General features: G+C 58.1%; 4 protein-coding genes and 1 long non-coding RNA gene across 6 annotated transcripts in view; 3 read left to right on the top strand and 2 right to left on the bottom strand.

Moving 5' to 3' along the window:
• TMC3 (transmembrane channel like 3) overlaps positions 1–13072 on the top strand; it is a 21883-nt gene extending 8811 nt beyond the window's left edge. The window contains exons 11-23 of the mRNA XM_090263769.1: positions 47–156; positions 1461–1539; positions 2574–2813; positions 3466–3594; positions 3790–3857; positions 4486–4614; positions 6105–6215; positions 6739–6861; positions 7461–7539; positions 8649–8691; positions 9676–9931; positions 10667–11507; positions 12022–13072. Coding sequence (XP_090119895.1) covers positions 47–156; positions 1461–1539; positions 2574–2813; positions 3466–3594; positions 3790–3857; positions 4486–4614; positions 6105–6215; positions 6739–6861; positions 7461–7539; positions 8649–8691; positions 9676–9931; positions 10667–11504 — 2205 coding nt within the window. The 3' untranslated portion in view covers positions 11505–11507; positions 12022–13072. The remainder of the gene's footprint in view (positions 1–46; positions 157–1460; positions 1540–2573; positions 2814–3465; positions 3595–3789; positions 3858–4485; positions 4615–6104; positions 6216–6738; positions 6862–7460; positions 7540–8648; positions 8692–9675; positions 9932–10666; positions 11508–12021) is intronic.
• A 2909-nt stretch (positions 13073–15981) lies between these two features.
• Positions 15982–24358, top strand: STARD5 (StAR related lipid transfer domain containing 5). Its single transcript, XM_090263734.1, is given in 8 exon segments — positions 15982–16478; positions 17028–17077; positions 17389–17521; positions 19971–19997; positions 19999–20089; positions 20733–20826; positions 23739–23870; positions 24042–24358. Coding segments are annotated over 8 exon segments (678 nt in total). The 5' UTR covers positions 15982–16379; the 3' UTR covers positions 24094–24358.
• IL16 (interleukin 16) lies at positions 24328–86429 on the bottom strand. The gene is made up of 19 exons (XM_090263735.1): positions 86319–86429; positions 62939–63345; positions 57313–57421; positions 55155–55297; positions 53888–53998; positions 52817–52931; positions 49541–49614; positions 48547–48763; positions 47590–47707; positions 45735–45867; positions 43427–43514; positions 42553–42965; positions 31005–31146; positions 29233–30298; positions 28066–28225; positions 26306–26407; positions 25204–25462; positions 24860–24982; positions 24328–24750 (listed from the first exon to the last, which is right to left on the bottom strand). Exons 1-19 carry the CDS (start codon positions 86386–86388, stop codon positions 24557–24559), a joined length of 4044 nt encoding a protein of 1347 aa, XP_090119861.1. The 5' UTR covers positions 86389–86429; the 3' UTR covers positions 24328–24556.
• LOC149992161 (uncharacterized) lies at positions 25015–43235 on the top strand. Of its 2 annotated transcripts, none has more exons than XR_016508480.1 (3): positions 25015–31599; positions 40200–40278; positions 42790–43235. It is a non-coding gene; the product is annotated as an uncharacterized LOC149992161 (long non-coding RNA). The 2 variants fall into 2 exon arrangements; XR_016508479.1 differs by having other exon boundaries at positions 42816–43235.
• A 6521-nt stretch (positions 86430–92950) lies between the features above and the next one.
• CFAP161 (cilia and flagella associated protein 161) lies at positions 92951–100574 on the bottom strand. The gene is made up of 7 exons (XM_090263758.1): positions 100276–100574; positions 99415–99504; positions 98662–98894; positions 97191–97275; positions 95133–95291; positions 93502–93575; positions 92951–93146 (listed from the first exon to the last, which is right to left on the bottom strand). Exons 1-7 carry the CDS (start codon positions 100342–100344, stop codon positions 92951–92953), a joined length of 906 nt encoding a protein of 301 aa, XP_090119884.1. The 5' UTR covers positions 100345–100574.
• Positions 100575–126538: the final 25964 nt, after the last annotated feature.

Consider the following 126538-nt stretch of genomic DNA (forward strand, 5'->3'; position numbering starts at 1 on the left):
GGGAGCCAAACTGGCACCAGGGCCTCACGTGCGACTCTCTCGGCAGGTGAGCGTGGTGGTCTCGCTGGTGACCATGCTCGCACCGTCCGCCTTTGACCTCATTGCGGCCTTGGAGATGTACCACCCACGGACCACACTGCGCTTCCAGCTGGCGAGGTACCGTGCACAGCCCTTGGGGAAATGCCTCGGCGTGGGCCGCCCCTGCTCTCCCACGGTGGGAGCCCCGGTTCCTTCAGAGGCAGGGTTTGCGTCGTTGCCCCCCAAACCTAGCAGACTTCCCTCTGGGCACACCTCTAGGTGAGAATCAGGGAGGAGGAGGCAGAGAGGCGCAGGCGGCAAGGTGGGGACGGGGCGGACAGGCCCGCAGGCGCAGGGAAGGACCGCAGGGACGTGCCGGGCCCCTCCCTACTGAGTCCTTTGGGGACTGACTGGGGGAGGTGAACGAGACCCACGTGCTTTTCCAGACGGGAGACAAACACAGAGCTTTGCCTCTAGTTTCCAAAGAGGCTCTTGGGGATAAGCCAGGGGGTCAGTGGGGGTCCGCACAGGCCTGAGCCGCAGCGGTCCTGGGGCTCCCCCCGTGAGGTCAGAGCAGTGACCGCATTCCGGTTCTGGTGCTGGCTTCATTCCTATCTCCCTGAAAAATCCCTTTCCTCCAGGGTGGTCTTTTCATCTCCATGTTAAGCCAGGAGGTTTTGGGGAGGATGGGTGGACCGGACGTGGATGGAGTGCCTGCTGCCAGGCCCTGCTTAGTGGCTCCAGGCCTCCGGGTCTGCGTGTGTCCCCTCCCATTGCCTCTGTAACACGGCACACCCCGCAGGACGGCCCTTCCCCTTCACCCTGGCAGAGGCTTTGTGGGGAGGAACTGTGTTAGGGTTTGTGGGGGATGTGGCCTCCGTCACAGCTGCCGGCTCTGAAGCTGGAGCAGTGAAGTGGCCGCCCATCCACAGCGTGTGACCAAAGGGCCTGGCCGCGTCCCTCCCCACTTTCTCACAAAGTAGGTGGGGCTGGGGTCTGGTCTGGAGCCCATCACTTGCCACCCTCTGAAACCTCCTGTCGGCTGGAGGTAGAGCGGGAGTAGAAGAGCCAGGGCCGCCCCGGGGTGATGCACAGCCCTGTCTGGGCACAGCGCCTCCTTGGCCTGGGAGCACGGGCTTCTTCGGCTCCTTCCTCAGTGGCAGGCGGTGGCCGGGTCCGTTCTGCTACTGCGTCTGGTCCAAGAGCAGCCCCGTCACACGGACTGGCCTCGCGACTCATGCTCTAAACTAGAGGAACAGGCCTTGGGAGACGTGCCTCAGTCGTCTAATTCTGGCGACAAGGGCAAGACATGCTTTGTTTTCTTTAATCCTCACCTGAGGACGTTTATTTGCGTTTGTTGGTGCCCCGGTGCAGCGCCAGGACAGTTGCTCCCCGCTTGCGGCAGGTCTGGAACCAGGGGCTTCTGTGGTCTTGTCTCCCAGGGTCCTTGTGCTGTATCTGGGGAACCTCTACAGCCTGATCATCGCGCTGCTGGACAAGGTTAACAGCATGAGCGCCGAGGTGAGGGCCCGGCCAGCCCCTGCCACCCACACAGATGCACGCACAGACGCAGGCATGTGCATGCACACAGACATGCAGACACACGTGCACAGACATATACATAGAGACTGACATACACACATCCATGTGCACAGAGGTATACACACACACAGCCATACAGACATACACATGCATAGACAGACAGACATGTCACAGACAACATACACAGACATGCACCAGGGCCACCATCACATCCCATTCAGCGCGGCTCCCTGGCCGTCTTCCCCAGGTCGGGAGGGGGGCGTGAGCCCCGCTCGCGAGAGTGTAGAAGCGGAGGCCAGGCGTGTGGCTGGGAGGTGCCAGTGCTGGCTGAGACTCGTCTAGGTCTTGTGACCCTAAGTCTCTTTACGTCTGCGGCCCCAGTTCCTTGAATTCCCCGGGGAGGGCTGTCATAGGCAGTGGCCAGCAAGCCCAGGAGGACCGGCAGGCTGTGAGGCTCTGAGGGCCGGGGCAGGAGAGGAACACTCAGTGGGAACAGTTCGGAGTGGGCGTCGGAGGTAACCGGCTGCCTCGGCAGCCTGGGAGCTCTTTCTAAACCTGTCCCCTCTGGGGGGTGTCCCAGGTGTGGGGGAGGGGCTGGGAGGAGGTGGAGGTTCCGTAGGGCGGTTTGTCCGGCCGAGCCGCACTAGCATTGAATTCCGTGGTGTGTGACGCTGTGCAGGCTGGGTACTGACCTGCCACTCACCAGCCAGGGGCCTCGGCTGTGTGGCCTAGGCTGGCCGAGCTTCGTCCCAATCAGTCTTCCCTGACACTCCCGTGAGGAGGAGGAGGAGACATGACACGTGTTAGCCAGGACAGTCAGGCAGCTGCTCAGAACCCCTCAGCGCTGTGCATCCCAGCTCCAGGTTCCGTTACGGGCCAAGTCTAGTCAGGAGGGAGGGGGAGGCAGAGGAACAGAGGTCTCCAGAGATGGTCCCTGCACAGTGCCCACAGCAAGCGCGAGCATGTGGACCAACCACCGTCTCCTACCCGCCCGCCCGCCCTCCTCTCCACAGGAAACTGCCACCAAAAATAGCACCAGTCACTGGCTGGATTCTACTGCCTTCCTTGCCACCAGAACAGCCCCCGACAGGGAGAGGTGGCCCACCCCTAGGCCCGGGCCCGAGAGAAACGGCACGTGGGCCCTGGCACCAGCCAGCGTCCCCGCGTACACGTGGGCGCCCTCCACAGCCAACCAGACCACCGTGTACACCCAGGGTCTGCAAGGCCAGTGCTGGGAGACCTACGTCGGGCAGGTGCGCCCTTTCCCCCCGGCCCCGGGCGCGGGACCTGCCACCCCCGCGCCACTGCCCCTCCCCTGTAGCTCTCAGGTGTCTCCCTACTTCATAGAAGAGAAAACTACAGTCGATTGGCAGTTTAGGGGTTTCAGGGTTTCAAATTTCATCACAGTAGCCAGGGGTTCCTGTGGTATTGCCTGTGCGCTAGGCCTGTTCTGAGTGCTTAGGCCTCACGAGAACCCCTGTCGTTCATGCTCATAGGCCCAGAGGAGGAAACTGAGGTACAAGAGGTTAAATGACTTGTCCAAGGACCCAGACAGGACAGGCCCAACCCAGGCCCCGGCTCCAAGCTCTGCTCTGACCCGCTCTGCCACGCACAGTTTCACACAGAGTCTCAGCCCTGAGCTGTCAGCCCCCGAAACCGAATCGCGGGCCTGGGGGAGCGTTCTGCAGCTGATACCCGTACACCCTAGACTTCCTCCTGCTTCCGTGTCACGCTGACTGTGGGCGTCAGGCTTCCAGGGAACCATGCTCACTGAGCCCCGTTATGTGCCCGGGGTGAAGGAGAGGGGCCGGGGCCTCCTGCCCATGGGAGTGAGCCGCTGGGGCCTGGGGGCAGAGGCGGGCCGGGCCGGGCTGGGCATGGTGGCACCCAGGGCCTGCGTTCCAGGAGCTGCTGAAGCTGTCCCTCATCGACATGCTCTTCACTGTGGCGGGCGTCCTGCTCATGGACTTCCTCCGGGGTCTCTTCGTTCGGTACCTGAGCGACTACTGGTGCTGGGACCTGGAGCGCAAGTTTGTAAGTGGCGCTGCATCCGTCGGGGAAGCTTGTGTGGCTAGGCCCATCCTGTCCTGGCATCTGGGCTGGGGCGAGGGGAGGGTGGACAGGGCTGAGTCTCTATCTCGCCCCCTCCTGACTGCGCTGCGGTGGCCCTGGGAGCAGAGAGCCCTCTGCGTGGGACAGCAGTGAGCGGGCCGTGTGTTTCTCTTGCAGCCTGAATATGGGGAATTCAAAATCGCAGAGAACGTGCTGCACCTGGTCTACAACCAGGGAATGATCTGGTAGGTGTCACGGCCACCTCCTGCCATCTGTCACATCTCATCTGGGCGGAGATTGTCCCTTACTCAGTCTGGGTGGGGCGTGGCCGTGAGCAGCGCAGTTCCCTGGGGTAGCCCAGTTCTCACGTCGGACAGGGCCGGTCACTCCCAGAGTACCTCACTCTGGACGACCCAGAGGTCATCCACCTGCTAGGAGCAGCGTGTGTTTGGATAAATCCTGTTATCTTTGGGCAGTTGCCACTTCTTTCATGATAGCCGAATATTAAATGAGCTAAAATGCCTGAGGTCCAGCCAGAGTGGCTGCTCCTCATGTGATTAAACCTGAAAGTCGGAAATCGATTAATCAGCCCACAGCACATCCAGGGCTTGCCCCAAACTGCAGTTGTCTGCTACCTCGGCACCAGGGGAGGGCCTTGCTGAGTGGGAAGAGAAAGACGAAGGTGGTGTTTTAAACCAGGGTCACTACTCACCCGCAGAAGGACGTGCTTTATCTGCGGAAGGTGGGAGGTTGGGGATCTCAGACCCTCAGGGGGCCTCCCCGGTTCTTGAAGCCCAGGGTGTAAAGCCCAGGGTCTCAGAACCACGACAGACTGAAGAGACACGTGCTCACCAGCTTCCCTCTCGGTTCCAGGATGGGATCCTTCTTCTCCCCGTGTCTCCCCGCCTTCAATGTCCTCAAACTGATTGGGCTCATGTACCTGCGGAGCTGGGCTGTGCTCACCTGCAACGTGCCCCACCAGCAGGTGTTCCGGGCGTCCAAGTGAGCAGGACACCCCCGTGTCACACAGCTTGCGGCTCCAGGGCATTCCCTGCCGGGGGCTCCCCACTCCCTGCCCGGCCCCCCGTTCACTTCCTCCAGGAAGTGTCTCCTGGGCCCCACCCTTGGAAGTCATCACTCCTCACACACTGATGACACATTTTTAAAAAGTTTTACTAAAGTTTAGTAATCCAGTCAAAAGTGCGCTTTCATAAACATCCACTTTGACGAATATTCACAAGCTGGACACAAGAATATAACTAGTGCCCAGATCAAGGAACAGAACAGGGACATCCCCAGGAAGCCCGTGTGCCGGATCCAGTCCCTGCCAACTCCGGCCGTATCCTCTGTCCAGCCTGGGTTTCACTTCACGTGGGTGGAGCTGCACATGCAAGGCGCTCCTCTGCTGCTGGCTTCTCCCCTCATCTCACTGTGCCAAGGACTGGCTGTGTGACGAATGCTCCCTGACCTTCTCCTGGGTGCCTTGTGATGGGAGACAGCCAGGCCTGCGACGGCTGGGCCGGGGGCCCACATGTGCTCACACTGAGCTGCTGGTGCGGAGGTTTCCCACACGGCCACGCACTTGGCACTCACGCGGTTTCATGGGAGGGGCCCGGGTGTCCCAAAGACCCAGCAACACTTGTTTCTTTCTCTTTTTTTTTTTTTTTTTGAGGAATTGAGAATACATCTTAAACATGTTACTTTAAGCTCACTTATTTTAATTTGGCATAATAGTTATTATGTGTATCTCGATCACTGACTTTCAGGCTTTTTGACCATGACCTAGTTAGACGTGGGTAGTATGCGTAGTATCTACCGTAGGTAGGCAGATACAGCATGTGTGTGTGTGTATCTATATATATGCATAGTAGGTCTAGGTGTACATAGTAGAAAGAGAAGGGGTTTCACACATGAGCAGTCACCTCCCAGCTACGCTCTGTGCGCTCGGATACTTTTGCCCTTCTGGTGCAGACGGTTAGATACAGGACGGAGCGCGCCGGGGGCGAGTCCCTGCACTGGCAGAACCTCACGCTCTGCAGACTCACGCACCCGCTCAGAGCCCAGGGCTTTTCAGGCAGAATACTTACCCTGAGCAGCTGGGAGCAGGCGGGGTGAGAGGTGAGCATCCAGAACCCTAACAGAGGAGCCCCGCTGTCCTCGGTCAGGAGAGAGGGGTTCAGGAAGGGCCCAGGAGAGGGCGTCGCGAGGTGAGGGCCCAGACAGGGGGCCGTGCCCTGAGGGCTGTCCCTGGATGCAGCTCACTAGGTGGTGGCCATGGGCTTGCCCCTCCCTTGGTTTGTGGTGGGCAGATGAGCAGGAGACGGGCCACTTGGGTTGGATGACCTGTGACTCTCCGATGGACCCCCATCCGAGACAGTGGGTGGGTGCCTTTCCCGCGGGCAGAGTCAGGGCTGGTGTCCACGTCTGCCCTCTGGCCCACCGCTGGCACCTGGCCACGTGGGAGCTCAGCGCGGCCTGGCGTTGTCCTGCAGGTCCAACAACTTCTACCTGGGGGTGCTCCTGTTCATGCTCTTCCTCTGCATGCTGCCCACCGTCTTCGCTGTCCTCCGCTACCGGCCCTCCCTGCACTGCGGGCCCTTCAGGCAAGTGCCGCTGTGCGTCCTCCCGCTCACCTCAGAGCAGGTCAGCAGCGGGGAACGCATGGCGAGGGCCCCCCAGCGCAGCCATCTCTGTGCACCCTTTAGAGAGGTGAGGCCCGTTTAGGATCAGGGCAAGCAGCATTGCCCCCGTGCTAGAAGGAGACTCTTCCTGCTCGGTCCGCCCCGCCAGAACTCAGAAGGCTTTGACTGAAAGGTCGTCCGCACCACCCCCAACTCCCCGTGCTCTAGCGTCGAGGCAGCAACCCCTAGAGTTGCCGCCACTGAGCATGTAATCCGATCGACACACTTAGGGAGCCTTCAGAGTCTGTGTGTGTGCGCACTGGCAAACACATGTACCTGGGGTGGGGGGGCGGCAGAAACCTGTGACTCACGGCCCTCCTTCCAAGCTGCAGTTAGCTGGGTGACTCCGTGGGCCACCCTGGAGCGACGCTGCCTGTCGTCCCGTTTCGTGGCTGCCTGGGAGGAGAGCCCTCTAGCCAGCCGGGGTCGGGTCCCTCTCTCACAGGGGGCAGGAGAAGATGTACGACATCATGCTGGAGACGGTGGAGGACCTGCCCGCGTGGTGCGGCTCCGTGGTCAGCTACGTCAGCAGCCCCGTGGTGATCCTGCCGGCCGTGCTGCTGCTCTTGTGAGTGCCCCGCGCCTCCCGCATGCTCCGGGGCATCTGCGTGTTTGGCCCACTGGTGGCCCCGCTTTCCATTAATTACACAAAGTCAGTGAGTGTGTGCAAGCCACCGATGGGCCTGGGGACCTGCGCAGGGACTCTGAACAGGCGGAAGGGGCAGCGTGTTTGACGCACCCACAGCCTGGGGCGCTCACCGCGCCCGCTGTGCCGGGGTTGAACGGCACTCCCAGCACCCTGTCCCCCAGAAGCCTAGCAGTCTCAGAAGGGCGTCCCCCAGTGCTGCTGCCGCCTCCGCTTGCCGTGGGTTCAAGGCCGTGGCTCCCATAGCCTGGGAGACCGGGAGCGCCTCTCGCACCTCTGCTCCTTACCGCTGCAGTCCGTGCAGAGTCCCGGTCCGGGGGGTAGCCACGAAAAGCAAGACGAGGAAGGGGAAGCAGCCCTTCCCAGTGCTCGTGGGTTGGGAGCTGCTGAGCCCTCGGGTCCTCAGGGGAGGGGCAGCAGTGGCCCCATCTGGCCTGGGAACCTCTGTTTCCTGCCAGCAGCCAAGCAGGGAGCATCATGAGGTCGAGGCGTGCTGAGCGCCCTGTGCCGTTCTGCCCTAGCATGCTCATCTACTACCTGCAGAGCATCGCGCGGTCCCTGCGGCTCAGCAACCACCAGCTCAAAATGCAGATCCAGAAAGCAAGTATCGCCTCCTCTCTGCTGTTGTGCGTGTGTGTGTCAGCCACATGACAGGTCTCCCATCTTCAGGTCACAGGACCTTGGCCATCTGGTCGGGTGCAGGCCTGCTGCTCCCTCCCAGGACCCCCGGAGTCATTGCTAAGGACCCCAGGGACAGGGAGGCCCCAGCTCCCAGGAGCACCCTGCCGTGCTTTCTGATGCCCCAGGCACTTCCGCACCATCTCGTGGCCATGCCAACCCTCCCAGTGTGGGCTCTTCCATGGGCCGCGCCGGACAGGAGCAGAATAGAAAGGGCCCCTGGGATCCATGTCAGCTTGGGCATCTGAGCCCAAGGGCACTACTTGGAACCAAAGGCTGCTTGTTCCACATCTTAACATCCTGGTGGCCTTACCCTCTCTCCCATCGGGGCCTCGGGACCTTCGCTGTCAGAACAGCCAGAGGGAGCCCAGCCCCCTCCTGGTCCTTCCACAATTCCGCCCCCCCCCCCCCCCCACACACACAGCCCTGCTGCTTCCCCAGGGCCAGCACTAGGGCTAGGAAGTGAGGCACTAGCTCTCGAGGTCATACTGTCCCCGTCCTCTCACGTCCCCGACAGTGCACGGCGCTGTAAGTGCGGCCCCTGGATGCCTCACTGGGTTCCACCCGTCGCAGAACCCCTTGCCAGGGACTTCCACCACTTTCAGTTATTTTAAGAAACACCTCCCACGAATATCAGTTTGTGTAAAGAAGTCCTAGCTTACCTCATAAATACTGAAAAAGAAAGGCACTTGGGGTGGCCGAGGGCATTTTGTGGGAGGGCCGTCCCCATGTTGCCATGCCTGCATCTCAGGCAGGTCACTGGTGGCAGACGCTAGGTGGTCTAGCCAGTGACTGAAAATAAAACTTGCCGGGAATAAGGCTCCAGCTCTCAGGTGTCAGCCTGTATTCGCTTAAGTCACAGGTCTGAGTCAATGCGCGCTGTCCCCGGGGGGCAAGGCTAGCTCAGTTCTGGCCAGAGGTCTGAGCAATGTGGCATACGTCACCCCCCCCCTCAGCCCCCCCTCCCAGTAGCGTCTGTTAGTGCTTCCCGCTAAAGACGAGCAAACATGTGATTGTTGTTTGTGTTTTAGGCAAGATCTGAAGATAAGAGGAAGGTGGCCCAAACGGTAGAGGGTGAGTACAAAGAAAAACTTGGAACGATGTCTCAGTTGTTAGATGTTTAAAAATAGAGCCCATTAAGGCACCATCAAAAATTCCCGATAACTGATTTCACTGGTACCTGGGCACAATAAAGTAAGATCTAGGAATATAAATGTTGATTTAAATCTGTGACACTTACATTGTACCCAGGCCTGTAACTAACCCCCAAACGTGTCTGAAATCAGAAGGATATGTTGAAGTAGAGAGAAAAAGAAGCAAAAAATCTGGAGAAAACCCATAAGGACGTCTTTTCCTTGCTCCCTTTTGTGCACTTCTGTCCTTGTCCCGTTCACCTGGAGCTCACAGCGGAAGGAGCCACACACACACACACACACACACCCCGCCCCCCAGAAACAGAGAATGAGGAGCCAGGTCTGGTGGCCTGCGGGTCTGCAGGCCCCCTGTCTCTCCTGCTTTGCTTCTGAGCCATTGGAAGGGACAATCCCCTGCGGGAGGAGGCCTGAGAGTCCCGGGCCTCGGTCTGTGTGGGAGCATCGCTGTGGGCAGAGCCTGCAGCTCACGCTGTGAGGCCCCGCTCTGCTCTGATTGTCGGTCTGATTTCTCAGGCAGTGTCATGGATTCCTGGAGTAGCAGCAGAATTGTCCAGTGTTCACTTTCCAGCCCAAGGCCACATTTTTTTTGAGAATGCTCTGTGACCTGTTTCCAAAACTCATAACTGCCCCTCATATAGAGGAAGAACCAGAGCCCCAGCGCTGGGGAATCACCCCATGGTGTGCTGGGGCCCTGATGGCGGCCTGCAGAGGCTGGGAGCTGGTCTGGTTCCTCCTGCACTACCTCCCAGCTGTGAGTTGTGAGGCGCTTGCTGTCCGCGGGTTCGGTGCACCAGCAGGTGCCCGCACTCGGCCCACCGGCTGTGGGCAGTCACCTAGCCTTGCAGCCCAAACACCCTGTGTGCTGCCCAAGCCCACCTTCTCATGGCCCGGCCTGTTTCTGCAGCCCGAGTCCAAACCCAGGAGGAGAGCACCAGGAGGCTCGCGGGGGACAGTGACCTCGGCAGCCAGCCGTCCCTGACCCGCTCTGTGATGCCCCAGAACAGTGGCTGTACAGTCAGTTTTGACTCATCAAGCACCAGGAGCAGCAGGGTAGAGATGGTGACCCAGCCCACGCCCCAGAATCCCTGGTCAGGGCCCCGCAGCCCCAGCTCCACTCTTCCTGGCACGTCCAGATCCAGGCCAGAGCGCGGCGCCAACAGGTGAGCTGGCCGCGGAACTGCGGGACGCCTGCCTCTTGGAAAGGGCCATACGATCTGCCTGGGGGTCTGTAGCGTCGTTCCGGGCTGGCCGAGTTGTGCGTGGGGGCTGCTGTTCGTCTCACTCATGCACGAGAGCCCGTGGGGTCCCGTGGGGGATGATGGTCGGTCTCCGTGTAACACAGGGACAGCAGCGTAGATGAAACGGGGGGGGGGGGGGTTGTTTAAAGACAATGACCTGACGTTCACAAAGAACCTGAGACCTTGCTGTAGGCAGCGTTGTCCTCCCGCCCCGGGGGGCCCTGACAAGGGGGCGGGTTCCACTAGTCCCAGCAGGCTCTGGGGACGAGTTGTCTGCAAAGCTGGGTGCTGTGTGGCGGGGGAGTGAGGAGCATGCTCCTGCCGTGTGCTGTGCCAGTCCCACTGTGGGCTCCTGCCGTGTGCTCCACCAATGCCAGTCCCACTGTGTTAGCCAGGAGGTGTTAGCAAAGCCCTCAGTGCTCTCCCTGGAATTGCACGGGGCCCCCATCATGTTCAGGGCTCTGAGAGTTGCAGCAGAGCAGAGGCCTGTTCAGGCCGGGACCCCGTGCTCTGAATGTGCAGTGCACGGACACCCTGTACCGCTGCGGGGCTGGCTCCGTGGAAACGCCGAGAGGGCGCTGTTCTCACCCTCGGCGCTCGGAAGGCGTGGGCTGTGAGGGTGCTGAATCCACACGCTTGACTGCCTTTGTCCTGCAGGTGCCCTCGTGGGCCGTGGGCCGGTGTAGGTGGCCGTCACAGGAGCAGATCCCGCACACATGTGACATTTACAAAGCACATCGAAGATGTTCACGCAGAACCTCTTCTCCGAAAAGACTTTGAGCACATCAGCCCTCATCCCCATGGACCAGGGGTCTCGGCCTTGGTGCCACGTGCTCCTAGGCTCCACACCCCCAGGTTCTACCTCGTTAACGAGCGTGACTCCCATGAAGCCCATCCAGCAGTCTGGCCCGAAGAACGCTTCAAGATAGATGTCTTAGGGGACGGTGTGGAGATGCGCCCCAGGAACGTGCGACACTATGTGTCCTGGACCCCCCAGTGGGCTCGCTCCGCACAGCTGAGCGAAGATGAGGAGACACCGAGGGGAGAGCTGGGCCACTGGCCTCTGCACCCACACTCTTTGGCAGACCTGCACGAGGCTCCTCACTTTTATGTCAGCGACGGGTCAGGGAGCCAGACCCTGGCCCCTGAGCACCATGGATGGGGGCGCCCCAAGTCTTGGAAGGACGGTTTTGACGGTCACCTTGATAGGCCGATGTATGTGCAGAAGAAACCCCGCTCCCGGAATTCCCACCACCCACAGCACCCTGGGAGGCCCAGAGTCAGGCCCAAGTTCCAGCCGCCCCGCCCAGAGTCCGACTCCCTGTCGGCAGCATCCAGCAGTGACCAGCAGAGCAGCAGCACTGACCAGTACCTCCAGGTCACCCACAGGCACGGCAGGTCCCTGAGGGGCGTGGGCCACATCGGCAGGCTGAAGGTGGTGTCGAGGCCGGAGCTGACAGTGAATGGGGACGACCTCGTCTGTTCACACGTCTAGCAGGTGCTTCTGGTGTGGGGGCCATAGAGGGCAGGCCTCCTGCGGGCTGATGTGGCCCCCCTTCTGCACAGAGAGACAGGTGTGGGCGGGCGTTGGAGACTGTGGGTCCCACCCAGGAGCCGGCCGTCTCACGGCAGGTCCTCAGCCCTGGGAGCACGCCCTCGGTGGGGCCATCTCCAGCACGTGGGACTGGTCCTCTGACAGGCACCGGGGAGGGAGCCAGGCCGCTGCCCTTACAGATTTCACAGCGCCCAGTCGGTTCGCGTGAGCAGTCAGTTCAGTCACGGCCAGAGTAGTGACTCTCCTGTTGACTGGGTCCTGTATCTGTGCTAATTAGTCAGGACCCCTGGACTCGGGTAACAGAAGCCACGAGGTTTCTGGTTCCTCTAACCGCGAAGAATGGGAGTCACAGGGCTTCGGGCTCCATTGGACCCAGGATGTCCAGCATCTTCAGGATTCTGTCTCTCCCTCCCAGCTCTTCTTCTGTTTGGGACTTGTTTTCTCCTTCTGCCAACAGGCCTCCTCCAGGCAGTAGGTGGAGCAGGAATTCCTGGCCCAGGAAGTGCCAAGAGAACAGCACCCAGCGAGGGAGCCCTGGAAGGACAGAGGGGCCCCTCCAACGCCAGGTCATCTTCCCTTGTAGGGCTTAAGGCCCTGTCCATGGCATTATGGGGGCTTGGGCTGCAGGGTGTGTTCCATCGGCACAGGCAGCCAGACATGGCCCCCCCTCCTGTTTCCATGACAGCCCGTCACTCTAAGTTGTGTCTTTGAAGTTTCTGTCTCCTCCTCCTGGCTGTGAGGGCCTTGGGACAGGAATGGTGTTCATGCCTTTGTAACTGACACATGAAAGGTGGCTGTCCTCAAGGTGCCCCCGGGAGTTCCACGATGAGGGTCCCCTCTCCCACACACTTGGCCAGTGGCTGGGGCATAGGGCTCTTCAGGGACACTGAAACACGCTTGGAAGTCTGGCCCCGCCCCCAGGTGTCGGCAGGGGTGCTGTGTGAGGTGGGAGGTGCTCCGTCGAGACGCAGGCCCCATGCACCCTGCGAGGTTCCTGAGGGCGTGAGGGTTGCCCTGCACACCCAGCGCGGCGAGTGTGCGGCGCCGTCCAGGCTGCAGCCGCGTCACGGGCACTGCGGCCCCAGGAGCCGTGCAGAGGCCTGTGGACAGGACCTGTTCCGTTCGTAGCAGGAGCAGTAATAGTGATAAAGGTGGTCCCACAGGTGGAACTGAAGTCCCCTCCAGTCCCCACGCACACTTCCACCCCCTCACACCACCACGCTCGCCGTGTGTCCGTTCAGCCTGTGGTTCACGTGGTTACGTACGTTGTGTGTGTGTAAATGTGTTCTATATGTATAGGCATCTGGGAACAGTATCGGCGTCACCTACGTAAATGCTGTCTTACTGCATGGACTGGGCACACTTCATTTCTGGGGTCTGTTGAAACACGTAGATCCAGCTCACTCACTGTAACTGCTGCATAGCATTTCACGTATGAATAAAGTCCACAATACTTATCCTCTTGTTGATGGATGTTGAAATCACTTCCGCTGCTTTGCAGCTCACAATGATGGGCTTCCGCACCTGTGCCGGCGGCTGGGGCAGGGGTGCTGGTCTCCTGGCTGCCAGGAAACGAGCATGTTTGGGTCCACCACCAGCTCCTCCGTTCACCTCCAGGTGTCCAGACCCCAGCACGGGCTCCCTGTGCAGGTGACGGAGGGCCTTTCTCTCCCAGCCTCACTCCTTGATATTACCACACAGTGGTGTTTTGTCGCCCAGTGGGGAAATGCACTCCAAGTTCTTTACATGGACTTGCATTTCCGGAGCCGCGCCCGGGCTCGGTGTTCCTCCTGTGCACAGCGCCGCCAGCCCTGCCCTTGTCTACGCCGCCGCAGGGAAAGGCAGGCGTTGAGGCTTTCACGGCGCCTCTGCGTAACTGTGGTTTCACAGCGCCTCTCTGGCTTTTCGTCCGTGGCAGGAGGACGGGGTGACGGTGATTCAAGGTACCACTGAGCATGTGAGCCACACTATTATAAATCCTCCTAAAAATACCTGTAGAACAGACTCCTCCCAGTCTCAGAGATAGATCATCCCAAATGTATCCACCATTAGCTGTGGAGAGTGAATTCCTCTTGATAAGAATAGTCTGGTGAGCATCCTGGTGACCTGAGGACGCCTCCTGTGGCACTCCTGTGTTCCCAAGCTTGTGAACGGCAGCGAGGTCAGCAAGGATCCTCCTTTGCATCTCAGAGACCAATGCCCCCGGTCTGGGGTGGGGGTCCTTTTTCCCAGCTGCTGCATGTGTGTGTGTGTGTGTCCTTGTCCTTGTGGTGGTGTGCTTTTCCTTTTTCATTTTTTTCACTCTGCACCTGTTTCGTGGTCAGCACTGCATCTGCTTAGAGGAAGCAGGAGGCGATAAAGGGTGTGCGCAAACATGTGCAATAGAAGCTGGGTGTGCGCCCAGCTCTGCCGCTCACTGGCTGTGTGGTCTTGGGTGCCTTATGTGAGCCTCGGTTTCCTGGCCTGTAAAGTGGGGGTTGTAGTCTCTGTCTATGAGGGGCAGGTGGCATCGTGTGGGTCAGGTGCTGAGAGAGCAGCTGGCAAGTGACATGTCTTGACTTGAGTCACAGTTAGCTGCCACCGAGTGAGGAGTAAATGAGCACACACAGGCGCGGAGGGGAAGCCTCAGCGGCACCTGCCAGGACTGAGCCGGTGTGCAGAGCTCCTCCTCAGTGACCAGGCAGGTCACAGATACTCCATGCAGGGCGTTCTCAATTAGAGCACTTGGGCCCATCCCCTAGTGGCCTGGGCTCCCTGCCCCCCCCCACACACACCTACTTCAGATTCCCTCTGTGGCTTGAGCAAGGTCTGCTGCAGGCCTCACGGGAGGGGCCTTGGTCAGTGGGGGCCATGAGCCCCGGCGTTCCTCTTTCCCTCCCTCTGGACCACAGCCCCAAGCAGATTGCAAGGCAGAGCTGTGCAGGCCTTTGGGCCACTCCACCCAGCCCACGCTCCAGCCTGCCTCTCTCCCTGCCCCCGCCCGGCCTGCAGAGGCAGAGCGGACCAGAGGCCAGAGGCTGCCCCAGCGCCGGTGTGTGCTGGCCTCCGCAGGGACACTTCCCAGGCCCAGGCCTCCCTCTTCCAGCAAAGGCTCTTAGAGTGCTAAAAAGGTTTAAACCCGCACTCCCTTCTGATAAGCATGAAAATGTCTTACGTGTTTGCTGTCTTAACAGAAGTCACCTTCTAGAACAGGACTGACTTTCCCTCACTTGGTTGTCATGGTGTTTTATCCCCAAACACAATTCTAATGGGCCCCAGTCTGGCAGGGTCTTGAGCTGCAGCTTTATAGAAATTTTCCACATTGATTTTTTTTTTTTACAAAGGGTTTCTTTAACATAAAAACTCCTATATGTTAGCAGTCAAAATAATTAAATGGCATGCGATGATATAAAAGGACAGGCCAATGTCCTGTGCATACTCCCCAGTGTTAGCAGTTCATTCTGTTCCTTTCTGGAAGCGAGTATTTAAATCTATATAAACATGAGCCCATTTCTGTACATAACACGACAGACATGTGCTATTGCATGGGTTTACTGTGCACCAGCACTGTTCTCATTGCTGCCCTGTGTGCCGACTGGATACGAGTGAGCACTAGGAGTTCCCTCGTTTTCCATGTGAGGATGCAAAGGTCCGGAGTGGCCAGTGACTCGCCAGGGTGGTCGCGGGGACATTGAGATTGGAGCGCGGGCAGCCCGGCTGTCTTCTCTGCAGCGCGGTTTACCTTCCACTCATGTTTCTGGCTCAGGTGGGTGTTGTGGATATCCATCCTGGTCAGCAAACATGTAAAACGTGATTTCTCCAGGAGAATTTAGAAAGCATTAAGTTGTTTCTGAAGTTAAGTACTGAGTACCGTTTATTGCATTTGTAGAGAGGAAGTTGCTGTTGGTTAGAAGAGTGCTCCTCGCGGCCCCTGGGTCGCGGGCCGTGTTCCGACGGCTCCCGCCGGGGCCCCAGCCTCGCCTGGCTTCCTGTGCCGGCGGTGCTCCCCTGAGTGGACCCCCTGTGACTGTGATCCTTTGACAAATGGGTGTTTCCAGTTGCAAGATCAGTCTTATGTGTCTTTGTGCTGGACTTGCTGGGTGAGGCAACAAGGGATAACTTTAACGTACATCGTTGTGCCCTGCCCTCAGCGCGTTACACAGATGCACACGCTCGCCCGCAGAGCGCAAAAGCGGCCGTTTGCTCCGCACGCTGGCCGGGCAGTCCCTGCTCGCTCATCAGACAGGCGGACAGGGTCCCCTTTCATCAGTAACAGCCGTCCCCGCCCGAGGACCAAGGTGCGTTCCTTTGGGCCTTCGGGTGGGTGGAGATGTCTCCTGCTTTTTAAGAGCATTTTGTCCGCTAAGGAAAGGTGCCTCTAGTGAAAGCGTGCTCCGAGTTCTCTCTCCGGTCGTCGTCCGGCCTCACGGGGTCTTGGTGTGCTTGCTCTTGAGAACGTGGCTCACTTAGGGGTCCCTTCTCTCGTGGCTCCTGAGGACACTGGGCTCTCCGCCGGCCTCTCCGGGGTCTCCTTCCGCCGGGACCTTCTCCCCCGCCCCCCACGCCCATCTTTGCTTTTCCCTGTCGGGCCCCAGGGCCCCGCCCAGAGCCTTGTGGGCGGAGCCGGGCTTCGCTGGCCCCGCCCTGGCGTGATGTGTGCTGCGGAACCTGTCCCATCTCCGGCCCTGCCAATCTCAGTGCAGGGCGGGGTCCGCCTGAGCGCCTGGACCAATCCGGGGCTGGGGGCGTGGCTCCGCGCTCCGCCCAGGTCTAGGCTTCAGGCCACAGCGCGCATTGGCCCCCGCGACCCCGCGGCCTCCCGCAGCTCTGGGTGCCATGGACCCCGCGCAGGCAGCGCAGGAGGGCGAGGCGGTGGCCCAGAAGGTGCTCCAGTACCGGCGAGACGAGTCGGGCTGGAAGATCTGTCGCGAAGGCGTGAGTGAGGAGCTGGCGGGAAGGGGCGGGGGCCGTTAAAGCTCGAGCCCCCAGGCCCCTCTTCTCCCCGCTGCTTCGCGCACGTCAGCCCCGGGCGCGGGACTGGGGCCGGCAGGGCCGGGAGGGGGTTCCCTTAGAAAACAGCACCGGGTCACTGTGCTTGCACCTGGAGGTAGGCGTCTGCCCCTTTTCGTGATTGACTTGTCCCAGATCACCTGACGGGAACCTTCCACCTAGCGGGAGGCCCTCCCTTCGCGGGGGGGCGGGGGGGTGCGGCACGGGGACAGTTGTCTCACGTGACACTTTGATTTTTAACAAATGGACCTCAACTGCGCACGGAAATAAAACGGTGCCTTTGGAGGTGGTTTGAAAACCACCCAGAGCTCCTGGGGGCAGCCCATTAAGACCCCTTACCTGCCCCGTCCCACTCCGCCCTGGCTTAGTGGGGTCTCCTTGGAGAATTGTGTCTCTGGCAGCTCTGCGTTGGGGCCAGGTCATGTCCCAGAGCGCTGCTTGCTCTAAAAGTCTGCGATTCTCTACCTTTGACAGAACGGAGTCACAGTTTCCTGGAGGCCATCTGTGGAGTTCTCAGGGAACCTGTAAGTGCTCGCCCAGTCCCCAGCCTGCCCTCCCGACAGCTCCGGGGGGCTTTCGGAGAGGCTCCAGTCACCGCGGCACCCACAGTCAACTCTCCGGTTCTTTTCCAGGAAAGCTTCTGTTTTTACCTAAGTCGTTCCCAGCTAACTGTTCTTGCCGCCGGCTTCTGCAGGCCGGGGCAGCTCAGTGCCCCTGCAAGGCTGCCCTGTGGAGCGGCGACTGGCATGCGGCTTGTCTAGTTGTTAACGGCAGTCCCGGGGTAAACGGGTTTGACGGAGGGCATCCTGGGGTCAGATTCCTTGTTGTGCTGCAGGTACCGAGGAGAAGGCATTGTGAATGGGACACCAAACGCCGTGTGGGACTTTGTGAAGCCACTTGCTGGGAGCCTTCGAGAGAAGTGGGATGACAACGTGACCAGTTTCGAAATTATCCAGAACATCACCAGCGTAAGTCTTTCCAAACCCTGTCAAGTCACTTCAACCCATCCCCTCTGGAGGGCAGTTGTGACACCTTTTGGCAAGGGGAGCACCTGGCCGATCCGTGGTGCCTGCAGCCCTGATGCCCTGCCTCAGCCCAGGTGCAGGTGGGCAACGGTGTGACTCAGAGCTGTGGCTGGCGGAAGCGCGCAGGGGGACAGCAGACTCTGAGGGCCCCCAGGGGAGCAGGGCCTGGTTTCCACCCGTCGGCTCCAGTTTGAATTATTCCCCCTTGATGGGGCATAATGAAAGCTGAGAGTCTGGGCTGAAGGGACAGGAGTGTCTGCCAGCTGCGGGCTCTGCCAGGCGCCAGCTCCCAGATGACAGTTTCTCCGCTGGCAAAATGTGTGTCGGATACTAGCACCGCTGGTTAGAACTTTCCGGATATGCTTTATATTGCCGTTCAGTAGTAGTTGCTAGTGCCATGTGGCCAGAGAGCATTCGCAGGGTGCCTCCTTTGAGGACACGAATTGTTTTTCATTTCTGTCAGTGTAAGTTGAATTAGCCACATGGAACCAGTGGGTACGGCGTTAGAGCAGATCTAGATGGTCCCGTCCTGGGATCCTCTGTAGTGTTTGGAACTCACCTCATTTTGTTTATAGAGGTTGAGAAGGGAAAAATGTCGTAGCCGAAACTAGTAAGAAAGTTGCCTTGGAGAAGTAGTTGCCAACCTGTCCAATTTGAATGGCGTCTTCATTTTGGCATCTGTAGACCTGGTACCCTCTTGGGTATTCACACGGATGGTGTTGTGAAACCCCAAGCAATGGTTCTGTGTTGGCCAGTGAGACCCAAGTGTTCTTCATGTTAACCAGCATCTCACATGTCCTCCGTGTGCATTGTCACAGGGTGTCCTGATGGGGTACAGCAGTCCAGGCTGAGACGGAACCCCACAGGGAGGCCACCCATTCAGTCTTTATAAGCTCTGATGACTTGAAGGGGGGGGTGTCTCTGTGTCTGAGACGTGCTGACCTCCATCACCCCAAAACAGCCAGCTGCCCTCAGAGCCAGAACTGGAATCAGAATCTAACAGTTTCTTGTCTATGTGTTTTGCAATTGCTTTTAATTTATGCCAAGTGATACTTTTTTCCCATTTCCAACAGTTAAATAGCTTCTTTTTCAGATAAATTTATCTAATTTTCAAAAAGCGAATGCATTTGGGTAAAACATAGGTGAGTTAATGGAATTGAAATAACAAAAAATTGTAAAGACACTTTACAGGAAATTATATTCAGATGCTCGAAGTCAAAATGTGGGTTGATGCCCTTTAAACGCAATATAAACATAGTAACAAAACGACCATGTGTAGAATGTTCTTGCAGGTAAAAGTGACTGCATGTTTTTAGTGTGTTTAGACTGGTGGGACCTGAGCAAGAGGGCCTGAGGAACTGGAATGAGGATGCCCAAGCTGCCAGTCATGGTTACAGTAGTACACACAGTCCCTCACTGAGCCCTTTACCCTGGGCTGCTGCTCACCGCGGTTCAGCTGAAGCTCCGGGATGGGACATGGCTTTAGGGTGGTGAGGAGACGTGCCCATGGTCACAGAGACTGTAAGTGCAGCACAGGGGCTGAGAGCCATCTGCTCCCTAGCTGTCAAGTCACCCCCAGCTTCCCCCTGGCTCCCTTCTGGGTCCCAACCTGCTCCTGGAGGCCCCACAGGTTCCCTCGTTGCTCCTGGGAGGCCACGCGTGTCCCTAAGCCTGCCACCTGCAGACAGCTCACCTTTGCGCAGCTCCACTTCGGTGCTCATTGTCCTCACCGCCTTGGCCCACTTGCCAGTGGGTCTGGTGGGCGAGCTCTCTCCTGCTGTGTGTGGGATCCCTGAACCAGGCTGCCCCGGGCCCTTGTCCCCGGGGGCCACAGCCCATCCCTGCCTGGCCCTGTCGGTCCCCGAGGGCACCAGGATTCACACTTGTTGCTTGCGTAGCTCCAGCAGGTCTCTGAGAACTTACACACGACCCCCACACTTCTGCTGGACTGCTAGCATTGAGCTGGCGTAGAAGTTTTCACCATAAATTCCCAAGCATGTCATTTTCAACATGTGGCATGTCCAGCAATTTGGAACAAATCAGGACATCATTTTTTTAGATGCATCTAAAGTAACATGGAATTTAGCACCAGCATTCATTTCAATAATGCAGGAACACTCCTTACTCAGAAATGTATCATTTTTCTGCCTGGAACTCAAATTTTTATTCCATGTAACCTAACAAATTTTATCCTGATATATTTATTTTTAAAAACCATCATCCCACATCATAAATATGTATGTAAGTTAAAACTAAAATTTTTAAGTTCATGTATTTCCTGTAATCATGAAACCCTTTTAAGTGCTGAAAAATCTAGCTTGAGATATGATTATAATTCATTAAAATAACATCACCAGTGTTGACACAGCAGGACCTCCCTTGGCTTTGACAGACATTGTGTGTGACCAGAACCGCCACCCCCCTCGGCCGCCATGAAGCTCATTTCTCCCCGAGACTTTGTGGACTTGGTGCTGGTCAGGACGTACGAGGATGGGACCATCAGCTCTAATGGTGAGTGACGGCCGGCGTGCTGCAGGGCATTCAGGGGGCGCTGGGCTCTTCCTGCTCCACACCCGCACGCTCCCGCAAGGAAGCCGACCGCCCAGGCCCCTGTCTCTGTGTGACCCGCCTTGTCTGGGGAGGGGGATTCTGTGCTGTGGGGACAGTCCACAGGCTCGTCATTTTACTCTGAGTCACAGGGGCGGTCAGTGCCCTTTTTGTTCCTTCCAAGGCTCGCAGTTGTGCCCACACTTGCGGGTTACAGTTTGGCTTCACAGAACCTTGGGTGCGACAATTCCCTGAGCCCCTGGCGGCAGCTGCCTGAGAGGGGTGGGCCAGAGTTTGGTCGCCTCCTGAAAGCCACCAGCCCCGCGCTGCCTGCCCGTCTGCCCATGGGGCAGGTGGTGGCACGGTGGCACCTCCCGTCTCTGCTGACCTGAGAGTGTACCTTTTTCTCCCCCCAGCCATCACAACGCTGAGATGTTCTTTTCTCTGCTGTTCTTGCTGTGTCTGTGTGTGTGTGAGTGTGAGTGTGTGAGAAGGGACACTGGGTGGGGGCAGAGGGGGCTTGGGACCAAGTGGTAGGGTCCCCTTGCTGGCTCCACGGGCTCCAGGTGGTGGGTGCAGCTTTCTGACCGTTTGCTCTGCCTTCCAGCTGCTAACCTGGAGCACCCGCTGTGCCCCCCGAAGCCAGGCTACGTGAGGGGGCGGAACCATCCCTGTGGCTGCTTCTGCGAGCCTGTGCCAGGGTAAGGACAGTCCGCTGGGCCGCGGAGCAGGCCAGGAGCAGACAGTGGCTCAAGGGTGGGATTCTGTCGGGCGGGCACAGGGGTGGCCTTGCCTCACGGAGCTGTAGGCCCCGGCACCGCAGGGCTCTGCCACACCCTCCTCCGTGCGCAACGGGAATGGTGCGGGAGGCGCTGCTCTCCTTGCTGCAATGGGGAGTCCTTCCTCCAGCCCCAGGCAAGCTGGGCGCAACCCGTGGTCCCACTTAGCAGAGGAGGAAGCCGGGGCTCGGGGAGCGGGCCGAGGGGTCTGTGCAGGGTTCTGTCCCCAGGAGGTTTTTGTATGATAACCTGAAGGCCACTCATTCACCCGAGGTACCACCCACGCTGAGGTTGAAAACTTGTACCTGTTCCTGGCAGAGGGTGGGGCAGGTCTGAAGTCCCTAAGGTGGGACAAGTGTGGGGCGCTCAGGGGACAGCACTGAGGCTGTTGGATCAGCACAGGCTGTAGGTGAGGTCGGTGATCTGGTCAACAAGGCAACAGACACCTCCCTCGGGAGGGCCTGTGGGCTCTGGTAGGACTTGGGCACAGTAAAGGGAAGGCCACTGCGGAGTCCTGAGCAGATGTGCGTGGAGTTCGGGCTCAGTGCTGTGATGGGCGTGGGCAGGAGCGGTCAGAGAGCGGGGCCTGCATGGAGGGGAGCGCGGGACCCAGGCTCTTCCCGCCCCAGAGGTGGCAGCGTCGTGCCCTTGCTTGGCGCCCGGCACGGGGGGGTCCGGCGCTCCGCATGTGCAGCCTCACTGATCCTTAGAGCGGACGGCAGTGAGCCCTGGGACCCCGGCCGGCCTTCTCTGCGTGGAGGCCGGGCCGCTCCCGCCGCTCCCCGAGCCCCGCCGTGCCCCCTTCTGTGAACGATGCACGAGCAGCACCCCAGCCCAACCCATGTGCACCGCCCACTGAGGCCATTGCCCACGCGGGGACAGCACCGCCATTGAGTAGCACTGCTGCAGGCCCTAGAGGACGCTGCTGGGAGAGGCAAGGGTTGGGGAGCCTGGGGTGGGGGAGCAGCTGAGGGAAGCCCCCAGCACCGGTGCGGTGGGGCGCGGTCCGCACGGGGCTGCGCTGTGCAGCATGGGAAGCCTCTGCCCCCGTGGTCACGCTCTGTGCTGAGCTGACAGGAGCAGCACGAGGCCCCTGCTGGTGCACCTGCTGAGCCCCGGGCCTCGGGGGACAGGGTCTGACGGGCCTCCCCCCAGGCCGCTGAGCTGCACGACAGCAGGAAACATCAGGTGCGCAGGTGCCGCACTAGCTGGGGTTCCTGGTGGTGCCCTGATGCTGGTGACGTCTTCCAGTAAAGTGCCAGGTGGGCTCCACAAAGCCTGTCCCTTCATTGTTCTGGCCATCAGGGAGGTTGTGACAGGAAGGACCGCTTGTCCCGACCGAGCTGTGTCCTGTCTGCTCCCAGCTGTGCCCCTCGCTAAGTGTAAGTCCCCGCCCTCGTGCCCTGAGCAGAGGCTGTCACGTGTGCGGCCCAGGGCTCCTCTGTGTGCCGCGCTCCTGCCCGCCCTGGCTTCCTGGCCCTCACCGCGTCCCCTCAGATGAGCCCTCGGCATCTGTCTGTCATTCCTCTAAGCCGTTCTCACATCTTGTTGAAGAGGCCGTCTTTACCGCATTGTGTGTTCTTGCCTTTCTTTGTCAAATATTAATTGAGCATAAAGGTAAGGGCTTATTTCGGGGCTCTCTGCTCTGTTCCGTTGATCTGTGTGTCTGTGTTTATGCCAGTGCCAGGCTGCCCTCATCACTGCAGCTTTGCAGCACAGCTTGACATCAGCTGGTGAGAGACGTCCAGTTTTGTTCTTTTCTTCTCAAGGTTGCTGTGGCTCCTCGGGGTCTTTCCTGGTCCTGTATAACTTTTTGGACTCTTTTGTTCTAGTTCTGTGAAGTACACCAATTGCTAATTTGATAGGAATGGTGTTGACATTGCTTTAGATAGTATAGACATTAATGATTTTCATTCTTCTACCCAGGAGCACTGTATATGGGTCCATTTATATGTATCTTCTTCCGTTTCTTTCTTTAGTGTCTTTCTTGTTTGCAATTTTCCAAGTACAGGTCTTTTACCTTCTTGGTTAACTTTATTTTGAGACATTTTATTCTTTTTGATGCAGCTGTAAAGGGGATTGTTTTCCTAATTTCTCTTTCTGACAGTTTGTTATAAGTGTGTAAAAAATACACTCTTAAATATTTTTCAGGACTTTGAAGGGTTTTTACTATGTGGATTATATCCATCAGTATTTGCTATATTTGAAATTAAAGATGGGATTTAAGATTTTCTTAAATAACATTTATTACATATTAACAAATATTTTTATGAAAAATAACTTTTTCCAAACAGAAATAATGAAAAGAGTGCCATTGTTCTGCATGTTGCCAGCCTCTGTGAGGCCAGGCGTAAGGAGAGCCCGCTGTGTGTCTAGCTCAGCGTGCTGCGGTGCCACCCGTCATGGGGCCCCTGGAAAGCACCCCATCCCCGCGGGAGAGGATGAGAGCAAAGCAGGCAGACGGCCTCTCGGCGCCGCTTTGAAAGTTCTCTGACCTCACAGGCCCCCTTGGAAGGGTGTTTGGAACCCCGAGGACTCCCCAGACCTCGCAGACCCGTGTCCTTGCTGCTCCCAGGCCCCCACAGACAGACGGCGTTCTCTGAATCCAGGACAGGGGATTCACGGTCCCCCTGGGCGGGAGGTGGCAGCTGCTCCTGCGTGCTGGCCTGGCATGACCGTGGACGTCTCCACCCTGCGCACACAGGTTCAGAGGAGACTCCAGACAGTGACATCCCTGCGTCCCTGCCGCTCCTGGCTGGCCGCCCCTGGCCTGCCCTGTGCCCGGCCCCGGCTCCTCTGCAGACACATGACCCAGCTCTGCTCTTCCTACACAGGGAACCCCACAAGACCAGGTTGGTGACCTTCTTCCAGACGGACCTGAGTGGTTTCCTCCCACGGAGCGTGGTGGACGCCTTCTTCCCGCGCAGCATGGCCGGGTTCTACGCCAACCTTCAGCGAGCGGTGAGGTCAGTGCCGCTCCCCACTGGCTATCGCCTGACCTGGCTGCGTGCTCCTGCGGGTGCCAGCTGGCCTAGGTGTGCTCCTGCAGCCACGGCAGCTCTGTACATGTTTTGTGTGATAGACAGTATTTTCCAAATCAGCCCCAGTAACCCTTCCCCTCCCCTCCCCTGGGACAGGCTTGTGCCAGCTCCGACTGAGGGCACAGGGGACATGGTGCTGTTCCAGTGACGAGGGATGCAGGCCACCCGGCTCGGGCACTCGCTGGGACCCTCGTGTGGTGAGAAAGGCCAGGCCACAGCTGTGTGAGTGAGCGGCTGCCCACGGCTCCGCCCTGGGCCTTTGAGTGGCTTCCGCGGACGCTGACCCCCAAGCCCTACCGGCCGCACTGCAGAGCCCTGACAGGACCCACGTGGTCTCTTGGGTGGGTCCCGGTTGTAATACTCAGAAGGTCTGCACGTCAGGTTGTAATACATGCCCTTTATTTACAGCCCCACAGTGTAGCGCTGAGTTCTGTCTGTACACAGTCTGTGGTTTGTATCAGCCACCCCCCCGTGACGCTCCCTCACCTCTGGGACAACCATCTGGCTGGGTGCTGACCCAGAAGGCCCAGCCCTGCGCAGCAGCCCTGGGTGGGGGTTAGCAGTGACCCTGAGAATCCACGTGCCGTCGGCTCTGATGTCCGCGTCCCCACCTAAGGGTTTCCAGCAGCTGGGGTCCCCTTGGACTGCAGGCTCTTCCTCCTGATGAGAACCGTGACCGGTCCATCAGGTAGTGCCTTGATGATGTTCCAGGCTTCGAACCGTGTGAGGCCCTGCACATCCATGCCAGCCAAGTGTAAGATCTCATCTCCTGGCTGGACTGTCTCAGTCTGTCCCGAGGCTGTCCCTGGGGTGAGGGAGAAGGAGACAGTGTATGCAGGTGACAGGGGAACAAGGAAAGGTGCCTCCTGCTGGCCACCAGGGAGGGGAGGGAAAGAGCCAGATGCACGGCGCACCTGTGAAAATCCGGTTGATGGTGAGTGGCTTGTCCCCATGCAGGGAGCCCTTCCCTCCTTCCAAACTGAAGCCCAGCCCTGCCGAGGTCTTCTCCAGCGTCACCGTGTACACAGCGGCCTCTGCTGTGGAGGGAGAGACGGGATCTGTTAGGGGGGCTGCTCCCCCTCAGGCCATGCGCCCTTGGCTCAGAGAACTGGGCCAATGATGCTGCTGAACTTGGTGTGTGTCCTAGCACAGAACTGCCCGTTGGGCAGCAGGCAAGGCCGGCCGCCCATGGCTGAGCAGCCCCACGGTGACAAGGGCAATGTGGCCCCGGGACTTCCGCCACGCTGGAAAAACTTACTGGATTCTACGGCAGTGACACTGGCCACAGAGGCTGAAGCCACAGCGCCTGTGCAAGAGTTCAGGTTGGGCGTGGCCTCCAGTGTCGGCTTTCTGGTGACGACCACAGCTTGTCGAGGGTCTCGAGCTTGGCGGAGGATGGCCAGTGCGTCACTGTGGGTGGCCCCTTTGAGGGATTTGCCGTTGATGGAAAGAACCTCGTTGCCCTTCTGAATAGTCCCTTCCTGAGAGGCCAGCCCGTTGGGGAACACTCTGTGAACCTGCAAAACCAAAGAGGGTCGGGGCTCAGAACTCACCCGCGTCGGATTGAGATCCTTGCTGGAGGGTCTGAACTAGTGAGTCCAACATGCAGGGTGCTTAGGCCAGAGAAAACGGGACTGTGTCCTGAGCACGGGGCCAGCACTCCCTCCACCTCCACTCGGTACACAGACAGCGACAATAAAGGACAGAGTGGCCCCCAAAGACTTCCCAACCCCACGCCTTAGATTCTGTGACTACAACCCTTGGTAGCACTGTTAAAATCTGTATTGTACCTGTTCTACGTGAGCAGTTCCCAGACAGCGTCCCCGCCAGCAGGACCCTCAAGCAACCACCAGCAGAGCTTCACGCCTGCCCAGGCTCACGCCCCCACCCTCCCCGTGGGTAAAACCGGGACAGTAGCCTCCTTTCCAGGACCCGCCTTCCCAAGGCCCTTCTGTCCACAGGTGCTGTGGTGTGTCCCCGTGCCAGGCCTGCGTCCTGGCTACACAGCCTTCCCTGAGGCCCTGTGCGTCGCCCGTCTGTGTGGTCAGTGCTCACAGGTGATGAGAAGTTTTGAGTCAGCAGCTCTAGCGTGAGGCCAAGAGCCCTGTGACTTCTCTTTTAGTTCCACACGGACTCACGTCTCCTTGGGTCTGTCAGCATCGCTCACAGTGCACAGCGCACAGAGACCTTTTTTGTTGACGAAGGACCGTGACGTAAGATCTCGTCTCCTGGGGTCACAGAAGCGATGGCTCCTGTGCTTTTGATGAGGACGGGATCTGCCAGCTCTCATTTGAGATCCAGCCCCAAGCGCCTGCCTGGCAGCCTTTGTAACGCATTCCTTTCGTCCCAGGGCCACTCACCATGATCACCTTGTTCTCTAGATCGGACCCCCCTGCCAAGCTGAAGCCAAGGCCAGTGCCCTCCTCCTTATGCAAAACGGTGACATGGATACTGTCCAGTTGCTGCAGAAGGAAATAAGTGGTGGAAAGTGTTCTCGTGCAACGACACAAACAGTTTAACAAGCGTTAACGTCAGCCTGATTCTGTCTCCCACACAGCTTATCTGTGCCCTCGTTCACGTCACCTCCTCGGGCCTGTGTGACCGGCCGTGAAGGAAGGACGTTTTCTGGATTCATGGGAAGCTCAGGAGAAACAACAGTGCGTGTGAAGCCATGTGTATCGGTCATTTCCTCTGCGCCCCCACCCACACGTGTTCAGACAGGAGTGGGTGTCACTGAGTGGGACCCTGCCGCTCTGCCGTTTCAGTCTGGGACTTGGGGTCAGCAAACCCGGGGGGCAGAGCTGTGCTGTGGAAGCTGCCATCCCTCCATTCCCCTGCTCCACCGGGGGACAGTGGCGGCCTCAGGAGCCCAGCTGCGTTCCCGCCACAGCACGCACGTGCGTAGGCGTGCCTGCTCACAGTCCCGCCTGCCGCCATGTGCCACAGAGCCCAGACAGCCCCTCCGCGGCACATCAGAGGTCCCTTCCGTTCCCAGTCTCGGGTCACACGTGCATGCTGGGCCGGCCGGCCACTGACGCGCAGTAAGAGCAGAGGGGAGAAGAGCGGCAGGAACTGTGGAGATGCAGAGAGCACACGGCCTGAAAGGACTAGCCGCCGCACAGAAGGCAGATCCAGTGTCGCCAGACTGTTTCCACTCAAAACAGAAGCCAAGGATCCGTAACGTTCACAGTACAACACTGTCCTTAAAGTTCGGCACGTAACCCAAGTGAAGCGCACTGGCAGGTCCAGCCGGCTCGCAGGCCGGCGGCGTGCACCTGGGTGCTGGGAGATGGCCTCACCCACAGGCCCATGGCTCTCTGACCCTCTGACGGACAGTCCCCAGGTCCCAGACGGACGAGGGATGAGTGGACTTGGCCGCCTGCCCCACCTCCACCCAGCTCTGCCCCGAGGAGCAGCTCCTGTGAGAGGCCCGGCAGCTCCCCGGCAGGAGCACTCTGCCTCTGCTACCTCAGTGGAGGGTGCCCCAGGGACAGCAGAGGGTTCACCCCCGGGCGTCCTGTGCTCCGGGCTCGCTCAGGCTCTTGTCCTGGGAGTCCAGCTCCCGTCGCAGCCCGGGTGGTTTCTGTGCAGAGGGCAGACCCAGGCGACCAGAGGCGCGAGGCCCACCCACAGCCTGCGCTCATCGGAGCCCGCGGCCTAGCGCAGCACGGCCCCTTCATCTCCCACACCTCAGCCGTGTTCAGACAGGATGGGAAGTGGGGCTTTCAGAATGACTGGGCCCTGGGGCCCGTCACCTCTCAGAGGCAGGGGAAGTCCCAGGTGAGAGCTCACACTGGCTAGAGATGCACAGGCGGGTGGTCTGCGCGACAGGTAATGGCACCGCCTGGAACAAGCCTCTAGGCTCCGTGGCCGCAGCCTCACCTTTTCTCATTGACAAACCCAACAGGCTGTGACGAGCCAGTGATGGGAGCTTTTCCTAACCCACGGAACTGCCTCCCCATGGCAGGTCTCCCCGTGGCCCTTGACAAGGTCCCCTCCACCGCAGGCAGCACCCCCTCCAGCCTCCAGGAGCCTGGGTGGCTCGAGCAGCTTCCCCTGTGGCGCAGTGAGGGGACCACACTGCTGTTGCCCCGGGTGAACGTTTGCGGAAGAAACCCACCTTCAACGTCGCTTCATCCAGAACCTTCACTTCCTCAATGAGCTGCTTTAACTCCTCCGAGCTCAGCAGGGAGATGACCGACTGGCCGGGCGTGGGGGAACAGTCATCGGGGTCCGTGGGCTCGCTGAGACCCTCCGTGTATTCTCTCAGCTCCGAAAGGCTGTCACGGGAGAAGCAGCACAGGTACGGGTCACAGCGTTATTCCGCGCCGTGTCCGCGTGGTCACTGTACTGACTCCGGTCCCCACCGGCGCTGAGCACAACCCTGCCTCTTGGCACAGGAAACTGGGGCTCAGGGACCGCAGGGGGCTTGCCTGTGGGCCTGTGGCGGTGCAGGGCGAGGTCTGCCTGCCCTCCCAGGTGTTGTCAGCTCCTGCTAGCTACAGGGACACCCACTTAACCAGCCACTGTCCCTCCTTGTCCTGTTGAATTCATTTTGGTACATGGCTGTTCTTTGTAGGTTCACTTCATGTTTTGCACGAAACCGTGGTTTTAGTAAAGGGATCACTCCCTTTGGTTGACAGCACTGTGCTGGGAAGGGGGCCCCATAGCCCTTCCTGCAGGGGAGCAGCTCTGGGCCAGAAAGCTGCGCACTGTTTGCTGAGTGTGCCGATCAGGCCTCGGCTGCCTGGGAGTCCCTCCCAGGACCTGCCCCGTCCCTCTCTGCTGTCTGCGGGGACTGGAACCCTACAAGACGCGGCGGGTGGAGGGGGCTCAGGCGTTTCCCAGCAGAACAGCCGTGAGCCTGAGGAGCTGCGGAGTGCAGAGCAGCCCCAGTGACGGGAATGAGCAGCTGGGGCTGCTGGTTCTGGGGCAGGTCACCACCTCCCCGTCTGAACAGGAGGGGAAACCGGGGCAAGTCCAGAAGGAACCTGCTCGTGGTCAGTGAGGCAGTGCTGGGGCCAGGACGCCCCTTTCTGTAGGGGGGGCGGGGCAGCAAGAGCCCCACAGGGTCCTCTGCGCAGTGTGGGCTTCCTGAGCCACAGGGGTGCGTGACGGGTGCGCAGCAGGCATGCACACGGGAGTGGCCGTCCCAGGCCCCACCCCACCCCCGATCAGGTACTGGGAAGGGGTCCCCTCAGCAGGAGTGCTGAGCTGCCTCTCGCCACACACACAGGGACAAGAGGCAGACTCCTGTCCTGAGGGAAACGTGGACACAGACCCTTACTTTAGTGAGAACCCTGTGTCAGGGCTGTTGGCAGCCAGGTCTTGGCCAGGTGGGGACACTGTGGACGCCCCCTCCTCGGAGCTGCAGGTCGTCTGGCTGCAGGAGACTGAGGCAGGCAGGCACAGCAGGGACTTCATGACGGCCGAGGACACCTGGCTGCTGATGGCGTAGAGCCTGCAGGTCCTGTCATCCAATGGCTGCACCTCGCAAGACTGCGTCCTGGTCAGCGGGAAGCTGTGTGCCCGCTGGCCCGGCATCTTGGCCACGGTGCCCTGGGACTGTGCAGTCTGCGTGGGGAGCAGACTCGGGAGGGGGTCGGAGCTGAGAGCTTGCTCAGGGGGCAGCTGCCCCAGGGGTGGGGTCCCTGACACACCCAGGCCACTGACCTCTGACGTCTCAAGGGATCCAGGGGACGGTGGCTCTGGCTGTGGCTGCAGCTGCTCAGCAGAGAGGGGAGCCCCTTGCCCCAGGAGGCCAGGCATCCAGCCTCTTCCCTGCTTCCCTGGAGGCTTTGCTCCCTCTGCAGAGGAGCTGGGGGGCTGGAGACTCAGTCTCGGGGCTCCTTTGTCGGGCAGCTGAGAGGCACTGAAGGTCTCAAAGGAGCTGATTCTCTGCCTGATGGAGCTGGAGGCCCGAGCGTGTGGCCCCAGGCGTTCCCTGGGGGCCGGCGTGGGCTTCGTGCAGGTGGCTGCCGGCAGTTGCCTGGGGTCTCGACCAAGGTGCCTTAACTCTCTTAAGCTTTGGCGAAACCAGGCGGGCTTGGGGGCCACGGGAGGTCCCTTCTTCACGATGCTGCCGTCTGCTGACTTGTACGCTCTGGGAGCACCATTGCTGGCGTCCAGCTTTGGGAAGGTCCCATCCGGGTGGCGCTGCTCCCTGTCTTCCACACGGCTGGGGGTGGGCTGGAGTGGTGTGTGGCCATGGCTCTCACTCATGATGGGGCTGAACAGGCTCTTGATGCAGTCGGAGATCCTGACCCAGGGGTCCTCGGCCACGCCGGCAGCGCTGCAGTCCACCCGTGCCTGCCTCCTCAGCACTGGGTACTTCACTGGAGACGTCTCTGTCACTAGGGAGCAGAAACAAGGCCTCAGGTCTGCGTTACATGTGATGGTGAATTTTCTTCCTGGGTTCTAGAGGGGGAGGATGGCAGGACCAGAGTGGAAGCTACTGTCACTGCGTCCCCGTGTCTTAGAGCTGAGAGCGAATGGTCTGCGGTGCCACATGTTAGAATTGAGGGCCCAACACTCGTAAGGGTTAGGGGCCATCTTTACGCCTTCACACATGCGGGGCGAGACGCCCTGTAGGGTCAGAGTCATGTTCATTCTCTCCCCCGCCCTCTCCCTCCCCATCCCCAAGACCAAAGCTTTGCCCAGCCCCTCTCTGGCTGGTTCCAAAGCACCAGGTCTTCAGCTGTGTCAGCAGGACCAGGTGCCCCTTCCTCAGGCCACACTTCTGCTCCGCCATCTCAAGACGCGGAAACCCTGACCATCCCCCTCAACGCCACTGCCCACAGCGGCAAGGGGCGTGTGTCTGTGCTCCTGAGGGCTCTGTGCTTCTGTGAACTGTATGTCGGGCTTGCCTTCCTCTCCTCAGCACCCTCGCGTCACCCATGCAGACAGGAGGCGCCCACGGTCCTGCCGCCTCCATTCGACGGGGTGCCTGACTTCGCCAGCCCGAGCTCCGCCATCGTGGGGTGCAGAGCCCTGGCCCTCGGCCAGCCTCGCTGCTTACCTGCTCGCTGGCCTCTGTGTGGAAGAGCTACACGGCCCTACCTGGGCTGCCGCCTCTCCTCCCCGGCTCGGCCTCTGCGGGGGACGCTGTGTGCAGGCTGACTGTGGGTCCTGGGCCACGGGCAGTGGCATGGGGGACTCCCGCTGCTGTGACTTCCTGCGGTGGCAGCAGGTCTCTGGCTTCCTGTGGTGTAAACAGGAAGTGAGACTGTGTCAAAACGGTGGCCTCCAGCTCTGAGAAGAGAAGGCAAGTACTTCGCTTGGGGCTAGAGGGCACCGTGGGGGCTTCCGAGAGCAGCTCCCCGGCCGCCCTGCACAGAGGGTCCTTGGGGCTGCCCGCGGCACTCGCTTATGTAGTCATCATAAATAAGGTCTCTGGTTGCATTAGGGTGTTTTTTACAGAAAAGAAAGTTTTTTTTTTCTAAATTAAAAAATAATGTCTTATTTTAATACAGGAGCGCCATACATACATGGTGCATACCAAACTGGTCCTAAAAACAAACGTCACAGCGGCAGAAAGGACAGCTGATGGATTACACTCCTGAGGAGCCTGCAGCCAGGCTAACTGGAAATAAACACACAGCGCCTACACACAGACACATACAGGCTGCAGAAGCAAAGGAATAGAGGGCACATTGTAAGAGGAGGGTGAATATATCCATATGTGTACCTGTGATAGTTAAAAACAGATTTGTGACCGTGACTGGTGTGACTCGGTTGGGCATTGTCCCGCAAAGTGAAAGGCTGCAGGTTCAATTCCTGGTCAGGGTACATGCCTGGGTTGCCCCTTTGGTCCCTGGTTGGGGTGCGTGCCATAGGCAGACAATTGATGTTTATCACATGGATGTTTCTCTCCCCCTCTCTCCCCCTTTCCCTCTCTCTCAAATCAATGGGTGTGTTGTCAGGTGAAAATAAGTAAAATACAAAACATAGACTTTTGGTATCTGAGGAGGGTGACGGGCAGTGTGTGAGATCCACGGCCTGATTCAGTTAAGCTCTGTATTCTTTACTGCTAAGTCCTCCTCTTGTTTCTGGTTTCACAAAAACTTTTGTGTAAGAAATAAGGTTCTTGAAATCCAAATGTAGCTCACCCTATAACCTACACCTTGACCTGATCTTTTTATGCTTAATATTTGTTTCCTATGGTGTTTGGAGTTCACGGATTGTAGGAGAGGCTCTTGTAGAATGATATGAAGCACCACCGAGTCTTTTGCTCTCGTACTCAGAATAATTTTATTATAGTCAGTCATTGTCTGGGTTTAGGGCTGAGCATAGTGGAGCATCTAGTCCTAGTTTGGGTCTTAGCTATCTAAAGTTATTTTCATGGTTTATTTTTTGTTTTAGAGAAAGCTTTTAAATTTATTACTGAAAATCCTTTAACACATTTGATGCTAGATTCTGCTAATCTGGTTCATCGTTATGGCGGTGATTCCTGGCATGAAGTTCTGTACAGGCAAGTAGGGAGTCTCGTTGGGCTTCCATGAGAGTCGCAGAGGCTGTGAGGGCGGTAGGGGCAAGGGGAGCACCTGGTAGGGCTCAGGGGCCAGCGCATGGCGTTTTGTGGTTTTGATCATTACATGATCGAAGTCAGTGACCGGAGTAGAGTCCTGTGAGAAGCGGCATGTGGTCAGTGCTGGGCTGCCCATGACATGTGTAGTATGGTCAAGCGTCATGCTCAGAAGAGGCCCCTGTCTTCTGGGCGTCTTGTTCAGTGGCTGGGCCGTGGACAGCAGAGCCACAGCAGAGCAACGTGGCTTTCAGAAATGCATGTGGCCAGATGTGGAGGAAGGCCCCTTAGGGCTGGTTAATGCCAAGGCTTACTGTTGTTAATTGGCTTGAGGTCGAAAAGGGTAACAATTTTTTTTAAGGATATTTTATTGATTATATTGTTATGATAGTCCAATTTTTTCCCTTTGCTCCTCTCTGACCCGTACCCCCTTCCCTCCAGCAATCCCACCCCCCTTAGTTATGTCCATGGGTCATGCATATAGGTTCTTTGGCTTCATCCTTTCCTATTTTATTCTTAACGTCCCCCTGTCTATTTTGTACCTAACAATTATGTTTCTTAATCCCTGCACCATCTCCCCATTTCTCCCCCTCCCCTCTCCCAGCTGATAACCCTCCAAATGAGCCCCATACCTATGATTCTGTTCCTGTTCTGGTTTGCTTAGTTGGATTTTGTTTTTATTTTTTAGATTCGGTTACTGACAGTTGTGAGTTTGCTGTCATTATAGTGTTCATAGTTTTGATCTTCTTTTTCTTAAGTCACTTTGAGATTTCATATAATAAGGGCTTGGTGATGATGAACTCTTTAGCTTCACCTTGTCTGGGAAGCACTCCATTCTAAATGATAGCTTTGTTGGATAGAGTAATCTTGGTTTTAGGTCCTTGCTTTTCATCACCTTGAATACTTCTTGCCAGACCTTCTTGCCTGCAAAGTTTCTTTGGAGAAATCAGCTAATAGTCTTACAGGCACCCCTTTGTAGGTAACTCTGTTGTTCTCTTGCTGTTTTTAAGATTCTCTCTTTATCTTGAACCTTTGGCATTTTAATTATGATGCGTCTTGGTGTGGTCCTCCCTGGCTCTAGCTTGTTTGGGACTCTGTGCTTCCTGGACTTTATGTCTGTTTCCTTTGACAAACTTGGGAGTTTTCCTTCATTATTTTCTCATATAAGCTTTCAATTGCTTGCTCTTCCTCTTTTCCTTCTGGCACCCCTGTGGTTCAGATGTTGGCATGTTTAGAGTTGTCCCAGAAGTTCCTAAGCCTCTCCTTGTTTTTTTTCAATTCTTGTTTCCTCATTCTGTACTGTTTGACTTTTTTTCTTCCTTATGTTCCAAATCATTGGTTTGAACCCCCATTTCCTTCCCTTCACCATTAGTTTTGTGTGGATTTTCCTTTGTTTCGTTTAGCATAGCCTTCACCTCTTCCCTTATGCGTTTGCTGTACTTAACCATCTTTATCACCAGTGTTTTGAACTCTGCATCTATTAGGTTGGTTATCTCCTTGTTAGGTTGGCATCGCTCAGTTCTCCCACTGGAACCTTGATCCGTTCCCCATTTTGGGCCATACTTCTGTGTCTCCTCATTCTGACAGGCTCCTGGGTTTGTTTGCCTCTGCGTCCCAGGTAGAGCTGTCGCACCTGTTACCTTGTAAGGGGCGGAGCCTTAGGGATTCGTCAGTACAAGGCGACCCGCTTCACCACATTGTGGCGCTGTGTGTGGGGGAGGGATCTGAGAGAGGAACAATACAGTCTGCTCAGCACTTGCCCCTTTTCCAGGCACTTCTCCCTCTTCCAGGCACTTCTCCCTCTTCCATATGGGACTGGTGCCTCTCTAGCTGTTGCCCTGGCTGTCGTTCCCAGAGTGGGTGGGTCTGTGGACGTTTCAGGACTGTGGGGTCCCTTTAAATCAGCAGACTCTGCTGAGAGAGCAGCAGTTTCTTACTCCACCCGAACCCCCACTGGTTTTCACAGTCAGAAGCGATGAGGTTTGATTTTTGTGGCGCTGGGACCGTGAGCTGTGCAGTCTGGTCTGGTGCTGGGAGCGCTCCCCAGATGTCCCTTTCTAGCTTTTAAAATGTGTGACTGCACTTTCCGCCAGCCTGACGCTGCCGCCACCACCCGTGTCCTCTCTGTCCCTCTTACCTGTCTAGATGAGTATTTCTTCTTTATGTCTTTGTTTGTTGGAATTCCATGCAGCTTGATTTTCTGGAACTTCTGGTTGTTTCTAGTTTTGAGGTAGTTGTCTTCCTTCTTAGCTGTGGAGGGAGGTGCAGCGTGTCTGTCTAGGCCTCCATCTTGGCCAGAAGTCTCAGGATCATCAAAACGGTAACAATTTTTGTAGTGTTGTTTTGGGTAAGAACACAGGCTGCTGCGATAGCGCGTTGATGGCTGCTCGCTGTGGTAGTGCTGTCTGGATAAGCTTACTTTGTGTAAATGGCTAAAATCTGACCAGTCTATTGTGCTCGAGTGGGGCCTTCTCCAGATAAAGGGCTGTCACAGGTGGGCGAAGTCCTGGGCAGATTTTCCAGTTGTAGCTGGAAGGAATCTGGCCCTTGGAAGATGGGTATTGTCGAGGTTGAGAAAAAGGATCTGTTGAAGATCTTCCCCAGGACCTCAGATGCAATTATTCCAGATCTCTTCCAGAGCTGCAGTGTTTGTGTCTGACCATGTCATGATTCAATTAGTGGGAATGATATCATTCCCTCTCCCCTTCACCCAGTGAATAATTGAAAAAGAATGTTAGGGTGACAGAGATGATTACTAGAATGAGAAATGTAAGGAGGTACGTAAAAATTGGTTAATATTAGGATCTGAGTGCATATATCATGTTGAGAATTCTGTGATTGATCACTGTTTAATACTGAGAAGTAATTAGCTAGAACAGTGATTTTCAACCTTTTTCATCTCATGGCACATGAACTAATTAGTTAAAATCTGCGGCACACCAATAGATACATATTTTTCTCATCTGAAAAAAAATAGGTATAACTTTGATTCACTGACACCAGACAGCTGTTGTCATTTTCTAATGACAATCTGAGGGAAAAGAGGTGAGGGCCACTGACTAAACTGTCAGATGTTGCATGTTGTAAACATTCTTGTGGCCTAGCAGGTGAAAGTCACTGGGCTAGAATCCTAATGTTATTTTTAGAGTTTGAATACAGTGATCCCTCACTTTTTGCAGGTATTACGTTCTAGATGCCCCTGCGATAGGTGAAAATCCATGAAGTAGGAACCTTAACATTTATTTTAGTATTTATATATATTTTAAAGCTTTATAACCCCTTCTCACATACTTATAAACCGTTCCCAGTCCCTTATTAACCTTTTCCACATTTTTATAAACACTACTTTTGTTCTTAAACATATTCTACACTCTTAAACCTATGTAACTTTAACAACATATGTACACAGTACCGCAAAATCCCGCGAAATAGCGAAAACTTTGCAATAATTAAATGTAATATTTTTTAAAATCCCGCAATACAGTGAGGCCACGATAAATGAACCACAACATAGAGAGGAAAGACTATTGTAGTTCTTCTATGTCAATTCTAGATTCCTGTTTCTTGGCCAGCCTAAGTGAATGTTTGTTGTTGGCTAGTGACAAAGGCCAACAGAAATTACAGTTTTTACATCATGTGGGTACATCTGCCTTTTGTAGATTTTAGAGGCGGTTGCTTTGATTGTTAGGATTAGTACAAGTAGAGAAATTATTGAGGAGACAAATAGATTTATTACTTTTATTTGTAGTTTCAGAAATTTCAGGTTCTTTAGATCAACGAATAACTCCTATCCTTTAAATGTTTGAGAAAGTCACGTTCTTGGTCCTGTACTGTAACGGTTAGCAATCTGGACTCTGAGAAAGTCATGTTCTTGTGTATGGAGCAATGAATAGCAGTCTCTGCATAGAATTCTTTAGTAAATAAGAATTTTTAGTCTGTGTATTATTAGGTTGACAATCTAATGTTTTCATTTAACAGTATTTCCAGTGCAAAGCTCCTGAAATGATCCTGCGGTGGGTGGACAGGAGCAGGAGGGGCAGCGAATGCACTGTTGTCAGAGAACTTGTGTGAAGGGAGGTCTGTGTGCGTTCCTCATTGTATTTAAGGAATAATTGGACGCTGGAGGCAGTGATAGAAATATTAGACTATGGTGTAAGTACAAGTATCTCTCCATCTAAATCACTTGTGGGTAAAGGTAGGTTGGCGAGAATTGCCAGCAGTCATGTGCCGTTAGTGGAAGAATTGGCGCTGAATTTGCTCACGGTCTGTGCGTGGCTGGCAGCATAGCAGTGAGGACATGAGGCCGACACGTGCACTTATCAGGCCGCTGGCTGCTGGAGCTTCATAGTGTTGTCGGCTGTGCGTACTAGTGCCCCATGGGAGGCAGAGGACACTGTGATGAGTGGTATTAAGTCTGTCTGCTGTAGACAGATGGAACTGGTGTTAATTCCATCTCTCTAAGGATAATGTTAGGAAGGAGTGTACATACTGTGAAGTTTGCCAGAGGATTTAGCGCTATTGTTTGTTAGTGTACCTTTGCCACATAGTTTCCGTTTTGTTTTAAGTATATTTTATTGATTATGTTGTTATAGCGGTTCCAATTTTTTTCCCCTTTGCTCGCCTCTGCCTAGTACCCCCCCTTCCCTCCAGCAATCCCACCCCCTTAGTTCATGTCCATGGGTCATGCATATAAGTTTTTTGGCTTCAGCCTTTCCTACACTATTCTTAACGTCCCCTGCTATTTTGTACCAACCGATTATGCTTCTTAATCCCTGCACCGTTTCCCCATTTCTCCCCCACCCTCTCCCAGCTGGTAACCCTCCAATGATCCCCCATACCTATGATTCTGTTCCTAGTCTGGTTTGCTTAGTTGGATTTTGTTTTTATTTTTCTAGATTCAGTTGAGTGTTGTGAGTTTGTTGTCATTTTAGTGTTCATAGTTTTGATCTTTTTCTTAAATAAGTCCCTTTGACATTTCATGTAATAATGGCTTGGTGATGATGAACTCCTTTAGCTTCACTTTGTCTGGGAAGCACTTCATTTGCCCTTCCATTCCAAATGATAGCCTGGCTGGATAAGAGCAGTCCTGGTTGCAGGTTTCTTTTCATCACATTCAATACTGCTACCAGTCCCTTCCTGCCTGCAAATTGTCCTCTGAGAAATCAGCTGATACTCCTATAGGCGCCACCTGTAGGCAACTCTCTGCCTCTCTCCTGCTGCCCCCAGGACTCTGTCTTTATCTTTCAACTTTGGCATCTCAGTCATGATGAGTCCTGGTGTGGTCCCCTCTGGGTCCAGCTCACCTGGCACCCTCTGTGCTTCCCGGACCTGTATGTCCATCTCCTTCGCAAAATTTGAGAAGTTATCCTCATTTTTTTCAATTCTTGCTTCCTCATTCTGCATTGGTTGACTTTTTTTTTCTGACTTTTTTTTTCCTTCCTTATGTTCCAAATCATTGATTTGAACCCCCATTTCCTTCTCTTCACCACTGGTTTTGTGTGGATTTTTCTTGGTTTCACTTAGCATAACCTTCACTTCTTCCCTTCTGTATTTGCCTTACTCAAGCATATCTGTCAAGCCTGTGAGCATCTTTATCACCAGGGTTTTGAATTCTGCGTCTGTTAGGTTGGCTATCTCCTCATCTGGTAGGTTGGCTGTCTCCTCGTCACTTAGTTCTCCCACTGGAACCTTGATCCATTTCCCCTTTTGGGCCATACTTCTCTGTCTCCTCATTCTGACAGGCTCCTGTGTTTGTTTGCCTCCACGTCCCAGGTAGAGCTGTCGCTCCTGTTATGTTGTAAGGGGCGGAGCCTTAGGGACGCGTCAGTACAGGGCGACCTGTTTCACCAGGTTGTGACATTGTATGTGGGGGAGGGGTCTGAGAGGGAACAATGCCGCCTGCCCAGCACTCGCCCCTTTTCCAGGCACTTCTCCCACTTCCGTGTGGGACTGGTGCCCCTCTAGCTGCTGCCCTGGCCATCACTCTCAGAATGGGTGGGTCTGCGGACGCTCTAGGACCGTGGGGGCCCTTTAGACAAGCGGCCTCTGCTGAGACCGGCAGTCTCTGCCTCCACGCCAACCCCCATGGGTCTGCACAGTCAGAAGCAATGAGGCTTTATTTTCCCTGGTGCTGGGACTGTGGGTTGCGAGGTCTGGTGAGGAGCTGGGAACGCTCCCCAGGTGTCCCTCCTGACTTTTTAAAACATGGGACTGCCCTTTCTGCCGCCGCCACTGCTGCCACCACCACACTGCCTCCTCTCCGCCCCTCCTGCCTGTCTGGATATTTCTTCTTTATGTCTTTGTTTGCTGGACTTCCCTGTAGTTTGATTTTTCTGGAACTTCTAGTTGTTTCTAGTTTTGAGGTAGTTGTGTTCCTTCTTAGTTGAGGAGGGAGACACAGCGGGTCTGTCTAGGCCGCCATCTTGGCCGAAAGTCTAGTTTCAGTTTTATAGCTGCAGGAACTTTGGAACCAGCGCTGGGATTTCTCTGTGTCGTTTTGGTAGTCGTAAGAAAGGAACTTCCACAAAAATGCTGTTATGCTTGGGTAGGAATAGCAAAGTATTTCAGAGGTAGGCAGGTGTTGAAGACACTCCTGGGCTAGTACAATGTTGAAAGAAATCAGGAGCGGAACTGATCCTCCCAGTATGTAAAACGGAAGTAAACTGTTTAGTCCTTGTGTTCAGCCTCCTCATTATGTTTGGCATTAGTGGTGATTTCAGGGGGATGTAAAGTAGAATTAGTTTTATGGTGGTAAATGATAGAAAAGGGAAAATTTGTAATGGAATTTAGATAGTAGCGATGTGCAGTTTTTTAAATTGGGGAATCTTTGCTCAGATGAAATACGCTAGCAGTGTTATTGGGAGAAGTCACATCATTAACATTAACAGGGTGTTGACAAGGATTTCAGAAAACATTAGGGAGAGGTTCAAGTTGTTAGGTTGACTTTGTATCTATTAGCTGAGGAAACTAATTATTAAACAGGGTATTGTGGGATTGATTCAGATTATGTTGTTTGATAATCATGTAAGTGGTAGCAATACTGTGTTAGTCTGAGTTTAAATCATTTTTATACCCTAATTACTCAGTTGTTTGTAGTTTTCTCGAGCTCATTTGTGAGGCAGACCGATGTCTAATAGCGCCACGGGGCAGCAAGTGTGGAATGTGAGGTCAGCTCCTAGGTTCTGAGGCCGGGTGCTGGTGGTGAGGTCAGGGAGGAGTAATGTGTAGGTCAGACATGGGAACGGGACGGGTGTCGGGAAGACATGGAGAAAGGGGGTCAGCTATGTCCTCACGCTATGGGGTGAGCTCCACACTTGCAGGTGCCTGATTACTTAGTGTGTCAAAAGGCAATAGTTAGAGGTAATGAGGCTAGTAGCGTAGTTAATAAACATAGGTACTTTTTATTGAATTGATTGGGGCAAAGGCGGTTCCCCAAAGCACACAGTTTTCATGTGCACACCCGAATAAAGCACCGTCAGCACCCTGCACCATGCGCCCGTCACCCCAAGCGGTCTCATCCTGGCCAGTTTCATAACTTGAAGGTTATTTTTCATACTATACTGAAAACAAGTGATGAGAAGTCATTAGTACTGTTCAGCTGTAGAATAATAGCTTAATTAGTGAAGGATGCACACAGGAGATACCAAAGTATGTCTGGGAAATGCTGGTGTCGAACAGAAGTTTCCAGTCTGAGAGGGTGCCATGCAGACTGTGAGGTTCCCTTTTACTAGGTGTTGGCTGGCACAGCGGGCACAGACTGCGGGTGTCAGGGTGCCGACCACACCCCTGCTGACAGTGGACCCCAACAAGGTAAGCACTGTGGGAGTTCCCTCCCTCTCCCCACATACATGCTGCCTCTCCCCTCGCTCTGGTCTCCCTACCCACTGCTCTCAGCTGCCCTGTCCCTCCTCTCATCCATGTGCACTGTTTCGTCATTCATCTGTCCTTCCTCTCCTGTCCTCCGTCTCTCCTGTCTCTCTTCCTTCCTCTGTCCCTCCTCTCCTCTCTGTCTCTGCTCTCCTGTCCCTCTTCCTCCTCTGTCCCTTCCTCCTCTGTTCCTCCTCTCCTCTCTGTCCCTCCTCTCCTGTCCTGTCTCTCCTGTCCCTCTTCTTCCTCTGTCCCTCCTCTCCCCTCTGTCCCTCCTCTCCTCTCTGTCTCTGCTCTCCTGTCCCTCTTCCTCCTCTGTCCCTTCCTCCTCTGTCCCTCCTCTCCTCTCTGTCCCTCCTCTCCTGTCCTGTCTCTCCTGTCCCTCTTCTTCCTCTGTCCCTCCTCTCCCCTCTGTCCCTCCTCTCCTCTCTGTCTCTGCTCTCCAGTCCTCGGTCTCTCCCATTTCTCTTCCTAGCCTGAGTAGTCTCTCCTAGCCTAGCATAGTCTATGCTAGCCTGTCGTAGATGGAAGACAGGAGAGCAGAGGCAGAGAGGAGAGGAAGACAGAGGAAGAAGAGGGACAGGAGAGCAGAGGCAGAGAGGAGAGGAGGACAGAGGAGGAAGAGGGACAGGAGAGCAGAGACAGAGAAGTGAGTAGGGACAGAGGAAGGAAGAGAGATGGCCGTCGATGGGTCTCACCTACGTGTGGGGCTTGGGTCTCGCTATTGAGGGGCCCGGTCAAGGCCGTCAGCCACTGTGTCCCCCCTCGGGGCCTGTCTCTGTGTGGCCATCACTCCTCCTTGGGAGGGCTGGCAGCTGTGAGGCAGGTGGCCAAGCGTCCTAGGCCCCCAGGACATGCACAGGTTCCTTAGGAGAGGTGCCCTGATGGTGCCACCGTCATGTCTCACACCGGGGGGGCTGTACCAGGCGCACAGACGGCACACCGACACGTGGGTGACCTCTATAAGTTCAGGGGAATAATAAAGCTGTGTTTTTAGCCCCTACTGTGAGTATTCATACATACTGTGCTGGGGCAGATGTGAGCTCTAGTGCAGGGGCCTGCTTCCCGCTGCCCCACAGCTCTGAGCGGCCCTCACGGCCCCCAAAAGCAGCCCCCAAAGACAATGGCGTTCCCCAGCCCCGGCACTGCTCTCCCCACGCTCCCAATGATCAATCCTCCTCCGGAGGCTCGGACGCCTTGACCGCCCTGCAAGTACAGGGCGGGGAGGGGACGAAGCTGCATCTTTACGTCGCTCGGACACTGGGCCGGTGCCAGAGGCCCAGCAGAGTGGGAAACGGAGCTAAGGCCGGGGTCTGGGGGCCCAGCGGGTGCAGCGAGGCTCAGCAGCTGGCCCCTGCGGGGGGATGCCTTCCACTGCTCACCCATATTGTGCTGTTTGGTTTGGGGGTTTGGAATGTGCAGGTTTGGCCGCTCCCCTTCAAAATTAAGGTCAAACTGGACCTTAATTGTTCCTTTAGGAGGAGTGTGGCCAGTCTGTTGAGCAGGTGCTGGTGCTGCCCCTCCTGCACTGTGTCCCCAAGGGTAACAGCACTCGCGACCCCGGCACCACCCTCCCCGCCATCAATCCCTCAGGAGAGAGAGTGTAGGGGAGTAGCACAGAAGAGCAGGAGGAGGGGAGACAGAGTTAAAATGTTGGAGGTGAGAGAGAAATATTGCAGAGTTCACAGACAGAGACCCTAAGTGGGAAGACTGGCGGGAGGGGAGGGAATGGAGGGAGAAAGACAGCAGGAGTGACAGTCTGCAGTGGATGCTGGGTGGGGGACAGAAAGCAAGAGGAGAGGGGAAGAGAGGACGTAGCAGATGCTGACGCACAAGTAACTTTATTGTGCAGCAGGTCACGCACCACACAGGCCGCTACACGCCTTCTCCTCCCCAAGGACGTGGAGCTATGTGTGGGTTCACCTATCTGGGGCATCTGTCTTCTCAAGCTAGCGGGAGAGGTGCCGCAACTCCCACACCTAAGAGAATGTGAAGGCGATCCCCGCCTGACAGATAAATGGGGCCCACTTCTCACCACCACTTAGGAGGGGACCCCCCACTCCTAGCCACCTTTAGTTACAGGTCACACATCCCAGTGGGCACAGAGCCTGAGGTCCTCCCGGAGAGGCCCTCCGTCCTCAGGAGTACAAAGCAGGACCTGCCCTAAAGCAATCTGCATTCCCCTGGGATACAGACGGACCCCCCAAAGCCACTCACCAGGACCTGGGCTTCGGCGCCGTCCGGCCGCTGCTGTGGGTCACTGTCACTTTTAAAGTACTTTCTGGGCGGAGGCTTGGGCTTGGAGGACGATGGCTTCCTCACAAAAATCTCGAATGACTTCTTCAGTCTCAGGGGCGGGTGGTTGTCCTGTGTCTCAGGGAGGGGTGGGCTCTCCTGCGGGGACCTGGCTTCAGGCCCCAGGGACACAGTGGGGCTGTCTGCGCTGCCTCCCAGGTGCTGAGGCTGCTGCTTCCCACCAGGGCTGGGACTGCCCGCCGGGGACCCGGACGCGTGGCTGCTGTCGCTGCTGGAGCGGATCAGGACCCTCTGCGCCCTGCGCCGCGGGGGTGCGGAGCTCTCCTTCTCCCCGCCCGGCCGCCCGTGCCAGCTGCCCTCCAGCCTTTGGACCCCTGCAGAGGAGGCACCAGGGACACCAGCTGCCATCCTGGCTGTGGACCTCCCTCTGAGCTGGGAGCCTGGCAGTCTGGGGTTTGGTGTGCAGGGAGCTCTGAGACTTACTTTGGGAACCTCGTCCCCCCTTTCTGTGCACACGTGATACACACTGACCCGCACTCCTGCCTCCCGCCACGGGTGGCCTGGTGTCCTAGCCTGCAGAGGGCCCCAAGCACGGCCCCGTCACAGGGCGACGCTTCTCCCAGGAGGCAGCCCAGCGGCCATTCCTGACAGCCCCCAGGGTCAGATGACACTGTGTGTCATCTCAGTCCAGGTGACTGTACACAGCCCCTTTGCAAACCTTGTCCATGACAACTGTTCTTACGTGTTCCTGGGGTACAGGGTGAGTTAGTGTCTAGACCCAAAGTTTTCTCAGGAGACAAAGATGTTTCAAATAAAAGTCCACCATGTCCCTTACCTTCCAGGCTCCACTGGTGCCTCTCCTTTCCACACTTGAGGGCCTCCACAGCCTGGGCCACAGTGTCTTGGAGCTGCTGTTCAGAGACCTGAAAATGTCAGTCCTCTCAAATTAACTGCAGAAACCCTGCGTCCGGCCCCAGGTCCTGGAGCAGCTCCCCAGAAAGGCCCCCTGGTTCCATTTCTTGTCCCTCCAGCCCAGGCTGCCAGCAGTGGCCCCCGAGCAGCTTCTAGGTCACAAAAGCGTCCGCCACTCTCTGCTGCAACACTGCAGGCGGAGGCCCCACCTCGGAGCTCGCCCGCCTCTGGGAGCTACTCTGTCCCTGCCGTCCTCACCTGGCAAGTGTGTTCAAGCCCCACTCCCCCCACTTGCTCACTGCTCACCTAGACAAGGTCCTTACCCCAACCCTCAGTTCCTACCTCTGTAAAATCACAACCACCATACAACCCACCTCAGTGAGGACAAGTGTGTGTGTGTGTTTCACAAATTGATACCCAAACTACAAGCAACAGAAAATGCATAAACTAGATTATGTCAAAATTAAGCCTGTGTCTGTCAGTCACCAAAGGGAAAAGCAAAACCAAACAACCCAATTAAAAAATGGGCAAAGAACCGGAATAGACTTTTTCCAAGAAATATAAACAGCCAGTAAGCATATGAAAATATACTCAGCATAACAAAGTGCGAGGGAAATGCAAATCAAAGCCACAAGGAGCAGACACGCTCAGGCCCCTGAGGATGGGCACTGTCACAGCAAAAGAGAAAACAAGGGATACAGGTTGGGGGAAATGGGACTCTCGAGCACTCCTGGTGGGAATGGGAACTGGGCAGTCTCTATGGAGACTCGTTGAAACGTTAAAAATATAACTGCCATGTGACCCAGCAACTCCCCTTCGGGACCTACGTGCCTAAAGAAGTTAAAGGCAGGGTCTCATTAAACAAGTATCTGCAACCCACCCCGTGCTCACGGCAGCATTATCCACAGTAGCCACCATGTGGACACCACCCAAGTGTCCATCAGCTGACAAAGGGTTAAAAATGGTGTATTCATATAATGACGTTAAGTGAAAATAACCCAGTCACAAAAGCACCAATACCACGTGATTCCAGTCGCGTGGCTCACATCCAGCCTCCACATCACGGCGCAGAGAGGGGGCTGCTCATTTCCAGGGATGGGGGGGCAGGAGCATGTACTTTTGCAAGGTGAGCGTTCCCGCAGACGGTGGTAATAAGGCCTGCGCAACAAGTGAGTGTACTTAACTGCCACTGAGCTGTGCCTCCGACACAGGGCAAGTTCCTTCCCCTCCCTGAGCCTCGGCTTCCCTGTCTGTGAATGGGAAGGGGACCGCACAGCTACGCACGCAAGGGTATGCGCTATGCCTGTGGCAGACGTGCCAGGCACACACTCGGTGCTAAGCAAGCTGGGACGGTGACCACAAGACACTCCCAGGCCCACCTCCAACCCAGGTCACTTCCACCCAGCATCAGTGGAACAGAACAGAGAGCCCAGAAATAAACCCATGCCTTTAAGGTCAATTACAAAGGTAAATGGATTAAGCAAAGAAAAAACTCCTCATGGGCACAGACAACAGCCTGGTGATGACCAGCAGGAAAGGGTGGGGGGCAGGCAGAAGAGGGTAAAAGGGGGACAAATGGAGACAGAAGGAGACCTGACTCTGGACAGTGAGCGCACAGTATGATATTCAGCTAACACTGTGCTCCTGAAACCTGTACAACTTCATCAGCCAATGTCACCTGAATAAAGTCAACAAAAACCTGTTGCCTTAGACGTTGGCTTCTCTGCGTACAGCGGGCAAGGAACCCACTGATTTTGTTTAGTGACCTCATGACTCCATAACTGAACTCTGTCTTCACACCGCATGGGAGGGCCCTCCTCAAATTCTATGCCCAGAAAGGCCAACCTCGGCTATTTCCCGCCTTAGTGCCCGGGTACTGCCACAGTTAGGACCACTCTGTGTGGCAGCCCTTTTTATGTCCGTCTCCCGGGAGACCATGAGCTCCAGGACATGACCTGTGTGTGTGCTGTGAACGGGGTGCAGGGAGGGAGAAACCCTGGGTCTGTACTCTCCTTCCCTAGAGCCTGTCACGCAGCTACAGGGGCTGTGGCCTTATGCCACTCGCCCATGGTGTCCAGAGTTGTTCAGGGAACCTCTGCTGCAGGCCTTTGTTCCTACAGACACGTGGGACATGTTCTAAGAAACTGAGGCTGACACCCAGCCATTTCTTCTTCCAATTTGAGCACTAACAGAGCGAGCCCCGGAAAGACAAGCTACCCAGACGGTGTTACCTGTGGGTCGGGATGCCGGCTGACAATGATGGGGACGGGCCCGGGGTGACAGTGACTCAGGACTGTGTAGACGTCGTTCAGTGTCATGCAGTGCACGGGGGCGCCGCTGACCTCCACAATCTCATCGCCACACCTGCGACGGCACGGACAGGAAGTGTGGGCAAGAGCTCATCAACATGGCATTGGGACAGTCCCTCCCGGGGTGGGAAGGACACTCCTGCTGGGGCCATTCGATGAGACCTAACAACCACATTATTGAGATGTCCCTGCTCACTGGACAAACGCGGACCTGGGGAGCCCCAGGCCACACGTTGCTCACGCCTCGCTGCGGGAGCAGAGGGAGGTAACGTGGCAGACATTTGTCTGTGACCTTGCTCCTACCCCGCCATGCTCACCACAGGGTAACAGCTCAACACCAAAAACAAACAATCCAACTGAAAAATGGGCAGAGGACCTGAATAGACACTTCTCCAAGGAGGACACACAGATGCCGACAGACATATGAAAAGATGTTCAAGTCACTCATCATCAGAGAAATGAGAATTAAAACCACAATGAGATGCCACCTCACACCGGTCAGAATGGCCGTCATCAACAAATCCACAAACAACAAGCGCTGGCGAGGACGCGGAGAAACGGGAGCCCTGGTGCACCGTTGGTGGGAATGCAGACTGGCCCAGCCACTGTGGAAAACAGTGTGGAATTTCCTCAAAAAACTAAAAATGGAACTGCCTTTTGATCCAGTGATTCCACCTCTGGGAACATATGTGAAGAAACCTCAAACACTAATTCGAAAGAACATACGCACCCCTGTATTCACTGCCACGTTATTTACAAGAGCCAAGATTTGGAAGCAACCAAGTGCCCAGCAGTGGATGAGAGGATAAAAAAAGCAGTGGGACATTTACACAGTGGAGTACTACCTGGTCGTAAAAAAGAAGAAAACCTTCCCCTTTGCAACAGCGTGGACGGCCCTGGAGAGCATTACGCTAAGTGAAATGAGCCCATTTGAGAAAGACACCATATGATCTCACTTATATGTGGAATCTAATGAACAATATAAACTAACAAAGAAAACAGAAACAGAATCACAGACACAGAGGACAGACTGACAGCTGTCAGAGGGGAGGGGGGTGGGGAGCTGGTGAAAAAGGTGAAGGGTTAAGCAAAAAAAAAAAAAAACAACCACCCTCACACAGACCCAGACAGCAGTGTGGTGACGACCAGAGGGGTGGGGAAGGGGAGGAGGAGGGGGAAACAGTAAAGGGGGACAAATGTCGATGGGAGGGACTGGACTTGGGGTGCTGCACACACAATACAATGTACACCTGACGTGTTACTGAACTGTACACCTGGAACTATCTAATTCCATTAACCAATGTCACCGCAATAAATTCAGTAAACATCGCAAGAACAGGAATGCCTGTAAATATTTTCCTGAGGCAGCAGACGCGCAGTGGGCACCACTGACCCGCTCAGCACCTCCTTCCGTAGCAGAGAGCACAGACGGGCACAGAGGGGCCTCGCTGACGCCCCTGCCGAGGTCGCCGCCCACGCCGCGTCAGTCAGACCCGAACGTCAGCGCAGTCGCTCGTGCTCCTGCCCGTGCAGGCGTCCTCGCAGGCAAGGCCGCTCAGCCCTACCGGGCGGTCCAACCCCTGGGACCCCGGTAAGTACAGACTCTGGTTCAGCGGGTCTGGGAGGGAACAGGGACCCTGCGTTTCTGACAAACTCCCCAGTGACGTCCATGCCGCTGGACCCTTCTGAGCCCCTTGCCTTCACAGCAACCTGACAGCTTAAGGGTCCCTTCTGCTGTAAACCAGGGGGCTTTCCGGAACCAGAAAAAGGCACATACCGGAGCCGCCCGTCCAGATGCGCCACAGATCCCGGCGACAGCGTGTGAACGAAGATGCCGGAGATGCACTGGGTGCGGGGCACGCTGCACAGGCCGATCCCCAGCCCGACGCCAGCCTCTGGGGGGGACGGGAGCGGGGACTGAGCTGCCAGGTGCCCGTGCACTGTCACGTCAGTCACTGTCCCCTACTTAGCATGGCACGGGTTCCACCTGCATTTACAGAGCACCCACTGTGGGGGGCCAGCCACACTGATCTTGGCAGTCAGGCCGCTGGGTGCCAGCGGGGAGGGACGGGGCTGGAGGGGGGGAGGGAGGCGGCAGAGAGCAAGTCGCACGCAGACGATTACAGGCAGTGTGCTAGAAAGGACAGCATTTAGGTTAAAATACAAAGGACAGGGATGAACCAGGGGTGTGGCGATGGGACAGAGGCCCACTGCAGGGGGCGGGGGTGCATGCCGTGGCCGCCCCAGGGCAGGGGCGTGGGAGGTGAGCACAGCAGGCCAGGCCAGCTTCCCGGGCCTGCAGTCAGCAGGGCAGTGGCGTGGCCTAACTTCTATGCTTACAAATATCACTGGCTGCTACAAAAAAGTAATAGGAAGGGTCAAGAATGGAACCCAGGGGGCCAATTAAGAGGCCACACAATGGTGGCTTAGATATTTGAGGGACTTTTAAGTTCAAGCAGAGAAAGATGGGAGCGAGCGAGGGAGGGAGGGTCTGTGCCTGGGTGGCGTCTGCTCTCTCTCGCTGTGTTTGGCCCCTGCGCCAGGACACTGGCCGGGGTCAGACAGTGTCTCCTGGGACCTGTTGCCACACATAGAGCACTGGCCCTTCTGCAGGGGCCATAGGATCTGCTCTTGGACAAGTGCCCTGTCTGGACTGGTTCTGAGGGAAGCAAGTCTGGGGGACAAGCCCGGGCGGGAGAGGAGGACCCCAGAGCCCCCGGGAGGCTCACCCCACCTTTTGTCAGAGACACCTCCACCATGACTCTGTAGCTGGGCTTGGGGGCGCTGGCAGGAGCCTCGGCAGGGTCCACGAGGAAGGGGCTGCTGTCCTGGGCAGCGCAGGCGCTGGAGCTCAGCGAGCGGCACAGTGTGGGGGACAGGTGGCTGCTCAGGGAGCGGGGGGCCGTCAGACGCGTCCTCACCGTGAGCATGAGGAGCCCCTTCCTGGCTTGCTGAGACAGAGGGGGAGGGCCTCAGTATTCAGGACTGATTCTGGGCGGGATGCGAGGAACGGACCTCCGAACAACCGTGTGTGTGTTCATCTATCCAGAAGACAGCACGTAGTATACGCAGGACATATGTGTGGTATGTACAAAGATTAGAGTCTTGAACTACTGAACTAGGTGGAGACTCAAAAATGTCTTAGCAATTGCCTTAAAAACCTGAAACAGAATTATGCTTAGCGAAGTAAGGCAGGCAACGAAAGACAAATACCGTATGATCTCACCTAACACAGGAAACTAATGAACAACACAAACAAATGAGCAAAATAGAACCAGAGGCGGGCAAACAAGGAGAGACTGACAGTGACGAGGGGGGCGGGGGCGGGGAGAGAAGGGGGTAAGAAGGGGAGCGGTCTAGTCAAGGAGCTAGCATGAATGACCCATGGACAATGGGGTGGGGACTGACTGTGGGAGAGGGGTGAGGGGAAGCAACAGGGAAAAAAGTGGGACAACTATAATAGAAAAACAATAAAAAATTTAAAAAATATAAATTTTTTTAAAAATCTGAAACAGATCTGTAAATGCTCAGCAGTTAAAGCGCACACCCCCCCACCCACCCTGGAACAACCTGGATCACACTGTCACTTTCTGAGCCAGGTCTTCTCATGCTGTGCCCATGCCAGCGTCCCAGGTGCTGCCCGTGACGGACCCCGCAGTTTGGATTTGCAGGCCTGAATGCGGTGGCGATGCCCAGAGCGGGGCAGCATCCTGATAACAGATAATCACCTTGAACTTCTGCAAAGCTTCCTGATGGGTCAGTCCAGCCATTGATTCCCCATTGAGTTCCAGAATCTCGTCACCTGGGGGGGGGGGGGGACAGGGAGATGCTGCGGTGACAGTGCTGCCCATCAGGCACCGCCCTTACCTTGAACTCTAGTCTTGCCCCTCTGTCCGGCATTCGCACAATGCACCAAGCGCCGTGACGACATTTCTCATTTGGCACCCACCCCGCCACCAAAGCTGCAGGGGCAGCACGACAGCCCCCTCTGGCCCCTCGCATCTCCCATGGGATCAGGGTTCTGAGCCGTGCACATGTGGCCGGGCCTGACCTGGTCCCTGTCTGCCTCTTGGTTCTACCTCCTTCCCTGCTGCCTCATTGATAAAAGTCCATCCAACCCAAACCGATCTACAGGGCCAATGGAATCCCTAGCAAAACATCAATGGCATTTTTCCCAGAACGAGAGCAAATAGTCCTAAAATTTACATGGAACCATAAAAGATCCTGAATAGCCAAAGAAATCTTGGAAAGAAGAACAAGTTGGACGTATCACACTAGCTGATATCAAACTATACTACAAAGCTGTCGTGATCGAAACACCACGATACTGTCATAAAAACACACACAGATAAATAGGATAGACTAGAGCGCCCAGAAATAAACTCATGCTACATGGTTAATGACCACATGACAATGAGGGCAAGAACACACAACGGGACACAGAAAGTCTAGTCGACAGAGGGTGCTGGGAAGACTGGACAGACACATGCAAACAAACGAAACCAGACCCCCTTACACCGTACTCAGGAATAAAGGACGGGTTAGACACATAAACATAAGAACCACAAAACTAGAAGAAAACATATGCAGCAAACTCTTTGGTTGCTCTTAGGACAATATTTTCCTAGGTACATCTCCCTGTGCAAGGGAAACAAGAAAAAAATAAACAAATGGGACTACCTCAAACAAAAAAGTTCTGCACACCAAAGGAAACCACCCAGAGATGACGACCCACCAAATGGGAGAAGATGTGTACCACGAATACGTACATCTGGTAATGCGGTTAATATACAAAATATATAAGGAATTCGTGCAACCTAGCATTGGGAAAACAATCTGATTTAAAAATGGGCAGAGGACCTAAACAGACACGTCTCCAAGGAGGACACACAGATGCCCACAGACATATGGAAAGATGTTCAAGTCACTAATCTTCAGGGAGATGCAAATAAAAACCATCATGAGATGCCACCTCACACCGGTCAGAACGGCTGTCATCAACAAATCAATAAACAAGTGCTGGTGAGGATGCGGAGAAATAGGAGCCCTAGTGCACTATAGGTGGGAACACAGACTGGGGCAGCCACTGTGGGAAAGTGTGGAATTCCCTCAAAAAACTAAAGAGAGAACCACCACATGACCCAGCAAGTCCACTTCTGAGTATCTGCCTGAAGAAAGCCAAACCACAGCTGGAAAAGATAGATGCTCCCCTATGTTCACTGCAGGATTCTGTACAATAACAAAGAGATGGAGGTGACCTGTGTGTCCACCCACGGGCGCGTGGATAAAGAAGTGCGATGTGTACATACAATGGAGCATTACTCAGCTGTAAAAAGTAAGTCTGCAGCAACATGGACGGACCTAGAGGTATTGTGCCAAGTGGGACCAGTCAGAGAAAGGCAAATATATGGCGGCACTTGTATGCGGCATCTAAAACACCAAAGCACATGAACAAACCAACCAGGAGCCCTCGCAGATACAGAGAAGACTGGTGGTCGTGGGGGGCGGGGGCGTGCCCTGGGTGGGTGGGGGGAGTGGGAAGCCTGCGAGGCAGAGAACAGCCCAGGGGCGCGGCCCAGAGCATCGTGGGAACCACAGAGTCGGGCGGGTACTAGACTTATAGGGGGTTGCTTCATAAATCATATAAATGTATGAATGCATAACCACGGTGCCGCACACCTGAAAATCGTAAAATATTGCTTGCCAACTGTAATTTTAAAAGCCAAAACTGGAAATAAACCCATGTGACTTCATCTTCCTTGCACTGCTGCTCCTCTCTTCCCTCACCTCTTCTCCATCCACGCGACCCACCGTCTTTCTTTACTACAACCAGAAACCCGGGTTTTCCCCGACCTGCCCCTCTGTGCCACCTCGCGCCTCACCCCGAGGCCCCCGCTCAGACCAGGCCCCCGGGAGCTGCAGCCTCCGCCCCGGGGCCTGCCCGCCCGCTGCCCCCTGCCCCGCTTCCTGAGCCAGCTCAACACCCCGATCAGAGCCGGTCCTCCCGTCATAGAGCCGCCCAGGGCTCCCGCTGCCCACACATACTGTCCACACGCCCACTCCTGCGGGACGTCCGCGCTGGCACACGCCAGCAGAAAAAGCCAGGGAGTCAGTCCTGCAGAGCTGCAGGCCCTGTAGCCCCAAAGCGTCACAGACAGGAGGACAACGAACAGGTGTGGCTGAGGCCCAGCACAGCTTCCCATGGAGACTGGAACTTGAATTTCCTCACGTTCACACATCTCACACAAGAATCAAAAATGCTTTTGACGTTTTTTGACCATTTGGGACCATACCATCCACGCATCTGTGTACATTTATGTAATTTACAGCTGCGTGATTTCAGGCAGACCTGCGCTGCCGTCTGGAGCCCTGCCCAGCCTCAGGAGCCGGCTTGAAGGCAGAGAGGGGGTGTCCCCTCTCTCCAGCCCCACCCGCGTGTGCGTGCAAGCTGGGGTCAGGCCTGCAGGGGCCCCCCCGCTATGCTCCGCAAAGGCCTGACCCTAAGTTCTGCCTCCTGCGTGAAAACCTACTGCCAAACAGTGCAAACCTGACTTTGGGGTGGAGCTGGGGCTGGGAGAACACCCTGCCCCTCCAGGACCAGGAGACAGGGCAGGACACTCAGGAGGCACCTCACGTCCCCAGGCCCTTTACTCTCAGGATGACAGCGTGTCCCTCCCCAGAAGAGGTGAGAGGAGGAGAGTGGGCAAGAGGGAGGCTGGGCAGACCACGAGCTCTGGAAATTCTTTACATTCCCAGAGACCAGAACGCAGGAAGCTCATGGGGAGTCTGTACCCAGCTCCCCAGATGCACTGGGCCTGGCTCCCCAGGGCTGTGAGTCGGGGAAGGCAGGGACGAGGAAGGACAGGAGAGGCAGGGGACGTCGGGAACCGAGACGGGGACGTGGTGTGCAGACTGGGTATGCGAGCCACACTCTGAAGGCTCAGGACACATGCCACCGCCCCGGGACCTACAGCCCCGCGACTCGGAGGGGCTGGGGACTGTACCTTCTTGTAGCCGGCCATCTGCGGCGGCGGCTCCCCCGGCAAAGATGGTTTTGACGTAAATTCCAATGGGGCCATAAATGCTGTCCTTTCCCCCCACGATGCTGAAGCCCAGGCCCTGGAGAAGCAAGAGGAGGCGACAGGCTGAGGGGTGTCCCTGGTGCTGTGCTCTCCATGCCACCGTTCCCAAGCGCCGGCCCCAGCTCGGAGCAAAGGACTCAGGGAGCGGCAGCTGGCCCTGGTCTCAGGGTCTCGGGCTCAGGAAAGGGATGGGAAGAGCTGTTGCGACTTTGAGGCCAGACAGGGCTGTGTGGCATCTGGAGCTCTTGCACAGCCTGACGGGCCCACACAGGGGGACCCTGGGTGGAGACTCCCCTCCACCGGCAGCTCTGGGCAGATCATGTCCTGTCGCGGACCTCGCCTTCCTGCTGGGAAGACCGTGCTGCCTTCACCTAAGTCACGGGCTGCTTCACCAGTAAACGAGACGCCCACGAGCACCAACCACGGCACTGCCTATAGTCAGCAGCGACTAGGAGGGGCCGTCTTCTCCTGCCGGCGGGCCCGCCCTCTGTCCTGCCGAAGCCCTGGCCAGGCCTGCGCTGCCCCTCCTCCCCTGCTCACCCGGGGCCCTCCATCCACCCAGCGACACACGGGCAGGCATGCGGACGCAAGTCCCACCGTCCTGCTTGCCTTCGCGGGAGCCTCGGTGCCCCCCCGGGTGCGCTCATCTGACCTCGGCAAACCACAAAAAGCTGACTATTTCTAAAATACTCCTACCTCAGTTCTAGGGGCGACACAGCGTTGTGACTTACTAACCAGAAAGCGGGGCTGGCTGTGTGGGTGCAACCGGGCGTGCGGACGGTCACTGCAGTGATGAGGGACTGGCGACCTCGGCACCCCCACTGTCTCCTCTCCTCTCTCCCTGAGCCCCCGGCCACGGGAGAACTCCGGGTGGGTGGCCCCCACAGGTGTGTGTCACAGCTACCACTCCTGTCCTCGCCCCCCGCCCCCCGACACAGCAGCTCCCCAGGACCCAGTGTCGCTGCAGCACTGCCCCCGGCAGGGCCCCCTTACCTTGGCCTGGCCCTTCATCAGCACGACGCTGGAGATGACGGACGCGTGGGGACCCCCCGACGGCTGCAGCAGCTGCGCTGTGCTCAGGGACCGTGGGGGTCTGGAGGGGCCCTGCAGCGAGGAAACAGGTGTGCTGAGCCCGCGGGGCAGGGGCACTCACCTCTCTGGGGGGGAGCAGGCCTGGCAAGCCCCCCTCTCCTGCGGGCCCACCCATTATGCCGGCAACTGCAGAGCGAGCGTGGCTGGGGGCTCTGAGGTGGGCCCCACCTCCCCGTGGCCAGCAGCCAGGGCTCAGCACAGCCGTCAGGGTGGGAGGTGTGGGCCCCATAACCAAACTCTCAGCAAGGCTGGAAAGCTGACCGCCAGCGATGCCCTCAACAGACGTATGAACACCTCACCCACGACCTCTCTGTGCCCGGCAAGGGGCGGCGGGCAGGGCCAGGGAACCCGAAGACCTGCACCCCAGAGCGTGCGCTCGGGCGGGTGAGGCACCGCCTGCACAGGAGACGCCGTGCGCCTGGCACACACGCTGCCCCTGCAGCTGCCGCAGGGGGGCCAGTGTGGCCTGGTGGCCGGGACTCTGACTCGAAGGCCCTGCACTGCTTGCCCTGGCTCTGCCAGCTGTCACCCGGTGACCTGGGGGAAGTGACACACCCCTCCGTGCCTCAGTTTCCTCGCTTGTGAGATCACCTGTCCTGGGAAGCCATCTTTTTCAAGCGCTGGGACACCAGGGCTGCCCATTTGCAATCGGAAAACATGACAACCCAAGGAAGGGAAGACGAACAGAATCTTCAAGCACCTACTGTGTGCCGTGCGTGTGGGAGAGTCAGAGGCCGCCCGAGCAGCAGCCCACCCCGGGAGGGGACACAGCGCGGGAACAAAGGCAGAGAAGGGAGCCGCGCGTGCTCGGGAGGCCTCGGCAGGAGGGGCGGGAGGGCCCGGCTGCCGCCAGAGGGCGCGGTGGGGCCGTGAGCGCGGCGGGAGCCCCGCGGAGGGAAGGACGCGGGCTGGGCAGCCACCAGGGACGGGTGAACTCAGCCTTGGCGGGCCTCAGCTCCCCCCTGTGATATGGGGCCCGTGTGACGCCTTCCTGCGCTGCTTTTCAGAACGAGGGGCCGCGTGGATGAAGCGGGTCACGTGTTACGGGGCTTAAGCCCCAGGTTTCGGAGCCCGGAGATCCAACGCCAAGTCCCCGCCGTCGCTGCCCACCCACGTGCCCGGCCCGCAGGGTCCCCGGCCCGACCACGCCCCCTCCCCGGAGCCTCACCGCGGCCTTCCCGGCCGGAGGGTCCAGCTGCTGGGACAGGGCCTTGCGGCCGCTGCAGAGCGAGTACGGCGGCCGGTCCGCGGGGGCGGCCGTCCTCCGGGCCGCGGGGAAGTCCGTCTCGGCCGCGCCGCAGGGGCTGACACCTAGACCAGGAGAGGGGAGAGGGGCGCGCATCTGCTCTCGGCAGCCACGGAGGGCAGCGGCCACCACAGCGGGGACGGAGACGCCGCGGCGCCCACCCCCTGCTGCTGCCGCCCCTGCCGCCACCCCCTGCTGCGGGCCGGATGGCGCGGCACGTCCCCGCCACCCACCCTGGCCCCTGACCGCGGGGCGCGGGCCCGGCAGGCCTCGGCGGCGTCTTGCCCCCGCTCTCAGGGCGTTTTCAGTCCCCACGGAGGAGAGACGCGGTAACGCAGGGGGTGCCCGGGGCAGGCAGGCCCATTGGAGGACCCGCGGGCACCTGGCGGCCTCCCGTGCACACATCTGACCTCCCAGGAGGCCCCGACTGCCGCCTACACGCACACACGCATGCACACACAAGGCACAGGCACACGGCCCTCACAGGGGCAGGCAAAGAGCCAACTCCTGATTCTTGGGGGAGGTAAGAACACGCAAAGCACCCAGCTTCCTCCCCTGGGAACCCCAGCCCTGCTTCCGTCCGAGCGGGGCCGCACGGCATCCAGCTGCAGACCCTGCGGCGGCCACAGGCCCCGGCCCCGGCCTGTCCGGGGCAGTGCGTCTCCACAGAAACACACTGGAAGCCCCCGTCCGCTACGTTTTCTAGTAGTCACAGCAAAAACGTCAAACAGGTAAGATGAACAATATATTCTTTTCAGCCCAGTACACCTAAACGTCTGTCCTGATAACAGACAACGCTGTTTCTGAGGTGTCCTCCGTCCTTCCTGCGTTCTGGGCAGCCGTTGGCCCCGGGGCGTCTGTGGCCCGTCAGGTGCGTCCCCATCCACTCAGTCCACACGCCGCACGCTCAGAATGTGGCCAGTGGACACTGTGCAGGAAGCACAGCCCCAGCGACCCCGAGGGCAGGGCTTTCCTAGCGTCCGTCAGCTGCAGTGGGGGACAGGGCTTGTGTGGAAAGTCCCTGGGAGAAAGTCATTCACAGGGGAGGCATCTGGACAGGGTTTTCACGCTCAGGACGGGACAGACTCCGGCCGGTGTGCAGGCTGCAGAGGGAAGCTGCAGGCCAGGGTGGGGTCAGGAAAGAGGAGCAGACGGGCATCCCTGAGGGCGTGAGCACCCCGCGGGGAGTGTGGGGGCAAAGGCATGGCGCACAAAGGAGAGGACTCTAACTGGTCTGGGCGGGGCCTGCCCTCCTGAGAGGTACTGGGAGCACATGGAACAGAGAAGTTCTAACCCAGGGCAGCCAGGGCCCCAAACACAGGAAATGAAGACCTTAACGGCAGGGTGCCCGACGGCAGACACGGCTAGAGTGGAGAGGCTAAGGACGCGCCCACTGCCACACCAGCAATCCCTTCTGCAGGCAAGATCGAGAGCCCAGAGCCGCGCCACGCCCCTACCCTTCCTGTGTCCCCGAGAACATCGGCCCAGGCTCAGGCAAAGCTCCATGTACATCACCCACACAGATGATGCCAGTGAAAAGCTGAACTCGTACCAGGGAGCTGGGCAGCGAAACCCCGTCCACTCCCAGAAGGAGACTACGTGTGCACCCGTGACGTGAGGGGATGCTGTGTGCTCTCCAGATGACCGCGGACAGAAACGGGGACAATGGCAACGCAGACCCCGCCAGCATGTGCACGTGGGGTGGTTTTGTGTCTTCACGCTTTTCTGCCTTCAGCTTTTCCTGACTTTGTGTCCCTCCCTGCAGCCACCAGGAAGCATGGCATCTCCCAGCCTCACCTCCCATCCGGGAACAGACGAGGTGACAGAGGCCCTAGGAGCGAGTGGCCTTGCGAAGACCCAGGGGGATGTCACGTGACAGAACAGGAGTCGAGCCCTGTCTTCTACCCTGTGTCCCATCTTCCCAACATGCAGCCCAGACAGGGGAGCTGGCCGGACCGAGACCACAGGAGTGCTCCAAGGGCCCCGGTGGGGGCCTGGCGGGGGCGGAGGCGCACGCACGGTGCTGGGCACGCTGAGCGCAGCAAGCGGACCACAGCGGCTGCTGGGACGAGACACTTACTGGTTGAGTTGCTGCGTGTCCTTTGGGGACAGGCTCTGGGGAGCAGGAAGTTACTACTTTGTGCTTCTAGTTTTCCGGACTTTTCTCGAGAGGAAGTTGTAGATGCTTCCTGCAGAACAATTCCCATCTTTTAGTCACCAGGTTGGTTAAAATCAAAAAGCATTCTTAGAAAACTGAGATTTTGACACTGACCTTGGTAGTACTTGTCAGGTTATCTGTTTACTCCACTAAATTACAGGCTCCGCGAGGGCAAGGACAAGGGCAAGGAGCTGGAGGTGCTGCCACCCACTGACGCGCAGACTACCAATGAAGCGGGCCTGCGCAAGCACTGTGCTAACCCAGGAGGGCGGCGTGGCTGCGCCGGTGACCCTGTGCTGGGCCCTTCAGGGGCCTGGGGACAGGGCTGGTCTCGGAGAAATGCCATTTACGTGAAACGTAAACGAGGAAACGGTAAACCCAGAGATGCACAGGGGGACAGACTGGACAGAGGGTCACGGGACCAGCAGCATTAACTATCTCTGGCCCTGGCCTTGTCCCTCAATTGTGGGGGCTCCGCTTCCTCTGCGGTAAGTGGCGGGGGTGGGCTGAGCAACCCCCACAATCCCTGTCCGCTCTGTGGTTTTGAATGTAACTGATGACTGTGTTTAAAGAGCTACCGAGCTGCTGGCCTGTCTGACATGGTCGCCTGTCAGCAGGTCACTCCCAAGCACGTGTCTTCCCTTGGATCCCAGAGGAGCCCGGTGACTCCATGTGAGGAGGTCCTGGCTGGAGCAGCCTCCCCTCAAAAGAGTCTCTGTCACCGACCCCAGCCCGGCACCCTCACCAGCACACAAACAGAGGATCTGCCCCGGGAGTCAGGGGCGAGCAAAGTCATTTCCCTGCTATCACCTGGACATGCCTGCGGTCCCCCAGTACTGCCTGGGGGGCAGTCTCTACATTCATGGGGCGGGCGGGGGTGGGCCACAGTCCCTACGTCAGAAAAGGAGGGGGGACACAGCCTGCAGGCCGGCCGCCAGCAGAAGGGAAGCGAGTGGTGTGTGTGCGCAGTAGACACCTCAGGCCCTGGAGATCAGTGGCCGCGCAGCGAAACCCAACAATGCCTGCGAGCGTCTGGGATGCAACGCCGAGTGATGGGGCAGGTCTGCCCACCGGGGCCACCCCGGACGTGCACGCAGTTCCCGTCCAAACGTGAGAGGGACGGAGGCCTCTAGGGCCAGGACCCACGCGCCTTCTCTGCTGCACCAATTCAGCACCCTGGGAGGGAGTCACCGACAACAGCAGAAGGACTCTGAGCGGCCGACGGCATGGGTCGTGGCCAGGAACTGCAGGGCTTGAGGAAGGACAGTGTGAGTCCCTGGGCCTGCTCTCCATTGATGATGTACCAGACCCGGTGCTGGGGAGGGCACCCCAGGACTGAGAACACTCAAAATGAGAGCAACATTCTCTGCCTGGCCAACTACCAGGAGAGAGGGAGGCTCAACCACAGCGAGGGCACAAGTAGGGGCCCCTCAGCTGAGCGCTTTGTGTTCACACCTCCCTACCCCACCCCCAGGACAGGAGAGACCTACGCCCGGCAGCTTCTGCCCATCCCCGCCCTTGCGGCAGATGGGCCGCCCCATGACACCGGGCCAGCCAGAGCAGCTCTTCCCGCCCCAGCGGGCAGAACGGCTGGGACTGAGCAAAGCCTCCGGTCGTGCCAGAAAACCAGAGCCGACCAGAATAGCACTGCGGAGGCTCCAAACTCTGAGCTCCCCGTTTCCGTGTTCGCCTGGGTCTCCACCAAACCCCTTCCCTGCCTGAACCCATGAGCCCCAGAAGACCAGCTTCCAGGCACATGGCTGTAAACGTCTTATGACCAGGGGACAGCCCCTGGGAGCCACGCGGAGTCTGGGAGATGGTCCACAGTGCGCTCCCGCTTCCTGCACGTGGACTGCCCCTGCCCCCCACCCCACCCCCACACAGGGATGCGACAGCTCCGTGGGAGTCCCGCAGCACCAAGCTTCCCTCGCGGCTGCTCTCGGCCTCAGCCAGCCGCTCTGCTGTGGCAGAAAGCGGAGAGTGGCCAAAGGATTGGGTTTCCCAGTCACCAAGGAAGCCAGGCCCCAAGTCACAAGCTGAGCTGCTCCCGGGAGCAGAAAGACAGGCCGTGCGCTTGCAGAGAGCTCACAGTCGCCCGTCCCCACCCACGGTGCGGACGCTGATCTGAATCACACCACAGAGCAGTGGCTCTGCCTAACCGATATTTTGAATTTCTGAGGGAAAAAAAAAAGTAGACTTTTCCCCACTACTGAGGCTGTTCCCACGTGGATCAAAGTACTCTGAATCCTTTCAGAGGCCCCGGGGAGGCACCGGGGAGGCCCTCCGGCGCATCTGGCCTCAGCCAGTGGGAGTGCCCCAGGCCGCGTCCTGTGGGAGCCCCGTGGGGAAAGGGCGCTCGGCCTGCTGTGCGCATGGACCCCTGGCCCAGGGACAGCCCAGTCATGCTCCCACTGTGTACACCTAAAACTAATGTGATAGGGAATGTCAACTGTAATTGAAGAAGTTTTAAATTTGTTGGCAAAAAATGATTGTGAGTGCTGAAAAACAAAGCAAAAACTATAGCCACACTTCAGAGAAATATACTGTGCAAAGGACTGGAAGAGTTAACACTGTGAAGAATCAGGTCTTTTCAATGAGATCCCAGAGTCAACGCAAGTCCAATAAAAACCCAACACAACAGCCAAGTCCAGTTGGAAGAGCAAAGCTTCAGGACTTACGTTACCAGGTATCAAAAAACGTAGGAACTGCCGTCACTGAAACTGTTATTGGTGCACGAACACAACAGACCGATGGGTCAGGAGGGAAAGACCACAAACAGACCCATCTATATGCTCGTAATTCTTGATCCATAAAAAGACAACACCGTGTAGGGGGACAAGGACAGGCTTTCACCAAAATGGTGCGGAGCCAACTGGAGAGCCACGTGGGCGGGACATTTTTAACGCTCACCTCACCATGTACACGAAAACAGGGCCCTGTGAGTTAAACGTAAAACACGAGGCTCCCAGGAGAAGCCTGGGCGGTGCCTTCGCACCGTGCAGTCGACAGTAACTTCTTGGGAAGGCTCCTCTTGTACACGGGGCCAGCCTGACCTGAGGGTCACGTGTCCCCCTCCAGCCGGCCGCCTCCTTCTTGTCTGCTCGCCCTCTGCCCTCCGCCCCCACCGCCAGCTCCCAACTCCCCAGGGAGGCGCGACCTCTGTCGCACGACCTCTGTTGCCTGCCCTCTGAGCAAGTGCGAGCCTCGGGCAGGGTGCACAGGGCAGACCTGAGCTGGGGTGGCCCACCCCTGCTCTGGGATTGCTCAGGCTTCGCAGTGACCTGGCTGCACCCAGTCGCCGCAGGGGAAGTCCCCCATGAGAGCAGACACCCGATTACTAGTGACGAGGGTGTTCCTTTACATCCAGAAGGGAGCTCAGAGCAGGTGCTTTGCCAGTGTCTGAAGAAAAAGAAGAGGAGGAGAAGAGGAAAGCGGAGAGGTCAGGCAGGCCTCAATTCCACCAGCTGAGCCCCCTCTCCCTGGGGCCACAACTTGCTACATTTTAAAATATCCCTTCCAGTGGACCTGGAGTCCCTGCATTTCCTGCTTGCAAAGGTCTGATAAAACGCGTTTTCCTCTGTTCGGCCAGGGAGCGCCCGTGCCTCACCCCCAGGGGTCTGGAAGGCCCCCAAGGGAGGAGCCCACAGGGCCTTCACCACGACCTGGGCCAGATGCGCCTCAGGGCGCCTGTCCCTGGGCCGTGAGGGACAGTGCAGGGCCTGCCAAGCGTAACACATGCAAGGAGGCTGTCGGTTCTCTCTGAACTGTTTACGTCACTTCCTCTCCTTCAATTTTCCCGCTAGGCGTTTCCAGAAGAGAGATGATGCCACAGGGCTGCCTTCCAGACGCTGTTTTGAAGTTGGGGTAACCATGGCATCGCTGGAGGCTGAGGAGCCTGACCAGGCCAACTGAGTCACGCCTGGGCACAGGGACAGGAGCAGCCAGGGCGGAGCCACCGTCACCTTGGGCCCCCTGCCTTGGCACTTCTGATAAGGGGGCCTGCTCAGGGAGCTGAACCCCTCGCCTGCGTGGAGTTGCTGAGCAGACCGGAAGGTCACCTGTGCTCCTGACAAAGGGACCATAAGGGTCTCGGCTCTGAGCCGGCCAGTCCTCTCGCCGCCTTCCTCCCCCACCGGAATCCTATGTGCCATCACCCCTGCCCCTGCCCTCCCCTCAGGGAAAGAGCCCCCCTTCCAGCCCCCAAGCCTGTCACGTCTCTGCCTGTGACACCCCTCACTGTGGCTTTACCTGGATACCCCGCCCTCCACGGTGGGACTCCCTCTGCAGCTACAGCGCACGGCCTGCCTCAGCGCTCCCCATCTCCCCCCGCCTCTGTACCTGCGCCCTGAAAGAGCACCGGCCCGCGAGTCCGGTCTGCAGCGCGCCCCTGCGAGCACTGCACAACCTACAGCTCCTGCTCGCGCCCGGCCCTGCAGCCCTCAGTCCTCGCTACTGGATTCCAGTTACGAGTTCCTCGTCTCGGTCACTGTCCCCATACCACAACAGCAGCAATCATGTGCATGAAGCCATAACTAGGTGCACGGCACTGTTCTAGGTACATTTGCTCCTGCAGGCGACTACAAGTTTATCCTGATAATCCCCACGTGAGATAATACTTGTATTATCAACAGTCTCCATCACTGAGGCAGAGAGGCCAAGTGGACAGTGCAGGGCCACCCAGCTACTCAAGCGGAACGCTGGACGTGCACCCACACGCAGGCTGAGGACCCCACGCCACTCCCGTGTGGTCGCTTGCCCCGAGGGGCTGGGAGAAGGAGAGCAGAGCTGTGCAAACACGTCTTAAAGCAAAGCACGGTGCACATGAACTCAAGAGACGAAGGAGGTGCAGCTGGGCCTGGGCCCCTGCCAGCCTCCCCCTGCGCCTGGTCACCCCGTGTCCCCCGGGCACCGGGCCCTGCCGGAGCTCCAGACGCTCTTTGGGCCGCAGCCCTGGGGCTGAGCACTCCGCCCGGCTTCTTCCCACACATCCGGCTCCGTCCAAGCCTGGGGCTGGCAGGCAGCACCTGACCTTCTCCCGATCACTTATTCAGCCCGGAGTCTCCTGTCCCTCCAGTTGCTGGGGCTCAGACTTGCAGACAAACTGGCCCCGCTCCCTCTCTCACACACCGCGTCCTTCCAGCCACACATTGGATTAACTTTGCCTTGAAAATACACATGACCTTGACCCTGCTGAGAGCCGCCACACGCCCAGCACAGCCACAGCCCAGACACAGCCCTTCCACTGGCAGGTTCCCCAAACCTGCTGCTGCCCCCCTCTACCCTAACCCACCAAGCCCAGTCACCTGGCAGGGCACGGAACAGCTGGGCAGGTGGACTCTGGACGGAACTGGGACACAGAACCTCACTGAGTCTCTCAGGGAGGGTCCACAGAGCCTGACCCATGACCATGCAGGCTGCCAGCATCCCGGAGACCCTGCCTCAAACTCTCCCTTTGGTTCAGAATCAGAACCTGTGGAACGAAAGGGCTCGAAGACTCAGACCCGCAGCCCCAGACCCCAACGGCGACCCTCTGGCCCTCTAGGCGTACCTTCACGAAGAACGTCCTCCTGCAGGTCCTGCCCCCATCACTGCCGGCCACCTGGAGAGCAGCGGCCTCAGTGGGCAGGGCCGGGCCGGGCACACCCCCAGGCCCCGCCTCCGCCGTGTCTGCCTGCTGCAGGGGCGAGAGGAAAGCCCCCTCCTGGCCCAGCGACGCCTCCCAGGGATCCGGGAGCCTCTCCTCGGGGCTGGAGCCATCGTCGCTGGTCTTTGCGCTGCAGAGGATCAGCGACCGCGAGATGGCCCGGAATTTTGTGGATTTTCTGCTCCGAGCAGAGCGGTTGTGCAGCTCCATCCTCAGGGAGGACGCGAAGCTGGCCTTCTTCCTCTCCTGGTCTCTGGCCCTGGGTGGGCGGGGGGGGACTGGACTAGGTTTGGCCGCCACTTCACACGTCCCTGGAGGAGAGAGGCGGCAGGAAGGAGCAATGTGACCACGGCTGACAGCGGAGCTCACTGGAGCCCCGGAGCGGCGCCACAGGGGGACTGTCCTTCAGTGTCCCTGGTCCTCCCAGACTGCTGGCCTCACGGGCTTCAGTGACCCCAAGCGATTACCACCCTCTCCACGCCCAGGCTCATGGAGGCCAGCGCTTCCCCAGAAAGGGAACTCAAGGAACAGAGAGAGAAGGACAGGCCCAAAGCCCCGGGGAGCCAGCGAAGGGGCCTGTCCTCAGTCACAGAGGGATTTACGGACCAGACAGACCTGTGCTGGGAACACGGTTAAACTCAGAAGTCATTCTTCAGACAGAAGTTTGCAGGGAATAAAGTCTACAAAGCAGGTCAGAGGGTGAAGGTCCTTCTGCCTGTCCCCTTGGACTCACAGGCCCGTGTGGAGACCCCTGCCGTCTGCGCCCTCAGTTCCTAGGCGAGGAGCCCCATGACGCTGAGCTGCCAGGGGGATGATGTGTGGACAGAGGGACGGGGCGAGCCCCTGGCAGTGCCCCTGATGCTTCAGCGTGAGTTAATTCAAGGCCGGTCCACGTCACCAAGGACCCCGCTGCCACTCTCCCGGAGTCCCGTGCTGTGGGTCCTTCCACCTCGGATGAGAGCAAGCCTGTCGGGGACATTCACAGCCCCCCGCCGGGCCCCCAGCTCTGGCCAGACTGCAGTGATGAAGCCCCCCCCCCCAACAACGGCCATCTCAAAACTCCCCTTCCTTAAACGTGAGGTTTCACTGTCTCATCGTAACCAGGTGACGCACTTCCTTCTTCGTAGAAACGCACAAGTTATTGGGCAGGAATTCCCCCCAGCTTGCCACCACTGGGCTTACGACTCCACCTGCCGTCCACACGTACGTGTACCAGCCTTTCCTAATGAAACACTCACCCCCTTATCGAGGCCGGGCCCCCCGCCCCCACTCCCTGGATCCCCCTCTCCATTCTCTGAAGACACAACAACAATAATGATCTGCGTGTATGAGGCAAAAAGCACTGTTCTCACTGCTCAGCCATTTGGTCCCCATAAGACCTGCTGAAGGTTCCATCAATGTCCTCATTTCACCAGAAAAGTCACTGGGGCGCAGAGAAGGTAAATGACTCTCTCAGGGTCACTCAGCCGGGACTCAGAAAGAGCCGGCGCAGAACCAGGCAGCCCAGCTCTGGAGCCTGCACCCTGAGTCACACTCCACACTGCTCCCAAAGGTCTGTCTCCCCGTGACCTGCAATCTCTCCCCTGTGCTGGGTCTTTATCATCAGCTTGTAAACAGACGCAAACCACTTCTGTGTTTTTAAAAGCTCGTTGGCCTCCATATCCTCCCACAGTTACCTGCCTCTCTTATCCACTGCGTATCTGTTTGCTTGTTTCCTGTGGAGAACACTGAACATGAGGTCTGCCACCTTCACGGACTTTAAGTGCATGACCCAGTGTCACCTGCAGGCACAGCGGCGACGATGGAGTGGCAGGGGTTAGCCCTTCCCACCTTCCTGAACAGAGGCACTGTGTGCTCCTCATGCCACCTCCTTTCTGAGCCACAGCCCACGGGTCTGCTTCCTTCCCTGAAACCATCAGAACTGCATTTTACGCGCCTCAGCATTGCAACCCCAAGCCCAGAGGCACGCGCCAGGTCCCTGCGCCCTGCTGTTCTCCAGGAGGGTTTGTCGCCCGGTGTCCCCGAGCTCTGCTCGGCTGCCTGGAGGGCTCACCGCGGGCAGGTCAGAGTCCTCCGTCCTTCTCATCCCTGTCCGTACTTCCCAATGCCACCCATCAAAACCAGCTCCTGCGTGTGCTCCCCCGCCCCTGCACGGGGGTGCCTTTGCCATCTGCCGCTTCACTTCCCCACACCAGCGTAACCAGATGAGTTTCTGCAAACCTCGTCCAGTTTGTTCAGCCTCGTGAGGCCTCCCCAGCGTTCACCTGGACTTGTGAAGAAGGAAGTGTGCAAGAGTGCAAGTGCGTGTATGTGCGTATGTGTGTGCACGTGCCTGCACATGCGTGCATGTGTGTGTATGCGTGTGTGCGTGTGCATGCATGCACGTGTCAGCCAGCGCTGATCCTGCAGGCGTTTGATAAACTGGAAGTTAATCGATGTCCTGTGTCAAACGCCCTGGACCCTGACTGGAGCTCAACAGGGGGGACGTAAAGGTGGCTGCGGAGGGCCGCCACGGGGAGAGCTGCCTCAGTGCGTGGCCACCCCTGAGGGACGAGTCAGAGGCAGGGAGAGACGTGGGGAGAAAGAAAGAAGCAGGGAGCGAAAGAGCGAGAAAGACTGTCCACATGATATCATAGTAGCACCTAGATCCAGCCATCCCTGATGCCCTACAGCTAGTCATTTATGCAAACTAAGAGAGTCCTCTTTTTTGCTTAAAAGAAAAAGATCCTCCTGGAACAGTTCTCTGTGATGCTAGTAGGCATGAAAAACAAGGACTTCCAAAGGCCGAGACGCTTGGAAACTGCCTGTGACTCCACCCCCAGAGCGGCAGAGGGGCCGGTCACTCGGCCGAGGTCACGCCTCCTCCCAGCACGTGGTCCACCAGGCGGCCACAGTCCGCACGGGTCCCTGGAACGCAGACCTGGTTCCCTTTCTCCTGCACCTCCCCACCCACGGGGGCCATGCCAGCAAAGGCGGTCTCTCACGGGGCACCTCAGGGAGCAGGGCAAGGCGGTGTGTCGGGGGCCGCAGGCTGGATACAGAAGTTAGGGGCACAGAGGCCGGTGCTCCGTGCTGGGTGCTGTGCTGGCCGCCCCAGCGGACCCTCGGCAGCAGTGAACCACGAGTGCCACCAGCCTTTAAAATAAGCTTTTCCGAGGGGAGCGTGACGGCGGCGGCTGTGGCTCTCCTGTGGGATGGCAGGCCACTCTGTGCTGGGCTGGGGACAAGCTGGTTTCCTAACTGGGCCTTCACTATGGAAGCGCGTTTAGAAGACGGACAGAAGCACCGCCAGAGAGGGCTTCGGCAAGCGGGCGCGTGCCCCCCGAGGCCTGGCCCAGCAGGCGGAGGAAGAGCGGACAGTGACTGAGGCACAGCACAGAGGTCGCGGGGCTCAGCCTGGCTGCGGTGACTGAGCCCAGGACAGCACACCAGCCACAGCTCCCTGACTGGTCAGCAGAGCTAGGGCCGCCGCTGCCCCCACCCCCACGCCTGTGCCTGGCACAGCCCAGGACCCGTGCTTCCCCCGACCTGCCGCAGACCCCTGCCACGTTCTCTCTTCCCTGGCAGACCCGCTGCCGGACAGCCTGCAGGTCCCTTCCAAAGCTCCCAGGAAGCGCAGCGGAAACCCCTACGTGACTAAGCCTGCGGGACTGGCTGCGGCCTCCTCCCAGCAGCAAGTCGCAAGGACCCACTTCTCCTGGGGACGGCCCTCCTGCTCTCTGGGACCTTTCCCCAAACCACAGCAGCGTCTGCTCTCTAGCGACACACACCATCCACTGAACGCCAGGGCTGGGCAGCGTGTAAGATGATGGTTCGGCTTACATTTTGGTAAGAAATGACATACCATCTCTTTCAAGATTATTTGTTTCTCTACACACACACATACACACACACATACACACACACCGGCGGGGGCTCAGCCTGAGCTGGGAAGATTCCGCTGGGCAGCAGGAAGAGGAGAAGGCGGCCCCCTGCTCCGCACGGAGCAAGCAGTCTGCTGGGGAACCGAGCTCCCCAGAAAGCAAGCATGGCCATCAGCCAAAAGAACACCGACCCTGGGACTGAGCCAGCGCAGGACGCAGTCACGGGACCCTCATCGGGAGCAGGCAGAGTGACTGACAGGCGGGGACCCGGGCTGCCGGGTGGGAGTCAGAGGCGCCCGCGCCGTGCCCACCGGAGAGGAGGAGCCCGGGGCAGCGGGAGGCCCCTGAGCACAGGCGCACCACCTTTCCCAGGCCCTCTCCCTCCCTTCCGTCCACCTCCTTCCTCACCCCCAGTCCCAAGGATGAGGTCGAGGCTCGCACATCAGGGGGACCGCAGGCTCCCAAGGCCGCAGGGCAAGGGTGAGCAGCACCCTGCCCCATGCAACTCCCAAAGCCGCTCCGAGGTCGCCCCGCTGGGTAACGCAGGGGATGCAGCTCCCACCCAGGGGACGCCGGCTCCTGCTGCCGCCCGGCCCCAGCGCAGCGCCCGCGTGTGAGGTGCAGCCCCAGCAGCCGAGACCCGCCCCTGCTCAGAGACCCCGGCCTCCCATCTGGGCTAACGGCGCCCTGGCCCTAGCAGTTGCCCCAGGGACATTCACTCACCTGGGCTGCCTGTCTCCCTGCTCAGAGCCCCCGGAGCGGCCACCTCCCTTGCTTCTCTCTCCAGCTACCCAGCGGGGACCATGCGGCATTTATTCCAAGACAGACTGGAGCCCAGGCCTGCAGCAGAGCCGGCAAAGAATGAGAACTGGCGCTCTTGTCGCAGAGGCTGGTGTCACGCCAGAGCCTGGCTCTGATGGCCGGGATGCTGTGAGTCAGACCCTGCCCTCACCACCTGCTCCAGACAGGTGACTCGAGCCAGCGTGTCCACCTGGCACGGGCTTTTGCTGGGACTCCCGACCGCAGCCATCTGACTTCGCTGCGGGAAAAGGCTCTCTCTGGAGGAGGGGCCGCCGGGGCAGGGAGCCCCACCTTGGAACCAAGGCCACCATCTGCGGGGCCGGCAGGGGACAGCTGGGGGCCAGCCCAGCACCCCGGCGAGGCTCCTTGCCTGCCTTCCCCGGAGAGCCTGGCAGCTGCTGGGAGGGCAGGGAGGGGCCGTGCACCACTCAGTGCCCACACGTGCCCGGCACACTGTAGGAGCTTTATGTGGACGTCAGCTCACACCACCCTCCCGTCCACCTCACCAATGTCACCCGCCCGTTCTAAGGGAGAAGGAGCCACCGCACAGACACTCACCGAGCGGCACGGGTGCACTGAGGCCCGGTGGCCCTGGGCCTGAGCGCCTTATCAGCCAGGAGTCCGAGCAGAGCCACCGATCTGAGCCCAGCCGCCCAGGGCCCCACAGGGCCCATCTGCACGGAGCTGTCCCCACAGCACCCCACGAGCCCCAGGGGCAGCTGCCGCCCAGGGGTTCCCCGAGTGTGGCCCCTGAGCCGGCAGCACCAGCACTGCCTGCCCGCAGCGCACACCTCAAGTGGCTCCCCGCCCTTCGGAGCCAGCGGCTCTGAGGATGGGCCGCACGGTCTCCCAGCCGCTGCAGGCGACGCCGCGGGGCACGCAGGTGTGAGAGCCAGGGGCCTCCCTCGCACAGCGCACGCAGAGAGCCCCACCGCACGAGCAGACAGAGCGCCTCTGTCTGTCCCATCCGGCTCCTCACCATGTGACCAGGGCGCCGTCCCGCACACGTCCCCTTGGCGAGCCCGACCTATGGGGGGCATTTAATGCGCCTGCCCCCTGACGATCGTCCCATGCGCCGCCCCAAGCACGGCCTGTGTGCGCCGTCTGCACAGCCCGCTGGGACCCCCGTGTGGCCCTCTCTTCTACAGAACAGACGCTGCCCAGCGCTCCCGCCTGGAGTTTCAGCACGGCCGGGGGCTTTAATGAGGGGGTAGGTGTCGCCCGGAGGAGCCCCTGGAATTCCACACGAGGCTGCCATGACCCGGCAAATGGAAGAGGAAAAAGCTGGGGTGGCAGCTCTGGTATCAGACCAGGGGACCGTAAAACAGAGGCTAAAGCAGAGACAAGGCAGGCACCACGTGGTCCAGCAAGAGGCTGCGACCCTCACAGACACGCGTGCGCCCCGCACAGGAGCGCCGAGCAGGGGAAGCAAACCCCTATGGACATGTAGGGAGAGGCCGGCGGGGGCGGCAGGGGCCCAGGCACCCCACTGACTCACGGGGCACATCTTCCAGAGAGAACGTCAACACGGAAACAGTGGCCTCAAATGACACATCAGACCAGATGGATTTAATTGATATTTTTAGAGCATTTCACCCAAAAGCAGAACATACGTTCTTTTCAAGTTCACATGGAATGTTTTCCAGGATAGACCACATGTTAGGACTCAAAACAAGTCTCAGTAAATTTAAGATTAAACTCATATCGAGCATCTTCTTGGGCCACAAGGGTGTGAAACCAGAAATCAATCACAAGAAGACCGAAGAACACAGCAACACATGGAGGCCAAACAACACGCCCCCACACAATGAGCAGGTTACCTGGCGATGAAGGGGGAACCAGAATACATCCCGACACACTGATGAGTGAAACACAACCGCCCAAAAGCTGTGGGATCCCCAGCAAAAGCGGTTCTGAGGGAGAAACTCCCAGCAACACAGGCCAGAAAAATCGCAGTGAGGAAAATCGCATAAACGAGCACACAAAGGAACCAGAAAGAAAACAAGAACCACCAAAGAAGCCCGAAGCACATAGAAGAAAGGGTCACAGTGGAAATAAACGAAATAGAGTTTTAAAAAAATACAAAATGTCAATGAAACCAAGATCTGCTTTTTGGGAGTCTAACCGGTATTTCAAAGATAATACCGCCCAAGAGCACCCTTGCTGCGCCCCATAAAACCTATTCGTCCCCAGGCTTCTGTCCTCGGGCAGTGTTCACCATCACCCACCCCACGGCATGAGTCAGAAAAGCCAGCAGAGGGCTCACGCCTCAGGGGCGCCCCGGGACAGGCAGGGGCACGCAAAGAGGGCCTCCCTGTGACAGCTGCTCACCCACAGGACGCGCCACACGGGGTAACACGTGTCAGGTCCCTGCAGAGGTGGCTGCCGCAGTCATGCACCTGGATTCCGCCCTCCCTCTGAGTCCCCACGTCACACTGCCAGCCTGTCCCCATCCTGGGTGGCCACTGCCTCTGCCTGGTGGCTGCGCTCAGGGAGGTGGTTTAGAACCCAGAACGCTGGCCCTCGCTGCATAAACCCTCCAAGACCTTCATGTTGCTCTAACAAACTTTTTTCCCCGTTTTTAAGCAGCAGCTCTGTTTTTCAGAGCAGTTTTAGTTTATAGAAAAGTTGCGAAGAAAGTACAGAGCCCCCAGGACTGCACCCAGAGCTCCCGGCCTCCGTGGGGGGTGCTCTTCCCTGGACAACACTGTCCTGAGGCCTCGGGACCAGCTCAGGCCCCGGCTCCCAGCAGGCCTCACGCCTCAGGCTGCACAGCCTGTGAGCTGTGACGGTCGCACCACGTCCTGAGCAGCCATCAGGGTCCCGCAGGAAGCGCGCTGTGCCCCATGCGGCCGCCCCTCCCCAAGACGGCACTGTTTTCAGAATAAAATCCAAACTCCTCGCCATGTCTCAAAGACGCACACGATCTCGCTCATCTGTCTTCCCTCTTCCCTTTTCCAAGGAGCCAAGTCCACGTCACCGAGGCTCCTGTCCACGCCGCGCCCCCGCAGGAGGCCCCCTACCAGCCCCTTCCCGCCTCGCAGCCTCCTGTGGCCGCGCCCGCCCGCCCAGGGAAGCTGGGCCCCCGCACCTGTCCCACACCGCCCCCATCCTTCGCGGGACTGGGTGCCGCCTGAAGGTGTCCCCGTGTCTGTCCAGGCACTTAACCTGCCATCTGGGGGTCCCACACAGGAACGCATCAGCCTGCTCCCAGAGTCCCAGGGCATGCTTGGCCCCTAAGGGCCCAATCAACGTTTCCTGAGTGTATCAACCCAAACTGAAGGAATAAATGAAAGACGCTTCGACTCTGGTTTGCACTCGAGAGTTTAGAAAGAGCTCTCGCATGCTCTTAATCTGATTCATGTGGTTAGGCTCAAATTTAGATGAAACTTGAGACCCGTATTCACACTCAGGCTGGCGCCTCAGACCACAGATGAGGAGAGAGAATGCTCCCCCCCAGGAAAGGTCTGGTTCCCAGAGCTCAGACACGCACACCCCTGGTTAATTCCTGGCCACAGGACGAAGGGGAAACAGTTGGGGAGACACAGGACTGGAAGAGGCGCACTCACTGTGGGCAGACACCGAGGCCGCGCGGGAGCCCACGGGCCGCCCCAGCAGCCAGCAGGCTGGCCCTGCCTCTCCAGGTGCTCTGGCCCGGGGTGGAAAACGCCTTCCCCAGGGAACAGAGCTGGACTCCAACCCAAGCGTATCTGACAGCAACCGTGTCCTTGGGGTAGAAGCTCAGCAGAAGCCCCACGCTGGGGACCCCGCCCAGCCCCGCCAGTGAGCTGGCACACTGGTAGGCTCACAAAGGGTTCAAGAGCACAGCCCAGGGGGTCCCCGGCTGGGTGGTGCTCTCTGCAGCTGGGAAGAGTCTGCACAGCACCCTCCCTGACCCGACCACAGGGCAAGGCCAGGGAGTAAGGAGCGACAGCAGGGGACCATGTTCATGCGCAGCAGGACTTCGGCAGGAACGCTGTGTTCGGTTCCGGGTCTCTCCTTTTACAAGGGTGTGGAAACCACTGAGTCCGTGTGTTCTCTGCTTTTACGAGGATGAGGGACACCCCCCCCCCCCATGCTGTGGCGGCCCCTCCTGAGTGTTTCAGAGGGGCAGGGGGAGGTGGGGGTGCAGCATGCTGTGCCAGGCCACGCTGGGCACTTATGGCTCCCGCCCGCCCCCGCCGTCTCTCTGCCCACACAATTATCTGAGGAACGCTGCTTCCTGCCTTGCATCAGAAAGCAAGATTTTTAAAGATGAAGAAATCCCTGCTTTCTTTTCTTAATTTGTTATTGTCATGGTATGACTGACTCAGTCAGTAAAAATGTGAAGCCCCTGCCCAAGGTCGCAGGCCTGGCTCCCCCGTGCTCCAGTGGCTCCAGACGCTCCGTGCCTTCTCCCACCTCCACAGACGCCTCCACTGCCCTTTTCTAACTCAGACCTCCTGCTTGCTGGCCAGCTCGCCTGTGTTTTCAAGGACTGGCCCTGAGTCACCTCCTCCAGGAAGTCTTCCTGACTCACTCACTCACTGGTTGAATGAGGAGCTGCCCTCATCCTCTGAAAGCACTCCATGCTGACCTCTCTCATCTGTCTTCTGTGTCTGTAGCCTCACATAGTCCCCGGCATAAAGTGGGTGTTAAACAGCTGTCAGAGGACAAGAGGAGGGAGAGGAGATCTTTGTGGTCGTACGCAGACACACAGAGGAGGTAAGCGTCGCGGGCGTGGGAAGGCCCATGCACTCGCAGGCACAGGAGGCAGGTCGGGCACCCCGAGAGCCGTGTGGCCTGGGAGGAGCCGCGCCCCTTCCCAAGCCCCCGAGCCCTCACCTGCGAAAGGGCTGTGGTGAGACCTAAGTAAGAACGCCCTCGCTGCCCAGCACAGGGACACGGTCCTGCAGACACCACCCCCCTGCAGCGGGAGGACAGAGAGTGGGCACGGGAGCCAGAAGGCCCAGAAGCCCCTGCATCCCAGCTCAGCTGGGACTGTGCCCCTCTTCCCAGGGACAGGTGCACCCGTGGCCGCTGTCCCCCAGAGCAGTCTGGGCTGTGGCCGGAGGAGCCAGCGCAGCCTGCGTGGGAACAGCGTGGCACCCACCGCCCTGACTCAGGGCCCACGACGCCCCAGGACACACATGTGCACAGAGCCCTGACAGAGCCCTGCCACCCCCAGGGGCCCAGGGCCCTGACCTGCCCTCACCCCACGGCCAGAACCCAGGGCCCTGGCCCAGACCCCGTGCCCGGGCGCCTGCCCGCTGCCCGGCGCTCGCCTCCCACGCCCAAGCCCAGGCCTGCACGTCCACCACCCCGAGGCCTGCCTGGGCCTGCAGAGCAAGGGCTCTGCCCACAGCCGGGGCAGGACGCGGTGGGCATGCACCTTAACCAGGCCTCTCCATCGAGGGGCACCTTGTATGTTAGGGAAGACTGAAGGCACCTGAGAAGGGACACGGGATGGCGGGGGGGGGGGGCGTCTTCTGAGGGAAAGGGAAGCGCCACATCGTGTCATGGATCCAGCCTGCAAAGGTGGCCCATTTGTCTACGTTAACTGAGGGGTGCGCTGGTCACACATACATTTTCCTGTAAGTTTCACTTAAAAAAACAGGAAGCAAATGCTGAACTCAAGTTCATTATACACCCGCTGAAGTGCTTACACGTGACCTGCAGTCATGCCTGACATTTACACGGAAATGCATCAGAAAGCTGGAAGACAGATGGACAAAGGGACGGAGAGACAGACAGACGTGTGATGAAGCAGAGAGTGTAACCTGTCACTCGTGGGGCCTAGATGGTGGGTGTATGTCCACGGACTGTAGCTCTTCCCACGTTCCTGTCTGAGAAACTTCTGCAGTAAAATTTTGGAAAAAGCCATGGGAAGCAGGTCAGGTCAGTAGCGTGGGGAACGGGTCAGTCCATCACGGCACAGGCACCTACTGGGGGCTCTGAGGCCAGAGGGTGGGGGCTCTGCCCCCAGGGCCAGCCCGGCGGGACGGTGGCACGCTGCGCCCACGGGCCACGCGCCCCCCACTGCACGACAGCGGTGACGAGCACAGGGCCTGGGCTGAGGAGCCCTCGGGAGAAAGGAGGGGCTGCGTCACGGACTCCCAGGGTGCCCGCCTGGAGGCTGCCCACTGCCGTGGGGAACAGAGACGAGGGAGCCTGAGGCTCTGTCCACCGGCAAAGGACCTTATTCCTGCAGCCAACAAGGCACATGCTTATTTTTAAAAGCTGCCGCCAGCACACCGATGGGATGGGATGCACACTTACAACGCTCCCAGGGGCCGGCGTCCGCCGGCAGGACTCGAACGGTTCTTTCAATCCTGCGCTACGACACGCTGCTCCCCTTCCCCGGCACTGTCTGCTCCACCCCCCAGCTCCACCTAAGTCCCGCACACCCTTCAGAAAACAGCTCAGGCGGCACGTCCTCAGGGAAGCCCTCCCTGACCCACCAGACTGCATGAGTGGCCCAGGAAGAGTGCGTGCCCTGCACCTCGTCACTGTAGTGCTTGTGTGCGCGTGGCTAACGGGTCCCGCCAGCTCCTGGAGCCCAGCGCAGGCACAGAACGCTCCCTGCTCTAAGTCAGTCACGTGTGGAAAAGAGGTTGCAAGTGTTTGAGAAAATGACTTCACTCTCTGTCCTTCGAAAAATAAATAGAAAGCGGGCAGCGGGGCGAGGGCCATGAGATCCCTCAGTTACATCTGCCCGCTGCAGGCAGGGCGGCGCAGCCTCAGCTGTCAAAGGCGCACACAGCGTCTCCTGTGGTTTTACCTCCTCGGAGGAGGAGACATGGGGACAGGGGGCATGGAGAAGGCATGCAGAGAGCCCCCAGACCTCCCCCCGGCCCGGGCCCCCTCCCCCTGCTGACAGCTGGCCGTGGGGCTCCCAGCGTCCCCAGGTGGCTGACTCCGGGTCCCAGCAGGAGTGGCGGCGCCTGTGCGGACGGCCCTGTGAACGAGCAGCGGGGACATGGGCAGCCACATGCCACATGCTCAGGACCTGTGCTGTGAAGCGGCAGAGCTGCGAGGGTCCTCCGAGGCCACATGTGCCCCAACATGCTCCCATCCACTTCCTAGACAGGACACGAGTCCCAGCTACGGAAAGGGGCGTGCCCAAGGTCACTGCCATGTGACCTGACTGGACAGGGGTCCCTGCATTGCTCCCCCATCGTCCAACAGCAGAAGCAGGGAAAGGAGGTGCTGAGGGTGCTGCCAGCGAAGCCCCCCGCGTCGGGAACTCAGACACATGCCCCCACGGTGCACCCGGCTCTGTGAGGGCTCACAGCCAGTCCCCCTCCAGGAGCTGCCCTTCCCCAGGGGGAGCCGCAGGCAGAGTGACGGCCACTGCAGGGGGCAGAGCCCCAGCTGCCGCCCTGGCCCCTCACAGGTGTGCTCCCAGGGCACCGCAGTGACCCTCCTAACGAGCTCCGCTCAGCCAGTGCCACGGAAACCAACCGGAGACAGCGCGTCAGCCAGGGACAGGGAGGGCGAGGCCTCCCAGGAATAAAACAGCGTCAGGAAACGCGGAGCGCCCCCCCGGCCCCAGGTCCCCTCAGTGGAAGTACATGCACTGGGTCATCTGCCCGCAAAGGGAGACATTCTGAACGCGTAGCCTGCTCTCTACGAGACAGGGACAGGACGCCGCCGCCAGCCGGGTGCCCTGTGAGGGTCACGGGGTGCCCAAGGGCGCAGCCGCTCAGGCTCACAGGCCCCTCAGGCCCCCTCACAAGCCTGCTCCCAGGGAGGCAGGACCCCTGCTCTGCAGAGCAGGAGGCTGAGCCCAGCCCTGCGAGATCCCCTCCCAAAACCGAGGGGCCGGGACCCTGGGGGGCACGCCCACAGCCCAGTGCTGGCTCCCTGCGCCCGACGCCTTTCTCCAGAGTTTGGGGGTGCTATAGTGGAACCTCAGCAAGTGGATCCCAAGGTTCTAGCCACTCCTTCCCTGTCTCCCTGGAGCCGCAAAAGTCAGAACATGTGCCTCTGACTTGTCTTGTTCTGCTCTTTAAAGAAAACCATGTGTTTACTCTGTGACGCCAAAGCTACAACCGCTGACGCTCTGCCAGGGTTGACTTTAAAAGCTGGGCACCGGGGTTAAAACGCTTCTCCCTGATGCCTGTTTATGTTTCTGCAGCGAAGGAGGGAGACTGTTCTCGGAAACCACGCGACGCGGGCTGCCCCTGCAGGGCACCCGGAGCCCCCCACGATGCAGGTCCCTGCTGCAGACACCCGCACCCCCGACCCCAGCGGCAACCCCTCTGCTCTGCTTCCTGCTGGACCCCGAGCCCAGCCGGTGCGGGTCCTGCCGCCTCCGCGCCCCCACCCTGATGCCCTCAACTCCGCCGCCGGCCCTGACAGAGGGCGTGGGTGCACGGCCACCCACCGGGCTCAGGCCCCCCCGCCCCTGCCGGCAGCCCCGCGAGCACTTGGCAGCCTCTGCAAGGACCCCGCCGACAGACGGGGGCCGGTGCAGCCGCTCCGCACACTCAGACACGTGTACGCGCGCGCACACACACGTGAGCACATCCGCCCCGCACACGGCGCGCCAGGGTGTCCCTTCACACCCTGCACCCCGCCTCCCAGGGTCCCGAGGAGAAGTCTCACTCACCGGTTCCCCTGCGAGGGAAGAGTCTCTTCTGCAAGCTCATCCCGTGAGGCTGGAAGAGGGGAGCCGGGCCCAGAAGCCGGGGATCCCCAGCAGCTCCCAGGGCCGACAGGGTTTGAAAATGCGTTAAAACGACCCAGTCAGTCTCCGTTAGAGCTGTTTTTCCTCAGCTGGGAGGGAGGGAGGGGAGGAGGGAGGGGAAAAATCCCGTCCCTGCTGCCAGCGCCCCAGCAGCCGCTCCCCCCTGCCCTCCGCGCAGCGATCCCGCAGGAAGGCCACGAGCCCCAGGCCCGAAGCCCCTTCCCGCACCCCAGACAGAATGTAAAGCCCCAACCTTCCCTCTGGACTCGGAGCCCGGGCTGAGCGGGCAGAACACCACCCCGTCTGAGGTCTGTGCCCGGAAACTGCCCGTGTTTCAGACCAGCCCCCCACCCCGCGGCCCCCCTCCCTTTGCTGCCTAAATGCGTCCTGGGGTGTTTATGTAATTGCGAGGGACAAACACAACACCTCAGAGCCCTGCCCGATGTCGCAGTGATTCCCTCCCTCCCTCGCACACACACGGTCCTGTGTGATCCAAGTGAAAACGCCTTTCATAAACTCTGCGCGGGGCTGGGCAGAGGCTGCTGAATGCTGCCTGTGTCCCCCGAAGGCAGCCGGGCGGGGAAGGTGGAGGCCGACTTTCATCAGGCCCATGTCAGGGCGAGGAGGGCCCGCCGCTGCCGGGCTCTGAGGTCGGCTCAGCGGCAGCCACCCCGTCCCCCTGCCTGCCTCTCCTACCGGGAGAGTCTATTTTTAGCCTGGGACAAGACGGACTATTATTTCAAATGGCCAATTTGATTGCTGGGTTAAATAAATCCTTGGATTCCCCACCGAAAAGACCAAAAAATATATACAACAAGTGGGCAAAGAGTCAGAGCTGAAAACTGGGGCAGAACGGGGGGCACTGGGGACCTAACGGGGGGAGATGGATGGAAGGGAAAGCCGTCTGACCGTGAAGAAGTCACCAGGGGAGCGAGTGAGGGGACCCAGTCCGGGGTCTGTGTGCCCCGTCCAGAGGACAACAGGACCCACACAGTGCCTGTCACGGCCCAGTGCCTCAGCAACCACCCCCACCCCGGGCCCATTGGCTGCCTCGGGCCCCTCGACAGATGCCACCCCCAACACGCGGGGCCTCGAAGGGTCACAGGCTTCAGAGCGCGCCCCATCGTTTCACTCAAGCCACTCCCAGGCCACTGCGACCCCTCCACCCCAGCCCGCCCAGCGCACCTTTAACTGCGCTGCTCCTCAGGGCCCTGCGGCGGCTCTGCCAGAACCTTCCTCGGCACTGGCGTCCAAGCAGCTCCTGGCTGTCACCCTGACAGCCCCTGACAGTCACCCTGCCCCGGAGAAGGGTGTGGGGCCGCAGCAGGACGGCCCCGGCCCCGCCGCCGGCCTCTACTGCGCTCCGAATCACGCCTTATACCGGCGCTGGGGTTGTAAGCGGCCGCAGCTGCTCGGCCAGAACGCCTGGGTCCCACAGGCGGAGTCCGCGGGAGCCCGCTCGGCAGGTGGGGGCACTTTTCCAGAAATTACGGTGACTTCATGTTCCAGAAACACATGTGCGCTCTACTGCGGAATGAATTAATCCGGTCACCAGTGCAGGAAGCGTGTGTGAACCACACACATGAAACAAGACTACATTCAGAGAAGCACCGTGGAGGGGTTTTCCCTCTATGAGCTCCCCAGTGTCCGTCTGGGCTTCCCAATACCCCTGCGTTACCACACAAGTCAGGGGACAGCCATCATTTTCAGGTCATACCATTAAGAGAATGACAGAAAATTTTAATTTAAAGTAAAGTTATTGTTTTTTTTTAAAGTCAAATCATTGCGTTTGGAACTCCTACGTAGACTTTGTTAAGTCAATAGCAAAGGGTGTAATTTGGAAGCCCTGGCCTTTGAGCCTATGAACCAAGCTTTTGACAAAGGAACAATGATTCAGTGTGGTCCCTCCTGAGACGTCCACTCCTGCTCCGGAACCTGGGAACAGCCTACGTTCCTCGGCGGGAGAAACGCTAACCCGATGGCCTGAAACGGAAGGAGTTATCCTGGACTCTGCAGCGGGGCCCACGTCCCTGAGAGTGCAACAGGGAGGCAGAAGAGGGGGCAGAGCCAGAGGGGCCACCCTGGCTCTGACGATGGAGGGCAGGGCCACAAGCCAGGACTGCAGGTGCCTCAGGAGCTGGGGAACCAAGGACCGGGGCCCCCCACTGCCAGCCCTCCAGAGAGGAACAGTAACTCTGCCAACACCTTCATTTGTACCAGCTGAGACCCACTTTTGACTTCTGATCTCCAAAACTGCAAGAAAATATATTTGTCTTGTTTTAAGCCCCCAATTTTGAGGCAATTTGTTAGACCAGCAAGAGAAAACTAATATATCTGGGTTTGTGTATATTTTGTTTCTTCAAGGCCAAAAGCTTGGTTTTGACTGCAGAGAGCAAAACCTGGAGGATTCAAAGCACAACATTTATAGCACAAACCCACAGGTTGGAAAGAATGTGTGACGGTCAAAGAGCAGTTGTTTCCTTAAGTGAAAGGGGGGAAAGGCTGCCCAACCTGACGGAGGATGGGGTTACTTCGCATTAGCAAAGTCAATGCTCCGTCACCTGCAGAAACAGGGCCTGGGAGTTTTACACTCAGTTACACAGACATAAGGAAGGCTGCGTGTTTAAATGTGATTTTCTTTGTAACTAGCCTATCAGCTACATGGCCAAACGCGTACAGAGGTTCGTCGGCGGCGGCGGCGGCCGTCCGTCTCGAGAGACGATGGCGTAGCTTCTTGAGAGTCTATCTGCACCGCCGAGAATGGCTGTGCAGTCCGATTCGGGAGTGACAATCCCTGCCGCACTTGGTACAGGTGAAGGCAGATGGCTGTTGTTGCTGCTGCTGACGCTGCTTCCGCCTCGATCTTTTCTGGACCGCCTCCTCGTTGCGTGCAGCCTCCGCGCGTGACGTACCTTGCCTGACCGCGAGCCTCCAGGCTAGGCGGTCGTCTGCTTGAACTTCCCATGTGTTGAGATCGAACCAGTGACACTTAGGCACACTGTGAGGGGACGCTGTGAGGGAACGTGCAGAACTCAGGTCGTGTCTTTGCAACTTTGATTCCCTTTTCTCAGCCTACAGTTATTTCAAAGTTAAAAGTGTTTTATGTAGTATGTAAACGTGCAGCTGAATAGGGTGGTCCTGGTTGCAGGTTATATCTTTGTTTGCTGGACTTCCATGCACTTTGATTTTCTGGAACTTATGGTTGTTTCTAGTTTTGAGGTAATTGTATTCCTTCTTAGTTGTGGAGGGAGACGCCGCATGTCTGTCTATGCCTCCATCTTGGCCAGAAGTCCTCCTAGTGAATATTTTAATTGAATTATTATATTCTTCAATTCCTGAAGTTCTGTTTTTTAAGATATTTTCATTTTGTTCATGCATCATTTTCCTGATTTTCCTTAGTTGTCTGTTTTCTCTCGAAGTTCATTGAACTTATTTCAGATGGTCGTTTTTATTTTTGTCTCATAATTATTAGGTCTTCATTTCTTTAAGGTTGTTTCTGTGCTGGCTTAGGGGAGGGGCTCTCATGGGTGAAATAATTTTTTTAACCATTTTAATGTAGCTGGTTTTGGCTTTGCACTTTCCTGGGATATTATGACTTTTTAACTGGTTTCTGGAGTTCTCTTAAAGCGTTTTTAGACAGTATATTGTTAAGTTCGTGTCTCTGTGGAAGAACAAAGTGTGGGGCTTCCTATTTTTCTAAAGGATTGGGCTGGCCTGGCAGAGGGTCCCTGGTTTATTCTTTGGGTGCTCTAGAGGGAACAGGCTATGAGGCAGAAGCCTGTCATTCTTCCAAAGTTGTGTAGTTTTTGTATTTTATGCTGTTTTAGTTTGTAACTAGCCCTATAGAAATAAGGTGATTAAAACAGGGGGAAATGATAGCAGGGCCCAGGTGTTAGAGTTTAGCCTTAATTGATAGGCTTAAGTAATTGAAGCTGTGACTGGATAGACTTTCTTTATCACCAAACCTTTGCTTCTGGAATTTTGCCTAGAGGGTGGCGGCAGGCAGCAGGACCCCAAATTGCTTTTCGGTAGCATAACTACTATTGAATCAAGATTAAAGCATTTCCATCTCCCTAAAAATTATCCTGTGTCTTGTTGTATCATCCTTTCCTCTAGCCCCATAGCCCAAGGCAACCAGTGATCTACTTTCTGTCTCTATAATTTTGCATTTTCTAGAACTTCATGTAGACTTTTATGCTTTGCTTCTTTCACTTAGCGTAATGCTTTTTGAGATTCATTTGTGTTGTTTTGTGTATCAGTATTTTGATCTTTTTTATTGCTGTGGATGTCTGTGACGCGATATTCTAGCGTCTGCATCGTTTAGAGCTGTGACTCAGAACATGGCGCGTTCCTAGAAGCCACTTTCGGCATCAGTGGGCGGCGGTGCGTGGACTTGCAAGCGTGGGGCGCGGGACCAACCGACGCCACTTCGTGTTGGACAGTGGAAGCTGGAGAGCCGGGCTATTCGGACTGAGCCAATTGGTTTCCATGGATCTCAATAGTGCCAGCACTGTTGTTCTTCAAGTCTTAACTCAGGCCACCAGTCAGGATACTGCTGTGTTAAAGCCAGCTGAGGAGCAGTTGAAACAGTGGGAAACACAGCCAGGTTTTTCTTCAGTGTTGCTGGTAAGTTGCTTAAAAATAGTTATTATTTTTAATAAAATGAGACACTATTCTATTGTTTTAAAAACCTACTTGTGTTGGTGGTTTACTTAGTGAAACTGATCCAAATGTTTGGCTGCCATTGCACTGCCATTTACTAATTCGAGGCATGGCACTTGGAGGACATTTAAGAGATGTTTATTGTCGGGTGAGTATACCCAAGCAGGGTATTGGTAGTATCTGCTTAGAAGGTTACACTGCCAGTTTTCTATTTTAGCCTGTAAATGCTGCCCTCAAGACTGTAAAGGAGGAAAGAGGAAGGACATCTCTAAAATCAGAGAAGGAAAACTCTGACCCCAAAAAACCTCCGCTGCCTTGCGGCATACCTCTTCAGGGGAAAGGCTAAGGGAGTAAACCCCGACAGAAAATCCGGAGCCGGAGTCCCTAAGGCGGTTTGACGTTGTAGTCAACACCGGCAACTCCTGCGGCGCACCTGAAGCCAAGCTGTATTGACTCCGTCTTTCCCTTGGATCCTTCAGCTGCGAAGAGAGGGGGGGTCTGCAGCATGGGCAACAGCAGACCCTCCATATCACCCTGCCCAGGCTCTGTAGCTTCAGTTTCACTTGAGAGGACACTCCAGCGTCATCGCAAGATGTCGACTCAACACGGGAGGAGACAGATACCGGTTATAAGCTCATCCGATTGGCGAAGGAAACGAGCGCCAGGGGTCTCCTCTGACAGTGGGAGAGGTCATCGCACCTCACTGGACAGCTACCGTCTCGCCATGGCTCGCCTGCCCCACTGGGTGCGTGGGGATCAGAGAGGCGCCTCTCGAAAAGTGGGCCACAAAACACCCGCACCAGTTAATTCCAAGCAAACAACAAGAAAGAAGCCTCCGGCTCTTCGCCTCGCTAGCTGGAACATCAGGACCATGTGCCCCGGACTTACTGCAGACCTTCCGTGGATCAAGGGTGCCAGGAAAACCGCTGTCATCGATAGGGAACTGGCACGACTAAACATCGACATTGCGGCTCTACAGGAGACCCGGTTGGCCGACAACGGAACTATCAGAGAAACCAACTACACCTTCTACTGGCAAGGGAAGTCTCCGGACCAACCAAGACAGCACGGTGTTGGGTTCGCTGTGAAGAACACGCTTGTTAACTCCATAGAGCCACCCACAGGAGGCACAGAGAGATTACTTACCCTCCGATTGTCAACAACTTTCGGCCCAGTCAGCATTCTTAGCGCGTATGCCCCAACCCTCTGCGCCACCACCGAAGAGAAAGAACAGTTCTACCATGCACTGGACGAAGCGTTATCCAAGATTCCCAGAAGTAACGCTCTCTATCTCCTTGGAGACTTCAACGCAAGAGTAGGAGCCGACCACATGGCCTGGCCCACCTGCCTTGGAAACTTTGGGAGAGGAAAGATCAATGAGAATGGTCAGCGACTGCTTGAGCTTTTGTGTCACCACGGCCTGTGCATGACAAACACATTCTTCAAGTGCAAAGAGATCCACCAGGTGTCATGGAGGCACCCCCGCTCCCGTCATTGGCACCAGCTTGACCTCGTCATCACCAGAAGAACGGATATTGGCAGCACCCTCCTCACCCGCAGCTACCACAGTGCAGACTGCGACACGGACCATGCCCTCGTGGTAAGCAAGGTGCGCATAATGCCGAAGAGGTTGCACCACTCCAAGATGAAGGGTCGCCCACGCATCAACACCAGTTGTGCCAGCAACCCAGTTAAGACCCAGCAATTCATCAACAGGATGGAAGATGCACTCGGCGAGGGAATGGCGGCAGACGACATTATCGAATCCAATTGGCCACGTCTCCGCGACGCCATATACAACTCCGCCATTATTGCTTACGGGAAGAAAGAGCGGAAGAACGCTGACTGGTACGAGGCTCACTGGGAAGAAATGGAACCCGTGATCGAGGCTAAGAGGAAGGCCCTACTGGCTTACAAGGTCACGCCCACTCCCAGTACACTTCAAGCTCTACGGGCTGCCAGGAACAAAGTCCAGAAGACCGCCCGCCACTGTGCCAACACCTATTGGCTAAACCTGTGCAGAAGCATTCAGGAAGCCGCCGATATAGGCAACGCACGAGGAATGTATGAGGGTATCAAGAAGGCAACAGGCCCAATCCCCTCCAAGATCGCCCCCCTTAAGTCCAAGACAGGTGAGGTCATCACTGACCAGGAACAGCAAATGCGGCGGTGGACCGAGCACTACCTCGAGCTGTACGCAACGAGGAACACCGTAACAGACACTGCTCTTAACGCCATCCCAGACCTACCAGTCATGGAGGAGCTAGACACCCCACCTACTGCGGCAGAGCTCGGCAAAGCCATCGACCGCCTTGCTTGCGGGAAAGCACCAGGAAGCGACGGAATCCCTCCAGAAATCCTAAAGAGCGGGAAACCAGTCCTGCTACAGCCGCTCCACCATCCACTCTGTCTCTGCTGGAAGGAGGGTCACATCCCCCAGGACATGAGAGACGCCAACATTATCACCATGTACAAGAACAAAGGAGACCGCAGCGACTGCAACAACTACCGGGGCATCTCTCTCCTCAGCGTCGTCGGCAAAGTATTCGCCCGGGTCGCTCTTGCCCGCCTGCAGACCCTTGCTTCCCGCGTCTACCCAGAGTCCCAGTGTGGCTTCAGAGCTGGCCGCTCAACAGTGGACATGATCTTCTCCCTACGCCAGCTGCAGGAGAAGTGTCACGAGCAGCATAAACCACTCTACCTCGCCTTTATCGACCTTACGGAGGCGTTTGATCTGGTCAGTCGAAGCGGACTCTTCAGCTTGCTACGGAAGATTGGCTGTCCACCACATCTGCTTGCTGTGGTCATGTCCTTTCACGACAACATGCACAGCACGGTGTCCTACAACGGCGCAACCTCTGAGGCCTTCCCAATCAGCAGCGGAGTAAAGCAGGGCTGCGTCCTCGCGCCTACGCTGTTCGGAATCTTCTTCTCCATGCTCCTCCAATACGCCTTTAAGGACTGCAGCGAGGGTGTCTTCATTCACACCAGATCCGATGGCAAGCTCTACAACCTGGCCCGTCTACGAGCCAAGACCAAAGTCAAAGAGGTGCTCATCCGTGAGATGCTCTTCGCCGACGACGCAGCTTTGACATCACACTCCGAAGAGGGACTCCAGCAGCTAGTCACTTGCCTTTCCCACGCATGCAAGGAGTTCGGACTAGCCATCAGCCTGACGAAGACGAATGTTATGGCTCAAGGCACGGGGACTCCCCCATGCATCACCATCGACGGATACACCCTGGAGGTTGTCAACGACTTCACTTACCTCGGGTCCACCATCTCGAGCTCTCTGTCGCGTACAGAGGTTATCGCTGGCTAATGGATCATGAGTGTTTTTTATTTCTTTTACTCTGATTCCCCTCATTTGTTTTTCTCCCCCGAAGGAACAGGTTAGATTCTTAGGAGGAGAAAAAAAGATGGGAATACGAGAACAGGAAGCTGTAGTCCCCGGGAGGCCGGAGCGTGTCCCACACTGACAGCTGCGTCCTTCATGCCCTCCCCTGCGCCAGTGACTGAGGGTGTCTTTCTGCCGCCCAGGGTCTGTGGCAAAGGACGGGAGACATGCAGCCGTGGCCACCCACATGCCCCCCGTGCTCCTCCAGGCCTCTGCCCACTCCTGCAGCAGTGGCCCCGCTGGCGCCCAGGGTGGGGGGCCCAGGGCAGTGCACATGTCGGACTCCCTACCCCCAACTCAGGAGGCCCCCGGACTGTGCTCACTCCAGAGGACTGCGTCACCTGCCGGGGCTGGTCCTCATGCCAGCCGGGGCCTCAGGGTTATCAACACAGACAGCTCCCACTGCAAAGTGGGCCGCACCCAGTCCTGAGCCAAGTCTGACCGGGCAGCCAGGAGGCGGGGGCTCTGGGAGTCTGGCTGGAAAGCCCGCGACGCCCCTCTCCGCAGTGGGCACAGGGTCTGCCATGCCTATGCTGAGCCCTGAGCCTCCCCAGTTCCACGGATGGGCCTGTCCCCTCCCTGCCAGACCGGGCACCTCCCTGACGGGGTCCCTTCCAGAGCATGGCCCCCACAGGACACTGGACAGTACAGCCTGCCCCCCTGTTCTCCCTAACCAGGAGCTGCTGCCCCCCAGGGCCCTGCACAGGCTCCTTCCAGTGAGGGCTGCCTCATCCGCGCCCGCTCCCCCTGGGTCCGCCGTGTCCCTGGGGCCAGGCCCAGGGCAGCCCCAGGAGCAGTTCCCGCAGCCCCTGCTGAGGTCCTTGTATCACCCTGAACCCTGAGGAAAGGCCTGAGCGTCACCTCCTACATCCTCCCGAGGTCACCAACACTAAGGCTTCGCTCCTCCTCCCCAGGGCCCAGTGCTGTGAGGGGCTTGCACCACGGTCTCGAACCCTGGCCACATCCCACACACTATCCCAGGTGCAGCTGCCACACGGCATGGAGGGGCATGTGATGGCCTGCATGACAGAGAACCCGAGGGAGCTACGTGGGGCTCAGTGCAGACCCGGAGACTAGGAGGTAACCATTAACCTGAATACCTTCATCCCCTGGATGGTAAATGCAGCTCAAACTCAACTCTCTTCTCCAACCAACCTATTCATTTCTAAATCTTCACTGCCTTTAAAACTTACATTTGGCCCTGGCTGGTGTGGCTCAGTGGATTGAGTGCCAGCCTGCGAACCAAAGGGTTTCCAGTTCGATTCCCAGTCCGGGCACAGGCCTGGGTTGCGGGCCAGGTTCCCAGCTGGGGCGCACAAGAGAGGCAACCACACATGGATGCTTCTCTCCCTCCCTCACCTCCCTCTAAAAATAAATCAATAAAATCTTACTAAATAAATAAATAAAATTTACTTTGTGCTCAAAGTTACAGACTGCCTATGACGCCAGCGCATGGCATTTTAAATGCTTCATAACTTTTTGAGTATTTATTTTAAGGACAAACTGAGCCTCTGGCAACATTCAAAGAAGGACATAAGCTCAGGCTGCTTCTCTAACCTGAACGGTCCTGGGACGCAGGTTGCCTTGGACAGCCCTGAGAGCCACAGAGCCAGCCGGCACCACCATTAACTGCCTCACAGGGACGGGCAGGGCTCACTCACCACACGCATCCATGAGGCCCTACCCTGGGTCATCACTGAACCCACACTGTGCGCCCACTGCACAGATGTGGCCGTGGAGGCTCAGCCGGGTGGGGGGACTTACCTGAGGTCACAGAGCTAAGAAATAACGGGGACAAGACACGGGTATTCTCACACAGAGACCAGGAAAGTGCCTGTCTGTTCTCAACCAAGAACTCAACACATAAATGCATCAGCGCAAAGCACCTACCTGATGTGTCCCCGGGCGGGAAGGCAGTGACCTGCGGTGCCCACTCCAAGCCTCGGGCAGGGACGGTCATGGCACGACACCAGTCAGAGCTGGGGGGGCACACTTTTAGCAGGACCAGGTCCCATTCAGCAGCACCTCACCTGCAACATCAGTACATAAACAGGTCAGTGTGACACTGTTCTGGCTGAGGGCAGGGGGACGAGTCTGCCCCCGGCCCCAGCCTCCTGTGTTACCACCCCCACCTCAGCATCCCCCGTGCGCTGCTGAGCACATATGGAACCCCTGTCCTAAAGCGCCCCCTCAGCACACGCGTGGGGAGGCCGAAGACATGAGGGAAAGAGGACCTGCTCAAGGACAAAGGGTCCCAGAAGTGCTGAGAGCCCTAAAGGCCATCCAGGCCACCCGCTCCTTGGCCAAAGAACCCCTGCCACCAGCCCTTAGCGACCAGTCAGTCCAAGCAGGGAGACAGCCCCCCAAAATCACAGAAATTGACTGAGCCTGGTTTATCAATCTTTCACACACTTTGTACTTTTGAAAGCACATTCACAGATATCTTATGTTTTTAATTTATTATAAAATATTTTCTACAGACCTAAAGGTATGAAGGCTTTATTCTGAAATCCTTTTATTTTATTGCAAAAGCTTTGCATTATGTATGTATGCACGTATGTGTTTCACATTGTGCAGACAGACATATATACACACACACATTCTTCATGCCTTGCCCATGGCCAACACACCGAGCCCCACGACCACCAAGCTGACTGTGTGTGAGTCCCAACCAGCAGCCCCCAAGCGAGTGCAGGCCACAGGGAAGATGCGATTCCTGGCGTCCAGAAGTCGGTTCACACAACCAGGGCTTCCTGGCACCTGCAATGAGCTGGGCACCAGGTAACTCATGGGCCTGCCCCCCAGTGCCACCCCCTTCTGCCCTCACAGGTCTGACCCACGCCACCTCTCGGTGTGGCAGGAACATCTCAGTAGGGCCCGGCATTCCTGAGGCCACTTCAGTGCCTGTCCTCCTCCACCTGCTCTGCTCCCTCCTCGGGAGCCCTGCTCCAAGGCCCCAGCCCTGCTCTTGGTTCTAATCTCCTCCCGGCTGCAGGCTGACCGCTGACGGACCACTCCCAGTCACCGCCACACCTCAGGGCCTCTGGCTTCACTTCCTGGCACAGTTCACCATTTTCTGTGTAGGAAGTCTGCTCACTGTGCTCCTGGAGCAGCCCTTCAATTCGAGACACCAGGGGCCAGCTGCCCCGGCTGAGTTCCACCTGAGGGCACATGACCATCTAGACTGAGCATGGCCAGTGGGCGAGGGAGAGAGCGTATGGAGGGGGCTGTAATGAGCAATGACCGTGGTGAAGAATGTGGTGCTGCTGCTGGTGGTGGTGATGGCGGTGATGGTGGTGATGGCAGCAGTGTTGCTGATGGTGATGGTGTTGGTGGTGGTGGTGATGGTGATGATGGTGCTGATGGCAGTGATGGTGATGGTGATGGTGATGGTTGTGGTGATGATGGTGAAGATGATGGTGGTGTGATAGTGGTGATGGTGGTGATGATGGTGATGATGATAAAGATGATGATGGTGGTGATGACAGTGATGGTGGTGGTGAAGATGATGACAGTTACACTTCCTGAGTGTGTCCGGCACTGTACTGATCAGCACACACATTACCTCCCTTAATCAAGGCAGGCCATTGTCAGCATCACAAGCAGAATATTTCAACTGAAGCCTGGTGCAGCCTCAGGGCAAAGTCCGCCTACACAACCCAAGGGGGAAAGCCCAGCACGGCGAACTCAGGAGCGGGACAAGGCATGCGCGCTCTCTGGGCCTCGTGCTGTGCCCGGTCTGTCCAGGAGACACGCGGCAGGCAGCCGCGGGCTTGGCTGCTGGGCTGACCTGCTGCAGGGACGGAGGGGCCCACGACCGAAGGCCTCGGGCAGCCACAGTGCCACTGAGTACTGAGGTGAAGAAGGTCCAACCAGGAGGGCCATGAAGTCCTGACCAGGCCAAGGGACAGACCAGGCTGCTGACCACTCCGGCCAGACCCCAATGCCAGTGTCCATGGCACCGGGACCCTGGGAGGAGCAGGCGGCCAGTGCTCAGCAGCCCCCGTGCCCCGGGCCAAGCTCAGAGAGGGCAGAGAGCAGACACGGGCAGCTAGGGTGAAGGCAGCAGAGCGTGCAGGACAGGGAGAGACAACTGCCTGACGGACCACGTCCCTAACTGTCGCTCCCCCGGTCCCTTCTCTTCCCTCGTAGCAGGGACTGTGCCCACACCCAGCCAGCACCAGGACCCCATGCCACCCCCCTGGAGGGCTTTCCCAGCCCGCTGCGGTGCCCAGGAGCAGCCCTCCACCACTGGGGCTGGGAGGTGAAGAATAAATCTCCCACGTGCCCACCCCACAGTGGGGTCACAGGGCTCACCCCATCCTTCAGGGCCCTCGGTGCCCCCCAACGTCACCTGCTTGACAAAGCGCCTTTCCCAAGCTTCCCTCTCCTCCATCTCCCACCACCTCCGGGAAGTGCACTCCACCTCGGCCTCGGGGAACCTCACCTACAGCCCTCCCGCCTGCATCCAGGCCAGCGCAGAGGTCTCTCCCTCCTCCCTTCTCTAGCATGCCCCCTCTTTCCATCTCCAGCTGTGACCTTCTCCTCCCTTCCAGTCAATGTCCCTGGCCCGTAGACTGTCCCTTCTCAGGAAAATGGGAGGCTGTACAACCAAGAGGCCTCTCCCCCCGTGCCCCCAGCCCCCCGCCCCCAGAAAGACCGGATCGCAGGCCAGGGGCCCCACCAGCCCCGGCAGCCCGGCAGTGTCCTGCGGTGGCAGACCCCCAGCCCGGCCCTTCACTTCAGGGTGGTGCTGCTTCCTGCCGCCTGTCTGGGCGCGCATTCAGGAGGCATGAGCAGATGTTTGGCACGTGCCCAGCCCTGTCCACATCAGCCAACAGTAACAAGACACAGAGGCCCTGCTGGAAGCGGGAAGGGCGGGGCTCCTGCCAGCCACAGGGGACAGCCACAGGAGGCACCAGCTCCACGGCCCCAGGGAGGAGGGCAGGCGGGCGCTCCGAGGTGACCCGCACCCAGTGCCCGTGTTCTGGGAGGGGCAGCTCCCCAGACAGGGCCCGAGGCCCCGCGCCAGGCAGCCTGGCTGCCCTGGGAGGCCGGGGGAGCTGCAGGAATCCGAGTCTCTCAGAGAGGGAAAGGTGGGGCCCGGCGGGCTCCCCCCAGCCCACGGCCGCCTCCTGGACACACGGGCATCTCCAGTGCTCCCTCCTCTGGGACTGACTGTCCCCCCGGACCGTGCTCAGCACAGCGCGCGAGCCTGTAGGTGCACGCAGCTGGTGCCTGAAATGAGCGAGCCTCCCCTACCACCCGCCCGGGCTCACGGGCGTGGCGGGGTGACCGAGCTTCCCGGCGCCAGGGCACCACGGATGTCGGGGCTCCAGGACGGCCTCTGCAGAGCAGAGCAGATGTTACCGACCCGACCCCTCCTGAGCTGAGAGGGCCCCAACGCCCTCTGTCCCTGCCCTGCAGGCTGCGCTCTCCTGTCCCGGTCAAGGGCACAGTGACAGCAGGTCTGAGCACAGACTTGCACGCCCTGGTCGCTCCCCACAACGCAGTGTGGCTCCGTTCCAACCTTACTGACCCGCTCCAATCCGACAAATCCATGGAGGCCTCTGCCTCACCCGCGGCGCTCCTGAGGGGGCCACATGCTCTGGCCCTGCACCCGGCCGCCTGCCCCCGACTGTGTCAATCAGCACTGGGCAGGGTCACCGCCCTCTGCCTCAGTCTCCCCTCCGGTCAGATTCAGAGCATCACGGCACCCCTCTCACGGGTGATGCAAGGACCCAGTTGACTGATTTGTGAAGAGAGCTCAGGACGGGGCCTGGCGCGGGTCCGTGCTCCGTGGACGTCGGCTACGCCGGAAATGCTCCGCAGCAGGGACGCAGCGTCCAGCAGGTACCCCTGCCCTGGGCAGCACCAGGCAAGCATGTGCGTCGGAGAGGGACGCACAGCGACAGCGCGGAGCAGCGGGGTGGGCAGGGGGCCCACGCAGGGCCCCTGTCCAGGCCTCCTCTGTGACGTGGGGGAGGAAGCGCTGACCCTTGTGGCGGGAGCCCTGAGGACCATCCTGTCCTGGGTGGCGTTGGGCTCACACATGGGCTCCATTGGCACTGCAGGCCCACAAGAGGGGACATTTTGCCTTTTCTTTAACCCAGGAGTGAACGGAGGGTCAACGAGGTACAGTGACTGCAGAGTCACAAGCGAGGAGGAGCCAGTGGCCACACTGGGCTGTCTGCGTGTCCCTCCCGCCTCTCTCGAATAGGTTCCCTTTTCACTCGACCTCCTACCAGCTCTGACAGGAAGCGAGGAACCCTGCAGAGGCCGCCGCTCTGTGGGGAGCTGGGCCCAGGCGAGGAGGGCAAGTGGCCGTCTGGATACCCCACTGCCGTCGCTTGGGGTCCCGCCCCCGGGCTCGGAGTACAACTTCCTGGGGGGGGGGGGGGCTCCAGACTTTGGGTGGAAGGGCTAAAAAGAGCCCCAGGGGGGCTGTACTCTAACTGGGACTCCCCTCGGCAGAGCCCCTCCAGAAGCTGTGGAAGCGGCTCTTACGCATGCCTAGCACACACTTCCTTTTACAAGGAAGAAGGTGAACCGATCCCCTCACCACAGTGCTGCTCTGGCTCCCGCCCCCCTCAAATGCACTTTGTGAAAACTGGAAACTCCTTTGTCTGAAAACTGGAAACCCCCTTGTATTCTGAAACTAACTTCAACAGTGGCACGTGCGGCTGGACTTGGAGTTTTTAACAGCGACATCTCGTGGCCACTTTTGAGAAGAGCAAGACCAACCCCACAGGAGAGACCCGGGCGTTTCCCAGAGACTGGACGCCAGTCAGGCCCCCTCCCCTGGGTACTGGCCTCTGTGTCGTCCAGAGGGGCTCCCGGGCCTGCCTCTGTCCTCCCCACGCCCGTTAGACTCTCATGTACGCTAAGAGTAACCTTCTGAACAGTGGGGAGCACACGTTAATGCACCGCAAAGGCTAACAACAGCACGCACAGCAGCCAGGAGCTTCTCCTGTCCCATCTCGGCGGGCCGTGCTGTGTGCCCCACAGGAGGCCGCCGCGCGGGCCGTGCCCGGCAGCACAGTATGCTGCCCACACTGTGGCCTCGTTCTCAAGGGCCGACCTGCACCAAATGCCAGGTTCCCACCAACGCCCAGACCAGAAGCTAAGCGCAACGTATCAGTAGACCTGGGTAGCTGGGTCATCTTAGAGACACCACAAACACTGTGCTCCATGGAAGACGACCCTCTCCGATACAAATACAGACCTGTAGGGCTTAGAGCAGGGGCACCTGGGGACGCTCAGCAACGTCCAGGGACAGTCTGGTTGTCACAGACAGAGGTGTGCTACTGCCCCCAGCAGGTACGTGGCACAGTGCTGCAGACACCTCGCAAGGCACAAGACGGCCATCCCAGCAGGGAGCTGCCTGGACCCACAAAGCTGGGGGCGCCAAGTTCAGGAACCTGGGGCCGGGAGAAGGCCTAGAAGGTCTCGCCGGCCCTGCCCCGGGCCCCTGTGTAAGAGCCAGTCACTTAGCTCTGCAGGCTGGGCAGGCCCCGCCGAGGAAAGCCTTCCTCACGCAGACCCCGGCTCCCGCCTCCACCTCCCCATGGTGTGGCTCTCAACTCTGGCTGCACGGAAGAGCCACTCAGTGCCCAGGCTGTACCCCAGACCAGGAGGTCAGAGCCTCTGCAGGCACACCCCACGCCCGCCCGGCTGGGAACCACTGCCCCCCATCCTGCTGCCCCTGAGGACCAATGCCAGCCTCCCTGAAGCGGGTCCATCCCCAGGGCTGGAGCTGCATCTGCTTAAAATGCATGTCCACCACCTCTGACTTACTCTCTGCCTCTCAGCAAATTTATACGTGAACCAGCCTTAGAGCTCAGCTTTACCTACAGGGCGGGGGTCTCGCAGTCCATTAGGACACCTTACCCACCACCGGTCCCCCCCAAAGAAGGAGCAGATGGACAGACACATGAAAGGACACACTTGTGTTCCGTCAGAAAGGTGGCCACATGGCTGCCACCACTGATGTGCCCGTTCTAGAGATAAAGTGGCAACGAAGGGATCTGCAGCACAAACATCATCACAAAACAACACGTGACTGCTCAGGGGGAGACCCTGACCCTCCTACACCAGGCGTAGAATACAAATACAAGGGGGAAGTGGCTGAGCTCTGCGGTTAGGCCACGGCTGACAGCGACACACGGGTGACGGCTCAGCACACTGCACTAAGCACGGAGGAACCATGGGGCCAAGACTCAGAGCAGCCAGGAGCTTTATTGCACAGACACAGCTTTCAAGGCGGCACGGTCCTGCAGACGCTGCTGCTACACAGGGTCTCAGCAGAGGAAGCCGAGGTCTTCAGAATGCTGTCGCCAGCCGAGGAATGCACGTGCCGCTTCCGAACACTGCGGCTCTGCGCTAGTCCCAGGCTAATCTTCGTGTGTTCTAGACACCCCCTGTCCCCAACATATAACCCTCCCAGGGCCTCTTTCAATGCAGCACGTGAGGCACGGCCGAGGCAGAGACTGCGGGTGTCTAGGGGGAGCACACCTGGCTTGTCACTGCGCCCCGGGGTCGGCCGCCTGCTCTGGGGCACGTGAGTCCTCCACAGGAGGTTTGCGCACATCCAGCATGGTGGACGCGTCCTTCCTGGGACTCCCCGTCACCAGCAGCCAGTGGTTCTGGGGCTTTTCCACCCGATGTGAGTCCAGGTGTGTATGAGCGGCGACCTCTCCTTCCTTTCCAAAATAGGTTCTGGGGTGGGAGAGAGTGGACAGGGGTGAGACGTGAGCAGCCCCGGGCACGCGGTCCACGCCAGCCCAGGAGCACCCAGCATGGCTGACCTCCACGGAAAGCCTGTGGGCCGGGAATCTGCGCCCCGTCTGGGCAAGGCTGGGGGCCGCGGGACCCCATTATAGCTCAACCCCCTCACGAGGCGGTGGCTGGTGCGACTGAAGGGGATCTCACAGGCGCGCCCCCGCCCGCGGAGCGCTGCGTGGCCGCATCTTGTCCTCAGGGCCCTCCCGCGCGCGGCTGCACTAGCGGAGCCTCTCTGCTGCTGCCCACAGCACCCCGCCCAGACGGCGTTCGCAGCGCCTGCCACACAGACCTCAGGGAGAGGTGCCGATGAGCCGCCAGCGCCCGATTCGTGTGGCAGTGATTGATGAGAATCCTGGCGTTGGCCTTGAAAAACAAGAAAGAGTTATTTGCATTATGAGTTATAGGCCTCCAATCTCCTGAAAGTAAAAGTCTGTAAGTGCGTTACATGCTCACTTACGTTTACATGAGATACATGCACAGGATACCCTAGAATGCTCACCAGAGCAGACTGACAGCACCCACGGCTACGGACACCCAGACGAAGCAGCGTCTCACGGCTCCCAAAGTCTGCCTGGCGACCACCTCTGACAACCTGACACACAGCAGGTGGCAGTGTGGTGTGGGTAAGGTAGGAGCGCTCCTGACGGCGTACTTTGTGCCCAGTAAAGTAAATCACATGTGCAGGAAAGGACAGAAACAACAAACCACAGCGGTTCTCTCTGAAAGGCGGAAGTACTGGCCATTCCCAGATTATCTGCTGTGCTTTCCTGAGTCTCCACAGTGAACGTACATGACACTATGATCAGGAAAACACATCTTATTTCAGAGTCCTGACTCAGGTGCGCTAGCAGCTGTGGGAGAAAGCGAGAAGCAGCCGCACGTGGGAGCTGGCCGGCCCTCGCCACCCGAGGCCACGCGGGTCAGGACAAGAACAAGACTGGCTGCACGAACATCTGAGCGCAGGCAGACACGAGCCCCGACACCAAACACCCGCCTCTCCCGGTGCCTGTGAGGGGCGGCTGTGGTTTCCTAGCGACAGCCCAGCTGAGCTCTGGCCTGTGATCTCCACAGATGAGACGGACTGAGATACCAGAGCCAACCCCCTTCCTGGTCACACCCAGTCAGATCAAAGCCTGCCTCCTGGGACCGTCCCTAAAACCGCCCACCCAAGCCCACATTCTGTAACACGTCCTTCTGGGACAGCCACTCACGGAGACCCTCCCAGGCCCCCCCAGGTGTGTCTTCTCCCCATCCTGTCTGCAGCCAGCAGTGGGGTCGGCCTGCTCTCCCCCCAGTGCCCCGCAGGGTCGCTGGCTGGAGGGCAAGGGGGCTGGGAAGGGTCTGAGGTCTCCCACTCTGCACATGTCCAGCTGAGTCTGAGCAGGGCTCCGAGAGACCTGCCTCGGGCTGTGGCTGAGGAAAGAGCCCCTGGTGCCTTGGTGACCACACAGCAACCGAGAACAAGAGGCCGGGCCGCGAGTGCCAGCCCCTCCTCCAGGAAGCGCGACGTCACACAGACCCTCCTGAGGCAGGTATTACCATCACCCCCATTCTCCACGGGAGGAAACAGACTGGCAATTTAACTCACGGTAACACAAGGCAATTCCAAGAGCAAGCGGGCCCAGGCCAGCCGGACAGGGGAAATATGTGGAGTGCGTCCCACTGTGGACCATGAGCTCACTGTCCTCACATGGGGCAGAAGCTCATGACCAGGGTCCAGGGAAGAGCCCGGGGGAAAAGCACGCTGTGTCTGGTGGACTCAGAGTGACCTGTGACGCGCATGGGGGGCCGCCTCAGCTGGCCAACCCCTAGTGCCTGCACGCTCGCCCAGTGCCTGCCAACAACGCCGCCCCCGGGTGCCCCTGGGCCCGGGAACAGCCCCGTGCCAGGCGCCCGTCTGCCTCCTGCAGCTGCGCTCACCGGGACGGGGAAGCCCGCGTGCTCCAGGCGCAGCTGGGGGTCGAGGAAGGCAGCCTGCCAGCAGTTCAGATAGGAGACTTCGTCTGTCAGGTACACCTCCTGGAGCCAGGACCTCTTGGACGACTTCAGCAGGGTCCTGTGGTCACTTGATAAATATAACTGAGAGGACAGCAAGCAGATGAATTTGTTACACTGTTCAGAGATTTGGGAAATACCTGGCTGATGGCAAGTGTGCTCAAAAGGAACTTCAAAATCCCTGTTCCTAACGACCACAGGAGAATGTTTATTTTCCCTCCACCTTTGGAACGCCACCTCGGACCCTGTGTCCCCTGTAGACCCATCTCCCTCTCTGTTCTCGTTCCCGTCCCTACTCCGCTCCTCTTTCTCAGGGCACAGGGCCTGTATCAGTGCTTACTCATTATAAGTAATGTTGCATGAAGCTCGTTGTGGAAGTGAAGTGCCTCTTAAAACCCACATTGTCATTCATCCCTGAGCCTCCGGGGGCGCCTACACCCCCCTGGAATTGATGCCCACACTTGTAATTTATTCAGGCAGCTATCAGGCTGCCTGGGACTTTGCCAAGAACCACCCCATCCTGCCAAAAAGTCCAAAACGCTGGTTCCTTGGTAGCTCTTTATGATTCCCCATCACCCAGAACCTGGAGGTCGTTTCTGACTACTCTGATAGATTTTCATAGACAGAGCTGTGCCACAAGACACGGTGGGAAAGGCAGAAATGAGTTACTGTTCCCGAGAAGTTCCTGACATGCAGGAGGGATGATCGAGGGTGGCTGCGGGAAGCACCTGCAGGCACCTGCCAGGAGTGGGTGTCCAGCAGGACGCACAGAGGCCCGCACACACGCTTTCTGGGAAGGTCAGGACAAAGCTCTGGGGCCATCAGAGCACCAAGTGATTTTTTCCACAGGGCAGAAGGACTCGAACAAATGATTACAGCATTTAACTGAACAATTAATTATTAATATAATTCAGAGAAAGAAATGTAACAGAGGGAACAAGCCCTGGTCTAGACGCGTACGGGAGGCAACCAATCCATGCTTCTCTCTGCCATTGATGCTTCTCTCTCTCCCTTCCTCTCTCTCGAAAAGCAATGAAAACTGTCCTCAGGTGAGGATAAAATATTTTAAAAATTTAAGTAAAAGGTATAGAATCAGGTAGCAGCTCAGCATCTACAGTGAGTCACAGCTGAAGTGCCAGCACTGGCTTTCCTTACTGGCATGACGTGGTGGTGGTGGCGATGACGTGATGACGATGATGATGCCGCCGCCACCGCCGCCACTTCACACAAAAACGGACTAGCTGCTTCAATAAAAAAACATTATGGCCCCAGCTCTGCCACTTTGGAACTGAGTGACAAGGAGCAAACTCACTTAACCCCCTGGTGCCTCAGTCTCCCCAGCAACAGGAGAGGGTGACAGGCGCCTCCGTCACAGACTTGTGGGGAGGAGCAAACAAGGTCGCACACGGGAGGCGCCTACGCCTGTACTACAGTGCAATCGCATCCGTTTTATAGACGAGAAAACCCGAAAGGGCTAACTCACTTACTGAGGTCCCACCCCCAGGCACGCCCTCCGCCAGAATTCAGGCCCAGACTGGCCTGGTCTGTCTCACCCCCAACCCCCAGGCAGAGGTAAAGACTGAAGACGCAGGGCGATGTGTGCAAACTCAAGCATCTCATGGCGTCCCTCTCTCATCAGACAAGTTTGACACTGAAAAGTAAAACAATGTTGTCAGCCCTAGCAGCGGTGACATTAAACAGCTGTCAGGTTGTTACTACGTAATCCAATCATTTAACTTACAGGTGAAGATGCTGTGAATTTTTATTTTTTGCCAGCTGCATTGAAAATAAGGTTTCTCCATTTTAAGGGTGTATTTTTGAACGGTTCAAAGTTAGAAGGAAGAACTGGCCCCAAGCTGCCTGAAAGGCTGCACAGACGGAGCCCACGTGGGCCTGCAGTTCTCTGTTCACGGCGGCAAGAAGCCAGGAGCCCACACAGAAACAAAATGGCCAGCCCCAGTGGACATGAACTTGACGACTCACCATTCTGTCTTCACATCCTACTGTGACCCCAAGGCGAAAGCTCTGCCCGTATCTGAGGACGCCCCCGGCGGCCGCTCCGTCTGCACTGTCGGTGAGGGGAAAGCCAAACGTGACTTCTCTGCGGGAGGATCGCCCACGGCTCTCCTTCTTGCGTTGCTTGGTGATGTGCGGTCACACACCACACCTGAGCCCCTCACTAAAGCAAAGGTCTCTCCTCCGGCCTTCAAGTCCAGCCGGCACCCGGCACCCTGCACCCACGCGGCCCGTACACAGAGCCCCCCACGGTCGGCCTCGCCCACCTGAGGAACGGGGGCGGGTGCAGTGACATCTCTGGAGAGAACCAAGGTAACACATTTGTAGAAATTTAATACAATCTCCCCTCTTAATGCTCCGGGAAACAGGCGGGGTCTTCGTGTGAATGACCTGTACTCAGAGCAAGTCCACATTACAGATGCTGAGGACTGGCTGTACCCCTATAACACAGACATGGCTGCCACAGTGCAGTGACACGGGAAGCAATGTTTTTCATTGTAATTTTCAAAATCTCCTCAAGTACATTTATAGTGAAAACTGCGTTTTTAAATAGCAAATCCCCATGCTATGTCACCGTGCATTAAGTGGTGTATTTCTGGTGTAAAAAATAACACGGGCACATCAAAGACAATGGGAACCCTCAGCTGAGCTCCAAGCACTGAGGTGCTATTAGGAAAACCCACGTTGCTTCTAAATAGAGTATGACTTTAGTTCCCTGGATCCAATGCCTTAGAATTAAGCATTCTGAATTGAACATAAATTACAGATTATCCTGATCTTTAAGGTAAAGGACCAGTAAAGGCCCCCTAATGATACGTCGGCAGCCGTCCGTCTCGAGAGACGATGGTGTAGCTTCTTAAGAGTCTATCTGCACCGCCGAGAATGGCTGTGCAGTCCGACTCGGGAGTGACATGGTATCTGTCTCCTCACGTGTTGAATCGACATCTTGTGATGACGCTGAAGCTACAGAGCCTGGGCAGGGTAATATGGAGTAATATGGAGGGTCTGCTGTTGCCCATGCAGCAGACCCCCCCTCTCTTCGCAGCTGAAGGGTCCAAGGGAAAGACGGAGTCGATACAGCTTGGGTTCAGGTGCGCCGCAGGAGTTCCCGGTGTTGACTACAACGTCAAACCGCCTTAGGGACTCCGGCTCCGGATTTTCTGTCGGGGTTTACTCCCTTAGCCTTTCCCCTGAAGAGGTATGCCGCAAGGCAGCGGAGGTTTTTTGGAGTCAGAGTTTTCCTTCTCTGATGTGCCCTGAGTGGAAGATCGAACCAGCGACACTTAGCTCGCAGGCCGACGCTCATGATAACTCCCAAGGTAATAAAGCAAGAATGTCCATAGGACTCCCGCCTCCAATCAGCCCTGCTCCAATCCCAGGATATCCTTGAGCTGCAAGTGAAAACAGACACTTGTGATGACATTTACAGGATCTTTACCTCAAAACGATGAAAGTGTTTCTGCCCACCGGGGCCTTGGCTGGCGCTGCGCTCAGGCCACAGGGCACCTCGAGGGTGTCACGCAGATGGGCTCTGAGTTCGTCTGGAGTCAAACACAGGCTCAGGTCCCCACCGAGAAACTGACCGGCTTCTGTCTCAGGATGCTCCGGGTTCACCAGCATCACGCTGTCACCGTGGTGAACATACCCGTCCTCAGACACGGAAAGCTGCATCTACAATGGAAACAGAAGTGCTTCTATTTAAACTGCGCAATTCCTGAACGGCCAGGGCCCAGGCCGGCCTGTCTCAGATGGACTCCTTTTCTTCTCAGACCAGGACCATTTCAATAAGGGGTTCCCTCAAATCCTGTTCCTCCTTTCCCTGCCACCAGCCTGCTCCCCATGTGCCACGCAGAAGCCCCAAGTAACCCGCATGGAGTACAACAAAACTGATGAAAAGGGTCACATGGGTTGAGTCAGTACTGATTTATTCAACGTTCACTGAAAACTTCTTCAGCACCAACTAAGGGGCATTTCATTTTACTAATCCATGTATTCATGTAATTATTTCTTAATTCAGGTTAACATAATTAACAGCAAACTTCTCTTATGTTTCTGCAATCCTAGGGAATCGTAAACATTGTGGTTTTCCAATCTAAAGAAAAAAACTGGTATTTTCCAAATGATAACTCACGTATGAAATTCCCACTTGCTTTAACAGAATTTTGAAAATGGTCTTTGAATTTAAAATTACCGGTCTCAGAAGACTATCTTTTAGCCTTCTGTTTCTCTGTATGAAAAGCTCTCCCTTATCCCTCTTCTCTAAGAAGTCTCTCAGGAGCTCCTAGTGGGGAAAAAGAAACACCAGTGAAACACAAGGTGCCAACAACAGTCCTGAGTGACACACACTGGCAGCTCTTAGGTCAGAAGCACCTCAAGTGAAAAAGCAAAACTGGAGAACAGAAAAAGAAACGTGAGCATCATGGGAATGGTGAGAACTTTTTCTAGCATTACTTGAATATTTTTATTTCATTGTACAATGTTTAGAAAAATGGCAGAGACACAAAAGGGAAGCCTCACCTACAGTAACTCCAGCTACAGAGAGTCATGAGGAACACGGGAGGCCAGGTGCCCCCGGTGGCAGGATGACTGACACTGGAAGTCCCTCCCCTGACGAGTCTGATACACACACGGCCCAGGGCCTTGTCAGGGCGACCACAGGAGAGCGCGAGGCAGCGAGCGGCAGTCAGTAGCGGGGACACTCGGGAGGGCAGGTGAGTGGGGGGCAGTATTCCTGTTTAGAGCCGGCCTCCTCACTCTCTCACCTGGACTGCAGTCGCTGGGACCCTAAGTCTCTGGGGAGCAAAGGGAAAGGACCTCAGGGGCTCTCGACTAAGGGGAACCACAGGCAGGGGTGGGGACAGGATGGGCTGGAGAGCCAAGGCCCGGGTCTGAGAGGCCAGGGGGGCTGAGGCCTGGGTTAGTGAGGCCGCAGGTGACTCCTGGGCGGTCAGAGGGACCCTCGAGGTGTGCTGGGGAGAAGGCAGCCTCGGGTGCTCGCAGTCCAGCCAGGCTCAGGGCAGGCCTTCTGGTCCCTGCGCAGCGACATCCTCACCTCCTCCAGGTAGACGTCCTCGTTCCAGTTGCCCATCCGGACCCCGGGACCGTACAAGTTCTGCGCCATCCCCTCCCCAGGGTGCTGCTGTTAGTGTGTCTGTTGCCATGACGACCCGGACTCCTACAATTGGCCAAGGCACGGACCCTGCCAGCCAATGAGACAGCAGAGGAGTTGTGCAGGCCCCACCCCCGGAGCTGTCACTCCCACCGCCCCACTGCCAGCTCCTGGAGTTTAACCGTAAAGCAGGCGAGAGGGCGAACTGGGGCCCACGGACCTCACTGTCCTAACGCTCCCCGGACAGAAATGTGAGGTGTCTCTCTTTAGAGCCTAAGTGAAATTTGCCGCAGAAGGTAAGGCAGCAGAGGAGCTTTTACATGGAGGCGCGGCTTGTTTGCAGCCCGTGTTTACAGCCGGCAGCAGCACCAACTGCGCCCTCACAGGAGAATAATACGGGCTCAGTGTAAAAGCCAAACTCGCACAGAAGGCAGGCGAAAGGGAGAACTACTCAGAACGTCGCTGCCGCAGAAGAAACACATCGTGTTAGCGTGTCCCTGTCTGCGTGTCTGTGCGGTGGCCTGTGTGTTCATGGACCCAACCATGGTTTGCCCCCTCCCTGCTCTCCAGGTATGAGGACAAGCCTATGACTCGCAAGAACGTGAGATGAAACCAGAATACCCAGGAGCCAACATCTGTTAAAAAATTATTTTACATGGAGGAGGGATGAACAGCTACCACAGGACCACCTGGAGCTGTGCCGGGGCGGCTGAACGCACACAGCGGCCACTCACACAGGACGGAGATGGAAGAGAAGGGGAATCTTCTGGTCCCTGAGGACAGAGCTTTCTGGAAGACGGGAAGAGCGGCCTCCCTGCGGTTAGGAAGGGCCCTGGGGGTCACCGAAAGATCCTGCTCTGCCGTGCGGGTGGGGAGAATGAGAATCAGGAGGTGGACAGGTGGTGATCCGGGGTGGGGGCCTTTCCAGCTGACCTTGAAAGGATCCAAGTTTGGAAAAGCCCTCCCTCACTGGGAGTCTGCCAGCTCTGCAGGCAGCTGAGGAGGCAGGGCAGCTATCATACCCATAACTGCATATGATAAATTAAGAAACTGAGGCTCAAAGATGCTAGCGGCTTATCCAAGTTTGAACTACTAAAAGTCACTCAAAGCGAGGACTCACGCCCTGATGTTCTGACTCCAGAGTCCAGGGTTAAGTGTTTCTGCACTCCCTATAAAACCATGGCTGTGCTAAGACAACTTAATAGAAAATTTTAAATTTGTATTCCTCAGAAACCCTCGAAGCCAAGATGGACACAGAAACGCACTCACACGTTGTAGTTCACGGAGTGACTGACTCAGTTCTGATTTAGCAAGAAAGCGCTCCCAGAAGCAGGCCGCCGGTTCCTTCCCTGGGCAGTGATGATTTTACGCAAACCAGGTATATACTGGAAAACCCACTTTTTTTTGTTTTTTTTTTTCATTATTTCATGAGACTCTTAGAAAAATTTAACTGGAGCCTTCCATTGCTTACTTGTGAAACATCTGGCAGGAAAAGCCAAAGAAACACTTGGACAGAATCATTTTTAGAAAAGAGAAGTGGGACAAAGTTCAGATATTGGGAAAGAGAAGTGAGAGCTGTTAACCTTAGAAGCAAGTCACTTCCAGGAGGCTGAAAATAAATCTGTGCGTCCTCAGTGGGTGACAAATGGGATGAGTCACCGCAGCGCAGTGAGGAAAACCGGGCCTGACGTTCCTTTCACTCAGCCGTGCAAGCACTTCTGCCTCTGAGCCTCGGAGTCTTCACTGATAAAAAGGAAGTAAGGGTAACTTTGCTGGTGACTCTCTGGGAAGCATTTCCAAAATAGTCTGTGATGTGCTCATCACTATGGAGAGGAAGAGTCCTGCTGTCACTCATGAGAGAAACGCTGGATTAAACAAGCTTCCCACCAAAGGCCCTGACTGTACGGCCACGCGCGGGAAGCCCACCCCACGACGGAAGCACGGGCACCCCTGCCCCACTGGGGTGAACGTGGGATCCCTTCTCCGAGAACCATCTTGGGTGGGCAAGGTTTTAAGGATCACTGGTGCAGAGATGCGGAGGGTTCTAATGACAGAACGATATGAGAAGTGGGTAGGATCTGTACGTACAGATTAAAGAACCAAGGCGAGCACTTCCCAGACAAAGGAAACAGGATGAGGCAGGGCCGGGAAGCGAAGACGCCAGGAGGACATCGAGGGCGCGAAGGGAGAGGAGGGGGAGGAGGCCGTGGGAGGCGACAGGGAAGGGCCTGCCCCACGGGGAGAACTGCGCAGCTGCCTTTGTAGGGAGCGGAGCCAGACAGTTTCTGGGAGGAAGCTGACAAAGGACAGAGCAGAGTTTTGGGAAGTTTGCGGGGCCTCCAGGCTGTGGCCGGAGGGCCAGGCCGACAGGCAGGGTGGGGTCGGGGAGCCCAGTGAAGAGACTGCCGGGGAGAGGTGACGCGTGTGCCTGAGCACGGCAGTGGGAATGGAGAAAAGGGCCCGAGTCAGTACCGTCAGCTCCCGAAACTGACGCTTCTGCTGTTCACTCAACTGAGATGCGAGGGGCGTCAGGCGCTGCGGGCCAAGCTCTGTGCCCCAAGCAGCTGGGGGCAGGGACAGGTAAGAGAGTCACGTCTGAGAGAGGCCACGGCACCCTGTGACTCTGTGAGGCCCGACACCCAGGGGGCAGTGCAGGGAGGCCCCTCCGAAAGGGTGCTAGTGAGCCCCGACAGGGCTGCGCGACCACCCTGGGAATGCCTCACCTTTTCCTGTCCTCTCCAAAGCCCAGAGGGTGGTGTCTTTCCAGAAAAGGGCCTCCTGGTCCTTCTTGCCTCAATTGTTTTCCCTTCCGGTTGCACCAGAGCCCTGGGAGGAAGACCACCCACCGCGCACTTCTGCCTCTCCCTGCGGGGCACATACCCAGAGCTTAGCACTCGCATACGCTGTCCTGACCTCAGAACTGTCCCTCTGTTTGCATGCCCTGCCGCCCCTGCAGGAGGGGGCACGCTGTTAAGAGGAAGCCTGTCTGTCCTGCTCAGCTCCCTGGTGACCTGGAGCCCCCACGGTGGACCCAGGGCAGGGCTTGGCAGCAGGAGCCGAGAGCCACACGGCCCCACCTGAGGGCAAGAAGAAAGCGAGCGTCCCACCAGGGTGTGTGTCCTGGAGAAGCCGCTGGCCCTGCAGCAGGTGGCCAGGAGAGCAGAGCTCCCTGGGGAGGCTGGGACTGCCCCCAGCCTGCAGATGGGGCTCCAGCCGTCACTGCTAGACTTCCGACTGCAGGAGGCTCTCTGATCACCAGAAATGGATTTCAAACTTCTGTTTTCCTTTAAGTGAGGGAGCCCCTTCCCAACAAAAGCAACACAGAACTCAATTGCATGAAACAAAACAGATAAAATGGGGGGTCTTCTAGCTGACAGAAATGGGGAGCCCCCAAATGCTCCCCGTGCCTCACTGGAGGACCCAGACAATCTGTGGAGCGGAGCGTGCGAACCATCAATCACGTTTTACAGGACAGAAAACGGGCTTACAGAGCGGAAGACGATTCTGCAGGGCTGCCAACTCTGGGAGGAAGGACAGTCGCTGGAATCGGCGTCACTGCCTCTCAGCCAAGGCTTCACTCCCAGCTCACAGGCCCCCCACCCGGGGGACCCTCCCTGCTCACCACGGGCCCGTCAGGCTCACCATCCTGGGCAGGAGAGAGCTCTGGCCATCACGCCTCAGAAGCACATGAACAGAAGCATTTCACACACTGAGGATGGGATTGCAAGTGCAACAAGGGGACCCCCGGCTGGGCCCCTTCTCCTCTTCTGCCATAGGGACACCTATGTGTACGCAGTGCACAGAGAAAAGGGCTGACACCTATAGACGAGAGCATGAAATGAATGTGTAGTAAACATTCGCGGAGGTAATACCTCTAAAACTCCCACCTGGGCCAAGGAACACATTTGCAAGCCCCACAGCCTTCTGGGGGCTTTCCCGTAGAGCAGCATCCTCAACTTTCTCCTCTCCGTAGAAACACCTAGAGAGCTTTGTAAACCAAGGCAGACAGTGAAATCACGACATCAGGGTGCGGGTGCTGGAAGTGGGTGGGCCTGCTCTATAGGAAGAGGCGGACGTAGAAACCTTACACTCTAGTCAACTGAAGGCCAGCCTGGCTGACACACGCTAGCACAGCGTAGCCTGCCTTGGCTCCGCGGCTGGCTCAGGGGAAGAGGCCTGCCTGCCAGCCCCACACTCTATGGTCTAGTCTGGCATGGTCTAGCCTGGCCGCCTCCAGTCTCGCCTGTTCTAGTCTCACTGGGATGTAGCTGCAGGGGGACGTTAGCGTGCGGAGCTGGGGGTGAGCTAGAGGTGTAAGGGAGACCGGGGAGCTGGGAATAAGCTGAAGCAGGGAGCAGTATGGGGAACTAACTGGTGAGCTAGAGGGGCGAACTGAAATGGGGAGCCACGGCATAGCCAGACTGTGGAGTAAGAGTGAAAAGCTAGTGGGGTGAGCTGGAGTGAGGAACTAGAGTGGGGAGATAGAGGAGGAGCTTGGAGCAAGTTTGGGGTTGAGCTGGGATGGGGAGCTGGAGCGTGGAGAGAGCGGAGAGGGTGGACAGAGGGGCCAGAAAGAGCGGGGAGCTGAGGGGAGAGCTGGTGTGGGAGCCAGTGGGTTGAACTAAGAGGCTGAGCTGAGCAGGCAGCTGGAGAGGGGAGCCGGGGGAGAGGTAGACTGGGGAGCTAGGGGCATGTTCAAGGGGTGAACTAGAGTAGGGAGCTAGGGAGAGCTGACCCCGACCCCTGACCCTGACCCTAGCCCTCTAGCCCTAGCTCTAGCTCTAACCCTACAGTGTACCTGGTGACCTTCACTTTCATGTAACTCCCAGAGTTCCCCAGAGGAGGGCAGCACTGAGACAGACGGGGAGCCGCAGCCGGCAAGAACACCGACAGGTTAATGGAAGAGTTCCCCTGGAGCGCACAAGAGCAGGTGAAGTGCGGTTAGTTCAGGGGACTAAGTGGCTTCTTGGGAATCCCAGAGGTTGGGGTTCCAGTCTCGATCAAATATTACAGTTTGTTTTGGCCTCTGGTCGAATTTTAAGTAAATAGTACAGGAAGTCTGTTAGAGTTCTTCCCCGACATCTGTGATCACCTCCCCAAAATTTTTAATTCAGAATGACCTTGCACTACCTATGGCAGAAGTAGAGTGACATGCACTACAAGAAGGAGAAGATGTAGGCAACGGAAGTGGAAAACGGGAACACTGAGCCTATTAATGCCAAACCTATTAAAATAAAAGATTATTCTACTAACGAAAAAAAGATAATACTATTAGCAATAAAACGATGTCTGTTACCGCTAAGCTCATTAATGCTAAACCTATTAACCCTAAGCCTGAGCCATGACTCTGATCCTGACCCTGCCCATCTAGCCCTAACCCTACAATGTACCTGGTGAGCTTCCCTTAGCTGTAATTCCCAGAGTTTCCCACAGGAGGGCAGCACTGAGACAGACAGGGAGCTACAGCCGGCAAGAACACTGACAGATTAACTGAAGAGTTCCTCTGGAGCACACAGTAATAAGCACCGCAGGTTTAGCTCAGTGGAATAAGCGGCTGCCTGGTAACCCCAGGGCCTCAGGTTCGAACCATGGTTAGGTGTTACAAACTGTTTTGGCCTTTTGGAATTCTTCATGACATCCGTCATGACCTCCTCTCTTTTTTAATTAAGAATGACCCTACCCTACCCATGGCAGAGGTAGAGTGGGTGCATGACAGAGAAGGAAAGGATATACTTAATTGACAGTTCAGGCCCCAACCTATCGACAAGTGGAACAGCAAAGTATGTAGGCAAGAGATGGGCCGGGAGCCAAGCCTCGCGACGCCCCATTGAACCCCGAGACTGTGGCCTTCGATACCCTGGGCCTCCGGCACTCGTTGACAGGGTCAGAGCTGGGGCTGCTGCCTTTTGCCTGACCGCCCGACAAAGTAAACTCAGCCATTCGTCACCCCACCGCCTTATATAGGCCCGGAGTGAAGCAGCTCCCATTGGTCAGAGCCCTGCAAACGCAGGGAAGCCGGGGCGGGGCCGTGGGTGCACAGGCCGGCCCAATGAGGGGCCCGTTAGTGGCCCTCACCTGCGCGGGCGCGGCCCCTCTGGGCCGGTCTCTGTGTGCTGCTGCTGCCTGGCCCGGCTGCTTGTGCACGTACGTTCCTGCCCTTTCTCTGGGGCCGGCGGTGGTCCCAGTCTTTAGGGGTCCCGTGGTGTCTGGGGGCCCATCGGGCGCGGCGAGGCTCAGCGGCCGGCCCATTGCAGAGAGATGCCTTCACCTCTGCAAGTACGGGGGGGTCAAGGTGCATTTTTGCCCCCGCTACGGCTACGACTACTCCCACTTAAGTGTGCTCGGGACAGACGTGCGCTCTGCACAGTCCCCCGCTGGCCTTGCTCCTCGCTTTCGGGGTTCCTACAGCCACCCCGAAAGAGCACTGGCCCTGATGATGGGGTACATACGAAGCGTTTCTGGAAACCTGTTAGCTCTTCTGAAGCTCCATCCAGGAAGGCTAAGTCTATTAAAGATAGAAGCCTGTTAACCCTGGGCTCATTAACGCCAAACCTATCAACCCTGACCCTGGCCATGCAGCCCTATGCGTACAGTGGACTCGGTGAGCTTCCCTTAGCTGCAATCCCCAGAGTTCCCCACAGGAGGGCAGCACTGAGACAGACGGGGAGCCGCAGCCGGCAAGCACACCGACAGGTTGATGGAAGAGTTCCTCTGGAGCGCACAGGAGCAGGTGAAGCGCGTTGAGTTCAGTGGGCTTAAGTGGCTTCTTGGCAATCCCAGAGCCTGGCGTCTGAATCTCGGTCAAATGTTAGTGTGCTGTGGCCTCCGGAGCTCTTCCCCGACATCTGTCATCATCCCCCCGCCCCCCGAAATCTTTCATTCAGGATGACCTTGCACTACCTATGGCAGAAGTAGAGTGACATGCACGACGAAGAAGGAGAAGATGTAGGCAGCGGAAGCGGAAAACGGGAACGCTAAGCCTATTCACGCCAAGCCCATTAATGACAGAAAGATAACTCTATTAACGGTGAAAAGATAAGCCCATTGACCCGAAGCTCATTAATGCGAACCCTATTAACCCTAAGCCTGACCCCCGACCGCAGGCAGACCCTGACCGTAGCCCCCTAGCCCTAAGCCTACGATGTACCTGGCGACCTACACTTATATATAGTTCCCAGCACGGAGACAGGTGGGGAGCCGCAGCCGGCAAGAGTGCTGACGGGTACTGAAGAGTTCCCCTGAGCGCACAGTAACGAGCAGAGCGGGTTTGGCTCAGTGGGTTAAGCGGCTGCCTGGGAGCCCCGGGGCCTCGGGGTCGAGCCACGGCTAGGTGTTGGCGCTTGGGGCCCCGGGGGCTTGCGTCTCTCTCACGGTCGGGTGTGTTGGTACCCGTTTTGGCTTTTTGCACTTCTTCACTGGCATCTGGCATAGCCTCCTCCCTTTTTTATTTAAGAATGACCCTACCCTACCCAGGGCAGAAGTAGGGTGGGTGCATGACGGAGAGGGGAGGGCTACACCTAACTGACGGTTCGGGCCCCGACCCGTCGGCTAGCGGGGCGCACGGTGTGTGGGCGAGGGCCGGGGCGGCTGCCGAGCCTCCCGGCGCGCTGCCCGGCCCCCAGGCTCCGGCCTTGGCTTCCCTGGCCCTCCGGCACTCGCTGGCGGCCTCAGAGCTGGGGCTGCTGCCTTTTGCCTGACCGCCCGACAAAGTAAACTCAGCCATTCGTCACCCCACCGCCTTATATAGGCCCGGAGTGAAGCAGCTCCCATTGGTCAGAGCCCTGCAAACGCAGGGAAGCCGGGGCGGGGCCGTGGGTGCACAGGCGGGGCCGTGGGTGCACTGGCCGGCCCAATGAGGGGCCCGTTAGTGGCCCTCACCTGCGCGGGCGCGGCCCCTCTGGGCCGGTCTCTGTGTGCTGCTGCTGCCTGGCCCGGCTGCTTGTGCACGTACGTTCCTGCCCTTTCTCTGGGGCCGGCGGTGGTCCCAGTCTTTAGGGGTCCCGTGGTGTCTGGGGGCCCATCGGGCGCGGCGAGGCTCAGCGGCCGGCCCGTTGCAGAGAGATGCCTTCACCTCTGCAAGTACGGGGGGGTCAAGGTGCATTTTTGCCCCCGCTACGGCTACGACTACTCCCACTTAAGTGTGCTCGGGACAGACGTGCGCTCTGCACAGTCCCCCGCTGGCCTTGCTCCTCGCTTTCGGGGTTCCTACAGCCACCCCGAAAGAGCACTGGCCCTGATGATGGGGTACATACGAAGCGTTTCTGGAAACCTGTTAGCTCTTCTGAAGCTCCATCCAGGAAGGCTAAGTCTATTAAAGATAGAAGCCTGTTAACCCTGGGCTCATTAACGCCAAACCTATCAACCCTGAGCCTGGCCATCCAGCCCTATGCGTACAGTGGACTCGGTGAGCTTCCCTTAGCTGCAATCCCCAGAGTTCCCCACAGGAGGGCAGCACTGAGACAGACGGGGAGCCGCAGCCGGCAAGAACACCGACAGGTTGATGGAAGAGTTCCTCTGGAGCGCACAGGAGCAGGTGAAGCGCGTTGAGTTCAGTGGACTTAAGTGGCTTCTTGGCAATCCCAGAGCCTGGCGTCTGAATCTCGGTCAAATGTTAGTTTGCTGTGGCCTCCGGAGCTCTTCCCCGACATCTGTCATCATCCCCCCGGCCCCCGAAATCTTTCATTCAGAATGACCTTGCACTACCTATGGCAGAAGTAGAGTGACATGCACGACGAAGAAGGAGAAGATGTAGGCAGCGGAAGCGGAAAACGGGAACGCTAAGCCTATTCACGCCAAGCCCATTAATGACAGAAAGATAACTCTATTAACGGTGAAAAGATAAGCCCATTGACCCGAAGCTCATTAATGCGAACCCTATTAACCCTAAGCCTGACCCCCGACCGCAGGCAGACCCTGACCGTAGCCCCCTAGCCCTAAGCCTACGATGTACCTGGCGACCTACACTTATACTTATATATAGTTCCCAGCACGGAGACAGGTGGGGAGCCACAGCCGGCAAGAGTGCTGACGGACACTGAAGAGTTCCCCTGAGCGCACAGTAACGAGCAGAGCGGGTTTGGCTCAGTGGGTTAAGCGGCTGCCTGGGAGCCCCGGGGCCTCGAGGTCGAGCCACGGCTAGGTGTTGGCGCTTGGGGCCCCGGGGGCTTGCGTCTCTCTCACGGTCGGGTGTGTTGGTACCCGTTTTGGCTTTTTGCACTTCTTCACTGGCATCTGGCATAGCCTCCTCCCTTTTTTATTTAAGAATGACCCTACCCTACCCAGGGCAGAAGTAGGGTGGGTGCATGACGGAGAAGGGAGGGCTACACCTAACTGACGGTTCGGGCCCCGACCCGTCGGCTAGCGGGGCGCACGGTGTGTGGGCGAGGGCCGGGGCGGCTGCCGAGCCTCCCGGCGCGCTGCCCGGCCCCCGGGCTCCGGCCTTGGCTTCCCTGGCCCTCCGGCACTCGCTGGCGGCCTCAGAGCTGGGGCTGCTGCCTTTTGCCTGACCGCCCGACAAAGTAAACTCAGCCATTCGTCACCCCACCGCCTTATATAGGCCCGGAGTGAAGCAGCTCCCATTGGTCAGAGCCCTGCAAACGCAGGGAAGCCGGGGCGGGGCCGTGGGTGCACAGGCCGGCCCAATGAGGGGCCCGTTAGTGGCCCTCACCTGCGCGGGCGCGGCCCCTCTGGGCCGGTCTCTGTGTGCTGCTGCTGCCTGGCCCGGCTGCTTGTGCACGTACGTTCCTGCCCTTTCTCTGGGGCCGGCGGTGGTCCCAGTCTTTAGGGGTCCCGTGGTGTCTGGGGGCCCATCGGGCGCGGCGAGGCTCAGCGGCCGGCCCGTTGCAGAGAGATGCCTTCACCTCTGCAAGTACGGGGGGGTCAAGGTGCATTTTTGCCCCCGCTACGGCTACGACTACTCCCACTTAAGTGTGCTCGGGACAGACGTGCGCTCTGCACAGTCCCCCGCTGGCCTTGCTCCTCGCTTTCGGGGTTCCTACAGCCACCCCGAAAGAGCACTGGCCCTGATGATGGGGTACATACGAAGCGTTTCTGGAAACCTGTTAGCTCTTCTGAAGCTCCATCCAGGAAGGCTAAGTCTATTAAAGATAGAAGCCTGTTAACCCTGGGCTCATTAACGCCAAACCTATCAACCCTGACCCTGGCCATGCAGCCCTATGCGTACAGTGGACTCGGTGAGCTTCCCTTAGCTGCAATCCCCAGAGTTCCCCACAGGAGGGCAGCACTGAGACAGACGGGGAGCCGCAGCCGGCAAGCACACCGACAGGTTGATGGAAGAGTTCCTCTGGAGCGCACAGGAGCAGGTGAAGCGCGTTGAGTTCAGTGGGCTTAAGTGGCTTCTTGGCAATCCCAGAGCCTGGCGTCTGAATCTCGGTCAAATGTTAGTTTGCTGTGGCCTCCGGAGCTCTTCCCCGACATCTGTCATCATCCCCCCGCCCCCCGAAATCTTTCATTCAGGATGACCTTGCACTACCTATGGCAGAAGTAGAGTGACATGCACGACGAAGAAGGAGAAGATGTAGGCAGCGGAAGCGGAAAACGGGAACGCTAAGCCTATTCACGCCAAGCCCATTAATGACAGAAAGATAACTCTATTAACGGTGAAAAGATAAGCCCGTTGACCCGAAGCTCATTAATGCGAACCCTATTAACCCTAAGCCTGACCCCCGACCGCAGGCAGACCCTGACCGTAGCCCCCTAGCCCTAAGCCTACGATGTACCTGGCGACCTACACTTATATATAGTTCCCAGCACGGAGACAGGTGGGGAGCCGCAGCCGGCAAGAGTGCTGACGGGTACTGAAGAGTTCCCCTGAGCGCACAGTAACGAGCAGAGCGGGTTTGGCTCAGTGGGTTAAGCGGCTGCCTGGGAGCCCCGGGGCCTCGGGGTCGAGCCACGGCTAGGTGTTGGCGCTTGGGGCCCCGGGGGCTTGCGTCTCTCTCACGGTCGGGTGTGTTGGTACCCGTTTTGGCTTTTTGCACTTCTTCACTGGCATCTGGCATAGCCTCCTCCCTTTTTTATTTAAGAATGACCCTACCCTACCCAGGGCAGAAGTAGGGTGGGTGCATGACGGAGAGGGGAGGGCTACACCTAACTGACGGTTCGGGCCCCGACCCGTCGGCTAGCGGGGCGCACGGTGTGTGGGCGAGGGCCGGGGCGGCTGCCGAGCCTCCCGGCGCGCTGCCCGGCCCCCAGGCTCCGGCCTTGGCTTCCCTGGCCCTCCGGCACTCGCTGGCGGCCTCAGAGCTGGGGCTGCTGCCTTTTGCCTGACCGCCCGACAAAGTAAACTCAGCCATTCGTCACCCCACCGCCTTATATAGGCCCGGAGTGAAGCAGCTCCCATTGGTCAGAGCCCTGCAAACGCAGGGAAGCCGGGGCGGGGCCGTGGGTGCACAGGCCGGCCCAATGAGGGGCCCGTTAGTGGCCCTCACCTGCGCGGGCGCGGCCCCTCTGGGCCGGTCTCTGTGTGCTGCTGCTGCCTGGCCCGGCTGCTTGTGCACGTACGTTCCTGCCCTTTCTCTGGGGCCGGCGGTGGTCCCAGTCTTTAGGGGTCCCGTGGTGTCTGGGGGCCCATCGGGCGCGGCGAGGCTCAGCGGCCGGCCCGTTGCAGAGAGATGCCTTCACCTCTGCAAGTACGGGGGGGTCAAGGTGCATTTTTGCCCCCGCTACGGCTACGACTACTCCCACTTAAGTGTGCTCGGGACAGACGTGCGCTCTGCACAGTCCCCCGCTGGCCTTGCTCCTCGCTTTCGGGGTTCCTACAGCCACCCCGAAAGAGCACTGGCCCTGATGATGGGGTACATACGAAGCGTTTCTGGAAACCTGTTAGCTCTTCTGAAGCTCCATCCAGGAAGGCTAAGTCTATTAAAGATAGAAGCCTGTTAACCCTGGGCTCATTAACGCCAAACCTATCAACCCTGAGCCTGGCCATCCAGCCCTATGCGTACAGTGGACTCGGTGAGCTTCCCTTAGCTGCAATCCCCAGAGTTCCCCACAGGAGGGCAGCACTGAGACAGACGGGGAGCCGCAGCCGGCAAGAACACCGACAGGTTGATGGAAGAGTTCCTCTGGAGCGCACAGGAGCAGGTGAAGCGCGTTGAGTTCAGTGGACTTAAGTGGCTTCTTGGCAATCCCAGAGCCTGGCGTCTGAATCTCGGTCAAATGTTAGTTTGCTGTGGCCTCCGGAGCTCTTCCCCGACATCTGTCATCATCCCCCCGGCCCCCGAAATCTTTCATTCAGAATGACCTTGCACTACCTATGGCAGAAGTAGAGTGACATGCACGACGAAGAAGGAGAAGATGTAGGCAGCGGAAGCGGAAAACGGGAACGCTAAGCCTATTCACGCCAAGCCCATTAATGACAGAAAGATAACTCTATTAACGGTGAAAAGATAAGCCCATTGACCCGAAGCTCATTAATGCGAACCCTATTAACCCTAAGCCTGACCCCCGACCGCAGGCAGACCCTGACCGTAGCCCCCTAGCCCTAAGCCTACGATGTACCTGGCGACCTACACTTATACTTATATATAGTTCCCAGCACGGAGACAGGTGGGGAGCCACAGCCGGCAAGAGTGCTGACGGACACTGAAGAGTTCCCCTGAGCGCACAGTAACGAGCAGAGCGGGTTTGGCTCAGTGGGTTAAGCGGCTGCCTGGGAGCCCCGGGGCCTCGAGGTCGAGCCACGGCTAGGTGTTGGCGCTTGGGGCCCCGGGGGCTTGCGTCTCTCTCACGGTCGGGTGTGTTGGTACCCGTTTTGGCTTTTTGCACTTCTTCACTGGCATCTGGCATAGCCTCCTCCCTTTTTTATTTAAGAATGACCCTACCCTACCCAGGGCAGAAGTAGGGTGGGTGCATGACGGAGAAGGGAGGGCTACACCTAACTGACGGTTCGGGCCCCGACCCGTCGGCTAGCGGGGCGCACGGTGTGTGGGCGAGGGCCGGGGCGGCTGCCGAGCCTCCCGGCGCGCTGCCCGGCCCCCGGGCTCCGGCCTTGGCTTCCCTGGCCCTCCGGCACTCGCTGGCGGCCTCAGGGCTGGGGCTGCTGCCTTTTGCCTGACCGCCCGACAAAGTAAACTCAGCCATTCGTCACCCCACCGCCTTATATAGGCCCGGAGTGAAGCAGCTCCCATTGGTCAGAGCCCTGCAAACGCAGGGAAGCCGGGGCGGGGCCGTGGGTGCACAGGCCGGCCCAATGAGGGGCCCGTTAGTGGCCCTCACCTGCGCGGGCGCGGCCCCTCTGGGCCGGTCTCTGTGTGCTGCTGCTGCCTGGCCCGGCTGCTTGTGCACGTACGTTCCTGCCCTTTCTCTGGGGCCGGCGGTGGTCCCAGTCTTTAGGGGTCCCGTGGTGTCTGGGGGCCCATCGGGCGCGGCGAGGCTCAGCGGCCGGCCCGTTGCAGAGAGATGCCTTCACCTCTGCAAGTACGGGGGGGTCAAGGTGCATTTTTGCCCCCGCTACGGCTACGACTACTCCCACTTAAGTGTGCTCGGGACAGACGTGCGCTCTGCACAGTCCCCCGCTGGCCTTGCTCCTCGCTTTCGGGGTTCCTACAGCCACCCCGAAAGAGCACTGGCCCTGATGATGGGGTACATACGAAGCGTTTCTGGAAACCTGTTAGCTCTTCTGAAGCTCCATCCAGGAAGGCTAAGTCTATTAAAGATAGAAGCCTGTTAACCCTGGGCTCATTAACGCCAAACCTATCAACCCTGACCCTGGCCATGCAGCCCTATGCGTACAGTGGACTCGGTGAGCTTCCCTTAGCTGCAATCCCCAGAGTTCCCCACAGGAGGGCAGCACTGAGACAGACGGGGAGCCGCAGCCGGCAAGCACACCGACAGGTTGATGGAAGAGTTCCTCTGGAGCGCACAGGAGCAGGTGAAGCGCGTTGAGTTCAGTGGGCTTAAGTGGCTTCTTGGCAATCCCAGAGCCTGGCGTCTGAATCTCGGTCAAATGTTAGTTTGCTGTGGCCTCCGGAGCTCTTCCCCGACATCTGTCATCATCCCCCCGCCCCCCGAAATCTTTCATTCAGGATGACCTTGCACTACCTATGGCAGAAGTAGAGTGACATGCACGACGAAGAAGGAGAAGATGTAGGCAGCGGAAGCGGAAAACGGGAACGCTAAGCCTATTCACGCCAAGCCCATTAATGACAGAAAGATAACTCTATTAACGGTGAAAAGATAAGCCCGTTGACCCGAAGCTCATTAATGCGAACCCTATTAACCCTAAGCCTGACCCCCGACCGCAGGCAGACCCTGACCGTAGCCCCCTAGCCCTAAGCCTACGATGTACCTGGCGACCTACACTTATATATAGTTCCCAGCACGGAGACAGGTGGGGAGCCGCAGCCGGCAAGAGTGCTGACGGGTACTGAAGAGTTCCCCTGAGCGCACAGTAACGAGCAGAGCGGGTTTGGCTCAGTGGGTTAAGCGGCTGCCTGGGAGCCCCGGGGCCTCGGGGTCGAGCCACGGCTAGGTGTTGGCGCTTGGGGCCCCGGGGGCTTGCGTCTCTCTCACGGTCGGGTGTGTTGGTACCCGTTTTGGCTTTTTGCACTTCTTCACTGGCATCTGGCATAGCCTCCTCCCTTTTTTATTTAAGAATGACCCTACCCTACCCAGGGCAGAAGTAGGGTGGGTGCATGACGGAGAGGGGAGGGCTACACCTAACTGACGGTTCGGGCCCCGACCCGTCGGCTAGCGGGGCGCACGGTGTGTGGGCGAGGGCCGGGGCGGCTGCCGAGCCTCCCGGCGCGCTGCCCGGCCCCCAGGCTCCGGCCTTGGCTTCCCTGGCCCTCCGGCACTCGCTGGCGGCCTCAGAGCTGGGGCTGCTGCCTTTTGCCTGACCGCCCGACAAAGTAAACTCAGCCATTCGTCACCCCACCGCCTTATATAGGCCCGGAGTGAAGCAGCTCCCATTGGTCAGAGCCCTGCAAACGCAGGGAAGCCGGGGCGGGGCCGTGGGTGCACAGGCCGGCCCAATGAGGGGCCCGTTAGTGGCCCTCACCTGCGCGGGCGCGGCCCCTCTGGGCCGGTCTCTGTGTGCTGCTGCTGCCTGGCCCGGCTGCTTGTGCACGTACGTTCCTGCCCTTTCTCTGGGGCCGGCGGTGGTCCCAGTCTTTAGGGGTCCCGTGGTGTCTGGGGGCCCATCGGGCGCGGCGAGGCTCAGCGGCCGGCCCGTTGCAGAGAGATGCCTTCACCTCTGCAAGTACGGGGGGGTCAAGGTGCATTTTTGCCCCCGCTACGGCTACGACTACTCCCACTTAAGTGTGCTCGGGACAGACGTGCGCTCTGCACAGTCCCCCGCTGGCCTTGCTCCTCGCTTTCGGGGTTCCTACAGCCACCCCGAAAGAGCACTGGCCCTGATGATGGGGTACATACGAAGCGTTTCTGGAAACCTGTTAGCTCTTCTGAAGCTCCATCCAGGAAGGCTAAGTCTATTAAAGATAGAAGCCTGTTAACCCTGGGCTCATTAACGCCAAACCTATCAACCCTGAGCCTGGCCATCCAGCCCTATGCGTACAGTGGACTCGGTGAGCTTCCCTTAGCTGCAATCCCCAGAGTTCCCCACAGGAGGGCAGCACTGAGACAGACGGGGAGCCGCAGCCGGCAAGAACACCGACAGGTTGATGGAAGAGTTCCTCTGGAGCGCACAGGAGCAGGTGAAGCGCGTTGAGTTCAGTGGACTTAAGTGGCTTCTTGGCAATCCCAGAGCCTGGCGTCTGAATCTCGGTCAAATGTTAGTTTGCTGTGGCCTCCGGAGCTCTTCCCCGACATCTGTCATCATCCCCCCGGCCCCCGAAATCTTTCATTCAGAATGACCTTGCACTACCTATGGCAGAAGTAGAGTGACATGCACGACGAAGAAGGAGAAGATGTAGGCAGCGGAAGCGGAAAACGGGAACGCTAAGCCTATTCACGCCAAGCCCATTAATGACAGAAAGATAACTCTATTAACGGTGAAAAGATAAGCCCATTGACCCGAAGCTCATTAATGCGAACCCTATTAACCCTAAGCCTGACCCCCGACCGCAGGCAGACCCTGACCGTAGCCCCCTAGCCCTAAGCCTACGATGTACCTGGCGACCTACACTTATACTTATATATAGTTCCCAGCACGGAGACAGGTGGGGAGCCACAGCCGGCAAGAGTGCTGACGGACACTGAAGAGTTCCCCTGAGCGCACAGTAACGAGCAGAGCGGGTTTGGCTCAGTGGGTTAAGCGGCTGCCTGGGAGCCCCGGGGCCTCGAGGTCGAGCCACGGCTAGGTGTTGGCGCTTGGGGCCCCGGGGGCTTGCGTCTCTCTCACGGTCGGGTGTGTTGGTACCCGTTTTGGCTTTTTGCACTTCTTCACTGGCATCTGGCATAGCCTCCTCCCTTTTTTATTTAAGAATGACCCTACCCTACCCAGGGCAGAAGTAGGGTGGGTGCATGACGGAGAAGGGAGGGCTACACCTAACTGACGGTTCGGGCCCCGACCCGTCGGCTAGCGGGGCGCACGGTGTGTGGGCGAGGGCCGGGGCGGCTGCCGAGCCTCCCGGCGCGCTGCCCGGCCCCCGGGCTCCGGCCTTGGCTTCCCTGGCCCTCCGGCACTCGCTGGCGGCCTCAGAGCTGGGGCTGCTGCCTTTTGCCTGACCGCCCGACAAAGTAAACTCAGCCATTCGTCACCCCACCGCCTTATATAGGCCCGGAGTGAAGCAGCTCCCATTGGTCAGAGCCCTGCAAACGCAGGGAAGCCGGGGCGGGGCCGTGGGTGCACAGGCCGGCCCAATGAGGGGCCCGTTAGTGGCCCTCACCTGCGCGGGCGCGGCCCCTCTGGGCCGGTCTCTGTGTGCTGCTGCTGCCTGGCCCGGCTGCTTGTGCACGTACGTTCCTGCCCTTTCTCTGGGGCCGGCGGTGGTCCCAGTCTTTAGGGGTCCCGTGGTGTCTGGGGGCCCATCGGGCGCGGCGAGGCTCAGCGGCCGGCCCGTTGCAGAGAGATGCCTTCACCTCTGCAAGTACGGGGGGGTCAAGGTGCATTTTTGCCCCCGCTACGGCTACGACTACTCCCACTTAAGTGTGCTCGGGACAGACGTGCGCTCTGCACAGTCCCCCGCTGGCCTTGCTCCTCGCTTTCGGGGTTCCTACAGCCACCCCGAAAGAGCACTGGCCCTGATGATGGGGTACATACGAAGCGTTTCTGGAAACCTGTTAGCTCTTCTGAAGCTCCATCCAGGAAGGCTAAGTCTATTAAAGATAGAAGCCTGTTAACCCTGGGCTCATTAACGCCAAACCTATCAACCCTGACCCTGGCCATGCAGCCCTATGCGTACAGTGGACTCGGTGAGCTTCCCTTAGCTGCAATCCCCAGAGTTCCCCACAGGAGGGCAGCACTGAGACAGACGGGGAGCCGCAGCCGGCAAGCACACCGACAGGTTGATGGAAGAGTTCCTCTGGAGCGCACAGGAGCAGGTGAAGCGCGTTGAGTTCAGTGGGCTTAAGTGGCTTCTTGGCAATCCCAGAGCCTGGCGTCTGAATCTCGGTCAAATGTTAGTGTGCTGTGGCCTCCGGAGCTCTTCCCCGACATCTGTCATCATCCCCCCGCCCCCCGAAATCTTTCATTCAGGATGACCTTGCACTACCTATGGCAGAAGTAGAGTGACATGCACGACGAAGAAGGAGAAGATGTAGGCAGCGGAAGCGGAAAACGGGAACGCTAAGCCTATTCACGCCAAGCCCATTAATGACAGAAAGATAACTCTATTAACGGTGAAAAGATAAGCCCATTGACCCGAAGCTCATTAATGCGAACCCTATTAACCCTAAGCCTGACCCCCGACCGCAGGCAGACCCTGACCGTAGCCCCCTAGCCCTAAGCCTACGATGTACCTGGCGACCTACACTTATATATAGTTCCCAGCACGGAGACAGGTGGGGAGCCGCAGCCGGCAAGAGTGCTGACGGGTACTGAAGAGTTCCCCTGAGCGCACAGTAACGAGCAGAGCGGGTTTGGCTCAGTGGGTTAAGCGGCTGCCTGGGAGCCCCGGGGCCTCGGGGTCGAGCCACGGCTAGGTGTTGGCGCTTGGGGCCCCGGGGGCTTGCGTCTCTCTCACGGTCGGGTGTGTTGGTACCCGTTTTGGCTTTTTGCACTTCTTCACTGGCATCTGGCATAGCCTCCTCCCTTTTTTATTTAAGAATGACCCTACCCTACCCAGGGCAGAAGTAGGGTGGGTGCATGACGGAGAGGGGAGGGCTACACCTAACTGACGGTTCGGGCCCCGACCCGTCGGCTAGCGGGGCGCACGGTGTGTGGGCGAGGGCCGGGGCGGCTGCCGAGCCTCCCGGCGCGCTGCCCGGCCCCCAGGCTCCGGCCTTGGCTTCCCTGGCCCTCCGGCACTCGCTGGCGGCCTCAGAGCTGGGGCTGCTGCCTTTTGCCTGACCGCCCGACAAAGTAAACTCAGCCATTCGTCACCCCACCGCCTTATATAGGCCCGGAGTGAAGCAGCTCCCATTGGTCAGAGCCCTGCAAACGCAGGGAAGCCGGGGCGGGGCCGTGGGTGCACAGGCGGGGCCGTGGGTGCACTGGCCGGCCCAATGAGGGGCCCGTTAGTGGCCCTCACCTGCGCGGGCGCGGCCCCTCTGGGCCGGTCTCTGTGTGCTGCTGCTGCCTGGCCCGGCTGCTTGTGCACGTACGTTCCTGCCCTTTCTCTGGGGCCGGCGGTGGTCCCAGTCTTTAGGGGTCCCGTGGTGTCTGGGGGCCCATCGGGCGCGGCGAGGCTCAGCGGCCGGCCCGTTGCAGAGAGATGCCTTCACCTCTGCAAGTACGGGGGGGTCAAGGTGCATTTTTGCCCCCGCTACGGCTACGACTACTCCCACTTAAGTGTGCTCGGGACAGACGTGCGCTCTGCACAGTCCCCCGCTGGCCTTGCTCCTCGCTTTCGGGGTTCCTACAGCCACCCCGAAAGAGCACTGGCCCTGATGATGGGGTACATACGAAGCGTTTCTGGAAACCTGTTAGCTCTTCTGAAGCTCCATCCAGGAAGGCTAAGTCTATTAAAGATAGAAGCCTGTTAACCCTGGGCTCATTAACGCCAAACCTATCAACCCTGAGCCTGGCCATCCAGCCCTATGCGTACAGTGGACTCGGTGAGCTTCCCTTAGCTGCAATCCCCAGAGTTCCCCACAGGAGGGCAGCACTGAGACAGACGGGGAGCCGCAGCCGGCAAGAACACCGACAGGTTGATGGAAGAGTTCCTCTGGAGCGCACAGGAGCAGGTGAAGCGCGTTGAGTTCAGTGGACTTAAGTGGCTTCTTGGCAATCCCAGAGCCTGGCGTCTGAATCTCGGTCAAATGTTAGTTTGCTGTGGCCTCCGGAGCTCTTCCCCGACATCTGTCATCATCCCCCCGGCCCCCGAAATCTTTCATTCAGAATGACCTTGCACTACCTATGGCAGAAGTAGAGTGACATGCACGACGAAGAAGGAGAAGATGTAGGCAGCGGAAGCGGAAAACGGGAACGCTAAGCCTATTCACGCCAAGCCCATTAATGACAGAAAGATAACTCTATTAACGGTGAAAAGATAAGCCCATTGACCCGAAGCTCATTAATGCGAACCCTATTAACCCTAAGCCTGACCCCCGACCGCAGGCAGACCCTGACCGTAGCCCCCTAGCCCTAAGCCTACGATGTACCTGGCGACCTACACTTATACTTATATATAGTTCCCAGCACGGAGACAGGTGGGGAGCCACAGCCGGCAAGAGTGCTGACGGACACTGAAGAGTTCCCCTGAGCGCACAGTAACGAGCAGAGCGGGTTTGGCTCAGTGGGTTAAGCGGCTGCCTGGGAGCCCCGGGGCCTCGAGGTCGAGCCACGGCTAGGTGTTGGCGCTTGGGGCCCCGGGGGCTTGCGTCTCTCTCACGGTCGGGTGTGTTGGTACCCGTTTTGGCTTTTTGCACTTCTTCACTGGCATCTGGCATAGCCTCCTCCCTTTTTTATTTAAGAATGACCCTACCCTACCCAGGGCAGAAGTAGGGTGGGTGCATGACGGAGAAGGGAGGGCTACACCTAACTGACGGTTCGGGCCCCGACCCGTCGGCTAGCGGGGCGCACGGTGTGTGGGCGAGGGCCGGGGCGGCTGCCGAGCCTCCCGGCGCGCTGCCCGGCCCCCGGGCTCCGGCCTTGGCTTCCCTGGCCCTCCGGCACTCGCTGGCGGCCTCAGAGCTGGGGCTGCTGCCTTTTGCCTGACCGCCCGACAAAGTAAACTCAGCCATTCGTCACCCCACCGCCTTATATAGGCCCGGAGTGAAGCAGCTCCCATTGGTCAGAGCCCTGCAAACGCAGGGAAGCCGGGGCGGGGCCGTGGGTGCACAGGCCGGCCCAATGAGGGGCCCGTTAGTGGCCCTCACCTGCGCGGGCGCGGCCCCTCTGGGCCGGTCTCTGTGTGCTGCTGCTGCCTGGCCCGGCTGCTTGTGCACGTACGTTCCTGCCCTTTCTCTGGGGCCGGCGGTGGTCCCAGTCTTTAGGGGTCCCGTGGTGTCTGGGGGCCCATCGGGCGCGGCGAGGCTCAGCGGCCGGCCCGTTGCAGAGAGATGCCTTCACCTCTGCAAGTACGGGGGGGTCAAGGTGCATTTTTGCCCCCGCTACGGCTACGACTACTCCCACTTAAGTGTGCTCGGGACAGACGTGCGCTCTGCACAGTCCCCCGCTGGCCTTGCTCCTCGCTTTCGGGGTTCCTACAGCCACCCCGAAAGAGCACTGGCCCTGATGATGGGGTACATACGAAGCGTTTCTGGAAACCTGTTAGCTCTTCTGAAGCTCCATCCAGGAAGGCTAAGTCTATTAAAGATAGAAGCCTGTTAACCCTGGGCTCATTAACGCCAAACCTATCAACCCTGACCCTGGCCATGCAGCCCTATGCGTACAGTGGACTCGGTGAGCTTCCCTTAGCTGCAATCCCCAGAGTTCCCCACAGGAGGGCAGCACTGAGACAGACGGGGAGCCGCAGCCGGCAAGCACACCGACAGGTTGATGGAAGAGTTCCTCTGGAGCGCACAGGAGCAGGTGAAGCGCGTTGAGTTCAGTGGGCTTAAGTGGCTTCTTGGCAATCCCAGAGCCTGGCGTCTGAATCTCGGTCAAATGTTAGTTTGCTGTGGCCTCCGGAGCTCTTCCCCGACATCTGTCATCATCCCCCCGCCCCCCGAAATCTTTCATTCAGGATGACCTTGCACTACCTATGGCAGAAGTAGAGTGACATGCACGACGAAGAAGGAGAAGATGTAGGCAGCGGAAGCGGAAAACGGGAACGCTAAGCCTATTCACGCCAAGCCCATTAATGACAGAAAGATAACTCTATTAACGGTGAAAAGATAAGCCCGTTGACCCGAAGCTCATTAATGCGAACCCTATTAACCCTAAGCCTGACCCCCGACCGCAGGCAGACCCTGACCGTAGCCCCCTAGCCCTAAGCCTACGATGTACCTGGCGACCTACACTTATATATATTTCCCAGCACGGAGACAGGTGGGGAGCCGCAGCCGGCAAGAGTGCTGACGGGTACTGAAGAGTTCCCCTGAGCGCACAGTAACGAGCAGAGCGGGTTTGGCTCAGTGGGTTAAGCGGCTGCCTGGGAGCCCCGGGGCCTCGGGGTCGAGCCACGGCTAGGTGTTGGCGCTTGGGGCCCCGGGGGCTTGCGTCTCTCTCACGGTCGGGTGTGTTGGTACCCGTTTTGGCTTTTTGCACTTCTTCACTGGCATCTGGCATAGCCTCCTCCCTTTTTTATTTAAGAATGACCCTACCCTACCCAGGGCAGAAGTAGGGTGGGTGCATGACGGAGAGGGGAGGGCTACACCTAACTGACGGTTCGGGCCCCGACCCGTCGGCTAGCGGGGCGCACGGTGTGTGGGCGAGGGCCGGGGCGGCTGCCGAGCCTCCCGGCGCGCTGCCCGGCCCCCAGGCTCCGGCCTTGGCTTCCCTGGCCCTCCGGCACTCGCTGGCGGCCTCAGAGCTGGGGCTGCTGCCTTTTGCCTGACCGCCCGACAAAGTAAACTCAGCCATTCGTCACCCCACCGCCTTATATAGGCCCGGAGTGAAGCAGCTCCCATTGGTCAGAGCCCTGCAAACGCAGGGAAGCCGGGGCGGGGCCGTGGGTGCACAGGCCGGCCCAATGAGGGGCCCGTTAGTGGCCCTCACCTGCGCGGGCGCGGCCCCTCTGGGCCGGTCTCTGTGTGCTGCTGCTGCCTGGCCCGGCTGCTTGTGCACGTACGTTCCTGCCCTTTCTCTGGGGCCGGCGGTGGTCCCAGTCTTTAGGGGTCCCGTGGTGTCTGGGGGCCCATCGGGCGCGGCGAGGCTCAGCGGCCGGCCCGTTGCAGAGAGATGCCTTCACCTCTGCAAGTACGGGGGGGTCAAGGTGCATTTTTGCCCCCGCTACGGCTACGACTACTCCCACTTAAGTGTGCTCGGGACAGACGTGCGCTCTGCACAGTCCCCCGCTGGCCTTGCTCCTCGCTTTCGGGGTTCCTACAGCCACCCCGAAAGAGCACTGGCCCTGATGATGGGGTACATACGAAGCGTTTCTGGAAACCTGTTAGCTCTTCTGAAGCTCCATCCAGGAAGGCTAAGTCTATTAAAGATAGAAGCCTGTTAACCCTGGGCTCATTAACGCCAAACCTATCAACCCTGAGCCTGGCCATCCAGCCCTATGCGTACAGTGGACTCGGTGAGCTTCCCTTAGCTGCAATCCCCAGAGTTCCCCACAGGAGGGCAGCACTGAGACAGACGGGGAGCCGCAGCCGGCAAGAACACCGACAGGTTGATGGAAGAGTTCCTCTGGAGCGCACAGGAGCAGGTGAAGCGCGTTGAGTTCAGTGGACTTAAGTGGCTTCTTGGCAATCCCAGAGCCTGGCGTCTGAATCTCGGTCAAATGTTAGTTTGCTGTGGCCTCCGGAGCTCTTCCCCGACATCTGTCATCATCCCCCCGGCCCCCGAAATCTTTCATTCAGAATGACCTTGCACTACCTATGGCAGAAGTAGAGTGACATGCACGACGAAGAAGGAGAAGATGTAGGCAGCGGAAGCGGAAAACGGGAACGCTAAGCCTATTCACGCCAAGCCCATTAATGACAGAAAGATAACTCTATTAACGGTGAAAAGATAAGCCCATTGACCCGAAGCTCATTAATGCGAACCCTATTAACCCTAAGCCTGACCCCCGACCGCAGGCAGACCCTGACCGTAGCCCCCTAGCCCTAAGCCTACGATGTACCTGGCGACCTACACTTATACTTATATATAGTTCCCAGCACGGAGACAGGTGGGGAGCCACAGCCGGCAAGAGTGCTGACGGACACTGAAGAGTTCCCCTGAGCGCACAGTAACGAGCAGAGCGGGTTTGGCTCAGTGGGTTAAGCGGCTGCCTGGGAGCCCCGGGGCCTCGAGGTCGAGCCACGGCTAGGTGTTGGCGCTTGGGGCCCCGGGGGCTTGCGTCTCTCTCACGGTCGGGTGTGTTGGTACCCGTTTTGGCTTTTTGCACTTCTTCACTGGCATCTGGCATAGCCTCCTCCCTTTTTTATTTAAGAATGACCCTACCCTACCCAGGGCAGAAGTAGGGTGGGTGCATGACGGAGAAGGGAGGGCTACACCTAACTGACGGTTCGGGCCCCGACCCGTCGGCTAGCGGGGCGCACGGTGTGTGGGCGAGGGCCGGGGCGGCTGCCGAGCCTCCCGGCGCGCTGCCCGGCCCCCGGGCTCCGGCCTTGGCTTCCCTGGCCCTCCGGCACTCGCTGGCGGCCTCAGAGCTGGGGCTGCTGCCTTTTGCCTGACCGCCCGACAAAGTAAACTCAGCCATTCGTCACCCCACCGCCTTATATAGGCCCGGAGTGAAGCAGCTCCCATTGGTCAGAGCCCTGCAAACGCAGGGAAGCCGGGGCGGGGCCGTGGGTGCACAGGCCGGCCCAATGAGGGGCCCGTTAGTGGCCCTCACCTGCGCGGGCGCGGCCCCTCTGGGCCGGTCTCTGTGTGCTGCTGCTGCCTGGCCCGGCTGCTTGTGCACGTACGTTCCTGCCCTTTCTCTGGGGCCGGCGGTGGTCCCAGTCTTTAGGGGTCCCGTGGTGTCTGGGGGCCCATCGGGCGCGGCGAGGCTCAGCGGCCGGCCCGTTGCAGAGAGATGCCTTCACCTCTGCAAGTACGGGGGGGTCAAGGTGCATTTTTGCCCCCGCTACGGCTACGACTACTCCCACTTAAGTGTGCTCGGGACAGACGTGCGCTCTGCACAGTCCCCCGCTGGCCTTGCTCCTCGCTTTCGGGGTTCCTACAGCCACCCCGAAAGAGCACTGGCCCTGATGATGGGGTACATACGAAGCGTTTCTGGAAACCTGTTAGCTCTTCTGAAGCTCCATCCAGGAAGGCTAAGTCTATTAAAGATAGAAGCCTGTTAACCCTGGGCTCATTAACGCCAAACCTATCAACCCTGACCCTGGCCATGCAGCCCTATGCGTACAGTGGACTCGGTGAGCTTCCCTTAGCTGCAATCCCCAGAGTTCCCCACAGGAGGGCAGCACTGAGACAGACGGGGAGCCGCAGCCGGCAAGCACACCGACAGGTTGATGGAAGAGTTCCTCTGGAGCGCACAGGAGCAGGTGAAGCGCGTTGAGTTCAGTGGGCTTAAGTGGCTTCTTGGCAATCCCAGAGCCTGGCGTCTGAATCTCGGTCAAATGTTAGTTTGCTGTGGCCTCCGGAGCTCTTCCCCGACATCTGTCATCATCCCCCCGCCCCCCGAAATCTTTCATTCAGGATGACCTTGCACTACCTATGGCAGAAGTAGAGTGACATGCACGACGAAGAAGGAGAAGATGTAGGCAGCGGAAGCGGAAAACGGGAACGCTAAGCCTATTCACGCCAAGCCCATTAATGACAGAAAGATAACTCTATTAACGGTGAAAAGATAAGCCCGTTGACCCGAAGCTCATTAATGCGAACCCTATTAACCCTAAGCCTGACCCCCGACCGCAGGCAGACCCTGACCGTAGCCCCCTAGCCCTAAGCCTACGATGTACCTGGCGACCTACACTTATATATAGTTCCCAGCACGGAGACAGGTGGGGAGCCGCAGCCGGCAAGAGTGCTGACGGACACTGAAGAGTTCCCCTGAGCGCACAGTAACGAGCAGAGCGGGTTTGGCTCAGTGGGTTAAGCGGCTGCCTGGGAGCCCCGGGGCCTCGGGGTCGAGCCACGGCTAGGTGTTGGCGCTTGGGGCCCCGGGGGCTTGCGTCTCTCTCACGGTCGGGTGTGTTGGTACCCGTTTTGGCTTTTTGCACTTCTTCACTGGCATCTGGCATAGCCTCCTCCCTTTTTTATTTAAGAATGACCCTACCCTACCCAGGGCAGAAGTAGGGTGGGTGCATGACGGAGAGGGGAGGGCTACACCTAACTGACGGTTCGGGCCCCGACCCGTCGGCTAGCGGGGCGCACGGTGTGTGGGCGAGGGCCGGGGCGGCTGCCGAGCCTCCCGGCGCGCTGCCCGGCCCCCAGGCTCCGGCCTTGGCTTCCCTGGCCCTCCGGCACTCGCTGGCGGCCTCAGAGCTGGGGCTGCTGCCTTTTGCCTGACCGCCCGACAAAGTAAACTCAGCCATTCGTCACCCCACCGCCTTATATAGGCCCGGAGTGAAGCAGCTCCCATTGGTCAGAGCCCTGCAAACGCAGGGAAGCCGGGGCGGGGCCGTGGGTGCACAGGCCGGCCCAATGAGGGGCCCGTTAGTGGCCCTCACCTGCGCGGGCGCGGCCCCTCTGGGCCGGTCTCTGTGTGCTGCTGCTGCCTGGCCCGGCTGCTTGTGCACGTACGTTCCTGCCCTTTCTCTGGGGCCGGCGGTGGTCCCAGTCTTTAGGGGTCCCGTGGTGTCTGGGGGCCCATCGGGCGCGGCGAGGCTCAGCGGCCGGCCCGTTGCAGAGAGATGCCTTCACCTCTGCAAGTACGGGGGGGTCAAGGTGCATTTTTGCCCCCGCTACGGCTACGACTACTCCCACTTAAGTGTGCTCGGGACAGACGTGCGCTCTGCACAGTCCCCCGCTGGCCTTGCTCCTCGCTTTCGGGGTTCCTACAGCCACCCCGAAAGAGCACTGGCCCTGATGATGGGGTACATACGAAGCGTTTCTGGAAACCTGTTAGCTCTTCTGAAGCTCCATCCAGGAAGGCTAAGTCTATTAAAGATAGAAGCC

Source organism: Furipterus horrens, unplaced genomic scaffold (genome assembly GCF_987537825.1).
Source record: "Furipterus horrens unplaced genomic scaffold, mFurHor1.1.pri manual_scaffold_16, whole genome shotgun sequence".
In the NCBI taxonomy this organism is placed as follows: domain Eukaryota; kingdom Metazoa; phylum Chordata; class Mammalia; order Chiroptera; family Furipteridae; genus Furipterus; species Furipterus horrens.

Bases quoted from the DNA above. Each gene is read 5' to 3' on its own strand.
- IL16 (XM_090263735.1), bottom strand. From the start codon at position 86,388: ATGACCGTCCCTGCCCGAGGCTTGGAGTGGGCACCGCAGGTCACTGCC. The intron at 55,298-57,312 runs GTAAGTGTCTCG...CTCCTGGTCTAG, and splicing joins GACACGCAGCAACTCAACCA to GTGTCAGCCCCTGCGGCGCG. The intron at 53,999-55,154 runs GTGAGGCTCCGG...TCCTCGCTGCAG, and splicing joins CTCCGGCCGGGAAGGCCGCG to GGCCCCTCCAGACCCCCACG.
- CFAP161 (XM_090263758.1), bottom strand. From the start codon at position 100,344: ATGGCGCAGAACTTGTACGGTCCCGGGGTCCGGATGGGCAACTGGAAC. The intron at 98,895-99,414 runs GTAATTTTAAAT...TTTCCATTGTAG, and splicing joins AAGATAGTCTTCTGAGACCG to ATGCAGCTTTCCGTGTCTGA. The intron at 95,292-97,190 runs GTGAGTCGTCAA...CTGTCCTCTCAG, and splicing joins TAGGATGTGAAGACAGAATG to TTATATTTATCAAGTGACCA.